This window comes from Primulina tabacum, chromosome 16 (genome assembly GCF_025594145.1).
Source record: "Primulina tabacum isolate GXHZ01 chromosome 16, ASM2559414v2, whole genome shotgun sequence".
In the NCBI taxonomy this organism is placed as follows: Eukaryota; Viridiplantae; Streptophyta; class Magnoliopsida; order Lamiales; family Gesneriaceae; genus Primulina; species Primulina tabacum.
Genome location: NC_134565.1, coordinates 4,396,038 through 4,540,216, shown reverse-complemented (window position 1 = coordinate 4,540,216; position 144,179 = coordinate 4,396,038). Strand labels below are relative to the sequence as shown.

Below are 144,179 nucleotides of genomic sequence, written 5' to 3'. Positions count from 1 at the left end.
AATATATACTGATTCGTTTACTGATTTTAGTTTTGATATGTACTATAACTGGTGACATATATATGTTTGCCAATGTTATGTATATAGAGATGTTTGAGATTTCGAGGACGAAATCTTTTAAGAGGGGGAGAAATGTAAGGACCGTGTATCGTATTATCGTAAATCTTATGTGATTATCGATAATTTCTGAAATTGTCATGTGATTATGTATTTGATGTATATCATGACAGTGAAATGAGAAAATAAGTATTGGATATAAATTGACGTTGTAAGAGCTCGAGTGGAGAAGCCGGACGCCAATAAGTACAAAACCAATATTTTGGACAGAACATGTGGCGCCCGAGCGGTAGAAGATTACCGCTCGAGCGCCAGTGTAGAATATGTGAGTAATCAAACAGAACATGCCGTGCCCGAGCGGTAAATTGTGACCGCCCGAGCGCGGTACAAAAATAACTCGGGGGCAGAACATTTCGCGCTCGAGCGCGAGAAGTCTACTGCCCGAGCGCCGAAGCGGTGGGGATAAGAATCCCTTCTTTCTTTCTTTTCCTTCGTCAGTTCATTTCAGCAACTTCGAGGGAAAGTTAGAGAATTCGATTTCTTTCGTCCGAATCGACTTCGAAACGCTGTCTAAATGCGAAACAAATTATATATTTGTGATCGTCGCGTCGAGGGCTTTTGACTGAGGTAATTTTCTTCTGGTTCCAGCAGCTCTAAATATCAAAGTGCTGGAATAGCATGTATTTGAAGTTGAAATTCCTATATGTAGTATAATAACCGACAATAAACTCACATTCGAAGTCGGAATTGAATTATGATATGATTTGGATTTGATATGAATTTTTGAAGTTTCAAATGATATTTGAAACCCATATTAATGATTTTGGATTATGTTATTGATTGGAATGAGTATGTTATTGATGTAGATAAAGTATTATACCGATATCTTCAGGCTACATCAACTGGAAACGAAGAATTAAGGTATGTTGCGATCGGGTAACATACGACAGGTATCTGTATTATATGATATATGTTGGATTGATTTGATTGATTGGAATGAGAATATATGTCTATATGCCTTAATTGTTGAGTTTATGTGGCATACATGACATTGTGATTGGAATATCGATGTATAAAATAAATGTTTTGTTAACACACATCGTTTGATGCATACATCGATACATGACATGCACGTTGAACTATGATCCTTGGATACCCTGATATGATTTGATTGGATTCTGGGGTTTGTGAACACAATGCTATGTTTGGTATTACATGACCCTTAAAGCATAGACATTTGTGGCCCCGACGATTGATATGAGATTTAGGATTTGATGGCGTTTCGTCGACGCTATCATACGAGTATCCCTTATTGAGGCCGGTGTGCCAGCTCGAGCATTGATTTGATAGCGATTCGTTTGATTCTTACATGTGCTCAGTGGATGGGCATTTGACATGATACATCCACGACATACAATGCATTGCATACCATATATCATTATTTAGATACTTGTGGTATATATGATGGTTGTTCCATATGGAGCTTTGCTCACCCCCAAGGGGGGCTGTTGTTGTCTTTGTGTGTGGACAATGGCAGGTACTCCAAGATATCAGGAGACCGGAGAGGGTATTTCTGGAGGGAGTCACAGTTTGAGTTGAGGTTTATATTTTGTTCCCAGTATATATGTATATGTATTTATATACCCGTGCATGTCCCGAGGATATGAGTTGTTTGTATATGATTGGTTTTGATTACGTGTGGGCATGTTTATGATATGAGATTAAATACTATTTTTAGTATTTAAGTTCTAGAAGAAATATTTTGGGCTCATTGCAAAGAAATTTTAAACTCGTTTTCCGCTGTAATTAATTAACCCTAATCAAAGTGCATTGTAATAACGATTAGGAGCTAAGGGCCCCACACCCGGAGTGCCAAGTAAAAGCCGTAAACTAAAAGAATCCCGAGCTAAATGAGCAAGCGTTGAATCGAGAAATAAAATAGGTTTGATTGACTATCTTTTTTATATCTGCTATCTAGATAAGGCATTGCATTCTCCGGATAATTCGAATCGAAATAATTGGATGTCCAACTCGGGTCATTTGGAATCTGGGTTCTTTTACTTCATTTTTGTTTAATATGAATTTATTTTTTATCTCTCTTTTTTTTTAATCATTCCTTAAATCCCATAAATTATATGTAAAGTTTAATAAAAAAAATCAAAAATAGTTAATTAATAATTCGGTTATTGATTTTTGTTTTACTAAAACCTAAATCGAATCGAAATAAATGCTTTTTTTAAACTTCAAAATCGAACTAACAGAACCGAATTTTCAAATTAATTCGATTCAATCGATTAATTTAGTTTAACCAAATTCTCGCACATCCTTGCTTTTATGTTTTCATATTTAAGTATATCTTACCAATTATATTTTTTTTGACTAACATCAAATTTTATATACAAAACATTTCGAATGGAAAAAAAAAAATTCGTATTCGAATACTACCAAAAAATATAATTTGTAATAAGTAAATTAATCCTATATATCCACACGAAAATGCGGAATATCTACATTCAAAAAACAGGTTGAATATCTGCTTCAAAAAACAAACAAACAAAAAACGTGTGAAATTATATTCAAATGAAAGTTTTCTATTGAAAAAAATAAAAATAAAAAATAAAATAAAATAAAAGAATCCTTGTCCTTTTCGATTCTTTTATGTGGTGCTAATTAAAGAAATAAACAATGAAATAATCGTGTCAATTCCAACGTTCTCCATTGCTACAGAACACAAAAATGGTAATCAGCCCAACGGAGATGGCCATCATTGATCTTCAAATCACCTATAAATTCTTTCATAATTTTGGAAAATATACACCCAGTTATTGAAAGATACCTCCATATTTGACTTGGAAGATGCAGCATGTGAAATCTGCTGTTGTGCCCACAATTCGGTGCCATTTTCATGCTTGCGTTCGTAAAAGAATCACCCATCTCACCATTGTTTCATCTTCCAAATTGTCATGTTCTTCTGAAAGTAATGGTGTGAATCTTTCTTTATTTGCTATCAGAGAGAACTTGGCAGAAAAGACTTTGAAAAATGGGAGATTTCATCAAGAATTTGCTGAAAAAAGGAGTTATGATTCAGCCATGGGTGAGAGACGTTATTCGAGAAAGGAAAGAAGACATTTTTGGAGGAAATCGGTTTTTGGAACCAAGAAATTTAGAAGCATAATCTTGCTTAATGTCATCACCATCATCTATGGTAAGTTGGTCGAATTAAGCTATCAAAAAACAGTTTTTTTATGCTTATTTGAGACCCCGTTAATCACAAATTCTGATGAAGTTTGAATTTTATTTTATTTTTCTTGATATTGCAGCAAGTGACATAAGCATCGTAAAAGATGCTGAATCTTTCACTGATCCAGCATACTTCTCAGCCGTCCGATTTGTTCTGTCGACCATCCCATTTTTACCTTCCATTTTCCAAGCCAGGAACGATATTCAGACCCGTAATTCAGGATTAGAGTTGGGATTATGGGTTAGTTTAGGTTATCTGAGTGAGGCTCTTGGATTGCTTACCTCTGATGCAGGCCGTGCTTCGTTTATATCCTTGTTCACAGTAAGCTACTCTTTTGAGATATCTTCTTTAGACCCTTCAAATACTGCAAAGGTTGTCGAAATGCATAATTTCTGATAAATATTATGTCGGTGAATGATAAGGAATTAAGGCTAGCTGTTGCGAAATCGGACAGGTTATTGTAATCCCACTTCTGGAAAGTGTCTTTGGAGTAATTGTACCGGCTCGAACATGGTTTGGAATCCTCCTGTCTGTTCTTGGGATTTCCATGCTCGAATGCTGTGGATCGCCTCCGAATGTAAGGACTATTTTCACTTTTTTCACAGTGGATTTGCTTTGCAGTTTCTTGATTTGTTTCCTGCCTGGTTATTTTTTTGCCTCAGGTTGGGGATCTTTTCAACTTTTTAAGTGCTATATTCTTTGGCATTCATACGCTCCGCACGGAGCATATATCAAGGACAGTAGGAGAAGAGAAGTTCCCAGCACTTCTTGGATATGAGGTTTCTTGAGCAATATCATGCTTGAACTCGCTCTGTGTAGTTCTGTTTTAAGCTAACGCATGGTAGTAGGACTTTACAAGCTACGATTTTTTTTGCTTTAGGTTGCTGTTGTAGCTGTTCTATCCACAATATGGTGCCTAGTTACTGCAAACTTTGATCATAATCAAGATAGTGAAGGGATGTTGTGGACGTGGGAGTTGTTTTCCGATTGGATTTTTGCATTTCCATGGGTACCGGCACTTTATACTGGTGTATTCTCAACTGGGATCGGCTTATGGGGAGAGGTATTAACTGCAGATAAAACCAGATCATCTGTGCTGTTAATTAGTAATTCTGAAATGGTTGGTGATATATTTTGAACAGATTGCTGCAATGCGTGAGGTATCAGCAACAGAAACAGCAGTTATCTACGGTTTGGAGCCTGTTTGGGGTGCCGGATTTGCATGGTTTCTGCTGGGAGAAAGGTGGGAAGCTGCTGGATGGATTGGTGCTGCTCTCGTTCTGGGTAACATTTTTGTTTGCATTCATAAACAGCGAAAAGCTTCAAATTTTACAGCCCAAAGAACCAAGAATTTGAATGGTTTTTGTGTTTCTTGCAGGCGGAAGCTTAATGGTTCAAATGTTCGGAGCTGAAGTTGGTGAATCCGAAGAGGCTGCCGACAGCAAAAAAGCTTGTGAACTAGTGACAGCATCACACTATACTAATCACCAGAAAACAATGTCTCCTTCTCCGATTATGGCCACTAATCCGAACAACCTGATGGATATATTTAAGAAGTAAAACTCGAGCCCCTTCGAGAATTTTGCCTACAACAGAGTGCATCGTTTGGTAGCAGTGCCTGAATGTACATTTTAGACTCGGAGTTGAAATTAGTGTTGATGTATACAGGCTAATGCCTATGTATATTTGTACAGTTACAATATTTTCTCACTCCAGTTTGTTTGACAACATAATAAACAAGAGCTAATGTGACACTTTCATGTGGAAATTATAACTGCAATAAATTGACAATCACATTCTTGTTGAAGGCACAGTTGCTTACACCAAGATACAAGAGCAGCAGAAATGATCTTCATGCATCACTTGAGAAACGTTATCGATACCATTTATGACCAATTTTATTGCCAAGTATCGACAGAGAACTTAAAATACAGACATATTGGGACAACTTTGTGATACCATAGACTTAAAAGATTTGCATTACTTTTTCCTGGCAATAAACAAGCCCCACCTCTGCTCACCAGAGGCACTCCTAACAAGTTTAGCCTTCCAGCCTCCGACTATGTCATTGTAGTCTTCCTGCAGATAAGAATTCAATAAACAATCGACAGAGATTCAGTTTCTGTGACATAGATGGCAAGGATATACAAGAAAGTGTCACATCCAGAATCGATGAATGAGAAGAATGTACCTCTGAGAAGTCACGGATGAATGTTTCCTTACCCTTCTCTATCGTATCCAATTCCTTTTCCAGAACTTTTATAAACTGGAAACCAATAAACCAACACAAAGTTAAAGATAAATTCACTGAAAATACGTGTATGAAAGAGCTCGATCAGAAAGAGCTTGATGATCAAGCACCTGATTTGTACGATCCTCAGCCACGACTTCGTCAAAGCCTGCATCTCTAAGCATCTGCAAACACAGAAGCATGTTTAATTTATAATCATATGAATAAATGCCGATGGTTGACAATTCTTGGCTAAACCGAACCTGGTCATAGGTATGGACGTCGTGTAGATAATAGTCCCTTTGCTTGATATACTCCGAAAATTCAGCAGATGGGGTTCCAGCATGTCTGCAGTAATCACTTGTAAGAACTTTGCCTCCTGGCTTCAACCACTTGTAGAATGATCTGAATAGAGCAGGTTTGTCCTGAAAATAAAGCCGTGGTTTGCATATTAAGCGATCATAGGATATTTTTTAATTTCCAAGTCCTTTTTATGCATTAAGGAAAACGAAAAGCAAAATCAAAATCTCCATCCGTGGTTTGAGATTCAAATAGTAAGGATTTTACAACTCTTCTACGATGCTGATAGATTAAATTTCAAAAGATTTTTCTGACAAGGAATGGTCAATGCAACAGAACAATTAGGCACTTCAAAAAATGAAAAAGATCAAGTAAAATATGATGAAGGGAAAAAAAGGGAAAGATTAAGACATGGAATCTTAAATAAATCGAAAGAACTAGCTGTGGGAATTTAAAAGTTGGAAACTAACTTGGATATGTAGTATTGTGTCCCGACTGTAGATAACATCAAAAGTATCATCAGGGTAATCTTTCTTCATACAGTCAGCAACCTCGAATTCGACAGCACAGTTGAGACCAATTGCGCGTTCAAAAGCGAAAGAAATCATATTGATGGACAGATCAATGCCAACAACATGAACATCATACTTTTCAGCCATGTAGAAATCGCCTCCTCCAATGCCACATCCCACATCAAGGATTTTCTGGCCAGGCTGAAGATTAAGTTTATCAACGAACTCCCGCGTTGTGTCTGCACGAAAAGAATACAAGTAAATCTGAGAAGAGGAATGTATTTATATTGATAATTTAGCCAGAAACTCGACAAATACTCATGTTAACATACCAATGCCTCCCGTGCTAACAAATCCCGGTCCAAAGACACGCTCGTAACGCAATATGCCACTGGATTTATATTGCACAGTATCCAAGAACTTCTGGAATCCCCTGTCATTATCTGAGGCAACCTTTTGCCAAAGCCAGCAAATCTGGAAAACACAAATGCATTCCATGCGTCATACATAAACTTGGTTTCTTTTCATAACTTTTTCTAGCACCCAAATAGATATTACCTGATTCTGATTCTTTTTGTTTCTTACATATGCTCCGATGCATTTGAAACCAATAAGATCAAGTTCATATGTGTATCCAGAATCGTCAGATACATGGCATTCTTTAAACAGCTGCAAATTCCGAGCCGTAGAATCAAATTACTCACTTGCTTGTCGAATAAACAGGAAAACAAGCACATATTTTTCTCATATTAGAATTTCAAGTATGAAGCAAAAAGGGTTGTGTTTTAGAAGGCAACCTTAGTGTAAAACCGTGGTTCACGGTAGTGAGTCGGGTTATTCTTTCGCTTGTGGTCTCCAGACTGATGGAAACATGATTCTCTGAAAAATATGTGGCCACCTACTTTTAACCATTTGATCATCCTCTCAGCAAGTTTCTCAACCTACAAAACAATAAATTTCTCTTCCTGAGCAGTCAGTTAGCCTAAAAAAACTCAATAGAGAACACGAAGATCGTGTGGCCTTAAGAAGCCAAGTGATTATATTCAAATTAAATGAAGATTCAGAACCTTACCTCTTCATCCGAGAGATACATCAGCAGCCAATTTGTAAATATCAGGTCTAAAGATCCTTCAGGAAACTTCAAATCTGGGGATGTCACGTCAGCACACATAAACTTGACACCTTTATGGTTCCCATTGATTGTTTCATTCTGCAAACCATAAATCAAGGGGATTATTCACACAACTTCCAGGCAGTTTATTTATAACCATCCAACTTGAACATATAAATTTCATGGAACCTTCTTTATTGCACTTTCGATGAAGTCGAGAGCCACAAGTTCACCAGCCCTTTTAGCTATTTCACCGGTGAATCGACCAATACCAGCTCCCAGTTCTAGAACTGACTTTCCATCAAATGGTGGGAGCAGAGACAGCACCTGTGAAGATGTAAGAGAAAAATGAGTAGCAGAAACAAGGATTTAGTATGACAACTTAGTTAATCATCTCTACATGATACTATGCTCCATAGAAACTACACATATGCAAGAAAACACATCGGATTGAATGATGAATATGGCCACAAAATTTCCAAATTTATATCCAGAAGTTTAATGGACCAAGGAAAATTGGAAAACCAGGCCTGAACGCAGTTAAAAGGAAACATTTGTAACATAATTTCCAGTTAGAACAAATTTGATAATTTTTTTTATGATCCTTTTGTTCTTATTTGCACAAATCTACTTATTACAGGGAGGACATTTACTCCAAGAAGCAAACATTTTTCGTAGTAAAAGCTTGAGTTGATACCTCTCATAACTAGCTTCGATTTCTAATTTTTTGCTAAACATCGTATAATAACCATTACAAAAGGCAATAAGTACGAAGAAAAATCGTTTCTTGGACCAAATAGTGAAGTAGACTTCTTGTTTCATTTGTATTGAGTTCATAAGATTAACTGGAAACAGTATCAGAATCCTAGAAAAAAGTAAAGAAAATGAGAAGAAAGAAACGTTATATAAGAAACAACGCTTTATGTGTGAACTTTTTATGCAAGTAAAGTCATCATCCAAGATTCCAAAAGACCACAACTATTGCGGTGTATGAAAAGGAAAAGAAGATCCTAAGACCTCTCGCATCAATCAAATCTTAACTAAAATCCACTATTACAAACTATTTAAAATTATACCAGAAAAAGTCCTCTGATTTTGATGTAAAACCACGTAGAAACAAGCGACTAAATCGAAACTTCTGAAAGATAGAAAAGATCACATCTTTTAAGCTACATCACAAAACTCATAAACAAGAATCAAATTTTTCGAACAAAATAGTTCGTATTCATCGTACCATATACATGTGTATATATATGTATGTGTGTGTGTGTGTGTGTATTACCTCGGGCCTCTCTTCCTTATCCAGATCAGAGGCTTTAGAATCAAGCATCATAGACTCCACAGTCAAGTCCGCCGTGTGTTCAATCCAGTAACTCTTTTGAACCTCACGCTCTGTCTCTGTAAACAACACACCACATATATATAAAAACAATAACAAGAAACATTTGTTCTTATCCAGCATTTAAAATAAAACACATTAAAGATTCATAAATGTAAAATCCCGTGAACCTTGAACGGCTGCCATGGCGAAAGTACGATCAATTACTGAACACAAGGAACGAAAAAGAAACGTTTTTTTTTTTTTTTGGAGAAATGGGTCGCAAAGAAAGATGCTATACGATAATGGACGCGATCGCAGATCGATAAATCTGGTTAAACAAGACTAGAAACTCTCAATGGCGATTCGGCATCTTGAAAATGTCCTGGATCTTCGGTTATTATACCTCCCCTTTAGCTGCATTCGATGCAAGTTTTATTTGTATCTATTTATAGGCAAAAAAAACGGAAAAGATCCAAAGATACAAAGCTTGTGGACAACGAGAAAAGAGGTGTGCTGCGAGGCAATGGTGGCCGAGTACTCTGTTTTTGGGATGCAGTTATAGATGGTGAAGCGGCGAGGGGACAGTGCGAATCATGAATCTGGTGTCACCAATAATGGTGCAGTCCCACGAGCAGGGGTGGTACGGTAGTACCGAACTACGGTACCGTATACCGTACCGAAAATATCGATATGGAATTTTTTCATACCGATACTGATACCGAACATTCGGTATACCGAATTTTCGGTATGGAAAAATTTCATATCTGTACCGTACCAACACCGAAAATTTTGCCGGTATACCGAAAAAATGTAATACCGACATTTTTTCGGTATACCGAACTTAAATTAAAAAAATAATAATAATAAAAAATTATTTTCGGTATTTCGGTATATACCGAAATACCGAAAAAAAAAATATTTTATACCGATATCGATACCGAAAATTTCGGTACGGTATGATACCATACCGAAATGTTCGGTATAGCGATTTTTTCGGTAAGTTCGGTATTTTTTCGGTACGATTTTTCGATATTTCGGTATTTCGGTATTTTTTCCCACCCCTACCCACGAGTGGCCATTGAAGATTCGGGGTGAGTATTTTTTAAATCTCGGACATTTATTTTCGATTTTTATTTTATATAAAATAATAAATAGATTATTTTATTTTATTATAAAAACTACACGATTCATCAAATTTTTTATTTTACATCTAGATGATTAAATATATATCCACTTACACAAATATTAATAACATAACTTCGATATAATATAAACGCATATGTTATTTGATTGTTTTAAGTAGGATCTATTATATTATTGTTTATTCAATTATTTTGTTATGTTGCAATGTTTAATATTTGTATGTATATATATCATATGCTATTAATAGAGCAAGAGTCTATGTGTATAACTTTTTTGTGAAGCTATTTTCATAATTTAAATATTGTCATATTTTTCATTTTAAGGGAAAGTTGAAAATAATCGAAATCAACTAAAATTTAATACATATTATTAAAATATTTTATAATAAAATATTGTAAATATGTATAGAATATGTATTACCTGCAATGTGTGCTATCCCATTTTAAGTAAAAACTTGTGTGAAACGGTCTCACGGGTCGTATTTTGTGAGACAGATCTCTTATTTGTGTCATCTATGACATGATCAAGTGAAAATCGAACAGGACCGTTATTTTTTTTGTTGAGAGTATTACTTTTTATTGTGAATATCGGTAGGCTTGACCTGTCTCACAGATTAAAATTCATGAGACCGTCTCATAGATTAAAATTCATGAGACCGTCTCATAAGAAACATACTCCTCACTTTATATTAAACTTGAGGCACATATATCATCCGATTTCATCCTTTAATGTGACATCAACATCAAATTACATATATAACATATAAATATAAACATCAATTTTCATGGTTAAAGGGCAAATAGATAAAAAAAAAAAAATCAAAATTACACTCAGTCCACTATTTGATTGAATCAATTATCTATTCCGATTTAAAAATTACCTAGTGAACATCTTCCCATTCATATTGTTCACGTTTTTTCAAATCTTTAATTTTGATTCTTATAAAAAAATTAATTTTCATTTTTATAAAAAAAAAATTAGAAATACCACAAAACTTCTCCTTTTATACCTACGTACATGTGGCCCAACTCCATGCGAACATGTCATTACAAACTCAACATATCTAAGGTCATACTAGGTAGGAAGGAATGACGTGAGAATAGAATGAGTATTCTCATATTATTACTTATACTCATGTTTGGTAAGACATTAAACGGAAATGTTCGTTCAAATAGAACTGACTATTTTCATATTCATGCGAATGATCATTCTATTTATTTTGGATGAGAATGATCTTTTTCGCTCTCAATTATTATTTATTTTACAAAAAATTTATATTATTTATTTTAACTAATATATAATAATAAAAATAAAATGATGATAATTTAATTATGATATGTCATATAAGCTATATCATCACAATGGTCGGAAAAGATGTGTAACATAAACCTGTCGTGTTTGAATGATATGTCACCATCAGCTGCAATAACATTAAATGTTTTTCAGCAAAACATTTAATGTTCTCTTTGCTTGTGCAGCTTTGAATCTCGTTCTTTGAAGAGTTGCTGCTGAGCATCTTTTTGCGGGACTGGTGCATGACATAATTGACTTGTAGCGGTGCAAAACCATTGATTGTCCTGAGCCGGTCAGAGAATGTCTTTCATTAAGTGAGCAATTAATAGCTCTTTAATGAAGCGGTCGAAATCTGTCTTGGAGCAACCGGTTGGAATCTTCTAGCGATCGGAGCTCTTTTATTGCAAGCGGTTGAATAGTTAATGTTATACAAGATAAACAGAAGCTGTTTTCCTGAAACAGTTAGATGTTGATAGTTCATGTTATACAAGATAAACAGCAGCAGCTGTTTTCTTGAAACAGTTAGATGTTTTTGATTTTGTCAATCACTAAAACTTTAAGGTAATAATAATTTCTTGACACATTCTTCATAATATTACACATTTTAAATAAATGTTTCGCACGATTTTGTTAAGTCTCAGAAAAAAAACAAAAAACCCAAAAGAATAACATCACAAACTTACAGAAAAGCATATTGTAATGGATTTGAACGAAGAGATTTTGATTGAAATTTTCACATGGATGTCAGCATTGTGTCTACTAAAATTTGAGTTAATATCAAAATCTTTTGTTGAGATATTTCATACAGATAATTTCATTAAAGAACAATGTAGAAAGACAGAGCTTCGAAGGTATTCCAGTTTCTTCATACTGGTTAACTTCCCAGAGGATTTAACATTTACAAATTACTTGGAACTCCATTCTTTATATGAGAATTCCATTCTGTTTCCAATCATATTGGATAACATTTTAATATCTCTTGGAGAGCGGATTAAGATTTTTTCTTCTTATAATGGATTACTTTGTTGCGAAAGAGAAGGCCAAGATTCATTGATTTTGGTAAACCCCGGGATTAAAATATCTTTTGCGTGTCGAAACGCTTATGGTGGAATAAAACGAATATTGAAAGAATTTGTCTAGTGAAATTCCATGTACATAAAGTTTCAATTTGGGTCAGGTGTCAAGTTGGAAAGACAAAAACACATATTTGGAAGTTCATACTATTACACAAAAGGATTAAAGGAATGGGTGTCAAAAATTGCGAGAAAAATACCGTGACAGAATTTTCAGTGATAAAAAAGTAAAATTCTATTTTTCACCACAAGAAGATATATCTACGAATACAATTTATTTCATGAAAAGCGTTAACACTTGGACGACATGACTTCGGACATGCAAACATAGACTTATGCTGATTGGATTAAAATTTAATTGCACATTAATTATTTATACAAAAAATCCAAATTTTTGTATTACATAAATTCCAACTAATATCAAATATATTTTAGACATTTATTCAGAATGTTTCATCATTCAACCCTTTTCACAATTAAAAAAATTAAGAATTAGAAAAATCGGAAAATACAACTTTTTTTTTATAACAATGATTACATCCGTACTATCAAAATTTACGATGCTTTCCCGAAAATTGGATTTGCATGATTTGGGCTAATTTCGGTAAAGTGGATAAATAAAGCGGAAAATAACAAGGTGTTGCATACAATAATTATTTTTGAACCATCACCATTTATGACAAAAATTTATGTAAAACGATATCAAGGATCGTATTTTGTGAAACAAATATTTAATTTGGGTCATCCATTAAAAAGTATTACTTTTATGCTAAGAGTATTACTTTTTATTGTGAATATCGGTAGGATTGACCCTCTCACAGATAAAGATTCGTGAGACCGTCTCACAAGATACCTACTCACCATTCAATTATGTTTATAGTGGCTTTCCGACCTTTCAACTTCTGTGATAAAGATTACTCTCGATAAAGTAAAAATTTACATAATAAAATTGTACTCAATATATTATACATCCCTCAGTCTGCTCAAGAACATCATTATGCAGGCGAGGCGCCTGCTGGGCCTGCTCCATGAGCCTTACTATCCCCTCAAGTACTCGGATAGCGGGGTTCCCTGGTGGTGGTGGTGGTGGAGGGCCCCTGCCACCCTCAGGGATATCATTATGTCTGTCCGTCCTGGGCTCGCGTCTGGGAGGCATATCTGAATACAGTCTAATTAAAACGTAACCCATCATGCAATTAATCTAGTTTTGAAAATAATGAACTTTAAATCGTAAAAACAGTTAAACATAAGCAGTAAATCATCATAATGTGTAAATCATGAAAACATTCAGGTGATAACAATAATTTATTTAAAACATTTAAATCGTAAAAGCTTACAGACTTGAGGATTTGAAGACTGAGCCGCAGAAGCTGGTGGCGGCACAACCCTATACAGGACCCTTGCTCTGATACCAACTGAAACGTTTACCATTTTAAAAGTGCGGAAATATTTTTTTTAAAAAATCTCTCACTTTGAAAATAAATATTTAAATAAATCGCATGGATGAAATCCTACTTAAAAATATCATTTACAAATTATCATAACCAATTGCCAATAAAAATATAGCGGAGTAAAAACGAGTAAAATCCTAACATCAACAATAAAATAAAACAACGTATAAAATCCTCATATCCTCTCAAAAACATAAAATCAAAAACATGCGGAAAATCATAAGGTCCTCGAGTAGTTCGCCCACCAGGTCCGCTGACTCAGAGTCCAGCACCTCCAGTCTCCTCGACATCGAACTCACCTGCATCACACACGCCTAGTGAGTCTAGAAACTCAACACACATGTACCATAAATAACAAATACCTATACATAGCACACAGCAGTGAAAAATATCATATTCAACATATCTTTCATGAACTTTAAAAGTTTAATGTAAATGTGTCATATGCAATCGTGATGTGTCAAAACAGCTCATCGTTAATCATCATTCATCATTTATCATTCATCATTCAGTTCATTAGAGCTGGTTATCGTACATCATCATTTATGATGGATTCTATCATATATAGAACTGCGACACCCGGTGGCTGTCAGACATCAGTGACAAGATTACCCATCCAGTGTGTCTAGGCATCATCATAATCATTTACATATACATCTTAAACATTTACATATACTTCGATAGGCATAACTAATTCCATCATTCAAAACATCATCATTTACATCACTTATAAAAATCACGTGCAAATGCAATTTTCTTTAAATTCAAGCATGAAACATATATTTTCATAAGATCTTAAAAATCATGATCATGATTGTGACGTCTACTAATTTTTTAAAAGTGCGGAAATATTTCTTTTTTTTATAAAGCTCCCATTTTCCAAATATCATTTAAAATAATCGTCTTTATTTTACAATATAAATATCACAGTTTAAAATGTCCAACATCAAATGTAAACGTAAAGGAGTAAAAATCGTAATAGAAAAATATAACATTTAAAAAAATGATCTTAAATATTTGTCAGTAAAAATAGCGCAGTTTAAAATAACTCAACTCGTCTAAAATCATATGTAAACATAAACGTATAAAATTCTTAAAATCACCAACGTATGAAAATATTCATCTCTTCTCAATCTCATAAATCGTAATGCGGAAAACATGTGGTCCTCGGGTCGTGTCACCTTACCAGGTCTGCCTACTCAGAGTTCGACATCTCCAGTGTCCTCATCATTAAGCTCACCTGCATCACACACGCCTAGTGAGTCTAAAGACTCAACACACCTGCACCGTTAATAACAAGTACATATACCTAGCACACAGCAGTGAAAAATATCATACTCAACATATCTTTCATGAAATTAAAAGCATAATGTAAACGTGTTGTGTCAAATCATTTCATCTCATATCATCATATATGTAAACATATCTTTCATGAACTTTAAAAGCATGAACATCAACGTCTCGTGTAAAATCATGTCATGTCAAAGCATGTCATCTCATATCATCATATACGTAAACATATCTTTCATGAACTTTAAAAGCATGAACATCAACATCTCGTGTAAAATCATGTTGTGTCAAAGCATGTCATCTCATATCTTAAAAGCATGAACATCAACGTCTCGTGTAAAATCATGTCGTGACAAAGCATGTCATCTCATATCATCGTATAAGTAAACATTTTTTTATTGAATTCAGTTCATTAGCTGTGACTTTCGTATCATCATTTCAGTCGATGGATCCATCTACGTGTAACCACAGTACTGGGCGACGGGGACACCAGCGACACTCTCACCCGTCAACTGGGCCTCGGCCTATCATATCATCATATCATGTCAATGAAAATACGATCGTCGAGCTCCCTCTGGGGCCTTCTCCCGTAAACGGGCTCCCTCTGGGGGCCTTTTCCCTCACGATATCTCCAATCATATCATCATGTCATCGTGTCATCGTATTAGTCACAACTAAATCACTTCCTTCAAAACGTGTTATCATATTCATCACTTAATAAAACATGCATATACGTAATTTTTCCTTTAAACCAAGCATGCAACGTATTTATCGTAATTACATAAAAATCCTGAACGTGATGCATAAACATTTAAATCATGATAAAATGTGCTCAGGGCGCTTCCAGGACCAAAATCTCACTCCGGGTGCAAAATGACCATTTTGCCCCTGGAAACCCAAAAATTACCGTTTTGTCCATAGACGTAAAATTTCACCTTTTTGACATTTTCTTAATTCCATTGACTCTAACATGTCCCAAATAATTATTTAAGTCTACACGAATTTTTCCATATTTTTATTTGGCTTAAATCGATGACTTTTAAATTTATTTTTAACTATAACATATTAATGCATTTTAATCCCGAATTAAACCAAACCTTAGCATAAAATTCCCAATTTAAAAACTCTGAATTCTAATAATTATTTGAGCTTAAATATAATTTCTCATAATTTTATTAAGCTGAAATCTAGGCGTTTCAATTAATCCTTTAATTAACGTTTCGTGCGGTGACTAAATCCCGGATAAATTCCAAAACTCATTATTTTGATCCGAAGCTTACCAAACTCTTAAAAATATACCAAAACATATTTATAAGTATTCCTAGACTTAAACTCGAGCTCATTTCGTAACTTAACCAAATTGTTTTAAAACTTGAACTATAGTCCCGATTTTAACCCGAAAGGAACCGAAATTTAACCAAAACTTTCCCAACTTTTTACCATACTTTCAACGCATCCTAACAGCTCCTAGACCACTCCTTCCAGCCCCCAAAGACCCACGAAAACAGCCCCAATAACCGCTGGAAATTTCCAGCAGCTCCCTTCGAACCCTAAGCCTCATACTTTCCAATAATACACTCCTAGCCTTCAACCAGCGGTTCCAGCCACGAACCTACCTCCCCTTGACCATCTTGGGACCCTACTTGACACCTTAGACTCACGGCCCCAGCCCCATACAAGCTGCACAAAGCCCACGACCGCTAGACACCAAGGAGCACAACTGCAACCATTTCATCACCCACTAGCTCGATCGCGCTTGGGGGCTGTTCCAGCAGGTGCCGAGCCCTTCCAGGCCCTGTCTCAGACCCATCAGGGTCTAGTCCATGGCACGGTTGAGTCCTTGCACTGCTGGTCGAACCCTTGCACGCAATCTTCCCCAAAGCCGAACCAAAATGAGACACCACACTAGATCTACACCAATCTTCAACCAGCACCGACTCCAGCCTGATTTCCCTCTATATTATGACATGTCTCGGTCCTAAACACCAGCAACCGACAGTCCCCTTGCACAGCAACAAGAAAATCGTGAGGATTGAAGCACAAAAATGCAATGTTCACATGAAACCCGAAAATCTTACTCACACATGGTTGGATCGAAAGTTTCACAACAAATAAACATAATACAGCATGTATATAACGTGTATGATGCAGCAATAAAAGTACATGGCGTGCCTTGGTGTTATTCAAACGAAAACTTGAAGTATTCCACGTCGGGAAGGCGCCGGGGAGCGGGGAAGAAGACTTGTTGCAAGAAGAATGAAGCACCGAAGCTTTCAGCTGGAATTCTCGTGAAAATGGATGATAAAGGAGAGGAGTGTCGGCTGGTGGGTGCATAATTAAGTTTTGTGGATCCTTAGGTATTTATTAAATAGTTAATTAATAGATAATGGGCTCTAAATTGCTAATTAAGAGTTTCAAAAGAATTTTAAGTCCAATAAGCTTAAAATTAGGCACATTAAATCCAAACATACTCCCGAAAAATATTTCGTGTTGAAAAGTTTTTGAAAATAGTAGTCGAACCCTCAAAAAATTCCCTGATTCGCTAAAATTTGCGTATCGGGTAAAAATAAAATCATGGGGGTAAAAATACCCAATAAATCCCATTTTTGCAAAACACACTTAAAAACACCTTAAATTAATTAATAAAAATTAAACTTGTAATAAAATAATTTTCCTGATAATTCTCTTGTCCCCGTTCCTCGTTCGAGCTCTAAATGCTACTTAAAAAAAATCTAATACATGAACTTATAAAATGTATGGAATAAATTATACCATGCATGAATTATGCATAAAATGCATAAAAATAATTAAACAGAAATTAATGAAATAAAAATGCATTTAAAACTTTAAAACAATTTAATAAAATACCAAAGAAATTTAATAACTTGCATGTATGTGGTTGACGTGGACCTTCAGACTTTCGGAACGTTACAATATTCCTTCCTTAAATTGAATTTCGTCCCCGAAATTCGCTTATCCTTGATAATCAAAAAGTTTAAATTTAGTTCTATTATCTCAATAATCGACGCTTCCGCTGTGCTACTCTGATAAAATAAGTGTAAGTTGTCCTTATGTCTCTTCAGTCCTAATTAAATTGCCTACCAAAATCCTCGTTTGTGAATCTCAACTTATAACGACCCATGATAACCTATTTTCATTTTTCTATAACCTCAAATTTCAACTTTTCTTAAATTTCCCAATATTAAAAATGACAGTACGAATATTTTTGTGTCTTACTTTTCTAATATTATACCTATAATGTTCATTGACCTATTACATTTGTATTTATGCAGTTTGACCTAAGAAACCTTAGCACCAAAATTACTGATCGACTTCTATCCTCTGTAATACACTTAAAAATTAAACCTTATTTCAATCACATAATAATATTAGCCTAAGATCCTTGAATCAAATCTTGTCTTATGACACCAAACTTACGTCACTTAATTATTTAAGAATACATCCCAAATACTAAATTGTTGCAAATCTTAAATTTCGAGTAGTGATAATCCACAACACCCAAAATATACAATATCAATCTTCTACCTAAATAATAAAATCATTATAGCACCAATTACATGCTTAAACTATTATCTTCCCAATTGCAATATAGTCGAGGTCCTAAAACCCTTGGACTTTCCTCGTTGGAACAAATGTCGCATTATTACGTATCCTTAATGCTTAATTAATATTAGCATATAAAACTTAATAAGTTATCCCATGATAGCATTAGACTAACTTCAATAAATCAACTTCACTTATACCACATAGAATTCTAGAATTTCCATATTAAAGTTTTAGATTTCTTCTCGGTAAAAATCTTAATATTTGTTTATTGGCAACCTATGTTGAACACAACTAATTACCTTTTGTTTTTATTTTACCCAAAATTTTCGTATGAACATCTATCTCTAAACTTGAAATTCAAGCTTACGCATCCCAAATGATAATAGATAACATAATTTCCACACACATAATCGCTAGTTCCCAAGTTTCTTAATGACTTCCAAGAATTCTCAAGACAAGATGTCTACCTCAATTCTTACATGCGTCTATCAAATAACCTAACCATCAATCATACCCAACTTTCTAGAAAAATTTAAATTCCAACAAAGGTATAATCTTAACTGTTAAGATCATGATTAAAACTTATGACACATCAAACTTAAGTTCCCAAAAATTTTGCTAACTCAATGTTTATTCTTATAACTTAATCTAACCGATTAACTTTACCTTAAACCGTCATCATTTTAAATTCTCAATTTGCCACAATATTATTTCACCAACGCTTAAATTTTCAAGCACAATATTGATTTATCTTACAATGTCCTTGATTACCATTCCTTATAACACTATGACTCAGATGTTTCAAGGTTCTAAATATCCCTTCAAGCCTAAATCATCGAAAATTCATATCCTTTAAACCATTCGATTCTCACTTACTTCTGAACTAGTTCCCCCAAATTTCTTAAAAATTGTAAACTTGATTTTTACTTTCCTCAAATATTATCCAATTTGTCCTAAAGTTCTAAAATTCCACAATTACCCATAAGTTCTTGGCGTTCCTAATTCCATTTTATAGGTTTCTCGTAATATAAAGTTCAATAATTTTAAGCTTATTAGACCCAAAATCAATCCACATAACTTCGAATAATTACTGATTTTACCCAAGTGTTCCTCAAAAGTTCTAATTTAATCCTTAAAAATTTCGAGATTGGCAACTTGGCCCTTAAAGTTCTCGAAAATTACATTCTTGGCCCTACAACTCTTCGAAATTTGTATTTTGATCCCCATAAAATTTTCCATTTGGCCTCATTAAACCTTAAAATTCTCAAAACTAAAAATTTAATCTCAAAGTTTGATAAATTCGAAATAGTCCCTTAGAATTTTATTATTGCACTTAGGTCCTCAAATTATTGGTTAATACAGTTAGGTCCTTAAAATTCTCAATCCATGCAATTCAATCCTTAGGTCCCATTTGGTAGAGCATGCATCCTAAATAAATTCTACGGTTTTATACTTCCAAAGATCGTCGTAGTTTTCGAATCATTAATCCTTACATGGAATCCTCAAAAATTAATTCAACTAGCAACCACGAACCATCAGTAATTTCTTAGAAATTCTACAAGTCCCAAAATCATTCATAATATTCAAGATTAACTTATGACCCATAAGGAGGACATCAGTACTACTGACCTAAAAATCAATGTAGTCAAATCATTAGCAACATCTCCTAAAGCCCAATATTCGAATTCTTAGACACGTCCAATTCCAAACGTAACCAACATGCAATTTAATCTGGTTTTTTTTAAAAAACAACAAATCCTTAAATCATTAAAGCAGTTAAACATATACCGTAGATCATTATAAAGCGTAAATCATGTTAACATGCAGGTGATAAGATCAAATCATTTAAAACATTTAAATCATAAAAGCTTACAGACTTGAGGCTTGAAGACTGAGCTGCAGAAACTGGCGGTGGCACAATCCTATACAGGACCCTTGCTCTGATACCAACTGTGACGTCTACTAATTTTTTAAAAGTGCGAAAATATTTTTTTTTATAAAGCTCCCATTTTCCAAATATCATTTAAAATAATCGTCTTTATTTTACAATAAAAATATCACAGTTTAAAATGACCAACATCAAACGTAAACGTAAAGGAGTAAAAATCGTAATAGAAAAATATAACATTTAAAAAAATGATCTTAAATATTTGTCAGTAAAAATAGCGCAGTTTAAAATAACCCAACTCGTCTAAAATCATACGTAAACATAAACGTATAAAATTCTTAAAATAATCAACGTATGAAAATATTCATCTCATCTCAATCTCATAAATCGTAATGCGGAAAACATGTGGTCCTCGGGTCGTGTCACCTTACCAGGTCTGCCTACTCAGAGTTCGACATCTCCAGTGTCCTCATCATTAAGCTCACCTGCATCACACACGCCTAGTGAGTCTAAAGACTCAACACACCTGCACCGTTAATAACAAGTACATATACCTAGCACACAGCAGTGAAAAATATCATACTCAACATATCTTTCATGAAATTAAAAGCATAATGTAAACGTGTTGTGTCAAATCATGTCATCTCATATCATCATATATGTAAACATATCTTTCATGAACTTTAAAAGCATGAACATCAACGTCTCGTGTAAAATCATGTCGTGTCAAAGTATGTCATCTCATATCATCATATACGTAAACATATCTTTCATGAACTTTAAAAGCATGAACATCAACGTCTCGTGTAAAATCATGTCGTGTCAAAGCATGTCATCTCATATCATCATATACGTAAACATATCTTTCATGAACTTTAAAAGCATGAACATCAACGTCTCGTATAAAATCATGTCGTGACAAAGCATGTCATCTCATATCATCGTATAAGTAAACATTTTCTTTTTTATTGAATTCAGTTCATTAGTTGTGACTTTCGTATCATCATGTCAGTCGATGAATCCATCTACGTGTAACCACAGTACTTTCGGACGGATCGAGAGGATGACATGTCTAACACTGACCTGACTTCCTCAGGATTCACCTCGATCTCCCGATCACTAACGACAAAACCCAAAAAATTACCACTCTTCACGCCAAATATACACTTGGATGGATTGAGCATGATCCCATAATGCATGAGAGTATCAAAAGTCTCCTCCAAATCAGGAATAAAGCAAGAAGACTCTCGAGACTTGTCCAAGATATCATCAACATACACCTCCACATTCCTCTCCAATTGCTTCTCAAATACTCTGTTCATCATACGCTGATATGTAGCCCCAGAATTCTTTAACCCGAAAGGCATAACCACATAACAGAATGTGCCTCTCGATGTAATGAAGCTGGCTTTATCTTGATGACTCTTGGCAATGGGAATTTGATGATACCCCTGGTAAGCATCCCTGAAACTGAGTAATTCATATCCAGAGATGGAATCCACCAACTGATCAATCATGGGCAAGGGATAATGGTCTTTGGGGCAAGCCTTGTTGAGATCTCTAAAATCAACACACATCCTCGACTTCTTTCCGCCTTTGGTACCAACACTACATTCGAGAGCCATGTAGGAAATTGTATTTCCCGAATGTGATCGGCCTGCAATAAATCTTGAACATGTACATCAATTATTTTGTCCTTTTTAGGACCAAAGTGTCTCTTTTTATGCCTAATAGGTTGAGATCCCGGGAGAATGTTCAGATTATGCTCAGTTATCAGGGGTGAAATCCCGATCAATTCCTGTTGAGACCAGGCAAAAACATTAATATGAGATTTAAACAGTTTAATAAGCTGACCCGGGTAGATAAGTCGAGATCTCGAGCCATCCGAATCTCCATGCCTGACCCAATCTCCACCACTTCCTACTCCTCCTTCGCTACAAAATGAACATCATCCTTCTTCACTACTCTATCGTCCTCCTTATCTCCGCTCACTCTCTTCTCCTCCCTCCTCGCCTTTCTTAGATCCACCCTGACTACTTCCAGGTAACACTTCCGGGAAGAGGGCTGAACTCCCCAGACTTCTCCTACTTGTTTCCCACTGGAAATTTTATTTTCTGATGGTATATGGATGCTACGGCCTTCAGTTTATTCATGGCTGGCCGCCCCAGGATAATGTTATATGATGACGGGACATCCACAACAGTGAAAGTGGTCATGAAAGTCTTCTTCAATTCCCTGGTGCCCAGAGTCAAGGGCAAGATAATCTCTCTCTCCGGATATACAGCATGGCCAACAAAGCCAAAAAGTGCTGTTTCCACTGTCTCCAACTGGTACCCTTACAAATCCATCTGTATGAGGACTTCTTTGAAAATAACATTTACAGAACTGTCCGAATTAACAAAAACTCTCATGATGTCATAATTTGTTATCCGGGCTTGGATTATCAGAGCGTCATTATGGGAAGACCGACGCCCTTAAGATCCTCCGGACCAAAGCTAATAACCGCCTCACTCCTCCTCACTCCTTCAACCTCCATACAATCTCTCTTACTCCTCAACTTCCAAGCCCTATTGGAACCACCATTGGTAGAACCTCCAGAGATCATTTTTATTACCCCCAAGGCGGGGGCGAGGCCTTCTTTCTCTCGGGCTCCTGATTTCTCCTCCCACTAGGGGCACCTCTAAAGTTCTCCTGGGCACTGGGTCCAGGCTGCCGAGTTGTCCAGGGTGGCAATCTCGGCCTTTTATTTGGTGGATTATGTTCCAGGACAACATGTGAGACATAATCTCTCTTCCGCATCCGGCAGTCTACTGTGTTATGAAAACATACTTTATGAAGGGTACAATATCCCTTCTTCTCGGGCCTAGCAGACTGTGGAGTGCAATTCAGATCTTGCGATCTTTCTGCACTACATTCTTCTGCTTCTCGATCGCGGGCCATCTTTAAAGGCGGATTTTGAGAAAAATGCCCAGGATTGCCCCCTACCCTTTTTCCTCGGGTCTGGCCACCCGGTCACCCCTCTCTCTCTTCAAAATCTCCATCTTCTGCTTCTTTGCCTCCTCCATATTAATATATTTTTTCGTCTGGGCCAAAATATCTTCAAAATCCTCGGGCGTCTTCTTGGTCAACGATCGAAAAATTCCCCCTCCCTTAGGCCCTGAGTGAATGCAGTAGTTTTGGTCTCGGAGGCATAGGAGGGAACATCCAAAGCAACACGATTAAATCTTTGGATGTAAGCCCTCAAACTTTCTTCTGGGCTCTGCTTTACTTCAAAAAGACTAAAAGCAGTCATTTTGTACTTCATGCTGCTGCTGAAGTGATGTAAAAACACCTTTTGCAAATCCTCAAAAGATCGAATGCTCTTAGTGGACAATCCTTCAAACCACTTCTGGGCCAAGTCCACCAGAGTAGTTAAGAACACCTTACACTTACTTCGATCCCCATAGCAATGCAGCATGACCATGTTCTCAAACCAGGCCAAATGCTCCTCAGGGTCAACACTGTCAGCATAATCCTTGATTTTTCCAGATTTAAATGTCCGGGCAGAGGTTCCCGGACAATGACGTCAACAAAAGGGCATCCTTTAGTGACAACCCGAGCATGATTCCGACTCTTCATTTGACACTCCAAGATCCTCATCTTCTGCCCCAATTCTTCCGACTCCTCGGCCACAGTAGGAAACTTAGAACCGGCACTAGACTCTCTCTCCTCCATTCTCACTTTCTCTTCCCTCACCTCTTGCTCTCGCTCCTGCTCCCCTTCAGGCTGCGTAGCATGATGAGAAGGGGCCTTTCTTGCTACAGCCTTCTCCACTGCATCGGAGATAATCCGAGCCAAATCCTCCGGTGACAAAGTAATAACAAGTGGAGGTCCTGTGGACGGAGGACCACTGTAAATGCCCGTATTTCGTATTCATAATTTTGCGGAATTATTAAAATTTTTCTAAATAAATAAATAACTTGCCCAATTTATAAAATAAACATGTAAATAATTTTAACTTTGAAATAACAGTGGAAGTCAACATTGTATTTCAAACAAAAATTTAAAAACAATCCAACATGTTAAAATCGAGTTTGAATTATAAAAGGTGCATAAAATAAATCATGAGGTCCTTGGGTTTACTACTGCTGCCACAAGATTGCTCACTGGTCTACGCCCTCCGTCTCGACCTCATCAGTACCTACAACAATCAAGTTTAGTGAGTCTAAAGACTCAACCTGTATATATCGTGAATAACAAGTAAATATATCATAAAATCGCATGCAACGTAAAAATTAAAGTATCGTAAAGCGTATGGTGAAAATCGTATCATGAATAATTATATCTACGTGCATATCTGAAAATCATACGTAAAAGCTTTGCTCAATAGAGCTCTGTCATATCATATCATAATTTTCTGGTATAGATAATGTTTCTAAGCAAGTGGCCCATAACATAACGTGAGCGTCTGATCAGACTAAACCACAGTGTACTGGGCGGTAGAGATCAATCACAGCCCTTGGACTGGATTTCCATACCCATACATAATCATAAACCGGTCGTAAGTCACCGGGCGGAGATCCAGTGAGTTATCGTGGGGCAGCAGTAGTAAACCCGAGGACCTCATGTTTTAGTTTATGCATCTTTTATCATTCAAAATCAGTTTTAATACGTTGGATTATTTTTAAATTGTTGCTTGAAAATTTTATTTACTTCCGCTGTTATTTTAAAGTTAAAATTATTTACATGTTTATTTTATAAATGAGGCAAGATAATTATTTATTTAGAAAATTTTTAATAATTCCGTTAAAATATGAATACGAAATACGGGCCTTTACAGTTGGTATCAGAGCCGACCTCTCTTAGTACGGTGTGGTTCGGGGACGAACCAAGCGGAAGCTGGTGGGCATGTGAGGCCCGGGGCCGAAGAGGGCGGGGGGTGATCGCCGGTGCCATCAGTTGCACGGACAATGAGCGGCTCCTGGCAGACTTCTAGGTGGAGGGAACATGAATGAACCGACCCACACGGGAATGAGAGGGATTCCGAGACTGTTCAATGTAATGGATTGTACAGTTGAAGAGGGTTTAAAAGATTTGATTTGTACTACTCATATCACGAAGGTGCATCTTCTTTTCGGTAGCTCATCACATAAGAACTCCAAAGTTAAGCGTGCTTGACTTGGGATAATTTTGGGATGGGTGACCCCCTGGGAAGTTTTCTAGGGTGCGTCTGAGTGAGGACATAAGCACGCTGGAAAGACTCGTCTTGGTACAGTGAGGACAGTCGTCGAATCTGGGGCGTTACAACCACCTTGTCCAGAGATAAGTGATATATCCTGTGGAGAAGATATATCTCTTTAATATGGCTTCAAACATAACCTGCAAACAAGAAAATGAACTCGTGAATGAGCGCCGGAGGGATGTCCGGCGTGGCCACTCCGATGCTTAAGTCAGCACGTGAAAGATGAATAAGAAAAGAGCTATGTATATGTGTGAATAACGTGAATGCCAAGAGCTTAGAAACAATAATATTTGGATCCCTCAAATGAAATACATACCTGCTATTTATAAGAGAAAATCCCATGATTACCTTGTTTTCAGTGCCCACCTGCTAATTAGGATAAGATGGTTGTCCATACCTTACCTCTGATAACTCCTTTGACATGTCAAACTCCTATGGTTCTGAAAGTAATTATTGTCAAGCATAAGGTAGCTCATACTGGTGCACTCGAGTGAGATGATTTTTTCGAGGTAGCCTGAGCTTCAGATAGCCAGTGGAGAAGATGTCTCAGGCATCCACCTGCCCGACTTCAAAAGAATTCGTCCCGCATATTTTTAATGATTTGGGATATCCATATAATATCACTCGGGCTCTAATGGGGGTATCATGTATCAATATCGGTGTTGTTTAACAATCACACACTCATAAACAACAAGCTCATAAGTATATAATTTTCAAACCAGTCTATTTCTCTCATGAAACGAAATATAGTCTTTACAAATTCAAAATAACATAATAATATTATGTTTTATAGCAGCGAAATGTAAAACATAATCTAGTGAAACGAAACTAAACAACGAAATCAATCTTATTTTTATTCACCATCCTCAAAACCGAATCAAATATTCATCCTCAATTGTTTTATTCATTCTTATCTGAGAGGGGTTTGGAGTGGGCGGGTGAGTTATATGGTTGTCACTCAGTAAATGAGCGAGAAAATCATCCCAATTTCGAAAATAATACATATATAATAGTAGATTTTGACAACAAATGAAATAAATTTTGGATAATATTAATAGTAATTGGAAATTCAGTGATCACTAATAAATCATATTCACTAGTGAACTGAAATAAATATATTTTTTGTAGCTAAACTGATATCAATCTCCTATATGTTACTCTTCTAAGGGGTGATACCAATAATCTGCAGTAAACAGTAATCATTAGCGCTCAGAATACGTATCCCTACCATTTAGTTCACAATTACTATATATATATATATATATATATATATATATATATATATATATATAAGCTCACTCACATAAAGATGCTCCAAAAGCACGAAGAACTTGCTGGATTTTTCTGAAGTCGATCGCCTAAACTAAAAGACTATGCTACCCAGATTTGACAAGACTTTGCCTCGATAATCTGATAGCACTGGGACAGAACTTCGGCTTTGAAAATTTTGAAGAATTTTTTTCCCTCTTTAGCTGGTGTTACTCGAAAATTTGGAGGTTTTAGATGGTGTTTTATTTGCTTTACACATTGCCTCTATTTATAGACTACTCAATGTGAGTTGAAAGGGTGCCATAATGGCCCTCCTTCAATGGCTATTATACAAGTTTTTATGAGAAATAAACAACATTTAGTGTTGTGTATTTAATTCAAAATAATAGAGCTTAAATGGCTTAAATGACGCTTAAATGACTTCAATGACTATTATATCAAAGTTGAAACATAGTGTTGCAATATACAAATTTTCGAGTCATACATCTTAACCATAACTGCATCTTTGAGTCTCATATGCTACAATTTATTTGCATTAATAATTTCTATTAAACTCAAAAAAATGAATTCAGATTGCTCCTTAGTCTTTTAGAATTTTCGAAACATGTCCCTACATGTTTATAAAAATTTCGAGTCTTCACAAAATTCCACTTTGTGTTAACTCACATGCTGTAGAACCCGTAAATCAGACTACGTATAAGCCATGCATAATTCTAGTATTTAAATTAAAATGATTTTATTGCATGAGTATTTAAATTCTTCCTTTAAATTTAATTATTTTATGCAGTAGTTTAACTATTATCTTTTCAGTTAAATAAGTGAGGCCGGACTGGAGTTGGAGTTTTGAGATAAAATTTAATATTAAGAAAACATTACTAGAATTTATTTAAGTTAAATAATAAGTTAATTCAATGTAAAAGAATGTTTAAAGAATTATTTAAGTAAATTAAATATTTAGCCATGCATGCAAGATAATGTTATTCCATAATTAATTTATTAATCCACTAAAATATTTAATTGGTAGATAAAACTCTAAGGATTTAAAATACATTATTTAAGCAATATTTCTCCTCCCATTATCTTATAATTTCGGCCATTGCACTATAAAGGATTTAAATTTTTGGCAACACTCCATTTTTGATATCCTTCCTTGTCTCTTCATGGTAGAATTGCAAAGCCCAAAATAGTATACGTAAAATCCATGCATATATTTAATTTATGAAATTTATTATTTTAATTATTTATGTTTATTTAATGTATGTTAAAATGTTTTCTAGAGTTTTATGTTTCAGGCGATTATTCGAGGCGAGATCGAGGAAAGGAGATAGGGACGATTTTTTTAGTAGATTTTAATGCAGTATTTTATTTAAGATAAGGATGGAGTATTTTAAATAATTTAATTAATTTTAGTAATTTAAGAGCTTAATTATTTAAATGATTAATTGATTTTAAAATTTTAAAGTTGTAGTATTTGTGCATCTTATTTAAATTTAAAATTTATAATGGGGTTAATATGAGATTTATTTTAAATTAGTATGTTAAATGTTTTTAAATAGATTTTTTAGTATATTAAATACATATGTTACAATTGTTTATATATATGTAGGTATATATATATACACACATATATATCAACACACAAGCACACACACTTTGACTCACACACACACTCACACATTTACGCACACATATACACGTACACACACACAACACAAAACACAAAACAAAACATGTTATTAAATTTTTTGACTAAAGAGAAGGTTGTGTTTTTAAAACACTTCTATCTCAATTTATTTATTTCATTTTCTTCCTTCTTTTTTTTTCATTCAACGAGCACATCTCCTCTAAAAATTTCCAGCATATATTTAGTAAGTTTTCTTTGAAGAAATTGAGCTAAGTTCGTCCCGGATCGTCTCCCGTATCATCTCCGCTTCGGTATCGTCGTTTCGGTATTTTTAAATATCAAAAGGCACGTATATTCTGTTCTTGATGTATCGATCTTGTCATATTATGCGTTGTGTTGTTATTTATGCAAAAATTATATGTGTGATGCGTAGAAGTTTGATCAATCACGTCTAGATCAAGTTTGAAACAATTTTGGATCACCAAATTCACGTTTTTGCTGTTCTGTAAAATACTGCGATTTTTCGGTATTGATTTTGAGAAAACTTTCAACGTGAAAATCGTAGAACTTTTTGATGTCTTCGATTTGATATAAAATTCGAGTTATTTGGATTAAAAACGAGTGAGTTATGGTGTTTTTAGTATGACTGCTATTTTTAGATCCGAAAACTCATGTTTCGCTGTTCTTTCGAAAACTGCGATTTTTCGGTACATATTTTGAGAAATCTTTTAGTTACAAAAACGTAGATATTTTTGATACGTTTGATTTGATATAAAATTTGAGTTATTTGGATTAAAAACGAGTGAGTTATGGAGTTTTTAGTATGACTGCTCAAATCGTGTTTCAAGAAAGTTATGAATTTTAATATGTTCTTGAAGTTTTTATGTTGCAGGCTTTGTTGGGGATCGACGGGTGATCGTTGCTGCATATAAGAAAGTTAGTAATGATGTTTAGAGTATTTTTGAGGTTTTGATTCATGTCGTTAAGAGCTTGAATTATTAAGATGTCGTAAGAAATAAACTTTAATATAAATGACAATATTTTGGGTCGTATGAATTGTAGGGTGATTATAAAGTTTAGTTCATTGTTATGGTGTCCTAGAATGGTCTCATAGTGATGAATCTTGATGCCTTATGTGATAATTGGGAGAATAGACATGTCGCAAAATTTTCATAAAATAATTCGTCGAACAGAGCGGACACGGACCCGGACACAGAGGTAGGCACGGTGTCCGTGCCTTCTTATTTCATCACAACAATTTTTAAGCGCACGGACACGGACCATGATACGGACCTAGGGACGGGGTCCGTGTACCTTCAGATTTTAGGTATATTCTTTTATTATTTAAGGTTTGATTTGAGGTTTTATACCATGGTTTAATATGATGTTTTACAGGGTTATGTCATGGGAAATTATAGAATGTTCTAAGAATTTATTTAGCTTGGGATTAAGCATGACATTTACGTTTAAGTTGTACAAGTTAAGTTTATGTATTCATATTAGTATGTTGCAGCAACGACCCGATTGACATCCAACGTATCCCTCAATGCAAAGTAAGTATGTATGACGTGCAAAGAAAATATTTGAAGTTTTTGAGGTATGCTAAATGTCTTGTGACCAAACGTGAATGGGTTTGGAAGTCGGTGAACGTGGCCGAGGACCTCTCCACCCCGTTAAATTATGAACGGGTTTGAAGTTAAGATTGGAAAGCGTTAAATTATGAACGGGGACCAATCTGCCCGTTAAATTATGAACGGGTTAGATCGTGGTTGTGAAGCGTTAAATTATGAACGTGGATCAACGGGCCTGTTAAATTATGAACAGGGATTTCATGTATGTGGCAGTGGATACGTCCCTGTCAGCCCAGTACTGTGGTTTGTCTGATCAGGCATTTATTATGTTATGGGTCACTTGCTTTGAAACATCCTCTACGCAAAATGATGAAGTTAAGTATGTTGAAGTATGAAAGCATATTTAAAGAAAAGTTTATGTGATGGCACGTCATATTATGTATGCATGTATGTTCAAAGTTTATGCAAAGCTCAAGTTTATGAAAGTTCAAGTTATTATGCAAATTCAAGTTTCAAAGTATGTATGTTTAAGTTCAAAGAAGTTTATGAGAGTTCAAAGTTATTATGAAAGTTTAAGTTTCAAGTATATATGTTATATTTTGAAGTTGTATGTGGTTTTATTATGTAATACTCGTTATTCCCAGTTTATACGTGTTGAGTCTTTAGACTCACTAGACTTGAACGATGCAGGTGAGTACGTTGAGGAGGAGACAGGAGGTGGCGACCAAGGGGCAGGCTTGGACTGAGCGGAAGGCTAAACCCGAGGACCACTATGTTTATGTTTTATGAAAACTTTAAAATATTATGTTTTTATGTTGGATGTGAGATGATTTGAAATAAGTACTTTGTTGAAAAATATTAGTTGGGAATGTTGATTTTAATATTATTAAGTTAAATGACAAGTGACGACCGTATGAAATTTTATGTTTAAGAAAATTTTTAATTTTTCCGCAAATTTTGAAGTAGTAAAAGTACGGTACGTTACAGTTGGTATCAGAGCGGTGTTCTTGTAAAGGGTTATGCCTACTTCCAGTCGCAAGAAGCTCATAAGGTCACACCTCAAGTCTGTAAGTTTTAAGTTTTCAAAGATTTATGTTAGTGTAGTATGCATTAAGTTATTATTTTCAGCATGTCCATACTTTTAAGTTCAGTTACGTGAATCCTATGTTATTTATATCATGTTCATATGCATGTTGGGTTTACGTATTGGGTAATTTTAGAACAGTATGGCTCCTAGACGTTTGATTGCCCGTGGAGCTAGGGATGAGGACCGAGGGTCTCGTGATAGGGAAAGAGCCACTCCTCCTCCTCCACCTCCAGATATGCAGGCGCAGATGCTTGCAGCTATGACGCAGTTCTTCGCACAGGTTGCGGGGAATCCAGCTCCAGCAGCAGGAGGTGCAGGACCGAGGACTCAACCGGAGGCAGTGTACGAGAGATTTCAGAAGATGAATCCTCAGAAGTTCTCAGGGACTACGAATCCTATGGTGGCGGAAGAGTGGGTTAAGTCTATAGAGGTGATCTTTGAGTATATGGAATTGCAGGATGTGGATCGAGTCCGATGTGCCATTTTTCTCCTAGCAGGGGATGCAAGACGATGGTGGGACAGTGCATCGGTGGCAGTTAATTTGCCGATGTTGTCTTGGGATGGATTCAAAGAGATGTTCTTCGCTAAGTACTTCACTGAGGAGGTACAGGCCCGTTTGACTACGGAATTTATGACACTACGACAGGGAGATAGTAGTGTGGCTGAGTTTGTGAGAAAGTTTGAACAGGGTTGCTACTTTGTGCCACTCATAGCTAATGATGCTCGAAGCAAAACTGAGGCATTTCATGGGTGGTTTGCGGCCAGTCTTGCGCCGTGATGTGAGAGTAACTGGCCTTACTACATATGCAGCTGCCGTTTCTGGAGCTCTGGCGGCGGAGCAAGACCAGAGAGACATTGAGACTGATATGTTGGGCAAGAGGCCCTACCAGGCACCACCGCAGCCACAGCATCAGCATCAGCGACCCCAGTACAAGAAACCTTTTCAGGGGCAGCCTGGGAAGAAGCCTTACCAAGGACCACCTAGGGGCAAGGGTCCTATCCAGCAGCAGGGGGCGCCTCAGAGGCCCGTTGTTTTCCCAATGTGCCCGAAGTGTAACCGCCAGCATCCAGGACCATGCTTGTATAGATCAGGCAAGTGTTTTAAATGTGGATCTACGGATCACATGCTGAAGCAGTGTCCTCAGTGGAAGCAGCCAACCCAAGGGAGGGTATTCGCCATGCACGCACAGGAGGCGAACCCAGACACTACACTAATGACCGGTAATCATTTCTATTTAAGCTCGGTATTATTTGCCTTGCATGTGGAAATTTTATTTGAGATTATTAGTGTACTAGTAAGATTTTAGATTGACTTGGAATATATTGATTTCAACTATGCTTAAAGTTAATTGCTAGTATTTTGGGATATAAGTTTGGTGTTGTGCTAACATCTCTCAGGAAATATTTTCATAAAGAGATTAGCCACAACTGCACTGATAGATTCAGGAGCCACTCACTCCTTTATATCGGAGACCTTTGCTAATCATTTGGACATCAAGTCCATTGGCCTAGACGTGAACTTTTCAGTGACACTTCCATCAGGGGAAGAGTTGTTAGCCACCAGTGTGGTCAGAGATATTGATCTAGAACTGCAGGGTCACTTGGTGTATGCAGATTTGATTATATTGCCAATGCCAGAGTTTGATATCATTTTGGGAATGGATTGGTTGACAAAGAATCGAGTTCTTATTGATTTTCAGAAGAGATCAGTGTTGGTCAGACCATTAGGCATGGAGCAGTTTCTATTCGAGCCAGCTAGATGGAGGAATTTTCCTCGCATGATCTCCTGTATACAGGCGAGGAGATTGATTTCCAAAGGGTGTCAGGCTTTCTTGGCCAGTATTGTGTCAGCACCTGATGTAACCACTCCATCTATATCAGATGTTCCAGTAGTCAGAGATTTTCCAAACGTCTTTCCAGATGATGTTGCAGGACTTCCACCGGATAGAGAAGTGGAGTTTGCCATCGATCTCATGCCAGGTACCGTGCCAATCTCTAAGGCACCATACAGATTAGCTCCAGCTGAGATGTTAGAACTCAAGCAACAGATACAGGAGCTTCTGGACAAGGAATTTATTCGCCCAAGTTTCTCACCTTGGGGAGCACCTGTACTATTTGTGAAAAAGAAAGATGGGAGCATGAGGCTTTGCATCGATTACCGTGAGTTAAATAAGGTGACGATCAAGAATAAGTATCCATTGCCTAGAATAGAAGATTTGTTTGATCAATTGCAAGGAGCTACTGTATTTTCTAAGATAGATCTTCGATCAGGATATCATCAATTGAAAGTGAAGGATGCAGATGTCCACAAGACAGCTTTCAGGACCCGGTATGGGCATTACGAGTTCTTAGTGATGCCGTTTGGAGTAACGAATGCTCCAGCTATTTTCATGGATCTAATGAACCGAGTATTCCATCAGTATCTTGATCAGTTCGTCATAGTATTTATTGACGACATCCTCATATACTCGAAGAGCCATGAAGAACATAACCAGCATTTGAGGATAGTCTTACAGATTCTTCAGAGTCGCAAGTTATTTGCGAAATTCAGTAAGTGCGAATTTTGGTTGGAAAAGGTAGTGTTTTTGGGTCATATAGTATCTAGTAGTGGTATCGAGGTGGATCCAGCGAAAGTAGCAACTGTCAAGGAATGAGTTGAACCAAAGAATGCATCCGAGATCCGAAGTTTTCTGGGTTTAGCTGGTTACTACCGTAAGTTCATTCAAGGATTCTCGTCGATAGCAGTGCCACTCACTTCACTTACTAAGAAGAATGCTAAGTTTGTGTGGAGCGATGAATGTCAGAAGAGCTTCGATACTTTGAAGCAAGCTCTTATTTCAGCACCAGTGTTAGCCATGCCATCAGGGCAAGGAGATTTTGTGTTATACACTGATGCATCTAAGCTCGGTTTAGGAGCAGTAATGATGCAACAAGGTCGGGTCATAGCTTATGCTTCCAGACAGTTGAAGGTACATGAGAAAAACTACCCGACACATGATCTTGAGTTAGCAGCCGTTGTTTTTGCATTGAAAATTTGGAGACACTATTTATACGGTGAGAAATGTCAGATTTTCACTGATCACAAGAGTCTCAAATATTTCTTCACACAGAAAGAATTAAATATGAGACAGAGACGTTGGTTAGAACTGGTTAAGGATTACGACTGTGAAATTAGCTATCATCCGGGAAAAGCTAATGTTGTTGCAGACGCATTGAGCAGAAAAGTTGCAGTCATAGCTCATTTATCAGCTCAGAGATCTCTTCAGTATGAGATTCAAAGGTTTGACTTGGAAGTTTATCGTAAGGGCAAAGCTCCTAAGCTGTCTAATCTGACAGTCAAATCTTCCTTGCTAGATCGTATTCGAGCAGGACAGTCTTCAGATGAGCAACTACAGAAATGGAGACTAAAAGATGAAGCGAAGGGCAGTGTTCTCTACACAGTGTCAGATGGTATTGTGAGATACAAAGATAGAATGTGGGTGCCTAGTGGTGATTCAATCAGACAGGATATTTTGTCAGAGGCACATGCATCTCCGTATTCTATTCACCCAGGAGGTACCAAGATGTACAAAGACTTGCAAATTTTGTATTGGTGGCCAGGGATGAAACGAGATATCCGCAGATATGTATCAGAATGTCTCACTTGTCAGCAGGTGAAAGCAGAGCATCAGAGACCAGCAGGGATGCTTAAGTCACTTCCCATTCCAGAGTGGAAATGGGAGAATATCACCATGGATTTTGTTGTTGGTTTGCCGAGGTCAGTCAGAGGATCCAATGCCATTTGGGTTATAGTGGATCGACTAACTAAGTCAGCACATTTCTTACCAGTGAAGACGACTTTCTCCATGACGCAGTATGCGGAGCTTTATATAAGGGAGATAATTCGTTTGCATGGGATTCCAGTTTCTATTGTGTCAGACAGGGATCCGAGGTTTACATCGTCCTTCTGGAAAAGTTTACATGCAGCCATGGGGACGAAATTGTTATTCAGTACTGCATTTCACCCTCAGACAGATGGCCAGTCTGAGCGAGTGATTCAGATATTAGAGGATTTGTTGAGAGCTTGTATGATTGATTTTCATGGGACTTGGGAGTCTAAACTACCACTTGTGGAGTTTACCTACAATAACAGTTTTCAATCATCAATAGGTATGGCTCCTTATGAAGCTTTGTATGGACGAAAGTGCAGATCGCCAGTTCATTGGGATGAAGTTGGTGAGAGAGCAGAACTTGGTCCAGAAATAGTTCAGCAGACTGCAGATGTGGTGGTTAAGATTCGTGACAGAATGAAGACCGCCCAGGGTCGTCAGAAGAGTTATGCTGATAAGAGAAGGAGAGATCTTGAATTTGCTGTAGGTGATCATGTATTTGTTAAGATAGCACCTATGAAGGGTGTTATGAGATTTGGGAAGAGAGGTAAGCTGAGTCCGAGATTTATTGGACCGTTCGAGATTCTTGACAGAGTTGGAACACTAGCTTATCGTGTAGCCCTACCGCCGAATTTGGCCGGAGTGCACAATGTATTTCACGTTTCGATGTTGAGGAAGTATCTAGCAAATCCTTCGCATGTTCTGAGCCATGAGCCATTGCAGTTGACTCCAGACTTGTCTTATGAGGAAAGACCGATTAAAATTTTAGACAGACAAGAGCGTAGACTTTGAAATAAGACGACTAAGTTAGTCAAAGTCCAGTGGCTGAATCAATCAGTGGAGGAGGCCACTTGGGAAGCTGAAGCAGATATGAGAATCCGCTACCCAGAGTTGTTCGGTAAGACTTAATTTCGAGGACGAAATTTTTATAAGGGGGGGAGATATTGTAAAGCCCAAAATAGTATACGTAAAATCCATGCATATATTTAATTTATGAAATTTATTATTTTAATTATTTATGTTTATTTAATGTATGTTAAAATGTTTTCTAGAGTTTTATGTTTCAGGCGATTATTCGAGGCGAGATCGAGGAAAGGAGATAGGGACGATTTTTTTTAGTAAATTTTAATGCAGTATTTTATTTAAGATAAGGATGGAGTATTTTAAATAATTTAATTAATTTTAGTAATTTAAGAGCTTAATTATTTAAATGATTAATTGATTTTAAAATTTTAAAGTTGTAGTATTTGTGCATCTTATTTAAATTTAAAATTTATAATGGGGTTAATATGAGATTTATTTTAAATTAGTATGTTAAATGTTTTTAAATAGATTTTTTAGTATATTAAATACATATGTTACAATTGTTTATATATATGTAGGTATATATATATACACACATATATATATCAACACACAAGCACACACACTTTGACTCACACACACACTCACACATTTACACACACATATACACGTACACACACAACACAAAACAAAAAACAAAACATGTTATTAAACTTTTTGACTAAAGAGAAGGTTGTGTTTTTAAAACACTTCTATCTCAATTTATTTATTTCATTTTTTTCCTTCTTTTTTTTTCATTCAACGAGCACATCTCCTCTAAAAATTTCCAGCATATAGTAAGTTTTCTTTGAAGAAATTGAGCTAAGTTCGTCCCGGATCGTCTCCCGTATCATCTCCGCTTCGGTATCGTCGTTTCGGTATTTTTAAATATCAAAAGGCACGTATATTCTGTTCTTGATGTATCGATCTTGTCATATTATGCGTTGTGTTGTTATTTATGCAAAAATTATATGTGTGATGCGTAGAAGTTTGAGCAATCACGTCTAGATCAAGTTTGAAACAATTTTGGATCACCAAATTCACGTTTTTGCTGTTCTGTAAAATACTGCGATTTTTCGGTATTGATTTTGAGAAAACTTTCAACGTGAAAATCGTAGAACTTTTTGATGTCTTCGATTTGATATAAAATTCGAGTTATTTGGATTAAAAACGAGTGAGTTATGGTGTTTTTAGTATGACTGCTATTTTTAGATCCGAAAACTCATGTTTCGCTGTTCTTTCGAAAACTGCGATTTTTCGGTACATATTTTGAGAAATCTTTTAGTTACAAAAACGTAGATATTTTTGATACGTTTGATTTGATATAAAATTTGAGTTATTTGGATTAAAAACGAGTGAGTTATGGAGTTTTTAGTATGACTGCTCAAATCGTGTTTCAAGAAAGTTATGAATTTTAATATGTTCTTGAAGTTTTTATGTTGCAGGCTTTGTTGGGGATCGACGGGTGATCGTTGCTGCATATAAGAAAGTTAGTAATGATGTTTAGAGTATTTTTGAGGTTTTGATTCATGTCGTTAAGAGCTTGAATTATTAAGATGTCGTAAGAAATAAACTTTAATATAAATGACAATATTTTGGGTCGTATGAATTGTAGGGTGATTATAAAGTTTAGTTCATTGTTATGGTGTCCTAGAATGGTCTCATAGTGATGAATCTTGATGCCTTATGTGATAATTGGGAGAATAGACATGTCGCAAAATTTTCATAAAATAATTCGTCGAACAGAGCGGACACGGACCCGGACACAGAGGTAGGCACGGTGTCCGTGCCTTCTTATTTCATCACAACAATTTTTAAGCGCACGGACACGGACCATGATACGGACCTAGGGACGGGGTCCGTGTACCTTCAGATTTTAGGTATATTCTTTTATTATTTAAGGTTTGATTTGAGGTTTTATACCATGGTTTAATATGATGTTTTACAGGGTTATGTCATGGGAAATTATAGAATGTTCTAAGAATTTATTTAGCTTGGGATTAAGCATGACATTTACGTTTAAGTTGTACAAGTTAAGTTTATGTATTCATATTAGTATGTTGCAGCAACGACCCGATTGACATCCAACGTATCCCTCAATGCAAAGTAAGTATGTATGACGTGCAAAGAAAATATTTGAAGTTTTTGAGGTATGCTAAATGTCTTGTGACCAAACGTGAATGGGTTTGGAAGTCGGTGAACGTGGCCGAGGACCTCTCCACCCCGTTAAATTATGAACGGGTTTGAAGTTAAGATTGGAAAGCGTTAAATTATGAACGGGGACCAATCCGCCCGTTAAATTATGAACGGGTTAGATCGTGGTTGTGAAGCGTTAAATTATGAACGTGGATCAACGGGCCTGTTAAATTATGAACAGGGATTTCATGTATGTGGCAGTGGATACGTCCCTGTCAGCCCAGTACTGTGGTTTGTCTGATCAGGCATTTATTATGTTATGGGTCACTTGCTTTGAAACATCCTCTACGCAAAATGATGAAGTTAAGTATGTTGAAGTATGAAAGCATATTTAAAGAAAAGTTTATGTGATGGCACGTCATATTATGTATGCATGTATGTTCAAAGTTTATGCAAAGCTCAAGTTTATGAAAGTTCAAGTTATTATGCAAATTCAAGTTTCAAAGTATGTATGTTTAAGTTCAAAGAAGTTTATGAGAGTTCAAAGTTATTATGAAAGTTTAAGTTTCAAGTATATATGTTATATTTTGAAGTTGTATGTGGTTTTATTATGTAATACTCGTTATTCCCAGTTTATACGTGTTGAGTCTTTAGACTCACTAGACTTGAACGATGCAGGTGAGTACGTTGAGGAGGAGACAGGAGGTGGCGACCAAGGGGCATGCTTGGACAGGAGGTGGCGACCAAGGGGCATGCTTGGACTGAGCGGAAGGCTAAACCCGAGGACCACTATGTTTATGTTTTATGAAAACTTTAAAATATTATGTTTTTATGTTGGATGTGAGATGATTTGAAATAAGTACTTTGTTGAAAAATATTAGTTGGGAATGTTGATTTTAATATTATTAAGTTAAATGACAAGTGACGACCGTATGAAATTTTATGTTTAAGAAAATTTTTAATTTTTCCGCAAATTTTGAAGTAGTAAAAGTACGGTACGTTACAAGAATAATTCCCACAATTTTAATCCCCCAATAATTAATAAATTAAGCAATATTCTCCCATGATTTGGTAGATAAAAATCGGTCACCTCCTTTGAAAGATTTAATTAGTTGTGACAACTCAACATTTGATATCATTCCTTATTCTTTTCTTGGAGATAATTCCCTCACCTTTTAATCTTCAATAATTAAATAATTAAGCAATTTCCTCCCTTGTATCTACACTAGAAATTTCGGTCACCACCTCATAAATTATCCCTCAAATCTCTTGATGTCATTATTGTTTCCTTATCTCTCAAATTCAAAAGATTTCAAGACTTATTCTCTCCATTTATCTACCTAACCTTCTCTCCCCACCCTCATTCTCGAAATTCAGAGCACATTCAGAGAGAAAAAAATTCGAGAGAGAGCAGTAGAAAATCGTGAGAGCTAGGGAGAAAAACAAGATACAGAAGTGAAGCACTCCGTCTCCTCCGCGCCGCGTCGTTGTTTTGTTTGTTTTCCTTTCAAAACAAACCAAGGCATGTCTATATTTCTTTCACTCTTCAATCAAGCCATATAGATATTTTTAAACATAGCATGTACATGAATTTATTGCAAGAAAACCGAAATACATGAGTGACATTTTCGAAAATGCATGTGCAGAATTTTCTGTTTTCTTTCATGCTTCACGGGTTCCATGTTTGTGTAGTTTCAGGTGGTTGGCTCATGTACAGGCTCCCAAGGCTGCCCCTAGACATGTGCTAGGGTGTATTAGAATCACGTTGGTCCAGTATTTCAAGCCCCATGCATGCTGGAATTGAGAAAATACAGCAACTCTCCCATAAAACCATTTTGAGTTCGAAAATTCTGTTCTTGCTGTCAAGGGAGATGAATCTGATCTTGGCTGACCTAGGGGCTATAGCCATGGTTAGAACATCCCCTTATTATGTCTAAGACGTGACCAAGTCGGCCTTTTGAGGCTTGGTCCATGGTTGCAACGTTTTTAAATAAAACAAGAACAGCCCCCCCCTTCGACCCCTTTTCATTTGCTGCATGAGTACTTTCGGTTTTGATGGTTGGGGTGGATCTCGGTTGGCCTCTAGCCCTTAGCCCTGGTTCACACCACACCTCATGACGTCTAGATCGAGCCATGGTCAATCAAATGGCCACCTGGAACGATGAAAGACAGCAAGCGAACCGAAGCACCACAGTACAGATTTTTTTGGTGCTCTCGGATGCAAGTTTCGGGTAGTCCATGGTGTTGCTTGGATTGTGGCTGGCCTAGGGCCCTTAGCCATGGTTCAAGCCAACCCTTTGGATGTTGGTAAGAGGCTCTGGTCAGTGGTTCAAGTCCCAATGGCCATTAGCCTTGCAAACGACGCAAGGAAACGTTAACACTGCTGCTGTATTTTTTACAGCAAGTTGTGCTGTGGTTCATAGGTGTGTTTCGAGTTCTCGGTTGGCTTTCAGCCTATGGCCTTGGACTGGACAGTACCCCATCGAGTTAGGAAGGTCTTGTTTTTGACCGTTCGTGATTTGGTTAAGTTTAGAGGTCGTACGAGAATTGACGGTGCGATGTGCCAAATTGAATTTCGAAAGAGCGTTTCATGTTTTGGCCTCCATTCACCAAAATTTCGACTTGTATCATTTTTGGAGCATTATTTCATCATTTTAGGTGTATTTTAATCATGACTAAATGATGGTTCGGTGTTGGTACGGGTTGGCACGGAGTCATGATTAAATACTAAGTCAATGGGCGTAGTTGTCTCGTTTATGGATTCAATTACAAAGTTTGGTCAAGTAAAATCATGTGCATATTTTTCATGTTAGATTTAAGTCGCAGCGAGCCTGAGAATGATCCAACTCATTCGGTAAAATTAATACAGGATATTTAATTACGTTGTTTAATTACATTACGTGCATAAAAATATAAAATATTCATTTTTGAGATTTATGCGATATTGCTTGTGGTCACTTCACTATCATGGGATCATTGCTTCACCCAGTTGTCACTTACCGGTTCAGTTCAGTTCAGTTCCACCCAATGTACTGTGGCATTGGTCTGATCAGACGATTATTACATCACCCGGTGGTCACTTACCGGTTCAGTTCAGTACAGTTCATGGGGCCACTAGCGTAGAACATAATCTCAACAGAAAATTTATGACATGTTATTTTATGACAGGGCTCGATTGAGCAAACATTCCACTTATGATTTCCAGTTCAGTTATGCACGTATTATAATTACTCATGACACGACATTTTCACGTTATGCCAGACTCATGTTATCATTACTTTACATGCAATTTTATTATAAATACTTGTTATTTACAATGTATGCATGTTGAGTCTTTAGACTCACTAGACTTGATGGTTGTAGGTACTGATGAGGTCGGGACCGAGGGCGGGGACCAGTGTGCTAGCTTGGGTCGAGAGTAGTGGAACCCGAGGACCTCATTTTCAGCATTTACCATTTTTATGCTAAAACATTTTATCTTTCGTTGGATTATTTTAAATGGTTAGTTTGCGAACGATAACTTCATCCGCTACTATTTGAACATTAAAACTTTATTTATCAGTTTATTTTATGAATGAGGCATTTTAATTATTTAAAAAAAAAATTAATTTTTCCACAAATTTTCAAATACGAATTTTCGGGCCTCTACACATGCCACTCAATATATAGACTTTTTTAACAAAATGGACAGCAAATAACATTACTCTTTCATTTAATATAGATGCAGATGACTTTGAATTTATGACTTGCTTTTCCCAAAAATTTGAAATTATAGGAGTTTGCAAATAGATAGTTTTATAATCTAATAATTGAGATGAATCATTTGCAGTAGCATAGGGATCCAAAACATCACTGTCTGATTTTGAACTTAAATAATTGCAAACAAAGACCAGAAGTTATCACATTCCCATATCCTAACCCGCAAACCTTACACAAAAATCGCATAGAATCCAAGGGATCAACTTATCACATTCGAACTAGAGAGAAAACCTCCCATTACAGCACAGAGAAAGCTAATATCCCAGTTAACAACACCGCACAAAACAATTCGAACAACAATAAGCAAGAAGTCTATAATTAGAAACCTTTAGAGCCAGGAAGATCAATCCACTGGAGCTGAAGTTCGACTTCACCACACTCGACGTCTTTCAATCTCAGGCACAAATCTTGCACTACTTTCCCATCTTTCCAGATCACAGAACTTTCTTCAGCGAGGCTATTGGACCTGGATGGTTGTATCTTTGTGATTATGGTGCCACTTGGAAGCCCCCCAAGATTCATCTTCAAGGCCTCTATGTATGGTCGTATATCAAATTCTGCGACTCCCATTTTGTCGTCCATGCTGAATGTATCGTGGTCATAGACAGTCTGAAAAATGTACATGAATCAGCAAAATATTTGTCATAGATACCGAAGAAACAATATGAACGAGATATGAATAACTAGCCTACTGCGTGCTTCAAATTTTATGTATCCTTTTTCTAAAAATCTGAAGTAGTGCTCCCAAATATAGTATATTCACCTAAACCCCCCCTCCCCCCACCCCCCCAACACACCCCGTCTGTGGCACCCCATCGAAGTAAATCTTAGGCTAGCCTCTGGTTAAGTATAAGGTAAAACTTTTCAAGGATTGTTGTTCTCTTCTTATGCTTCAAGATTTCGAATACAATTTTTTAAAAGAAAGATTTGCATCTAAAGCTTCGACGTCAACCATGCATAGCCACAGGGCAGCAAACCGGATAATTTCCGTGGTAGAAAATTAATGTATATGATTTTTGCAGATTTGTGTTGATTTAAAGACTCTCAAATGGGAAATGAAAAACAAAAGTACTTCTCGAAGAAAGTCGAGACTGGACAAATGATATCTAAACAGTTTCCAAAAATGGAACCAGCTATAGCATTTACTTATAATCTATAGGCCAAAGGTGAGTACAGATGAGTTCTCACCAGCGTAATTGGAATACTAGGATTCGAAATGGAAAGTGTCAAGTCTTCGTTCCATTCTGGATTTACATCCTTTCTGATAACCCGAGTCTTCAACTTCTGTAAAATATATCTATCTATAAAATAATGATTCCAGAAACTTGAAATGCAAAAAACTGAATGCAAGGACGTGCGAAATAATTGAAGCATTCTGGTTACAGGCTGCTAAGTTGTGTAATTTATCTAAATTAGTAAGAACATCAAGAAACTTCCGTCAATGGACAAGGAACGCTGTAAGCTTTACAAGAACTACTGCACATATTTTCGTCAAATTCAGCTTATAAAACCATGGTTTTATTACCATATAGTTCGACTAGATGATCAAAATGTTTGAACATGGAAATTAACTTTTTGGGTGAGTGGCCTTAAATATTTCATCACCTAATAAGTTGACACATCCAATTGAATGAAACATCCATAAATGCACCTTCATTCAGAATCCAAGATAACACAAATCAAAAAAGAAAGAAGAAAAAAGTGTAAAAGGACATGGACGAAAAAAAAGGAGAAATAAAATCAACCACCATAATTCATCAAACTGCCAAGATGAAACAAAAGGGCATCTAAACGAATTGACAAACATTACAAATATACAAGCAAAGAACACAAAAACGCACATCAAATGCTAAAAAAACGTACAAGAAGAAGGAGATCAAGAATGCAACTTTACTAAACAATCAATACAACCACAGAAAATAAGCAATGATATCAAAACCCACATGAAAAAACACAAGAAAAAGGACAACACAACCCAATCCTAAATCCAGAGATTCACACGTGATTGATGAAGAAAAGTTTGAACAAAAGAACCTGTCTGCCCATCTTCACAACAACGTAGGGATCACTGCTTCGGACATCACGGACAGCAAGATTGATGCCTCTTTTGACCCGAATTCTAAGCAGCCCCAACAAATTATCCATCAGAGATTTCGCAGAACTTTCTGACTGGTTGTTTGCATCGGGCGAATCCATTTTTTGTGATTTATATCAGATACTCTCTCTTTAAGAAAATCAATATATAATAATATAATATTTTGCCACCACTCTCGTATCAACCAAAGTGAAGTTTCGTTGGTCCTCCCTGGATCCTAGCAAGAAATTAGAAAATTAAAATTATTACGCAATGCCAAACCAAATGAGATGTAGGACCCAACAAAAATCTTTCCAACAAAATTTCATCTTTCTTTCAAATTTGATTCGATTCACACTATAAAACTTCAAGCTTAATACAAGACATAGGACACATTATCTACGAACTTTCCACAGTCCTACGTAATCTTGAATCCAAGATTTCATTCCACAAACAATAAATAATTACGTATACATAAAAAAAAATTTCATTCCACGCCATGAAATAATATCACAACAATCAAGAAATGAAATTTACAGCCGAGTAATCGATGGGCAAAACTCAAAAATAAATACCAATGATCTCAAAAAAAAAAAACCTGTATGGAGTTGTTTGGACAGTTTGTGGAGGAACCCTCTGGAGAAATTCTCTATGAAGAATATACGGCTGGCATTCCAGAAAATCAGACAAGTGATTCTTTGATAATTGTCTTCAGACCAACCAAAGACAAAAATGGGAAACTGAAATTTGCTTCTCGTACATTTATAAAGATGGCATTTTTTTTTAATCCCTCGAGTAATTTATTCTATTATTTCTTCTCTTTTTTCACTAAAGGTGCGTAGGTTTGTTGGCACGACGTGAATGACGCATGTTTTTCTACCGCATGGCTTGTGATTTCCCATATGTCTCCACTTTAAATTAACAATTTTTTTTTAAAAAAATATTGTTTTTATTACAAGAAAAATATATTTTATGTAAACATAATTTATGAAGGCAAAAATTTGTGTGAGACGGTCTAACAGATCGTATTTTGTGAGATAGATATCTTATTTGGGTCATTCATGAAAAAATATTACTTTTTATTGTGAATATCGATAAAGTTGATTCATCTCACATGTAAAGATTCGTGAGACCATCTCACAAGAGACCTCCTGGAAGTTTTTTTGGGCAATTTGGGATTAGTTATATTTTTTTTAATGACATGTTCATAGTTGTAAAATTAATAGACATTAAAAGTGCATTTAGCATATAATATAATGAATGTACTTCCAAACCATTTAATACGATATTCATTAAACAATTTTTATGTTAAATGCTATGCCATTTAAGCCTCCTGCCCTATATATGAAATAAAGTGCATGTACACACATTAACAAAAGAAAGCTAAAGGTAATAGTTATAATTGAAACTAATATGTGTAAGCACTTGACAAGGTCAATGATCTAGTGACATTAATTATCAATTTCCATAAAAGAACGAGATATCGAGTTCCAAAACCCAAATTTTAATCTTAAGTCCGCTCAACTTGTGACTCACCAAATCTGACCATGTCAGATAAGATTGTCTAACAAAACAAGACCATGTCACCGAGCGAATTAACCGATTAGCTTTAAAAAAATTATGATTTAACTTTAATTATATATGTAATTTTTATTGAACACTAGAGTCTACACAAATACATAAAAATATAAAATCACACACATCACAAATATATAGATTTTGTTTGAATACAATTAATATATGTTTTTTTTATAAAATAACATGAACGAGCATTGTCTCGACCGGTGACAAGAGATGGGTGGGCGACGGATGAAGTCAAGAGTGGAGAATAAAGAAGTGAGAACGAGAAAGCCAAGGCGTTTAGAATTATGGTTGATTTTAAAATTAAAAATTTAAATATATAAAAATTGATAAATAATAAAAATTTATTAAATAATAGTATTTATTATATCGGTTAATTCAGTTAACCGATCTCAAAATTTTGAAAACTTTAACCGAACCGAATTAATTGATATAACCGAGTTTTTAAATTTGAAAACCGAATTTCTGAATTGGCTCGGTTCGATCGATTAATTCGGTTTAACCGAAATTTTGCTCACCCCTAGGCTTAAGAGAGTACATTTGACACATATTTATCACAATAACTATAAGGTTATATTTGGAATGATAAATTTCAAATTCATGAATTTTAAATATTTTTTGTAGTTTTCAGACTCACTATTTCCATGTTTATGTAGTACTTTATTTAATTACGATGAATTTCAAGTTCATATAATAATTGAGATATTTGAAATTTATTTTACTTTATATAATAAATATGTAAATAAATATGATATAAATAATCGTTGGATTTGAGCTTGAGCTGTTGGCCCGTTCGTAAGCTCGCCTCTCCCCTTGTAATAGGTCCCAATCGAGGGCTTTTTTTAAAAAATATTATAAATTAATTAATTCATTATAATAATGTGGCAAAGTGGGGAGTTTTACAAAAATATTGCAATCCGGGACTCACTGTCCCGGATTCTGACATTTTTAAAAAAAAAATTAAAAACTAAAAAAAAAAGGAAAAGCAGTGGTCACGGATTCTAAGAATCTGTGACCAAAGTCACAGATTCATGGAATCCGTGTCACAGATTCATGGAATCCGTGACAGTCTGCCACGGATTCTGAATCCGTGGCAGACTGTCACGGATTATTATAGATTCATGGAATCCGTGTCACAGATTCATGGAATCCGTGACAGTCTGCCACGGATTCTGAATCCGTGGCAGACTGTCACGGATTATTATGGTCACGGATTCTAATAATCTGTGGCTCTCACCCCTTTAAATTGAGCACCTTCCAGGAGAATTTCTTTCATTCGCATCAATTTTTTTTTTCCTTCGGTCTCACTTTCATTCAGCTAGTTATTCCGATTTTGCGAGAATTTCATTCGGCGACTTCAGTGCATTTAGCGTACGTAAGTCTTTGAATTATTTTTTTGTTTATTATATTTATTATTGTCAGTTAATTATAATAATTTTAAGTAATCACAATAATTATATTATTAATTGTATTATTGTACTTATTGGATACCGAGAACTTTATGACCGCATCGTAATAGTTTTAAGTAATAATAATAACTATACTTAATTTTATTACAATAATTATAAATTATATTATTGGAATTACATGTTATAAATAAGTATTATTCCACATAGATCATAAATAATTAGAGCTAAGTTAATTAGATTATGTTATATATTTATACACAAAAATTTAAGCAGAGAAGGGATACATTGCTAAATTTCACAACATAGAACTTAGAAGAACAATATTTGGGGGGGAAAAAAAAATACTGTCAATCTTTCTATTCTAATTATTAGCTAGAAGAAAAAAAATCCATCGTTTGAAAATAAAGCTTTGACAACACATGAATAATACCATTTAGTACCAACAAAATTTTCGGTAAAATATATAAATACTGCTATGGTTTTGTTGAGGAAAAATCCCTAGTGCTCCGGTGTTGTTGTTGGACAAATTATAGCTTTATTTAACTAAGTTGAAATTTTAGTTTTAAGTAATAATAATAACTATACTTAATTTATTTACAAAAATTATAAATAATAACACTGTATTAATTGTATTATTAGAATTAGTTGTAATATAAATTATATTATTTAAATTATTATAATATATAATAACTATTTTGATTCTTATATATTTATAATTATAAAATAATATTAATACGTACATATTAATACTTTTATATTGTATAATTTTAATACTTATATATTAATATTAATCGACTCACGTAATTTTGTTATTACTTATATATTAATTGCATCACGTATTAAAATATTAATACTGAATAATTAAAATATTAATTGTATAACATTAATACCTATATATTAATTCCATGAAGTAATTTTTTTATTCAAATACTTATAATATTAATTATATAATAATAAGTATACTTAATTTAATTACAATAAATGTATACGTTTTATAACTATTACTAATGTATTTATTATAATAAATAAGTATTACTAATTTATTTATTGTAATTACATGTTATATTTTTTATAATAAATAACTATTGCTAATGTATATATTTTATAACAAATAACTATTACTAATAAATAACTATTAACTAATGATTTATTGTTTGTAAGATGGCTGAAAATACGGAGAATGTGTTGTATTTGCGGGATAGACATATATCTACTAATATCAACGCTGAAAATATGAATGCAATAATTTCGTCACGCCGGTCAGACAAATGTCTTTGGAGATTGCTTAATGCTGGGATTCACCTCCGTGTCCGCCTATGTCTTGTACGCATGGGCTTCTATGGTGTCATTCAGTGTGGTCCTATTAAATATTATGATAATCATTTGCTTACAGCCATTGTTGAGAGATGGCGTCGTGAGACACACACATTTCACCTAACCGTGGGCGAGGCAACAATCACCCTGCAGGACGTTGCCCTTATTTGGGGGTTGAATATTGATGGCATTCCCATCATTGGTGTAGATATCGCGTACAATAAACATACTTTACAACAGCGCTGCGCTACTTGGTTGGGTTTTACGCCCACATCTTCTCAGATTAAAGGTGCACATCTTTATCTGACCGCTTTGCTAGACCATTGCCTAAATAATATGGTTAATGACGAGAGCACTGAAGAGGAGGTGACACAATATTCTCGTTGTGTTGCATTAATGATCATTGGTGGATGTATGTTTCCGGACTCGGAAGGTGCTGCTGTGAAACTTATGTATTTGCAGTTCCTTGAGGACATAGAATTTGTGAATACGTACAGCTAGGTTCTGCTGTGTTGGCATATCTTTATAGAGAGTTGTGCGACACATCAATGAGTTTGAAGGTCGATTTGTGTGGCCCAGTTCAGATATTGCAGGTATTTGTACATTTATACGGTCATTATATTTTTTGTACTTTTTTTCTTATGATTTGACTATTTCTGTTGTATGTTATTGCAGATTTGGGTGTGGTCTAGGATTATTCTTCTTTGCCCTGATATAGCTCAACAGGTATCTATTTCAGAAGAGCAGGGTCTACCATTCCCACCATACGGCGCACGGTACTAATAAAAAATAGTTAAAATTTAATATTATTATTTCTTATTTTTTTAAATGAAAATATTGTGTACTTTTATAAATTACAGGTGGAGACGCGGATTTTCTTGGACACACACGGCCCAGCATTCGGTCCGTATAATGAGAGATATGCTTGACAGGATGGTAGAAGGACAGGTAGATATATAAATTAGTTGTTTAGAGTTTGAAATTTTTTTACAATTTTAATCTTATTTATATATTATGAAATTGCTAATCTTTTTTTCATTTCATTTGCTTCAATTTCTATGGACAGTTTATGATATGGAGTCTCCGGAGTTTGGCAGAATCCTGGATGAAAATAGCATTCATCTATGTCGGTCGGCATGCGCATTGATTAATTTTCATATCGTTGAGATGCATAGACCAGAGCAGTGTCTCCGACAGTTCAGAATGCGTCAGGGTATTCCGCCACCTGCTACTAACTTCGACAATTTCCATAGGCTGACTCGACAAGGCCGGAACAACTTCGATTGGGCGACATATCACGCGGATTTTGTAGAAATGTGGAATGATAGATATAATTTTGTGATTGGTGGAGACTATGTCATACCTGGTACGCCCGCCATCACTAGTGGACTATATTGTTGGTATTATCGCATTTCACAGATAGTGCTCTCGCCGCCAGTGGTACCTTCGAACATCATGGGCTATCATCCTGTTGATTCAAACTACCGACAATTTATCGTAAGAAATGTTTTATTTATCTACATATGAACGTAAATTTATCTATATATGTACGTGAATATAATTTGTTGTATTAAATATGTGTTACATAACATATGCATCTATGTCACAGGCACGCCCAGCTCATGTGCAATATCCACCGATGTGGACAGGAAATGAGTTTGAACCCAGACCATCATCTTCAAATATGGCATACACTACTCCGCCAGTGGTTTCAAGCTTGCCATCGTATGACACTGGTTACTACACTCTAATTGTTGGCAGTTTTACACAATTTCTACAAAGTGACTTTCGACCGGATATGAATGAGAGTCGCCCTACTTTTAACCCGTCGCCCATACCATTTCCACAATATTCTGATCCAGAAGGGTTTGAGGTTGGTGGGAACATTGCAGATACCAGTACATCTGCAGGACAAACAAGTACTCATGGAGATGATGAACATATGTTAGGTCGTGGACGTAGAGTAATCAGGAGACCACCGTGTGGCACTGGGGGGCATCGTTACCATCGACATTAACTATTTATTTAGATATACACAATTACTTACATCGTATTGTTGTATGTTTAGCAATTTTTTTATTTTAACTACAAGTTGTTGCTGCAACATATTTTTTCAACATTCGTATACTACTTTTGTATTATTGACTTTTTAAAATTGTGGACTGTATTGATTGTGATTTATTATTCTTTTACGAATAAATTTACGGATAAATTTATAGTAATGAAAAACATAAGTATAATTGCTAAATCAAGTCAGGGTATGTCAACAAACTACATAGTAAAAAATCTTCATAACAATACAACACTGAATTGTCATAACAATACAATACTAAATTGTAAAATCTACGTCACAAACATAATTATTTTGCACCATAACTCGATCTTCTCACCTGCACCTACCTGCAATGAACAAGAATTATTAATAAATACAAAATTTTTATACACAATTTTGTAATTACATTAATAACTTCACATGTTATGGTTTAAAAATAAAATACAATACGTTATTGTAGATGTTTTACCTCCCACGTTGTCTCTCCCTCGTTGATGGCTGGTCCATCTCGTTTCTTATGCGTGTCGTTCGATCTCTACCAGCATGCCTCCGTTGTCGACGAACACCATTGTGTCGTAATTGGAATGTAGGTTCATCCCAATATTGTTCATCATGAATAGGGTAGAATCTTCCATCGTATGTGTTCACGTATTCGCTCAATGTAAACCATGGTTGTACAAGCTGTGCGGGATTCAAACCAAACCATTTCGCTGCACATATAACATGTGAACAAGGTATTCCAAATATTGTGAATTTACCACAGGTGCAATCACGCGTAGAAATGTTCACAGCTTGTACGTGATGTTGACGACCCGGTCTTCCTCCTGTTGCGACGGATGCTGTTTTATCCCTTTGGTCAAATCTTACAACTCGATGTTCAATTGACTTTTTTGACCACATATCAAATTTAGAGTATGCATAGTCGGTCCATGGTTGATTTTTTTCCAGCATCTTATCACTTCGAGCTCGCCGTTGAATGAAATAATTCACGCAACGCTGAAAGCTCATCTCGACTATCGCAGTTATTGGAAGACGTCGCGCCCCTTTCAACACACCATTAATACACTCAGACATGTTCGTCGTCATTATCCCTCGGCGCCAACCACCATCATGAGCCAATGACCATTTTTCTTTTGAAATGTTTGACAAATACGTGAAAGCTGCTGCATTATTTGTTTTAATTGCCTCCATTGTCGCATTAAATTTTGATACTTGGTGTTGTATCCCTGCTTCCCAACATAAGTCTTTTAAATGAATGTTTTTGAACCTGCTGTTGAAATTAGAACAAACATGCCTCAAACAGAAACGATGAACACCAAGAGGAGGCTTGAAGTCAGGGAGATCTTGAAATGCACTTGTTATACCCGCATGTCTATCAAATATAAGGCACACACCACTACACCCTCTGGTAACATGTCGTGCAACATTACCGAGGAACCAATGCCAAGACTCATAATTTTATTCATCAACAAGCGCAAATGCTAGCGGCAAAACTTGGTTATTGGCATCCAATGTTACTGCTATGAGTAGTTTGTGCTTATATTTGGTGTACATATGGGTACCGTCTACACTGATTACGTTGCGACAATGTCGAAAACCATCTATACATGGTCTGAATGCCCAAAACACAAAGTTCAAAACTTTATGTGGATGGTCATACGGTCGAAGATGCTTCCATTCTACAACAGTTCCTGGATTATACTTCGACAAAGCTCCCATATATTTAGGAAGCAAAGTTACAGAGCTTTCCCATGTGCCATAGACTAACTCCACCGCGCGTTTCAAACTCTGCCATGCCTTAGCATACGATATATCATAACCATATTTTTCTTTAATATTTTCTTGCACATATTTGATTTCGTATGCAGGATCACAACGTACGATTCCCAAAAGTGTATTGGCTATCATGTTTACGTCAAGGTTGTGGTGATCTATATCGACTTGGGTAGACATGCATGTGTGATCACCACCATATTTTGTGATCATGAAGTAGCCTAAACTTTTTTTGAACGATGCTCGAAGTCCCCACCCACAATTGCCACCTTCGGACCAGTTCTTGCATTTGACCTTCCAAATTGTCGGAGAACTTTCGACAACGATATATTCACGTCTCAAAACCCGAACAGAAAAATCCTTCACAGAAGCTATTAACTCACCTTTGCTATTAAAAACCATTTTTACACCGAGCTCTGGCCTTTCAGGATTGTAAAAGTTTGTTCGTGATGCAGAAGGAATACCAAATGAATCTGGAATTTGTTCATGATAGACTTCATTGAAAAATTGAGGAATTTCACGTAAATGTTGCTCCGGTGCAATAGGAATGTTCTCTGTCATTGTTGCTCCAGACATTAACACACGCGCCGATGTCCCTTCATTTGCATTGTCAACATGATGATCATCTTCTCCGTCACTTGATGTAGCATACAAATCATCATTGCTATTCATGACATGATACGAACTGTCCCCGAATAAATCATCTTGCTCAGGCATGTGTTCTGTAATTGGGGCGGGAATATTTGCATCCAATTGACCTGTTCTACTAGAACCCCATGCGACATCAACTCCTGATGGACCCGTGATATGATGATCCCAACCTCTTGAAGTAAAATCCCATTCTCGTGTTGTATTCATCCCCCATGCATAGTCTTCTTCAGTGTCAGCCGTGATATGGTGATCCCAAGGACCAGTGTCGATCCCAGAGTATGTATGCCCTGACTGTTCATCGATGTGATACATAGAAGGTCCCGCTTCATTCAAACCTATTGTTTCCAAACCTTGCGTTATTACTGGCATGACTGCATCAAAATCGTAATCACTTACGTTCTGTAACACTGGCGATGAATCAACATACAAGTACATGCAATCCAGTGTCGGCAACTCAAACATAAATTGTAGACTATCATCATCTGTGATATAGACATGCTCTTCATTGTAACGAGCCAACGAGCTATAACAATATTTCGTTGACAACTTGATGCAGAATTTTGATGGGTCGATATCCAGCTTCCGATGCACAAAATTCACCAATTGAGAAAATGTAATAGACCGAGAGATTTTAATGGGCCTTGTCGCGGGGATACTATATCCAACCCTACCATCTTCAATAATGACATAGCCACCTACATACAGTAAGCCTCTCACAGTATCCATGTCTGCACCAAAAAAAATGACATAATGTATACAATCATAACAAAATTTAATACAAAAAATTGTTATGACTTAGATTTAAAATTTAGATTTTTAAACGTGTGTAATTAGAATTTTCAAATATATTAGTTTCTTATATTAACAATTTTAACAATTAATTAAGTGTATAAAAAAATTTAAAATTAATAAAAAAATATAATAAACAGAAACAAATGAACAATTTACAAGATAAATTTATATTTCTCAAAATTTTTTTACTACATATAAAATTTTTGTTACCTTAAAACTTAATTTGATTACTAAAATCAGACTTCTAAGTAAATTATATTATTATTATTATTATTATTGAATAAAAATAAATTATTATTATTATAAATATTATTATTATTATTATTAATTTAATATATATATGTACTGTCGAGGCGTGCAACTTTGAAATAATTATAAAGAGTCATTAGTAACAAAATTTTATAAAATAGTATAATACAACCGTAAAAAAATAATATTTACATTAATACAACATAAATAATACAATTAAAATATAAGAAATTATTTAAGTTACCTTTTCAAATGTCGTTGTATGGAATTTGTAATTAAACCAGCTACCAGAGTTTAATATCTGCAATAAATTACAAACATTAAAAGATACAATATACATAAAAAATTCAATGTAGAAAGAAAAAACAGAGATTCGAATTAGGAATTCTCCCTAATTCTAATACTCAGCATAATTCTCCTAAATCAAATTATGAATTGCTGAGACTCGGCGCAATTCTAAAAAATTATGATATTCAACAGAAAACTATAAAATCAAATTAGGAATTCCGATAATAACACGATAGACACAATTTAAAAAGGGAGGAGAATCAGGGATTCTTTATAACTAACAAAAAATACCACGGAGTGACCAAAATAAAGAGCTGCGCAAGAAGAATGACGAACAAGTACTGAATGACGGATGAATTCGCCAAATACTCGGTGCAATTTTATTACATATTTTTCAAAATTGTTTTGTATATAACCACACAAATTTTAAGTAAGTTATTTCAAAATATATAATTGGATAAAAATATTTTAATTAAAATTATCAATCTATTATATAAATAATACAAACAAAATATTAAAAAAATTACTTAAATGACCTTCTCGTACGTAATTACACGGAACTTGTAATAACATCAACGAACGGTTCTAATATCTGAAATAAATGACAAGTATTATCAAAAAAACTACACAAAAGAAAATATTATTCTTAATATATAATATACTATTAACAACGAAATTAAACATTTCCTCTTGATATATCTTCAAATGAAAAGGATGATAAAATCAACAAATAATATTAATACAAGCTCGAAGTGAAAAAGATAGATTTTGCGCATATGAATCGGATAAAGAAATAAATTGCGAGAATGAATATGAGGAACAAATATTTTCGGTATATTTCTCGCAACCCGAGGAACAAATATTTTCGGTATATTAGAGAAATGGAAGGTCAATACACGCTGAAGAGAGAAGCATTTCTATTTATAGCCTGAATTAGTGAGACTCGATTGTTATTTATTATATCAATTTCTTATACTAACAATTTTAATTTGAATTGTACGAAAACAATATATCTAAGTTTTAGTGAGAAATAGTTATTTATTATATTTTTTATCTATATTATAAATAAATTTAGTTATATTTAATTAAATAATCTTGAAATAAAGAATCCTATTCCTAATGAATTTATTAATACAAAACTTATATATAATTTATTTAAGTGGGTATTTCATTAAAAATTACATGATTAGCTAGTTATATATTGCAGTGCACGCGATGAGTTAAAAATTTCACGTAAGATATCATAACAAAATTTTAAACAACGAATATCGCAGCATGCTCTACATAACAGTTCAATACTAATGGAATTCTTTTTTTTTGCTTTGTTAAAAGAAAAAAAAAACTTGTCATTTTCATAAGTCACGCGATTAATAAATGTCTCCTTTAACAAAATTATACACAATATTAAAATGCAAACGAAAAAAATTTTAATTGTATTAATAAAATATAAATAACATAATTAAAATATATAAAATTATGGAAATTACCTTTTCAAAATGTAGTTATACGAAATTTGTAATTGAATCAGCGAACGATTTTAAATATCTGCAATAAATAACAAACATTATCATAAATATTATACAAAAAAATATTAAATATAGAAAGAAAAAAAATTAGACAGAGATTCGACGGAATTCTCCAAAATTCTAATACTCCTCACGATTCCAAAAATTATAACTAACAAAAAATACCACGGAACGAGAAAAAAAATAGTTGAGTAGGAAGAATGCCGAATATTTGTGCCGAAGGATCGATGAAAAAATATTTGCGCAGAATGCCTAATACTGATTGATAAATGAATGTTTGCGCCGATGGAAAAATGTCGAACACTAGGTGCAATTTATAGAAAAGAGGCCACGGATTATACACGGAATTGACCGAGTCAGAATCCTGTGACAGACTGACCCGGATTCTGAATCCGGGACAGTCTGTGAATTGAATCCGTGACACAATTTCTTTTTTATTTTTTTAATTTTTTTTTAAAATGTCAGAATCCGGGACAGTGAGTCCCGGATTGCAATATTTTTGTAAAACTCTCCACTTTGCCACATTATTATAATGAATTAATTAATTTATAATATTTTTTAAAAAAAGCCCCCAATCGAGACCTCTCCTCCCCCTAGAATAGGAAATCAAAAAAAAAAAAAAAATCGTTGGATTTTGAATCAATCCAACCAAACACAACTTAAGTTCAAATTTGTGAGGTAATTGTAATATTGTTTATCTTCATTAGTAATATGCTGGATATCTTACAATTTCAAGAAAGTTGTTAAATGTTTTTTTGAGAAAATATTTAAAGATATTATAGAAAAGATATTGATGATTATTGATATTATTAACTATTCAAATTCTGTAAATCTACTCTATAAATAGAGGTCTCAAATGATGAATAAAGCACACTAAATCATTCTCTCTTCTCTATATTCTCTACTATTCATAACACGTTATCAGCACGAGCGCTCTTCAATTTGCAATGGCGAATATTACCAAACTCGAATTCGAAGCACTTGACTTAACTGGAAAAAATTATTTATCATGGATTTTGGATGCCGAGGTCCACCTTATCTCTATGAATGTAGGAGATACAATAAAAAAAGGAAATGAAATGTCTCAGCAGGACCGTGCAAAGGCACATATTTTTCTCCGTCATCACCTCAATGATGGGTTGAAAGTCGAATATCTCACTGTGAAAGAGCCACGAGAGTTTTGGAAAAATCTAAAAGAAAGATTTGACTATCAACAAACTGTAGTTCTCCTAAGAGCCTCGATATGAATGGATGCACCTACGGTTACAAGATTTTAAGTCCGTAAGTGACTATAACTCTGCATTATTCAAGACTAGTTCCATACTGATACTTTGTGGAGAGAAAGTCTCTGATCAAGACATGTTAGAAAAAACATTCTCCAATTTTCATGCATCAAACGTGCTCCTGCAGCAGCAATATTGTGAACGTGGATTTCAAAGGTACTCTGAACTCATATCATGCTTACTAGTTGCTGAACGAAACAATGAGCTGCTCATGAAAAATCACCAAATGCGCCCAACTGGATCCACACCATTTCCTGAAGCAAATGGAACTTCATTTCCTGAAGCATATGAAATTGCATTTCCTGAAGCGAATGCTAATTCCACTCAAAATCATAACAATGAAAGTCAACGTGGGCGTGGGCGTGACCAAAGAAGATACTATCAGCAACAAAATGGAAAGAAACATAAAACAAGCCACCAGCAGTGGAATTTCAATAATGAAGAAGCAAAGGAGAAGAGCTCCAAAGTATATGAAGAAAAATGTTATAGATGTGAAATAAAAGGGCATTGGTCTCGTACCGTCGTACGGCAAAACATCTTATGGATCTATACCAAAAATCAATCAAGAAAAATGGAAAAATGGAGATAAATTTTGTGGACAATGATGATCCAATTGATATAACTCACTTGGACGTCTCTGATTTCTTTGCTAATCCAGATGGAAATATAGATAATTTGATTGGTGATGGTGTGTTAGAAAATAATAAGTAATTACTTTCATTGGTCTTGTTCCTACTTTGAATTTCTATTGTTTATTAGGTTATCGTGGTCTCATTTTGTGTTTTGATGTTCAGTTCATGTTTAGGATTTGTCATGGAGGTATATTTTGTTATTCAATAACTGTTTTCATTATTCAATAAAATATTTTCTTTGAAAGTCTTACACATTATTTATCATATTTAGCTTATTGAATTATATTTTTATTTTAGATTAACGATGAAATGTCAGGATGAATGCTTAGTGGATAGTGGTATAACACATACCATTCTTCAAAATAAAAGGTATTTTTTAGGAGTTAATATTAGCTGAAAATAATTTTACAACAATATCGGGTGCATCAAAAATTATTGAAGGTTATGGAAAGGCAAAAATCATTTTACCAAATAATACGAGCCTATATATTGAAAATGCCCTATATGCGAGCAAATCCAGTAGAAATTTGCTTAGCTTTAAAGATATCCGCCGAAATGGATACCATATTGGAACATTAAATGAAAATAATTTCGAATACCTTTGCATAACATCTATTATATCTGGCCAGAAGAAGATAAAAGAAAAATTATATGCATTCTCTTCTGGAATGTATTTTACATCAATAAAAACAGTCGAAGCAAATATTTTCACAAACCAGAAGTTTGTTGACCAACAGAGCTTCAAATTATGGCATGATCGACTTGGTCACCCTGGGGCAACAATGATGTGCAGAATAATTATTAACTCACATAGACACCCTCTAAAAAACCAGAAGATTCTTTTACACAATGATTATCCATGTTTAGCTTGTTCACAAGGCAAACTAACTATAAGACCGTCCCCTACAAAGATTGATGTTGAAATCCCAACCTTCTTGGAGAGAATTCATGGGGATATTTGTGGGCATATACACCCACCATGTGGACCATTTCGATACTTTATGGTATTGATTGATGCGTCTACTAGATGGTCACATGTTAGTTTGCTTTCAACTCGAAATATAGCTTTTGCTAGATTACTTGCGCAAATTATTAAATTACGAGCTCAATTCCCAAATCACTCAATCAAGACAATTCGTCTTGATAATACTGCTGAATTTAAATCGCAAACATTTAATGACTATTGTATGTCAATAGGGATTTCAGTTGAGCATTCGGTTGCCCATGTTCATACACAAAATGGCTTAGCAGAGTCATTTATTAAGCGCTTGCAATTAATTGCTAGACCATTATTGATGAGAACCAAACTTTCATCACCTGTGTGGGGCCATACCATATTACATGCTGCATCATTGATTCGTATAAGGCCAACTAATTATCACCAATACTCACCCTTACAACTTGCTTATGGTCGAGCGTCTGATGTTTCTCACCTTCGAGTATTTGGTTGTGCAGTACAAGTCCCTCTCCCACCTACACAACGAACCAAAATGGGCCCACAACGTAGACTTGGGGTTTATGTGGGATATGATTCACCATCTATTATTAGATTTTTGGAACCTTTAACAGGAGATTTGTTTACTGCGAGATTTGCAGATTGCCACTTCGATGAATTTGAATTTCCAAATCTAGGGGAAATAAATTTGTGTCCCGAAGAACAACAAAAGATTTGTTGGAATGAGAAAACATTATCTCATTATGATCCTCGAAATAATCAATGTGAGCAAGAAGTTGAAAGAATCATTCACTTGCAAAGAATTGCAAATCAATTGCCCGATGCTTTTGTTAATACATGCAGAGAATACCCCTGTAAAAATTGATGTCCCCGTAGGACCAGCTATTATTCAACCTGCAAATGAATCTAAAATACGCCAGAAGCGTGGTCGACCAATTGGTTCAAAGGATATTGTACCTCGAAAAAGAAAGGTACAAGAGAGAGAAAATTAAAAAGCTCCCGAAGTAGAAATCTTGGATGATATAGTAAGAGAAATCAATGAACTAAACTTGGATAATATTATTTCTGAAGAATCAAATTCTCATGAAAATAATGAGATTTCAATAAATTATATATCATATCGAAAATTGTGGGATCGAAATAACACAATTGTTGACAATGTCTTTGCCCTAAATGTCGCCCTTGACTGTCATACATAATGAAGACCCAAAACCAAAATCCGTTAAAATTGTCAACAAAGAGATGATTGGACAAAGTGGAAGAAGGTCATACAAACTGAATTAGACTCACTAGAAAAACATAAAGTGTTTGGACCTGTAGTACGAACACCTGAAAATGTAATCCCAGTAGGATACAGATGGGTTTTTGTACGAAAGAGGAATGAAAATGGTGAAATTGTAAGATACAAGGCCTGACTCGTAGCCCAAAGTTTCTCGCAGAGACCTGGAATTGACTATGAGGAAACATATTATCCTATGATGGATGCCACTGCTTTTTGATTCCTAATCAGTTTAGCAGTATCAGAAACTCTTGATATGCGACTTATGGATGTTGTAACTGCTTATCTTTATGGTTAACTTGATAGTGATATATATATGAAAGTGCTTGAAGGATTCAAACTGTCGAAAGAAAATGGTGAAGCGTCCAAGGCTATGTTATCAATAAAACTGCATAAATCCTTATATGGATTAAAGCAATCTGGTCGCATGTGGTACAATCATCTTAATGAATATTTGTTAAAAGAAGGATACACAAATAATGCTATTTGTCCATGCGCTTTTATAAAAAGAACAGATGAGGGTTTTGCAATTGTGGCAGTATATGTTGATGATCTAAATCTTATTGGCACTCCAGAAGAGCCTACTAAAACTGCCAATTACTTGAAAAATGATTTTGAGATGAAAGATTTAGGAAAGACAAAATTTTACCTCGAATTGCAAATTGAACATTTGCAAGAGGGAATATTTGTTCATCAATCATCATATACAGAAAAAATATTAAAGCACTTTTACATAGACAAGGCACACCCATTAGCATCACCAATGTTTGTTCGATCACATGATGCTAACAAAGATCCTTTTCGACCACTTGAAAATGGAGAAAAAATCGTTGGTCCAGAAGTACCATATCTAAGTGTCATTGGTGCCCTGTCATATCTCACAAATTGTACTCGCCCAGATATATCATTTTCTGTTAATATTTTAGCGAGATATAACTCATGTCCAACCTGAAGACATTGGAATGGTGTAAAACACATATTTCGTTACCTTCGGAGTACAATTGATATGGGATTATTTTATTCGACAAAATCAAAGTCTTCTTTAGTTGGATATGCAGATGCAGGATATCTTTCTGATCCACATAAATCTAAATCCCAGACAGGTTATGTGTTTACACAAGGACACACTGCTATATCATGGAAGTCGGTGAAGCAATCCTTAACAGCGACGTCTTCAAATCACTCTGAGATCATTGCAATGCATGAAGCAAGTCGGGAGTGTGTGTGGTTGAGATCTATCACACAACATATTCAAGAATCATGTGGGCTCCCAACAGCCAAAGATGACCCAACAGTAATATTCGAAGATAATACTGCTTGCATTGTGCAGTTAAAAGGAGGCTACATCAAAGGTGATAGAACAAAGCATATTTAACCAAAGTTTTTCTATACACATGAGCTTCAAGAAAATGGTGATATTGACGTCCATCAAATTCGCTCAAGCGACAATGTAGCTGACTTATTTACAAAGGCATTGCCAACTTCAACATTCAAGAAATTGGTGCACAAGATAGGGATGCATCAGTTGAAGGATCTCAGATGATTGAGATCAGCGGGAGTATCTATTGTTGTACTCTTTTTCCTCCGTTCAGGTTTTTCCATTGGGTTTTACTGACAAGGTTTTTACGCGACATCATTTAAACTCCCACATCTCTTAGAAGTAATTTGTTGAGTCGATAATCATCTAAGGAGGATTATTATAAAAAAGATATTGTAGATGATTATTGATATTATTACCTATTCAAATTCTGTAAATCTACTCTATAAATAGAGGTCTCAAATGATGAATAAAGCACGCTAAATCATTCTCTCTTCTCTATATTCTCTACTATTTATAATAAAAAAAATTTAATTCTCATTTTTTTTATAATAAAAACATAAAAAATATTAATTTAATCATTTTTTTATCATTTATTTCTTAATCATTTCATAATGATATCTTTCAACCAATCCTCGCCTTCTATTTGAGTTTTCACTACAAATGAAGACTCGAAGAAAATGGAGCTGGATCCATGGCAAAATTTAGACATCGACGATTCTGACCTCCTCTCCCGCCTCCGCCCCTGCAAACGCCGCCATTTTCCTCCCCCGCCACCTCCCTAATCCCATCAGAAAATGTCCACCGACCACTGCTTTCGCTGCACTCTATTTCCAAAATCGCCTCTAGCAGCCAAACTATTCCCCGGCCCGCCGGCACAGTTCATGCAGCCAGGGGCGGAGCCAAAGGCTTCCGGGTGACCCTAATTTTTTTTAAAAAAAATTTATATGTAAATTTTATATAATTTTGAAATAATATAATATTAGTCCGGGTTAGATCAATTTAATATATTAAAAAATTATAGAGTTTAAAATTTTAGCCCGGGCGGAGCCATAAATTATGGCTCCGTCACTGCATGCAGCCATGCTTCGAAAAACCCTCGATCGCTCTTCCCTGGTTAATTCGAAAGATTCAGTGTTAGTTGTACCACGTTGATTGTCCTCGCACTTACTCACGTGCACCTCGATATGTTTTGTTTCAGGTTTTTTACCGTGAGATGAATTTTGGAGGCCTTACTTTCTTTTTTGGTAGGTGGTGAAAATGGTGTGAATCCGGGTACGCCTATCTGCTCAATCAAGAAACACCTGGAAGCGGGCAAGGTTAACGAGATATTAAATGGTTGATTGGTGATTATTCAAATGACAAATTGTTCAGCCACGGTACTGTTGAGATAATAGTTGATTGAAGGGAAGCCGACTGGAACCACATTCCACCCGAAAAGTCAAAGAATGATAATGGTTGTTTTATTTTTCTGAAAATTTGGAGTTAGATTTGTTGATTGAGGATAGAAGTATAAGGTGAAACTCTTTTCTCTGTATAAGGTTATGGTATTCTTGTTCAAGTGCTGTAACTTCGTTGTGTGCTTAAATCGTATTGACTTGTGTACGAAAAATGTCCAGAAATTTGATGGATTCAACACGTGAATAGGTTGTGGATGTGATCAAATCATGCTCACCAAGTGGTCTTGGATGTCTTAAACTGATGCTGAAGGTATTGATGGAGTGATATATATAATAATAGTAGCATTTTAAGGGTGGTTAAACTGCTGATTCATTGTTCTTGAACTTTAGGATCCTTCAGCTTCTGTATCTGCTACTGTCCATCCTAAGGTCCTTTGTGAGAGCGAGTTTGGAGAGAAGTTTAGTGTTGGTGTTGTTTTAATTCTTCGAAAGGTAGTATTCAATTCCATTTTCCTTTTCTACTGTTTTTCAAGAAAGTGTCGACTTTTTAAAGAGTGGACTCAATATCTTGGGGGTACGAATGCAAGTGGTGGCAACAAACAAAACCTATTTTTGATCAACAAGGTAAGGCAAGTGGTGGCAACAAATGTGCGAAAGTTGGCAATTCTGACCAGCCTCCCAGGCAACTCTTTTCTCACTAAAGACAGAAGTGAAGAAATTCAAGAAACCAATGAAGTTCAGCTCAAAGGCAACCACTGATAGAGAAATCTTTTGTCCCTCAATGGATAGACTAACGGTTGGATGAACTTTTTGCCGACTATTAATACAGTGGATTCTTATTTCCATGTATTTTCTGTAGCAACATAAAATTTAGTATGAACTCAATTTTACATGGATTATAATTGCAAATGGTTTTGCTGCCCTACATTAAAACCATACTTGAATTTTTCTTGTAAGATTTTGCAACAGACTGAGTTATTACGAACAATTTGTTTCGGTATTAAATAATACATATGCATTCAAATTCTTTTAAAAAAAATCGAGCTCACTCTGACTAGTATAGTTATCGCAACTTCAGCAACAAAATAAAGAATAAAACAAAATTGACTTGGCCAGTGTAGGCCAACAAGAACATGAGTTTTCAACACTACACTATTGAGAATTTGCCACTGCTGCCCCAGGTACTTCTCATCAAGCCCTCTTGCTGAAAAAACAAAATGCAGACTGCCTTCAAGACCTCCAATTTGTGTGGAAAATTGGTGTATGTAAACTGAAACTGGCACTTGCACTGTGTAGGAACTGCTGCAGCAGCTCAGACAAAAAGACGATATGGGAATATGAAGTATTCATGGATGCTGTCTCGTCTCATCTAGATTTTGGAGAACCTACACAAAGAACTTTTTCAGCCGGTCCAGAGTCTGAGCTGCTCTTTTGTTATTTGGCTCGAGCACGAGTACATATCTGAAATCTGTAGAGTACAAGTAAAATATGAAGGAAGATCATTACAAGAAAAATACAAGCAAAAGGGGTATTATTGATCGAGAGAGTTTAATGAAAAGGAGAAAGTTGGTCAATCGCAGTCTGCTTCCGATGACCATTAATTGATAGTTTTTTTTATGGGTTCTAATTACATTAGAAAAATACGTAAACCAAAATCCAGATCAACTTCAGTGGTGTGCATTTTTAAAACAAAATAGTTGAATCAACATTACAATCTACTTAATTGGTTCCATTCAGCAGGTTCCAATGTGCATAGGAACCCGCAGTCCTTATCCTTCAAACGTTGGCTGATTCTTAAAAACTGAATTGAACTGTTGTGACATCACAGAACAGAATCCATACAACATTTACGGCAGATAGAAAAAAGTGGACTAACCTTCCATTGCTTCTTTATAATAACCCGACATTTCTCGTGCAGTTCCCCTCCTTAGAAAAGCCTTTACATTCTGCATGCATGGCAAAGAAAGTACCGAGTCCATGTTTTCTTTCATCCAATATAGATACCAAACAATTAAGCACTCAAGGAGCAGATAAGCACTCAAGGAGCAGATGATACATTAGAAGTTAGAAGTTCACAAGGAACAAACACAACAAAGGTTAGTCAATATGTAACCAAAAGGTGCCATTTCTCCCTACACATCAAAAGATAATTCTCAACTAGACCTTAGCCCCTCAAAAAAAAAAAATTCAGGCTTGCGCCATCCGAGTCCAATAAAAGGTTTATTATCTATTGAGACACAAATTAAATTTGTCATCTCATCAAAATTATTTAGGTTGATAAACATAAATTTTCTGTTTAAAGAACTTCCGAACAGCACATGATCACATGCGTACGAAATAATAATTCACATCTCCACCACAATGACCAATACTAGTTAGTACCTTTGTTTGCTAAGTAGGAAGCCATAAAGAAAAAAGGGGGAAAAAGCAAAGGGTTGAGAAAGGAAGCACTAAATTATCTGCATTTGGCGACGATCTTCAACGTTCTTGGAAAACTATTACTAAAGCTGCATGTAACTTGGGCAGCAGAAAGTTTTATCATATGCAATAGCCATAAGGAGAACAAGATGTTTTTAGAGCAAGACAAAGTCTTTCTCATACTAAAGAGCACGAATAAATTGTAGCATGCATTTACAATGGTATTACACATCAAGGAAGAGGAGAGAAACCTTCTTATCAAGGTCGATGGCTCGAGTGCAGTCTTCTTCAGCTTGGTTATAACTATTAAATAAAAAATGAATGATTAATATAAAACATCCAAGCAGATAAAATAAGATAAAAAGCTTAACACTTTGGCCACCTTCCCAACTCCAAATAAGCAGCAGCCCGGTTACTGTAGTATGTCGCATTACTGCTGTTGAGTCTGATGGCTTCTGAATAAAATCCGATGGCCCTCTGCCACTGCTTATCTTTGAATGCTTGATTGCCCTAAAATGATATTAAGACTATAAAATTAACATACACCACACACATAGTGGCAGCTTCCACTAAATTTCACAACAAAACCAACACAAGTTAGAAGAAGGGGAAGAAAAGTAAAATTCTAAATCAACTTTGACAAGAAAAAATGTTGAAGATTATGATAAAATCGATTAGAGATGTTAGATTGATAGTCTGAATCTTTAAATTGATGCGTATATTAGATTAGCATAGTTAGGGGATTGTGTGGATATGAATCCCAAAATTCCAGCAATTTCCTTTCTAGGCTCTAGCCCTGTAGGTGTATATATACTTGTACAAACGTTTGAAGTATATACAAGAATTTTTCCTTTAACATGGTACCAGAGCCGGCGTTCAAGCAGTAATATTCCAGTCACCGACGTTCTGCCCTTCCAGTCATCTCTTCCGATCTTGAAAATCGTCATTCTGCGATTTGTTACTTCGCATAATTGTTTCAGAGACTTTGTGCGAATTGCAAACTCTGTACAAATGGTCTCAATTTGTGCAAACTTATTTGAAAGGAAAAGGAAGACTCAGTCATCTTCTGGGCAATGGACCGAAAGAAGGTGAGAAGCTTTGAAACATGGGATGAAGCCGACTCTATGGTTATGTCATGGTTGTGGGACTCAATAGATCCGAGAATCAGCGAGTTGTTTTCCTGACTTCTGCTAAAGCCATATGGGATTCAGTTCGTCGAACCTATTCCAAGGATCGAGACACTATTTATGTTTATGAAACATCTATGGTGGCAACAAAATCAGAATTTTCGCATCAAGAAATTGGAAAGGAAGGACAAAATAAAGCTCCAGGACGTGAGAATAAGAAATAATTTTGGTGCTTCTATTGCAGGAAGACTGGACATACAAATGATAAGTGCTGGAAACTTCATGGCAGACCACGTGAAGGGAACTAGAGACAGTTATTTGGTGCGCTAGGGTGCCTTGGGCCTGAGACGCAAGGCGAGGCGCACACTTTATCGAAGTAAAGCACATATGGCACAAATTTTCACAAAGATAACAACCAATATAAATATAAATCCATTAATAAATAATGTAGTATAAATCATAACAAAAAACAAACTTCAATCATCTAAAATTAATTAGTAAATCGTACGTGCATCATAATATATTAAGGAAAAAAACTTCAAAAATCTAAATCAAAAAATTATTCATCCTTCTCAACTTATCATAATCAACTCCAGAAATTGAAGCTCCAGATTTGTATGTTTCTGATCCCTCGTCAATTTCACACTTTCACCAAAATCAATTTCTTCCTCCTCTTCATTATTATAACGATAGACAATAGATCTTCTTTTATCGTATTTAACATACTCGTATCTGTCGTTGTTTCTTTCGTAGAGGATGAACCTCGAGATCTAAAATTATAGGCATCTTTCATCAACCCCAGAAGCTCGTCCAACTTTACCCAAAGTCAAATTATCATCATCAAACACAAGATCATTTTCGTCATCACTATTATTATTTAGTTCCCCCATCAATCATTCATTACGACCATCTATATTAGCCAATGAAATAAGATCAATCGTATCATGCATATTATATCAACGCCACAAAGCTCTGTTATACTTGATATAAACCAAATCATTCAACTTTTTTTGATTCAATCTATTTCTTATTTTGGAATGAAACCGCTCATATTTTATACAAACTAATTTTAGGTTTAAAATAATAATTTTTTTAATATTTAGTACTCACTTATTCCAACACACTCCAATTTCGTTCATAAGCAGACGAGCTACAAGACTAAGAACTTTCAAGGTGAACACTTGCAATACGGGTGTCAAATACCCATAAGCCAACCACCATTCCGCTGGTAATTTTGAAATGAAATAAAAAATTGATAATTAAAATTATTATATATAAATTATCATATAATAAAAATAAAGATTAATTGATGATTTTTTGTTTATTTGTCTAATTGTCATGGGCATTCCAAAAAGTCACTCAGTCTTTTTGTATATTGACAACTAATCTATAATCTTATCTTGTAGCTCTTCAGTTTCACACATCCTAGCGATACATTTATACAAACTTGTGGCAACTTCATTGTCATTTTTTATATTAGAATCTGAATACAATAACTCCGGGTTTAAGAAATGCCCAACAGCATGTAAAAGTCGATGGAGTTGTGTATCGTCCACGTATGATCAATTATGTCAAAAATATCTTTATACTTATTCTCCTCGTGATCCAATGAGGCAGCAATAGCTTCTTCAGCTCATTCCATTGCCTCATAAATATAGCCCATTGGAGGTTTTTTTCTCCATCAAGCAATCAAAGAACTTTCACCACTAAACCACCAACTTTAACAACATAAACAACCGTATTCCAAAACGAAGGCATTAGTATAATCTCTATTGCCCGTTTATCTGGTGCCTCTTTTGCAAATCTACTAGTGGTCTATTTCTCAATGTAAACATTTTTGTCAAACTCGCCTTGTGCTTTTGAAACCGCTTTAAATTTAAAAAGCAGTTGAAAAACGAGTTTTTTCCAGCCTGTTATATATATCCATCTTTCATCATGTTTAAGATTTGGGGCCTGTTATATAAATATATATGTATTTATATATTTATATATATATATATCCATTAACCATCATTGCCCTTTCATATACCTTCTCCAAGTAAGGAAGTTTAACGAAATCTTCAAGCATCAAATCTAAACAATGAACAGCGCATTGTTATTTGGGGTGCAAGCATATTAAAGCGCTAGGGTGTCTTGGGGCCTGAGGTTAGAGCTGGAAAAACTCTTTTTGGACGAGTTTGAGTAAAATGTTTACATCTGATAAATTGACAACTAGTAGATTTGCAAGAGAGGCACCAGATAAACGGGCAATAGAGATTATATTAATGCATTCATTTTGGAATACGATTGTTTATGTTGTTAAAGTGGGTGGTCCAGTGGTGAAAGTTCTTCGATTGGTTGATGGATAAAAAAAGCCTCCAATGGGCTATATTTATGAGGCAATAGATCGAGCTAAAGAAGCTATTGCTGCCTCATTTGATCAGAAGGAGGATAAATATAAATATATTTTTTATATATATGATAATAGGTGGACGATACACAACTCCATTGACCTTTAAATGCTGGACATTTCTTAAACCCGGAGTTATTCTATTCGGATTCTAATATATAAAATGACAATGAAGTTGTAACAGGTTTTTATAAATGTATCGCTAGGATGTGCGACACTGAGGAGCTACGAAATAAGATCATGGATCAGTTGTCAATGTACAAAAGGACTGAAGGACTTTTGGAATGTCCATGGCAATTAGACAAAGAAACAAAAAATCACCAGACAATCAATATTTTTATTTTGTGATAATTGATATATAATATTTTAATGTTCAATTTTTTATTTTATTTCAAAATTACCAGCGGAATGGGGTTGACTTATGGGTGTTCGACACTCGAATTGCAAGTGTTCACCGTGAAAGTTCTTAGCCTTACTTGTAGCTCGTCCGATTATGAACGAAATTGGAGTGTGTTTGAACATGTGATTACTAAATATTAGTATTTAATGAAATATTAAATAAATTTATTATTTTAAAGCTAAAATTAGTTTCTATCAAATGTGTAGCTTCATTTGAAAAGAAGAAATAGATTGAAACAAAAAAATTGAATGATTTGGTTTATATAAGTACAATAGGACTTTGGGGCGTCAATATTATATTCGTGATATGATTGATCCTATTTCTTCGGCTGATATAGATGATGGTAACGAATGGTTGATGAGGGACTAAATAATAATAGTAATGGCGAAAATAATCCCGCGTTTGATTATGATAGTTTGACTTGGGGTGAAGTTGGACGAACTTCTGGGATGATGAAGATGCTTATAATTTTAGATTTCGAGGTCCATTCTCTACGAAAGAAGTAACGGCATGTACAAGTACGTTAAATACGATAAAAGAAGATCTAATATCCATCGTTATAATAATGATGAGTACGAAGAAATTGATTTTGATGAAACTGATGAGGTATCAAAAGGATAAAATATGGAATTTCAACTTCTGGAGATGATGACGATACAGTTGAAAAGGATGAATAATTTGATTATTTAGATTTATAAAGTTTTTTTCTTAATATATTATGATGCACTTACGACTTACTGATGAATTTTAGATGATTAAAGTTTGTTTTTTGTTATGATTTATGCTACATTATCTATTAATATATTTTTATTTATATTGTACGTTATCTTTGTGAAAAAATAATTAATTTAAATAGTATAAAATACTTTATATATGTTGAATTTTAAAATTTGTGTCAAATGTGTTGTATTTCGATAAAACGTGTGCATCACCTTCCGACTCGTCCTTTGGTGTTTTGAAGGTTATGCTTCCGTCTTTGTTTGAGGATTTAGAAAATAAACACATTCACTGTGATATGCGTGAGTTAGATAAATACAAACGTGTATCCTTTCCAATCAGTAATAAAAAAAAGCTCAATTCCCTTATATCTAATTCATAGTGAGATATGGGAACCCTCCAATATTTTAAATATTTCAGGATCTCGTCGTCTTATATTGTTTATGGATGATTGCACCCGAATTTCATGAAATTTTTTTCTCATATTTAAGAGGAAATCAGTGATGTGATTCAAAATTTTCATAACATGATCCACAATCAACTCGGGGCAAAAGTAAAGAGATTGAGGTCAGATAATGCGAGATATTATTTCAACCAAACCTTGTCCCCATATCTTGAAGAAGGAATCATTCATGAGTCCTCATGTGTTAATATTCCACAACAAAATGGAATAGAGAAAATCATAGTTATTAAAAGCATGAGCCTGGTTGCGTCTAGGCAACGGGCCCATCCAGGCTCACCCATTGTGCCTGGGTTATTACCCAGGTGCAACACTTGAAACAAGCGCGCTTAAAGCGTGCGCCTCTGCCTAGGCCTGAGGCATCCAAGAGGCGCAGAAGCGTGCGGTGGTTATTACCCAGGTGCAACACTTGAAACAAGCGCACTTAAAGCGTGCGCCTCTGCCTAGGCGCGAGGCATCCCAGAGGCGCGAGGCATCCAATTTAAAGAAGTTGGCTGATATTTTGTAAGCATATAAAAATTAACTCAAACCCAACCAGTTTTGAAGCCCAATTAGCAAAGCTTGCGGCTATTTAATGATGAAAGAGCCCTATTGTCAGTCATTTACGCCAAAAAAATTTATGAGAAAGTTCAGAAGTCTTTTATGCAAACTTTTACTATCATCTTCCCCCTATGATGATGATGATGCAGTTGAGAAAGATGATGAAGAATTTGATGTCCTCTAGGCAAATTTTTACTCTAATTTCTTCTACACTCATGATTCACCATGATTTTGGAAGATGATATGATATATTTGAGGAGGATGAAGAGGAATTTGATGATTTAGATATTTGAAATTTTTTTTAATATACTATGAATTGATGACTTACTAATGAATTTTAGATGATTAAAGTTTTTTTTTCTGTTTATGATTTACGCTACATTATCTATTAATGAATTTTTATTTATAATGTTTGTTATATTTGTGAAAATATTTAATTTATGTAATATTATAGATTTATAGTATAAATCACTTTATATATATATTGAATTTTAAAATTTGTCAAATTGCTTTACCGAATACATCGGTGTATTCGGTAAAGCGTGCGCTTCGTTTCGCGCCTTCCGCCTCAGGGTCCAGGGTACCCTAACGCTTTAGTGCGTCTTGCGCCGTAAATATCTATGGTCAAAATATGGGAAAACTTGATCCTAGAGCACTTAAGTGTATCTTTTTGAGATACTCATCAAGCAAGAAGGGATAAAAGTGTTATCATGCACCTACAAAGAGGTTTTTTGACTCGATTGATGTCACATTTGAGGAACAAAATTCTTATTTCAGCCGGTCTCATTCCCAAAACGAGCATCTACCATCTCTCAATGATGATGACATGGATACTGAGAAAGACAATAAAGTTCGCAAGTTAAAAAAGGCTTTATCTCAAACAATCACCAAGATCATGGTTTGGAAGATTTGAACAAGTAATGCTCAAGTCGAGATACAAGCAAAGTCAACGAGACAATACATTCTTCTTCAAGCACTCAAATTCAGGGGAGTCACAATTCTCATAGTGTATTTTGATGACATAATTGTGACTGGGAGCGATGAGAACTGAAAAACCGATCTTAAGAAGATGTTTGGCAAAGGAGTTCGAAATAAAGGAACTTGGAAGATTGCAGTACTTTCATGGGATTGAGGTAGCACATTTATAGTTTCATATATATATATATACACATATATATATAAATAGCACTCCAACAAGGGCATCTTTATTTAACAATAGAAATATGTCACATATTTATTGAGGGAGACAAGTATGTTGACTCGCAAGCAAGCCCAACCTCCAATTGACATCAACCAGATTGGAGAGTTAACTAAAGATCGTCTGGTGAAAAAGAAATGCATAAACGGCTGTGATAGACAAACTCATACCTATCTCACACAAGACCATATATTGCATATGCAGTGAGTATTGTGAGTCAATTTATGCATAATCCAGGAGAGAGACATTTACAAGCAGCTATTAGAATTTTACACTATCTGAAGTCAAGTCCTGGCAATGGAGTTTTGTTTAAAAGAAATACCGTATTGAGCATTGAAGCATGCACTGATGCTGATTACGCAGGGTCGCATGTGGATAGAAGATCTACTTCACGATCTTGCACTTTTCTTGGAGGAAATCTTGTGCCATGGAGGAGTAAGAAACAAAGTGTAGTTGCAAGATCAACAGCAGAAGTAGAGTTTAGGTCAATGGTCTTGAATGAATTGCTATGGGGATCAAGATAATTCTTGATTATCTCAAAATCAAATGGCGAGAACCTATGAAATTATTGTGTGACAATAAATCTGCTATCAATATTGCCCATAATCCGGTGTAACATGATAGAACAAAGTATGTAGAAGGAAAGTTTGTTGATCCAAGAGCAAGTGCAAGGTAAGACTGCATTGGGCCTGGCCTTTGGAGTAGTCAAACACTCTGACCTAGAGTGTATCGAAAAAGAAAACAAAAAGGAAGAGCAATATTACGGACTGGGATTATTTGGGTTTGATAAGAGAGCCGGTTTGGAGGAAACATCTAAGAAGCGAAGCAAATGATGAATTGGTACCGGAATCCATGGTGTTGAAGACTGACATCATGATGACGATGGAACGGATCAGAAACTTCACTGCAAACAATAGCACGATGGGCCGGAGGTTCCTTGAGATGTCGTGGGGTCAAACAAAACTTCATGAGAAGAAAGACGAGCGACTTACTATGGAGTTGATCGAACGATATAGTGACCGAAAAGCTATGAATGATGGGTAGGTATGCGGCATTGAGCAGGGATGCAATAGGGTAGGGTTGCGAATCGTGAAGACTGAAAAGTGGACAGCCCAGGAGTGGGCTCAATAACAATGCATGGGTCAGGTGATTGATGGGCCCAGATAAGAGTTGGGTGAGAAATTATGGCCCAATTAAAGTTATGAAGGTTGAGGAATTGAGTTTTGATGGTGAACAAGTAACCTTGAAGGAATGGTTGTGCTATTGTATCCATATTGAGATTGGGCTAGACTGGAACGGGCGTGTATTCCTACTGGCCTAATAGCGGCAGTATGGGTTGAGCCCAATCCATGTTTGCTTTAAATTTGAGCGAAGCAAGCCCATATACCAGATGACACAAATTGGGAAGGGAGAAACACGCTATGGAGTCCTCGTTTAATGAGAGGATGGACGCATAGTAGTAGAGCATCCATTATGGGAATTGACCAAAGCTTAAGGTCAAGGAATCGAGAGAGCCGAACGGTCTCACAAAAGGGAATTGAAGAAAAGGAAGGCAAGTGCTCAGGGCTTAAAGAAATTGAAAAGAAGTTGGCTGTTCGAAGACAGAAAGAGGATAGGGAAGAGGAAATGAGCTGAAAGATCGACAAAATTCCCCAGCCAGGCTGACGCCCATGGGAGGGACCAGGGTAAAATTATTCAAACTACCTCCAATTTCATGATCCTATTTGTGAATTACGATTGGCCTGGTATCTCATGACAGCTTGTGTGATTGAAAGGGTCTAATTATGAGCATACATGTTTACCCCATGTTTCCTCATAACCTTCCGAAGCTATTCACTTGGGTTACGGTTAAAAGATTGTGGGTTGCTATTAAAACATTGGAGGCAGCTTATTATGCTTTCCCTCAATTTAAAATTTTGGGATAAATTGATGGTATTGTTGTTTGCTTGATGATCACCCGGTCTGCAACTAACTTCTTTGAAGTCAAGAACGTCAAAGAAATTGAACCAGTACTAAAGAAGTCGTTTATTATCTTCACAGCAGCCATGGAATCTGGAATTACTATTATCAGCATCATGGCCCTGATGTCCTCTTTTACCATATTTAAGTTCGGGATGTAGAAAGATATCAAAAGTTGGCAATTGACAATTTTTATTGCATACTGTTGTTGGTTTATTGGGTGGCCGTGCTGGTGGGATGCACTGTTCTCTATTCTTGTAGGTGTATATATACTTGTACAAACGTTTAAAGTACATACAACAATTTTTCCTTAAACAAAAAAAAATATGAATGACTAGGGCAAGAAACCTGAGCAGGACAGAGCGCATGGGGTACACCTAGGCACAGGACACAGCAAGGCACACCCTCGACATCCAGACTCGAGAGTCAAGCCAAGTGTGCATTATCAGCAAAGTGTGCACCTTAGTGGGTGATAAATGCAGAGATTTTGAAATCAAAATTGAAATTGAATGTAGAGGCCATTCATATTTTCTTGTACAGTAGTTTGCAAAATAAATTTTGTATTACATGCGACAATTTTCTTCAAATATTTAGAACTTGCAATATTAAGCCAAATAGTACATTTATTCAAAATAAGGTTGTGCCAGTCGAACATAGGGTTTTGCATTTAGGTTAAAGGGCACATGTCTGCCTCAAAGCACCAAACATATGTAACAACTATACTAGTGTTCATTTTGTGTTCCAGGTAGAAGGCCTTTAGGAAGCTAAGACCTTGCAACCATAGACTACTTTTGTACAATCATCCTTTACTGACAACCAAAATGAACTGCAACAAGAGTTCATTTTAAGCCAAAGAATACAAATCATGATACATTCGTTGAAAAAGAAAGGCCAGATCAACTGGTATAGTATAGATGAAACCACTGTCACCCAGGAATTCAAGAAGTACAACTATATTTTACTCAAGTAGAGCTTGAGGAAAAGGTCAATCATGTAGAAGTACAGACACATGATTAAAGAAATTAAAACCATATAAACAGGTAGATAGAGAAATAGATGCAGGAATTAGTATCGTTTTAACATCATGGAAAGCTCGACAAATGAATAGAAAATAAGATTTGTGCTTGGTTCATGTCATCAATGAAACGCATGGAAGCATGCAGGGTAAAACTTCCCCCACTTCATAAGAAAATCATCATAGTAAAGACAATCACATTCTTTTTTGCTGTGTGTATGGTAAAGGCTGTGAAATTCTGCAGAAAAAGAATGTCATTATACTTTACCTTTTCTTTTGCCATCTCCGCTGATGCTTCCTGGGTCACAACAGTAGATGATTTAGACTTGCTGGCAATATCAACTTGCTCTTGTAAAGATGTATACATGGTCTGCAGGGTATCCAATAGAAATCTATCACCCCCATGCCTGGCCAAGAGCGATACAGAAACTGGGCATTTATCATAAACACCCAGCGGTATTGCAACCTTGAAAAAAGAAATAAGAATTTTTCAGCCAGAAAAAATATTATGCAAACAGTATGGTGTGTGAGAAAGGGGTATTTTAACTTCGACCTGGCAGCAGCCCGACATACTAGCTAAACTTGAAAGAGTAGATGTCTGGATCAAGTAGTCCTCTGACATAATCTCTTTTGCGCCTAGTTTTGTAGGAGGATCGATTGTCGTAGGAATCACCAATATCCCCTCATCCTGTTGAGTCCAAATGTGTGAATTAAATAATAGATTAAAAATAACAGTAGCATCGCCATATCGAGGCCAAAATATCTAGAAACTTGATTGCTAAAGAATGCAATTGCTTCTACTACTTTTCCATGTATTGTTGACGTAGTAGTAAATTCTTGTCATTACAACTGGACTCACTAGGTTTTTAATCATATATAATTTTATATTAAAAAAAATATTCAGCAGGTCATCTATGTCTTGCTTGTAAACTTTGGTCCCTCCACAGAGACTATTATCTGCATCGGTTCTGATCCATTCAAGGAATAAGCTTCCAGGGTGCGTGCTTTTTCTATTAAAAAAAAACTACTATTATTTTAGAAATTAGGACGTCCATTTACTTTACTACTTTATTAAAAGAAAATCCTGCAAGCGTTATTGTTTTCTATGTTAAGAGGAAATTAGGCAAGAGATACAGGAAAATAGATGGTGATTGGCGACCTCAAACAATTAAAATAAAGAGAGAGCATAAAGAAATGCTTTCTACCACACTCAAGCGGTGTTAGCAAGACAAAAGTAAAACATTGACAAATGTCATACTGGAAGAATGTATACCTTTAAAAGGGCATTTATAGCTGCTCGTAGATCACTCATGATAGTTCGACATTTTTCAATTTTTGTATCAATAGGCCCTAACACTTCAGCAGTCATTTGCGCTGAGATAACTGGATTTATAGTAGGCTTTGCTGAATTGATCCATTCACTATGACTTTGTTTGAATTCATGACTGAAATCAAATAGCAAATAAAAGAATTACTCAAAATTGCACAATTCCAACTTACTGCAGGACCAAAATTGCAATTCTCCTGAAAATTCTAAGAAATGAGTATTTCCAAGCGTAACAAATTAATTACTTTAATCTAATCTAACCTTTTAAGTGTCTGCAATACATTTGCTAGAAGTCTTATTGGAGAAGATTTTCCCTCGCCATTTGATTGCTTCGTGTGGAATGATTTTAAGCTGGGAATCTTCAAAGCCAAATAATCACCAATATTTTCATGCCTCAAAACTTGTCCTGAAAATTGGAGCTTTATAAAGATCGAGAATGTAATGACCTACAATCGATCAACTCGCCCAAAAATTAGTGACATAAAAGAGCATACTTCCATAAAGCTTCTCAATGGACTTTATCACCGCCTTAATCACCCAGCTTGAAGGAACTTTTGACAACTGGAAAAGATCATCAGATATCAAAACACTCCTAGGATTGCGTTGTGCAGTATATGGAACCTGCAATAGCACATGTCCAACAGGACGAAGTACACTAGGATCCTTGGCAAACCATCCTGCAAAATTAGTCATTCTTTAATAATCAACAAAGGACAAAGGAAATAATATTTGGGATTTTAAAAAGCAACAGACTGTTTTTACTTGACTAAGAATTTCTAATCAACTCAGAGTCATCTAGTTAATATACGGACAGTCGCCCATCAGTATCAGCATGGTAGCCAACAAATCAAATTTGGGGAGAAGATCCCATCAAAATTACTTGAACTGAAACTAAAATATGCGACTTGATATCAACAAAACCACTTTACTCAACATCTGTTTTCGTGGACTTTAGCGTCAGATAACCACATAGAAATTATTAAAAAATAAACGGGAATTCGTTTTGAAGTACACAAGAATAAAAGTGACTACGCTCTACAGTGCATGATGTATAAAATTATCATTTTCTCGGAAATTTAATTAATTGCATTTAAAATAGTTACATAAAAAAAGATATTCAATCATCTAAGATTGAAAATGTAAAAATCAATATCTGAAGGACCAAGTTGGACATTGTATGCCATAAAGGTACATGAAAAAAAGTGTCGGTCCTGAGGTCCTGAATGTGATAGCTAGTACTAATGTCTTGTGTTCGTACAATCATTGGATATTGACAACTATTCAAAATTCAATTACAACCATCTAGCTCATGAGTGACTTTTACATTGTTTGTGTTGTGCATTGTTGATGTTTGACTAATTCCATCACGAGAGACTACAAATTTACCCAAAAAAACACTAATGTACTTGAGCAAGAAGATTTTCTCAAAGTCTTAAGCCACCTGTTTATACATCTCTAAGAAAATCTCTATTTATATTTTTTTTCAAATTTTCCACCTTTCCTCTTTTATATGTGACACTTTGACATCATTCCAACTTGATCGTTAGCATGGTGCTATAGAGACAGATTTAGAGCATCTTAAAGAAGATGCTAATACACAGAATGAAATACATACCAACCGTGTCAAGACTCCCAGATACAGATATTACGCCCAGAAGGGAGACAGCCCCATAAGATGGTCGAAAGCCTAGTACACCACAATATCCAGCAGGCACACGCACACCACCATCAGTATCCATTCCTGTCACGTTATAGCAAATTAAACATCCATATACTTTCGAAAAAAAAAATATACAAAATATGTAGCAAAAAAAAAAGAACACAGTGCTTAAGCACCATCAAAATTGTAAATTGCATGCATTCCTCAGCAGCATTCTTTTTACCCTAAAAAATATAAAAAACTTTGAGAAGAGGAGATGATCCCACTAGATCGGGGGGAATCATAAAATCAGCCATGACAAAAACAGAAGAACTAAGTATACGAGAAGCAGTCTCAAACTTGTTGCAGCAGAGATCCACCATTCAAGAAATTCAATTAGATAGGAGAGACAAAAAACACATATCAATTGACTTGAGGGTCGCATGTTAAAACACATAGAGAAACATTTCATTGACATTATCAATGCAACCATGGAATGCCATGTTTCTCATGAATAGATAGGCCAAATCTTCGCAAGTAATGGACTCTTAAGGAAATAAACATTCAGTTACCTAGAGAAAAATCAACAAAATTAGCAGCCACAGCTACGGCAGCGCCACTTGAAGCTCCTCCTGGAATTCGAGCAGGTGAGGTGGGATTTGTTGGTGCCCCGTGCCTGTAGTGCTTGTTTTCTCCACTTAGACTGGATATGAACATAAAAGCTAAGACAATATTCAAAGTTTGAACTAGAACAATCTACAGAAGATGGCACGAAGGAAGGAGAACACGTAGCCAAGAACAACTTCCAAGCTAGTGCAGATCCAAAGCCTGTAAGGTAGAACTGTGGAAAACACTTTTGAGTATAGAATGATGCAAACCTGAATGGCCATGTCATCCAAAACAGTTTTTCCAGTGCATGTGGCACCTCCGTCAACGAGGGCTGCAACCACGGGACTTGTCAAAGTCGCAGGCTCGTGTGTTCTTGACCAGTCTGGATTGCCAAAGCCAGTTACAAATCCTTCGATATCAAATCTGGTATCAAGATTTAAAACAGAATTTACTCTTATTAGCCAAGAGTAATATGCATATTTGAACATTGGCAAACATTTGAAGAACGGGAGACATTCTTATGAAGCAAGAAACTGATAATCAGAAAGAGAACTCTTTACTTTAAGAATAAAAGTAGGGGCTAACTGAACATCTGGTACATGAGGAATACATAGATTATGCTCGGAAAAAAATTCTTCAGTAACTCTTAATACTCCACATATCGCTCAATTTCAGACATCCAATAGCGAAATTTGCGGTTATCCTATTATGCGACAAAAAAAAACCCTACATAGCATTCTATGTGAATGAAACTAATATTTGAATTCAATCATGTCCTTTTTGAACTGTTATATTGACTAGACTGATGACACAAGTTAAAGCCAATAAGAAAAATACAGACAAGGGTTCCAATCAAAATCCTTCCTTTTCATTGAATCTTCCTTTAGGAAACAAATCAAATGAAGAAAACAAAACTAATACAAAGACTGGCAGCCAAAAACCTTCCACATATCAAGGTATTATTTAAGCCACAAATAAAACAATAAAATAATACCATTACGAATTCAATGAAGCATGAAATTTAAACAGCCTTACACATCAGAAACTGCAAAAGTGAGGCCAGTAAGTGGATGAGGAGCTTTTGGCGGCGCAGGCTGCGGGGGCGGCAGAAGCTGAAACCGCTCAATAAACGCCCCGAAATCTTCTTTCACCGCCCGTGTCAGCTTCTTAGCCATAATCAATATCCCCGCAAGTCCAAGCCCGAGCAAAACCCACAAATTCGCCGATGAAGACGCCATTTTATTAGCTATGCAGCGTCCAACAACTCAGTTCTTGATGTTTGTGCAATCCCTTATACCATGTGAGGATTTTTGGAGCAAAAACAACTTGACAGAGAAGGCTTGCAGCTACAGGGGATGAAAAGAGAAACCTAAGTATGTACAGACGAAAGCCGTGGGATGAGTTTATCAGTCATCGGACAGAAATTTTTCGATTTTATTTATATAGAGTAAAATTAATTTATATATCTATATTTTTTCGATTTTATTTATATAGAGTAAAATAAATTTATATATCTGTACTGTTTTATTAAGTTTGAGATATTTAGACTAATTAATTTTAGTGTTATGGTATGTTTTAATAATTATATATATTAATAAAATGTTAAAAATTTAATGCAAGTTAGATGTAGTTCAGTAGATAGAATCATTGTTTTTTGGGGTTTAGATTATAAGTTCAATTCTCACTTGGGGTTTAGATTATAGGTTCAATTCTCACGGATGTTATTTTTTTATTCTTTTATTTCAATTAATTCAAATGAATTATAAAAAATATTATACGAGCACGCAACGCGTACGTCGGTGCATTAGTTATATATAATGAATTTGGTGAAATTTAACCAAAATGTCTATTTTGCTTTTTATCATAAAAATACACGTTTTGTTTTTATTTTAAATGAAAAATATTCGTATATTATATTTCAGAAGTAAAAAATAATCGGATTAAATTTTTTTAATTGCACATAGTGTTTAATTTATTATATTAGATAGATTAAATAGATTATTTTATATTTTTTATTTAATTAAAATTTTGATTTATATATACATACTTTTCTGATTATGTTACTTTTAAAAAAATATTCAAGTAAATAGTGACTGTGATTAAAAAATTTTAATATTTTAGCTATGTAAAAATTTTACTTAATGTTTTAGTTTTAGTAAAAATATTATGTTTTACTTGAAAATTAATTTAAAATTTCAAAATATAATTGAATGTGACAAACTCGTCAAAGCACTCATCAAACCCCAACATAATATGCTACATGTTTTTTGACCAACAAATAAAAAATTAAACATTTATTTAAGCATAATTCTAATGGTTAAGGGTTTTGAAATAAATTTTATTGGATTAATTTTTATTTATCAATTAACCATTATACTCTTTTATTCACTTGAAATTGGCCGAAATTCAGTCAATGTTATCAATTAGATCATTAACTAAAGTTCGTGTACTAATTTGGCATTTATCTAATAGTTCATGTACCATTTTAATTTTTAGTCTATTTTAAAAATTAAAATACTTTACATACTATAAGAAATAATATATACTAACCATTAAAACAAATGTGTTGTGTGCGTTTGATATTATGCATGAACATGAATTTTTATAAAAATAAGTATTTGTTAAAGAACGTGGTATATTCCACATAATAAAAATATGGTTGGTTTAAGCGTCCTTGGATGACCGAAGTACTATAATTGATGATCTTCTATTACGCTCTTGTATTAGATTGCGTCAAGCTATTAACGCTGATATGATCGATTGTGTGTGTCTTAAAAGAAATGAGATATCATATATTAATGGATAAGACTAGTCTCTGGTGGAGAAAGTGACAACAACAAGAAAAAATAAGACTGGCTACTAGGTGATATGAGATACCACTAGCAGTAAAAAATGTTTATCTCATAACTCATGAGCCTAACAACCGACACATTGACACCTAAGCAGGTGCAACTCCTTGTGTCTAATTGTTGCTTGGTATTGGGTTTTGCGATTGTCATGTGACACAACAAACATTTGCTAACGGCTTTTGGTTTATGCGTAAACATTTAATCCTGAATTTTTTAAATAATAATAAGATTAATTAGTAACAATAATAATAATATTTTTTTTAACAATATGAATCATAATGAAGATTAGGACTGTTAGGACCGGTACTGATCAGAACTGATCCGTTTAACAAATTAGAATTATTTAAGTACAAAAGATTCTCAAACAAATGCAACAAATAACATGAAATGTATAATAAATACAATGAGGATTGACGAAATTTAAAGATAAGTAAAACAAAAATAATATAAAGCAGGTTATCGTGTGTGTCTTGAGTAAATGTGTAAAAGTGTTAAAGTAAGAACCACGATTTGTTTATTAAAGTTCTAAATTAATCTTTATGCTTCTCTCATTTTTCAATAGAATACTTTGAATTATATAATCCTTGACAACCAAGAAGGTATTTGAGCCCCGCAAGACATGACCTAGGTTCTGACAAGTTGGGTTTACCAGAAAGGGATGAGTTGGTGTAAAATATCTGGGCTAACCTAAGGTATACTTTGGGTCGAGCCAAAATAAATTTGTGAATTTATTAACGACTTGATGCATGAGAGGAAAGCCTGAACTCAAGGGATTGTGTGTATGGGAGGAGCTGAGTTGGTTGGAGGGAATGACTACTCCCAAGGTAGGACTTCGAACTAGAGTTTTTGGGCACATGACAAGTCGGGTAACGAGGTGATTGTAGCATGGCGAGAGGAAGGAATTAAGGGGTGATATCGAGCTCATGAAGGGCCGACCCAAGCTAGTAGGTCCAACCTGCCAAGCTAGATTTTGGGTGAATTATTTGCGATGGGTTCATGATGTTGGCCTGAGCTCGCAGGTCAAGTGACCGAGCTCAGGGCACGTTGTTAGTGACTAAGGGTGTTAGAACATATGCGGCTCAGATTGATTTGGAGAGATTTGGGATGTCATATATCAAATATTTCCCTAGATACATTCATAAATAGACAAGGAAAGATCTTGGATAAACATGGATACAAATTCAAACGTGAAATAAATATTTACATGATATTTGATAACCCATCAAAGTTTGCCAATAAATAAAAAGGTTTATTTTACTTTATGATTCCAACATGTTAGCATTCTCATGCACTTCTCAGTTTTCTCTCATCTTTTCATGAGTATTATTTGACTTGACCATCAGAAAAGCCATGCCAGAAAACTATTTTGGCCCCCCTTTACGAGTTTTTGATTCATGTGTAGGAGCTCGGTCCATGAGTTGCGAAGGAACTCTTGCATGAGAGATTGACACATCTACCTCAACTTTTTCGGGTACATATTATCATTCATCAATCATGTTGTACAATCTTACTTCATTTGACGTTACATTGTCGGTTGAAACTCCTCTCATACATTTACAATTAGTTTGATGACAGTCACAACCGATCTACAACTCGACTAAATAGACGGCAAGCCTCCTGATCTTTGCTACTTCTACAACCATTCATCTTCAACTAATAGATGGAATTGATAAGAAGATTAAGATGATTTGAAAAATTAAACTTGTGATATGAACATTATTGATGATGATCTCTACTTTTTGTCGTTCATTCCTTTTGATTTTTAGGCATGTTGCTTTCCAAGAATTCACCCAATGGTTTTAATAATATTGTTAGGGTTTATATATAATATGATGCCATCAAAAAAATCACACTCATTAAAATACTTTGAACCGTTTATCAAGAATCAATTTTTTCAATGGAATCGAATCGAACCGCCCAAAAGTATAATTGTGTATCAAAGAAAACGAGTGAGATGATTCTGCCCGGAGGCGAATCCACTTCAATACTCAAGACAGTATAGTCTTTGAGAGAAAAAAATATAGTAATAATGTAAATAATTGTGCCAAAAAAGCATCATTTGATTAGGGTTATGAGCCCTTTATTTATAGATGGAGAGTTCTAGTTAATATGCAATTTTATTGTATAGGACAACTATATCCGTCTTTATCCACGTAATATTTTTAATATCTCTAAAATGTAATTAAGGATTTAATAGGATTTCTACCATATCATTAATAGTATTCCCGCAAAAAAGTTACAATGAATGAAATGTTGGAGCAACGTTTAAGTGAGGAATTTATATTTCAGAGTATGTAAGAAATATTCTAGTTGTATGTAATAAATTCATTTGAGCTTTTATTAGATTGGGCTTTTTGAGGTGGGTCAAATTAAGTAGTCATATAGTCGTCTAATACTGAGTAGATAGTTAAATGATATTTCATTCCGATCAGAAATGACTATAATGCCCAGTAAGAGATCCAATCAAAATATCGAGACCAACATAAGATGGAACACATATAAGAAATCCGGGTTAATATCGATTACCTCAAGAAGACCAAAGAGATCCAAAATGATAATATGTGTCTGAGAATACCGTGATTAAGAGTTCATACAGAAATCTGATATAAAGATTCGCTATGTTTGAAATCCAAACTCAAGTAAAGAGTTGTAGATGAAGAAATGTTGAAAGTCGAGCTCAATTGAAGAGCCATGGAGAATAACCTGCTAACAACCGAGCTCAAATGAAGAGCTATAGATAATAGTTTGGTGAAAACCTAGATCAAATAAAAACCTAGAGAGAATAATTTGCTAAAAACTGAGCTTGAATAAAGAGTTATTGATAAAATCTTGTTGAGAACCGAGCTCAAATAAAAACTATAGAAACAATCATTGAATACAATCTCAAATAAAAAGCAATAGATTAAGAATCAAATTAATGTTGTTGAGCGCGAGGTCGAGCTTATGTTTTGTCAAGAAAGAGTTGGGCTTACTGAATGCCGAGCATGAGGTTAGGCTTATATGTTTGCCCAGCATAGTTGGGCTTACTAAGTGTCGAGCACGAGGTCGGGCTTAAGTTGTAACGTACCGTAATTTTACTATTCAAAATTTGCGAAAAAATAAAAATTTTCTTAAAAGAGTATACAAACTTCAATTTCAATAAATTAAACCGTTCATCCCACAACCATTGTAACAAAAGGTCTCAAAGTAATGTTCACCAAAATATTTGTTTAAAATCTCATAACCAGTAACGTAACTAAAAATATTTTAAACATTCATAAAACTTAAAACATGGCGGTCCTCGGGTTTAGCCTCCCGCTCAGTCCAAGCCAGCTCCTTGATCTCCACCCCTAGTCTCCTCGAAATCATCCTCACCTGCATCGATCAAGTCTAGTGAGTCTAAAGACTCAACACATATAAATTGGAAGTAACGAGTAATACGTAATAAAATCACATGCAGCTTTAAAATAGAACATACATACGGGAACTTGAACTTGCATAAATAAACTTGAACATACGTACATACATACATAGACGTGCCATAACATGAAACTTTTCTTAAACGTGCTTGCATACTTGTACATACTTAAACTTCATCATTTTGCGTAGAGGCATGTTTCAAAGCAAGTGACCCATAACATAAATCGTCTGATCAGACTAAACCACAGTACTGGGCAGACAGGAAAAAATCCACTGCCACATACATGAGATCCCCGTTCATGCTTTAACGGGTGGATTGGTCCCCGTTCATGCTTTAACGCTTTCCAATCCTGATCTAAACTCGTTCATGCTTTAACGGGGCGGGTTGGTCCCCGTTCATGATTTAACGCTTTCCAACCCCATACATAAATTGGTCACAAGACATTTAGCATACCTCAAAAACTTGAAAATATTTTCTTGCACGTCAATATACTTACTTGGCGTTGAGGGATTCGTTGGATTTCATTTGGGGCCGCTGCTGCACATACTAACATGAATTTTAAATACTTAACTTGTATAGCTTAGACGTAGGTATTCAAGCTCACCACCGAAGTGAATAAGTAGCTTATGACATTCTAGCTCCCTCGGGACTTGACCTCCTTTAATCATCGTACTAACCATTATCTTAAACCCCAAAACAAAACCTGCAGGGAAGTCTAATTTTTTCCCCAAAATATGAAGTACATGGACCCCGTGCCCGGGTCCGTGTATGGGTCCGTCTAGGTTCGCAAAAGAAATGCTCGAAAAGAAGTAAGGACACGGACCCCGTGCTAGGATCCGTCTAGGGGTCCGTGTAGGCTCACAAATTTGACACTTCCAAGGAAACAAAGGCACGGACCCCGTGCCAGGGTCCATGTACGGGTCCGTGCAGACTCGGTACGCGTGAACCAACGAAAATTTCGTATACTCAAGGCTTATTTCTCCTAACTCGATAATCCCGACCAAGAGTCGACACCTCGAGACCCTTCCTAGGATACTATAACCTTGAATCCAAACCCGTACAACCACCCCAAAACAACGACATCCATCCTATGACAAAATACAACTCAAAACACGGAAATTAACCCCAAATCGTTTCCTACGGCTTATAATGAATTCAAGTGCCTATCGACACCACCCGACAATCCAAATACCAACCCAACATCATACTAAGCATACCTATATGCAGCAACGATCACCCGTCGATCCCCAACGAAGCCTGCAACAATAAAATTTCAAGAACGCATCAATACATAATTTTCTGAAAAAATGCAGTTTGAGCAGTCCCACGAAAAACGCCATAACTCACTCAATTTTTATCCAAATATTTCGAATTTACTGTCAAATCGAAGGTATCAAAAAGTTTTACAATTTTTGTGTTGAAAGTTTTCTCAGAATCACGACCGAAAAATCGCAGTTTTTGAAAAGACAGCAAAAACGTGATTTGTGATCCAAAATCTGTTTCAAAATTGATCCAAACATCATTGCTCAAACTTCTACATATCACACATGTATTTTTACAGCATAAATAACGACATAACGCATAATATGACGAGATCGATGCAGAAATAACAGAATATATGTGTCTTTGATGTGAGAAACTCACGATACAGGAGATACCGAAGCGGAGATGGTGCGAGGCTTGGTCCGGGACGATTGTGGCTCGATTTTCTTTGAAGAAAATTCAACAAAACTTTGCTGGAATTTCAGAGGAAGGGGGCAGCTGCTGATCTTTTCTAAGAACCCTAATATTTTCTCTAAGAAAATAGAATGAAGTGTGTTGTGTGTGTGTTGTGTGTGTGTTGTGTGAATAGGCGTGAAAGTGTGTGTGTGCGCGCTTTGAGTTTAGTTAATTAGGGGAATATAATATGGTAATTTAATAAATAAAAATGCTAATTAAGAGTTTATCCCCTCAATTAAAAAATCCCCTAATAATAAAAAATACACAATGGCTAAAACTTAAAAGGTTTTAAAAACTCATAAGAGTACCAAATAAATGATTTAGGCTTAAAAATGCTAAAACTTGATAAATTATTTAAAATATCCCGACTTCAACTTACAATAAAATACCACATTTTAAAATTGCCAAAGTCATCACCGGTCTTTTCCCTCGATCCCACCTCGAATAATCGCCTGAAACATGAAACTCGAGAAACAATTTAACGTAATCACCTAAACTTAAATAATTTAAAATAATGCATTTAAATAAGTCATGCATGACTAAAACTCATTTTAAACTTAAATAAATACATTTATTAATTAAATAAATGTATGGGTTTTACGTATACTGATTTTTGGGCTCTACCGCCTTTTTTTGTAATGCACAATCGGGATAGCCCATGTGCATTACATAAGTAGTTTCCAAGTAGAGTTGGGCTTATAAAGTGTCAGGTTGTGCTGGACTTTTTTTTAACTGTCAGGTTGTGCTAGGCTTTTTTACCTGCCATGTCATGCTGGGCTTTTTTAACATGTTAGGTTGTGCTAGGCTTTTTAACTTGCCGAGCTTCTTTGGGCTTTGTACCTTGTCAAACTCCATTGGACTTAAGTAATTTTTCCGAGCTCAGTGTGACTTATATAATTTTTCCGAGCTCCGTGGGACTTACGTAAGGCGCCGAGCTGGTCGGGCTTTGTATCCTGCCAAGCTTCGTTGGAATTAATAATGTGCCAAACTTCGTAGGGCTTTGCAATTGCCAAGCATAGTTTGGATTTGTGTGTTGTAAAGCCCTTACCAGAACTACTACTAAACAGACTAATAAGCATGCAAAATTAAACTTGATAACAAAAATAAAACAGCAGAAACCATGATCAGTCTAGAGGCACCTGAGTGTGTAGTCTCTGATATGTCCTAAGCATGTTTTGGCTCTCACACTCATCATCAAGACGTTTACCTACAATGTCCATGGTCATCAGAGCCTGCAGGTCCCGTCGAATACTTTAGCTCTCGATGCTCAACCGTCCACATTATAGAACAGGGCTGAGCGACCCTAACAAACGAGGTGTATCTCAAAAGATATCACGCCCAATGTGATATGTCATGCTTAATATATCAAAGCAGTAAAACATGTATCATACTACAGATAAATATGCAACATATAAGTGTGTAAACTACATTTAGATATCTCAGTCAGTACATCACGTACCTCACTAAATCAATCTGACAGAAAGTATACTCGTCTGAACTTAGACAATACCAACATAATGAAATCACTATCAAGCCAGATCCTGAATTACCAAACATGCTTCAAAGTTCTTCCTAATGATCTTTAAATCATTATTTAAGGCTTTAGGATTATACATGCATTTGACGTCAGCCCGTTGATGATGTCTCGATCAGCGTGTCCCAGTTCACCAACCCCTCTTCGAGTCAACACTAGCTTCGAAGCTTCCCGACACTAAACTGCCCTAGAAACTGGCTAGGAAACCTAATGTATATGGCTAGAACTTGAGAGAGAGTAGATGAGGGAAAGTAGTGTAGGAAACAAATGAAATCCGCTTCCATTTACAGGCTATATCTGGAATAGTTCGGAAAATCAAAAATCAATCTTATCTATCACATATTATAATCTCATTCGTCTAGTTGGATTTCTCGGAATAATGTAATCTAAAGTAGATTGGGTGGTCCATTTTAAATTCGGCGGATCCCAACATGTTGATCTTTTATGATCAATTCCTTAATAATACTTATTTAACAACTCTTTAATCATCTCTTAATTAGTACTTTGTTCAAAATAAGTATTCAAGTCATTACATGTGTCGAGTTGGTCGAACTTATGTATTTTCCGAGTAGAGTTGGGCTTTGTAATTTTTCCAAACTGTGTTGGGCTTTGAGTGTCGAGCTGGTTGAGCTTTGTAATTTGCCAGCTGTGCTGGGCTTTTTAATCTGTCAGGCTATGCTGCGCTTTTTATACCTGTCAGATTGTGATGGGCTTTTTAACCTTCTATGTTGTGCTGGGATTTTTAACATGCCAAACCGTACTGGCATTTTAACCTTCCAGGTTGTGCTTGGCTTTGAGGTACCAAGCTGGTCGGAATTTTGTTGATTGCCGAGGGCTTACTGGCTTTAACTCAAGTTAAAAGTTTATTTTATGTTTTTCGTTTAGGATCCATGCCTTGTAAAAATAAAGTGATATTTTAAACTTCAACAAAGTTAGGCAGAAGCCCATCAATTATTCTAAACAATATGAATTGGTTTGACAACGGGCAAGTAGTCTAGTGTTAACGGTGGTTGAAGATAGTGGGGAGTGGAGCAGTTGGGGAGTGGAGAAACTACATTGTACGTGGCCAAAACAAGGAAAAATTGACGGACAGGAGATACAACAAACTCATCAAACTAAAAAATGATTCAGCAGTAACTCTGCGAGTTTTATTATTTCAATTGGAATATTTCCATCTTTTCATTCCAAAGTCTAGCACTTTTCATCTATTTATTCCAGTTTCTAGCTTTTTCCATCAAATTTATTATGTTTTATGCCTTCTAGATTCCTACTGGTTGTTGTAAATATTAATTTATTCTAGAAGTTTGTTCATAATTCATAAAACTCAAATATTAACTCCAAAAATTTATGAAATCCGATTTATTTTTCTCCTACGATTTTGGGTCTTTAATGAACAACTAAAAAATATTTTTTTTAAGTATGTCTCTTGTGAGACGGTCTCATAAATTTTTACCCGTGAAATGGGTTAACTCAATCCATAAGTTTCATGAAAGATAATACTTTTGACATAAAAAATAATATTTTTTCATGAATTGAGTCATGAATCTCACAAAATTGACTCATGAGAGGATCTCACAAGAATTTTTGTGTTTTTATATATAGTTAACCGTCTTCAAATATCATTATACTATCTTGGCATGAAGACTTTTTAAAATTTTAAAAAATTGCAAAAATATCAAAAAGAAAATAAATTGACAAATATGACCTAGTACAAAATTTTAAACATTGTGGGTCATTTTATATCACTAGATATATTATATATCAAAGCAATAATATAACCTCTTACTAAAACTATTGTATATTCAAAAGCATGGTCATATATTAACGATTTAATATAATAATTTTAACATAAAATATAATTAGTAGAGATATGTCACATAATTGGGATAGGATGATTAAAACTCTTTCTCAAGTTAAATGGTTATAGATATATTAATCCACTTTTTGAAATCAAAAGCGTACATTCTTTTTGAAATCAAAAGCGTACCATAAATATTGAATTTTATAAATTCCCTTCGGAGGTCTTAAAACTCAATGTTTTAAAATATCTCCAAAAATATTTATAAAAATTAATCAGATAATTAAGTTGTACCTCGTCTAATTGGGCCAATCCCATTAAACTTGAGCAAAGGCAAAATATCTAAATTAGTTAACGAAAATCGTTATTGAATTAAAAAAGATTTACAATCCATATGCAAACTAGAAGAAAACAAATCTGATATACATTCACCAAATATTTTAATAGTATGTCTCAGTCTCACAAACATTTATCTGTAAGATAAGTTAACCATTACCGATATTCACAATAAAAAGTAATATTTTTAACACTAAAAGTAATATTTTTTCATGGATGACTCAAATAAGAGATGATTATTTGGAATTTCTTGTGATTGAAATATGGCAAAAACTTGTGTGAGACCGTCTCACAGGTCGTATTTTGTGAGACGGATCTCCTATTTGGGTCATCCATGAAAAAGTATTAGTTTTTATGCTAAGATTATTACTTTTTATTGTGAGTATCGGTAGAGTTAACACATCTCACATATAAAAATTTGAGATCGTCTCACAAGAGACCTACTCTTACATGAATGTCTGTGTCTGCAGTAACTACACAAAAGTCATTCACAATATATTGTGACCACAAGAAAGCAAAAGAAATGTTATTGTGTTCTGATGTTCATTATAGTGTTCAGTAAAAGGGGACACCAATGCTTCGTAATGCAATTGATGTGCAATATCATCCATCATTTTATCCAACCTGACCATAAAAATATTGACAGGGATGTTACTCGTGATTTCAAACCTTTTCTTCCATGCACCAAAAATGCGTTCAATGGTACCACTCAATGTTGAATGCAAGTGATTGAAGGTCTCAAGTTTACTGTTGTATGAAGAAGCACGCTGAAAATATGGAATGTGATATATGTGTCCTTTATACCGAGCAAGAAATCCTGATATATTTGGATATCTTGCATAAACTAGATAATATTTACCTAAACAAAAGGATAATATAATTAAAAAATTTGGTGTACAGTTTTCTCAAGTTTTAAATTTTTGTTTCGACATTCAAAAATGTCCTTGGGCATCGTATGAATTAAACCATCTATAGGGTGATTAGTTTTTATACCAGATCGTATATATAACTAGACTCTAAACCAATCCGAGATTAGCAGAGATTACCCTTCTTGTATATCTCTACGAACAGATCTTCCTCCTCTTCAGTGGCATAGCCAGAATTATTTTTTCCAGTGGGCAGAATCTTTTTAAATATTAATTTGAACTTCATATAATAAAAATAAAAAAGAAGTTAAAGGAACACACCGAATTCTTATTTAAGCCGAATTTTGCGATTTTTCAATACATTAAACTTGTTTATGATAAATTCTGTATCAATACACAGAGCAATATCCCTCTCTATATAAACAACCATGGTATTGGCCAAAAGGCCATTTTCCATTTTATTATGAAGTGGCGTCTTAATGAGTTTCATACCTGAAAAAGCTCGTTCTGTAGTTGCTGTAGAAACTGGAAGAGTCAAAACCAGTCGAACCAACCTATCAATCAAAGGATAGATAACCGACTTCGTTGTTCTGGCCAATGTTTGGCACAAATGATGCAAAGAATCAAGATTCTGAAACTGCGCATGACGCGGTACATCAAACTTATAATGATCTAATTCTCTCATCAAATCTTCTCTTTCTTCTTGACTGAAATCATGGTAGTAAAACTTATCAACAAGAGAACAAATGTCACATAGAGAAAATGATCTGAATCCATCAACGGGACTCAAAGCATTACTAAGAGTAAGAAGTTCCATTGTGCTCTCTGGAAATCTCTCGTTCAATTCCATCAACTGAAAATCTATTACAGCGTTGAATATTTCAAAATGATAGTGATCATGGACTGTTATATTATTTTTCAGCTAACAAGAACGCTTTGTACCCCGCGTGTAGCAATCATCAAAGTCTGTTACCTCAATATCATTACTTTCACAAAACTTAATCACACTCCTAAGAAATTCTTCCCATCTACCATCTCGGATCTGCTGAAGATTTATTCTAGTCGTAGAAACCAAATTCATAGCATTCAAAATATCTATGTCATTCTTTTGTAATGTCTGACACAACTTTTCTGATATTCCCAAAACTTCATGCATCAAAAACAACACAAATACAAAGTCAAATGATTTTATATCCAAGTACAAACCTTTAGCCTCTCCTCGAATGTTATTATTGAGACCTTTGTCAACAAGATCTTGAAGAAGTATACTCACTGAACCTAACAAACCAATGAATCTCTTAACAGAGTTGAAATGTGAACTCCAACGAGTAGCTCCAGCTCGTATCAAAGAACAATCTTGATTAGCTCCAGTACCAGTGTCAATTTCTCCCGATTCTATCAAATCATTAATTTCATCTTTTCGGATAGATTTCAATTGAAAATGACGTTTAGCAGATGAACCAACAAAATTAATAGCTGAAGTTAATGTTGAAAAGAAACGCCACACATCATGAACCTCTTTAGAAACTGCAACTAAAGCAAGTTGTAGTCTATGAGCAAAACAATGAATATAATAAGCATGTGAAGAATCTTTAAGAAATAATGCTTGGAGTCCATTCCATTCCCCACGCATGTTACTTGCGCCATCATAGCCTTGCCCTCTTAGATTTTCAATCAACAAATTGTACTGGTTGAATACATTGCATATCTCTTTTTTCAAAGTTAATGCACATGTTTTTTCAACGTGGACAACTTCAAAAAATCGTTCTCTAATGAACCAATCTCGATCAACATATCTTAAAATAATAGCCATTTATTCTTTATTTGACTCATCAATTGCTTCATCAACTAGGATACAAAACTTGCTTTCTCCAATTTCTTCACGAATTTTATCTCTCACAATACCAGCAATAATTTTCAAAATCTCTCTTTGAATTTCCACTGATGTGTACTTTGCATTTTTAGCTGCTTTTTCTAGAATACTACCAATTTCTGGATTCATTCTTCCCAACAAATTGATCAATTCTATATAATTTCCACGGTTTTTAGAGTCAACTGATTCATCATGACCCTCTAAAAGCACAACCTTGCATTGCAAGAAACTTCACACTTTCTATGGACACCTTTAAGAGCAAACGATTTCGCTCAATTTGTTCAGAAGATTGTTTTTCTAATCTTCTATCAATATGTTGATCAAGATTTTTCAAGTCTCCCCATTTTCTCATAGCAAAGCTATGTCTTGAATTCCCATATCCTTCATGTCTCTTGAAAGGACAATTTTTACAATTAACTCTTTTCCAATTTTTAAATCCCTTGACAGTGAATGTGTCAAATTGTGCTGAATTAGTGTCAAAGACATAACAAGGGAAACAAAATGCACTTTGCTTCTCAATAGAAAATTCAAGCCATGGATATTTCTGAAACCAAGAAGATTGGAATCTACGCTTTTGACCTTCACATTCAGCAAAAGGATAATCATATATAGGCTGAATCGGCCCTTTATCAATATATGCTCTTCTTACCTCATCTTGTAGTTCAATGGGATACTTCAATATTGGGATGCGAATTCCAGGATCAGAAACATATTGCAAAGTGATACTCGGAAGTGGTTCATTAAGAGTCTCATTTTCAAGTCTTGGTTTTTTTGTTGACGCTGGTTCTGAAATAAAAGGAGATGCGTTATTTGGCCCATTTAAATCACTTGTTGAAGCTGATTCATCATTTTTCATTTTGAAGAAATCAAAGATTTTATGATTCTTCATCGCAATATTTCACCTGTAGATTGTAATCAAAATGAAATTTATAAGTTATAATTTGATTTAAATTGCAAATTTTGTATTTTTTAATCATAAAAGTTTAATCTTAAAATTTCAGCATAATTCAAATATAAAAAAACAAATTAAATCATGTAGATTTTTAATATAAAGATAAAAAACTTCACAAATTTTTCTTCTTTGAACAAATAAAAAATAGATACTAATTTTAATTTTTACACATTTTCAACTGAACGTACAAAAGTTGAAGAATTCTCGTGCGAAGCTTTCTCGATATTGGAAATGTTGAAGCATTCTTGTACAAAAAGTTGAAGCATTCTCGTACTGTCTTATAAAAGTTGAAGCATTCTCAATGTTTACACATTTTCAGCAAAAGTTGAAGCATCAATCATGAATCATCATATTAACATAATATTTACAAATCATAATCTATATCATTGATAAAAATAAATTTGAAATACAAACCTAGAAGAAATTTTGTTTATTCAATTTTGTCCGAAGCTTTCTCGTGCGTGCGGCAATTTTCTTCAACTGAACGACTGTTTTATTTCTTCCCAATATGGTTTACAATCTATATCTAATAACCCTTTGAATTGAGCTTTAAATCAACACATTTAATTATCCATTTAAATTTGGCTTTAAATATTAATTGGACTTTAAAATTCAATGCATTTTTTTTTGTTTTTTGTGAAGTGGGCTTTAAACATGTATACCTAGGCCTAAAATATAAATATACCTAGGCCTAAAATATAAAAAATATATGTTGGGCATAAGCCGAGCTTTGCCCATATTGTCCTACGTCCTCGCTCCTCTTGATGCCTCCTAATGATATATTTATAGAATGTGATTCCTGATAGGAATCTCTCTCCCATCAGGATTCCTAATCCATGTCTCATCAAGACTCTTGATTTTCATTAAATAAAATTCTCATATTAATTATGTATTTATGAACCGTTGATAATGCATAATTATTTAATATTATATGTATACGCATATTTTATATGTCCATATAAAGTATATATATATATAAATTATTATGTTTACACATGCATATTTAATACATGCATATTAAGCAATTATTATTTAATTCATTTAATTAACTTTTTAGTTAATTAATTTTAGACCCCTCTAGAGCATTTTATGAGAATTTGTACATATTAGTAGTCATCACTACTAATATCATCATTTAATCAGTAAATTCTAAATTTACCAAATAAATAATTGTGAACTCATTATAACCTCAATCGATTATCTGACATCATTGATGTGTCAAGGATAAAAGCTTGTTCATATAACGAAAAATGAAATTTCGAAGATCAAAATTTTTACATATCATATTGGGCAGCTGCTAGTTTATTTAACTCCTTCACCGAAGCTGCTAGTTTATTTAACTCCTTCACCAAAACAAGCAGTTCCACTTTCCTTCCTTAATTAGCTATTAAGCTAACTTCTATTTCTTTATGGAATCAGCTTATAAACTTCTTTATAAGCATTCTGTTTGATCTCCATCAAACTATTTCTGATTGCACTCATCGGATCATGATAAGTTCGTCTAGTAGCACCACCCTATGATCCCCTAGGTATCGCTGATAGTGCCTGCAAGAACTTTAGTTATGATTAGTGTATAGTACGGTCTCTGCAACACATATATTCCGATCGAATATGCAACCATTGATATATCGAGAGTTGAATATGAATTCGATAACGATGTGATTTATTTTTGAGTACTAATGGTGGCATGGAATGTGCAACTAGGAAAACACATTTCTTTAAAACACATTTCTTACTTTGGCCAGAGACTCCTTGCACTATTAACTGATCAGATCACATAAGATATCTTCACTCGTAGGCAAAAGGCGAATCCTCGACTACAATGCATTTGATTCTACGTATTTCGAAACTACATTCAACCTTACCACCTGATGACCCTCAATGGAGTCGGTAAACAGATCAAAGTGCATGATATTACATATAGCTCTACGTTGTCCCGAGTCAAATGACTAGTAGTATATAGCCACAACCGTGGACTATTCAAATCGATAAGTGATAACCACTTTGACAGTTCGATGGAAGATTGTTCAGTTCATCATCAAATTATCACTCATCTGTATGAATGAACATCTTTATGTCCTTATCAATGAAACATGACGTTTATATCACATATGTCAGTCTCAAGCTCAAGCAACTTTTATTCTTATTTTAAGCGTCTGATTCGACTAGAAACCTGTTTAGAATATACGGTACACTTCCTAATGAATTTCATTATCTTATGTTGAGAGACAGACCTAATAGTACCTATTTTATATTCAAGAACTTTCTCTATGCATCTTGCATGAGTATACATATAAAACATAATGTCATAATTGAACAAAACCATAAAATATTATTAAAATAAAGATCTTTTTTACATTAGAGTCAATAAAAACACAAGCAATAATTTGGTTCGCTGAACACCTACTCTAACAAAAATACAAAACATAGTATATATATAAAGTGATTTCAAAGATACACCTATTCACGAAGCAACCAAAACAGTTTAAAGAACACACCATAAGATGTTCAAAGTGATTTCATAATTAAAATCACGAACATAAGAAAAATATAATCGAAATGCGAACCTCTAGGTTGCATTGGAAAGTTCTTTGAAGCATATTTTACAGCCAAATAGAAGATTATACTGTCACGAGCACTCCCTTCCCAACCAAGCGACACAAACATGAAACACACATCAAAATCACATGTCACCGTTACATTTTGAGTTGGACAAACTTTTCTAACAATAAATGGAACTTGCAAGTGGCATGGTATTGATGCTTTGATGTCAGTACAGTCATTTGCACCAATTCAATCCTGAAAATTCGTAGGCAAACGATATAAACTATTAACAAAATTATCTCGATATTCCATCAGTTATTTTAAAGTACCAAAAAACAAACTTAATTAAACTTATTGATACCCCATAAGAGATCGGGTCATAGATGACCCTGGATATTAAATGGATAACCCAAAACAGAATCAATATGTAGATCACTTTCTTCAGCAGCCGAGTATGAGATTACCCGGGATATTTTCTCCCCGAGCAATCAAGAGCACGGGCTCTCATACAAGCTCCCGGGAACTTTCTACCCGGGCTACCTCGAGAAGTGTGCCACACTCAAGTACACCACTATGGGTTACCTTATGCTTGGCAATCATTTCTGTCAAAACAACATGGGTTTGATGTGTCAAAGAAGTCATCAGAAGCAGAGTATGGACAGCTGCCTTACCATACTTAGTAGGTGGGCAGTGAAAACTAGGTAATCATGAGATTTTCTCCTATAAATTGCATGTATATTTTTCATTTACAGATTCTGGAACTTTGAATTCTTAAGCACCCACGTATATTCACACATATACAAGCCATTTCACTTTCTTCTTCACCTGCTGACTTAAGCATCGGAGTAGATACGTCGGACACTCCTCTGGAGCCCATTCACGAGTTCATTTCATTGTTTGCAGGTCACGGTAGAAGCCCAAGATTACAGAGATATATTTTTCTCACAAGATCTATCCTTTCCTTACTCATTTTCCTTAAACACTATCATCACTATCCGGTAGATCGCCTCAACTTTGCTCACCTGATTTACCCGGAAGACATCACTTATGTTGTTTGAATTTTGTACACATGTGCATAACATATTTTGGAACTCTTTTGTGTTATATAGAAGTTAAGTGTGAAGATAGTTCTATAACCTTCTATTGTTAAAAAATATTGTAAAATTTTACTTATATTTGATATCTTTCTATTTTATTTTCCTTTTAATTTGAAAATGTAGTTGCTCGATGATGATGGATTTTTATTTTTATTTTTTTATCTGGAGTTGAAAAACTTAATTTTTTTTTAAAAAAAATTATTCATTAGAAAAAGAAAATATGCTTGCGTTATTACATCAAAACATTGAGAAGTACTATAAAGTACAACTAGTATAAACCGATCTGATGAGTTTGTCGTGATATTTTATTTTCAAAGTTTTCCTTTCCTTTGGCTTTTTATTGGATAATAATTCGTTTTTACCTATTGAGAAATGGGGAACTTGTCAAAAAATCCCTATACCCATTCTTAACTTTCTCTTTACTCCCTACCCTACTAAAACTTTGTTTCAACTCCCCATTTCTTTTAAATTTTCAAATTTACCCTTATATCTATATTTTGAATAATTGGTTTTTCTTATGTAAATAATGGCCCATCATGCTTCCGTAAAATAAATTAAATCTTTTACCTTTTTGACCGGAGTACCACCGGGTTATATCCACCGTATTTTACAGACTGCTCCTCACAGCCCAACCACGCGATCGCAACCGATGGTTACCGACGTAGATTCCTTCAGCAGTACTTGGCACAACTCTAATTCGTTTCCTACCTTAGAGTGTACAGTAGAAGATAAAATTTTGAAAATAATACATGAGAGGGGCTAAGAGCAAAGATCTCTTTATTCAAACACAAACTATTTATTTATTACATAGTAACCTCCTGTAGAGGAGGAGAAACTTGTTTAGCTACTGATTGTAGCTGAACTCAGTACACACATAAACTTTAAAGAGAAAATATTACAAGTGGTTTGAAGAAAAATGAAGAGGTTGATCGATGCCTTCATCTTCCTTCTGCATCCTTATTTATAGACGGCTCCTTCGGATTTGAAATTCGGACTTCAAATCTTCATAAGCCTTTACAGCTTGCCTTGGGACCCTGTAGTGGTTGAGTGGTCCCTTCTTGAACTGTCTTTTTCTAGATTATTAATCTAGACATCAATTTTTCCCATTTTTTTATTTCACCACACTGCCAGTAGGAATGCGTTTGAAAAAGATCGGCTGTAATTTCGTTCCCTTCTTCTTGGAACGTTTGAGCTAATGATCTGAGGGCTTTTAGCTCCTTCCTTTCATGTTTGAGTCTTTTTTTTAAAACCTTCAGATATGTAAAATACATTTTCTTTAGGTTTTCTTGGTGTGATTTACTGGTTCCAATCTATCATTATTTATAGATGAAAATTTCGGAACCAGTTATCTTGTTTTTATTCATTGGATTCCCTTTTTATTTAGGTATTCAATGATCCTTGTCATTTTCCACCCATTATTGGTGGTCCTTGTCCTTCCACTCACATGGTGGGTTTGCTTTTTGCTAGTGGGCTTGATCACCTGTACACCTTTAATTTTGTCGAGGAATCTTTGGTTTTCGTTGTCCTCGAGGAAAACGTGAAGGTGGTCCATCCCCACTTGTGCTTGTGTCGGTAAGTGTTTTCGATCAGATCTCGGTTTGAATTCTTTACCGAATTCAGGTTCCTTCTGGTTTTGGCATTCAAGGCAGATGTTTTCTGACCATCTTCCTATATGTGCCATGTTACAGAATTTTCGGCGAGTTTCTTTACTGGCCGGCAGCTTGCTGTTCCACAAAAGATTTCTCTTTTTCTCGAATAAATCTTCTGCAAAACTAGTTGTTTTTCCTGTCATGGTATTTAACAGGAATGAACCGTTCACTGAATTATTATAAAATTTGAATGAAAACTTGACTTTGTCCATCTTAGTGAGACAGACCCATAGACCCCAAGCTCTTCTGGTAGAAATGTCATCTTCAGTAATTGAAGCAACCAGGGGTGTTTCTTCTGTCGGAGGGTCCTTGATAAATTTTTGAATATTTGTATCCGGCCTCCTTAACTTAATGAAATGAAAGGCTTTATGAGAGCCTTTTCCTGCTGGTTCTGGTGCTGCACTAAAGAAGTATAGCTCCAAAACATCTCCTCTAGACAAATAATCATTATTCGCCTAAGTCTCGTGAACAGCTTCCTGGATCCACTTTGGTAGACCTGAGATTTCCGGAAAGCTGGGTGATGTAGTATAAACTGAAGCAAGAGCTCCGAATTCATACCATGCTTTAACCTCATTTGGATATGAATTTGGTTTCATCCATACCCTGGGATATTTTCCTGAAACATCAACTCTGTTGGTAGCTGGGTTAATGCCAATTCTTGTCTTTAATTTCTCCCAATTCTGTTGATAAACCTGAAATGGAGAAATTGTTGCTTCGTTAGTACCAACCTTAGATTTGCCTTTGTCAATACGAGGCCTAAGGTTGATCTCTCCCTCTTCAATCCCCGAGGTGAAGGGTTGACTTGAAGACTCAAGATAAGGATCAGGAGTCTCAATTTTTGTTTCAGCCGACTCATCTGGTGATGATCCCGACTTAACACTTGTGCAAGGGGTATTTGAATCCCCCGCTACAGGTATAGAGTCCTGTACTCGAAAACTCTCCATTTGGGAAACCAATGGCTTCTCAATGCCTTGGAGGATAGGCCTTTGCATTACAGACCATAACTGAGTATATGCCTGTAAACAACCTGTAATTCGATCAGAGACAATTCTCTTATCAGCTTGTTGTAGCCTTCCCGCAACTTCTGTGTTAACGGCCAACTTGTTGAACTCGGTTTGAAGCATTTCAAGGTGTTCCCTCAAATGACTCTGCATCTTGATAATAGCATCAATGTCAATGATGTCCATCTCTTGTTAAAAATCTGCAAGAATATTTTCATGAGACTTTATTATCACAATATCAAAAATATAATTCTGACATAGTGCTTGCCATCTTAATAATCTAGCATTCTCCGGTTTAGACTCAATTCTATTCCTTAAGAAATCTTTCGCATGTGTATTATCAACTTTCAAAGTAAATTTCTTAGCAAGTAAGAATAATGGCCATTTTTCAAAAGCCCTTTTTACTGCATAAAATTCCTTCTCGTTGATATGCCATCTAATGGCTTCTGCATCTAAGAATAACCCACTGCAATATCTGCATGGTTATTCTCCATCTGGTGTGAGCTTTGTAAGAACTGCTGCCCACCAATGATCACTGGCATATGTGTATAATACCAGATCATCTTCATCTTGAGGAATCGCCATTTTTGGAAGATCTTTACAAATCTTCTTCAACTGGACAAGTTCTTCTGTGTGTTCTTTTGTCCATATAAATCTTGTATCTTTTTTCAATAATGGACTGAACACCTTCCTGTGTTTTGCTAGGTTTTTGATAAACATCCCAGCAAAATTAATAACTCCTAAAAAACTTTAAAGTTGTTTCTTGTCTTTGAAAATTTCTGGAAAATTCTGCACATTTTCAACTATTTGATTTTGCAGAATTATTCATGACTCATCGATTTCAATTCCGAGGAATTCAATCTTTCTTGTAGCAATGACTGCTTTTTTTTCAGATAAAACCAGTCCTTCTTTCTTGCAAACATTAGAGAAAATCTCCAAATGCTTAACATGTTCATTCATATCTTTAGATGCTATTAAAACATCATCAATGTAAACAAACATAAACTTAAAATAATATTTAAAAATATTATCCATTTTCCTTTGAAATATCTGGGGTGAATTAGCCAATCCCATTGGTAACACTTCCCAAATATAATGTCCTTGAGGTGTAGGAGAAAGCTGTGAATTTCTTGCTTCCTTCCTCCATCCGAATATGATAAAATCCGAACTTACAATCAAATATAGAGAATATCTTTGCATTACGTATGCAACTAATTAGATGTTCTCTGCTTGGTATAAAATACCCATCAAACTCCAGAATTTTATTAATTTCTTAATAATTAATAACTAATCTGGGTTTACCTCTTTTTATCTCACCATGATTTCTTACCAGGAAACTTGGACTACTATATGGTGACATACCTTGCTTTGATTAAACCAAGGTCCAAATGTTCCTTTATTATAATCTGCATATCCTTTTAATCAATTATATTCATTGGGATAGGCTTGCAACGGACAAATTCATACTCTTTGTCTTCCTTAATCTTAAGGCAAGCTTTGAGTTGATTTCTGTCCCACCATGCCAAGGGATCTTCATTGTAATTTTCTCTGATCCTTTTCTTGACATCTTCCAATGATACCTTAGATTCGAACTCTACTTCATTTGTTTGTAGAGTTATCTTAAGGCATTCTATATCTTCTGGTTGGAGTACTTGATCTGCTCTTAACTGGAGCATTGTTTCTCCAAACCGTCTAGAATCCTTCATTTTTGGGTTCAGAAGTTGTCCTGAATCACCACGCTTGCTGCGAAACTGGATCGGCAATTTTCTGTAAAATGCCTCTCGTAGTCTATGGATTATGATTTTGTGATCACAGGGTGTTGTGAACACTAATCTTCTAGTCTCATTTTCTTGAGTATAGGACTTGAACATCTGTAGGAAATTATTTCTTAACAATATGTCAGCTCCTGTATCATGAAAATAGATTGGTGGTGTTTTTACCTTGTACCAAGGTGTTTGTCCAACACCGCCAATCATGATTTCTGTCATCTTAATCCCTTTACATAAGATTAAGATTCTTCTGGAAAAATCTCTTCCAGCAATCTTTGGTAACTCTTCTTCCAAATTATTTGGAAAAACACCTCTTTTTGCTGTACAGATTCCAGCACCTGAATCAATATAAGCAGCAAAGTATTCTGCCTTATATTGTTCATACAACATTCGTACTGGAATGTATATGGAAAATGGACTTGTGGTCATTGGATTTTCCACATCTTATCATCTGCCATAAACTCCATTCCATACTCTAGACGTCTCCAAGGTTTATGTTCCTCGAGAAACTCTAGTCCAATAATCAGTCGATCTGATTCTTTCCCTGGAATTCCTTGAATATGAACTTCCAATTCTCCGATATTAATCAGTCTTTGGTAAGTTCCTATCATAGGTTGTTCCAAATAGTATATTGAATTACAAGGAAATTGATTCCTTTGCTTAGTAATTTCAAATACTATTTCGACTTCCTTCCACCCTTCTGGGCATCGAAGTTTTCCTATTGTAACAAAACTTTTTAGCTCCTGTTGGGTTTCTATGACAGGCGTTTTTTCCCATATGTAACTTGTAATTCTATCTCCTTGAAAAGATAGTCTTCTAGATTCCAATCTAAGACTTTGATTCCTTTGTAGAATCGGTTTGTCTTGGATCTGGATATCTGTTTCCTGTATTAGAGGAAATTCGACTCTTTCTGGATAAATTGCCTGAGAAACTTTTCCGAATATCTCAGGGATTTCAATAAACTCATTTCTAATAAACAATTCAGAATGATGTGTATTAGATAGAGCATATGAAATTTGATAGGTAATAGAATATGGCTTATTACCTTCTTTCATCAGCCTTTTTTCCTTGAAATTCTGATGCAATGTCAAGGCTCGGCTAAAATCTCGATCTGCCATGTTATAGGCTATCCTTGGATAGATTACTCCTACAATCTTTCCTGCACAGAGATTTCCTGAGATTGTTCCCAGTACTGAATCTTGTAGATTCCCCATTCTTTTATCGCATATAGCAATATCAATAGGTGAATCTATCCCTTCTTTGAAAGTAGCATTTATCATAATTTGGATTGCTCCAATATGAATCCAGGACATAGTCCTTGCTACTTCTATCTTGAGTTTTTGTAATTCCTCCTTAATTTCTTCGGAAGGAATTAACTGCATCTCCATTCTATTTCCTGTAAGTTCCATCGGGATTGTCATTTCCCTTCTAGAAACTTTATAGATTAGATGATGCTTTCTGTCCTTAGGCCAAGACTTTCTAAGAACTTTTCTACCTGCCCTGCAGAGAATCCTTGATATCTCTGTATGCTAGGATTTTCTCTCATGATCCTTTGGACCATATTATGAGAGATTGTTGTCTGACTGAAAAACCCAGACAAATCTTCATGTGTTTCGTGACGAAGCACCTCGTCCTCAGTCAACTTCCGATTCTGTTCCATCAGATTCTTCCTGACTTAAGACTTTTTCTTCTTCATATATACTTTCATCTGAGGCAATGTCCTCGAATCTGTATACCTGAATTAGATCTTGGTAATAAACTGCTTCTTCAATATCCGGGGTAGGATCGAAGCGTTTAATACCTCCTTTTTCATTTTCTGGACAGTTGGTCGAAATATGACCTCTTGCTCCACATGTCCAGCAATTACAATCCTTAAAACTTTCATTTGCTCGAGTATGAGCTCTTCTGAAAGTTTTTTTTGTAGGTGTTCTTCCTGTGCTTCGAGATGTACTCGATGCTTGAGATGATATCCTACTCCTTGATGGTCCGCTTCTTTGTCCAGATTTATAAGATCTGGCTTTCTGCCTAGACCATACAGTTCTTGGCTTCCAAGAACTTCTTCCACTTCTAGTATAAGGATGAGTCCTAAAACTTTTCCTCTTATGCTTCTGTGGTTTACTTCCAATAATTGTTGGATGATCATTTTCCTTACAACACAAAGGAGTTCTTTTGTTTATACCCCTTAAGCGTTTGTAATTCTTTTGTAATGCTGCCATGTGACACCATTCTGCCAATTTTCCTTTAAGGAAAGAGGCTCTTCTTGCCAACAGTATCTGGATTTCCAGGTACGTATTCCTTATGAGCATTTCTCTCCAGGGACTTGGCATCTTTGCGAAGAAAAGCTGCATAGCTATATCTTCCTCGACTCCTGAATTCCATCGATATTTAGTGAATAACATAATGTATTCATCTACCAAACATATATCGTGTAACTTCAAGACTATACAGAGCTTGAGTATATTTCTTCCTCTTCTCTGTATCTTGACTGTTAAAATAATCTACCCCTATAAATTGTGCTTTAAATAGGGTAGCCATTTTTCCGGCTATCTCGCTTAGAGATTCTCCGGCTAGGACTGACTCTTTCATTTCTAATGAAGTCATGTCCAAGCAATTTTGACTGATCCCATTAGACTCATTTCTAAAAGTTTAATGAATCCTTCTTTGTTGAGATCAACTGTTCCTGCTGCGATACTCATAGCAGATGTTCAGTCATCTATGAGATCTTCCCTGTTTTTAAAATCTAATACATCAAGGTTAAGCATAACCCCATAAGGATGTATCGGATCTAAAACAGTCTTCCCGTAGGGTGTTTGGTGCAAGGAAATTTGACTTCTCCTTGTCCTTGTAGCCGCTGGGTGTGATCCTCCACCAGTATGAAAATCAGATTGTGATTCTCTCATGTTAACATTCTGAGATCCCACACTTTCCCTGGGTGGTTCCTGAGTAGATGACCAGGTTATAGCAGGTATTTCACCTCCTGCTGTGTTCATCTTTAGATCTACAACTTTGAGATTTGCAAAAGATTCCGCAAGCTCTTGTAGATCCTCCAGACCAATCCTTTCTAAAGTTGTCATCAGATAAATTTCTTTTCTGAGACAGATTTAATTAGATTGATTATCTTTTCTTCTTCAGTCAATGGTTTTGACACCACTCTGGCCTTCCCTTGTTGATGTAACAAAGGTTCGGTGCCAAATGATAGTGGTAACCATCCTCCTGAAGTTCTTTTACTAAAACCTGGTTGTTGTTCTAGTTTCTGAATTCTTGTTTGAATATCCTTTAATATTCCAAGAATTTCTTCCTGGGTTTTAAGAATTTCTTCAACTCGTTGGGGTACAAAATATAGCATGTTGCCATAATTTTGTACTGTTTTCTGGATTTCTCTATGATCTAAAGAGAGTTTAGAGGAGTCTGGTACTATCTCCAGAAACTTATTTGCTTGAATCATAAGTTTACCTGAGATTTTACCTGAGGGTGCAGTTGCTTCCCTTTCTGTTTCTGATATCTAACAATAGTTAGATGAACTTGTTGATATTCCAAAATTTTGGAATAAATCTTGTAAATTATTTTTCTCGAACCTAAGTTCGGATTCATAATTTTTTCAAAATTCTCCTTCTCTTACAATTAGTTACTATTAAAAATTAAATTTGTGTTTGAAATAAATCAACCTTTCGCTCTGATACCATTTTGAAAGCGCGGAGGATCAATTAAACTTAAAATAGGAATAAATGTATTTTTGTCCATTTTAAGGTATTAGGGAGTTTAAAGAAATGTTTTGATGTGTAGGGAGTTTGGGTAAAGTTGAGTTTGGGTTTGGGGATTTATAAGCAATTTACCCTTGAGAAATTTGACACATTTTCTTTAATATTATCTACTTAATTTCGGATAGTTCGTTTTACTTAATTTGAAATGATAAAACAGGTATTAATGTGTAATTATCATCCCATTACTACACAGTACTTTGACTAAATTTTTGTATTTGATTATCTTATTTGATTATTTTTTATACGCAATTACATAATTAAACGAAATATTACAATAATTCTAAAAAATATAACCTATTATAACATTGTAACGTCCAAAAATCAGTCCACGTAAACTGCATGCTTGCAAATTATTTAAATTGCTTATTTATTTTATTTAATTTATTTTAAATGATTCAATGATATATTTTATATTATTAAAGTTTTAAATTGCATGATTTCAAGGAATTAAAGATTTTGTCCGGATATTCGGTATTAAGTCGAGGAAAAGAGATCGTGGACTGACCATGATGAAAATAATTTTTGATAAATATTTTTAAGGCTCGATAAAATGATTAAATATGATGAAAATTTTTTAAAAATGCTGGAGTCCAAATTATTTGAATAGTGGAACCTTATTTTATCCAGGAAGCCTGTTTTAGTTAAATAAAGGATTTTTATGGACCTGAAAGTTATTATTTTTTAAAACAATTTTTGTAAAATTTTATTTTATATTTAATTGGGCCTTAATGAGCGTAATGTACCTATGAATAATGGGCCTAATTACTTTCAAAACAAGAGTCCTAAAAACTCTAAACTCTAGACTCCTAAATCACCTAAAACACTAAATTAAAAAATCAAAATTCTAGGCTTCTAAGAGTTGTATTGACCGAAAATCACACACAACACACACACTAGATTTTTGAAAACTTCAATCAAAATTCCAAGGTTGTTCGTCGCCCGTTCGCTCCTCTTCGCAACTCACCCCAACGATCGAATATTCGAGCGTTATCAACGCAAAGACACGCTTCTAAACTTTTTTTTTGCACCATTCAAATCATAAATTGTGTGTTTGATATTTGAAAGCATGAAAACTACGTTGATCGAATTATTTAACGTTTTGGCGATTATTTTCAAAGTTTTGACGTTTATACGTATATATGAGACGTGTTATGATTTCTGAAGGACACGTTGCCAACTTGAGATGTTAATGAGTCATAAAAAGAGCCGTTCCACGTAGGAACGTAGGTTGGAAACGTGCAAGCTAAGGGAAAATCAAACATAGGGTTTACTAGGGTTTTCTTGAGTCATAGTGGATCGGCTAGGGCACGCGGGGCTGGTAGACGTGGTTAGGGCTGATCTAGTAGGGTCATTAGGATCCTAGGAAGAAGGCTGGTGGTCTGGTGTAGGCCTGGACGCGGCTGGTTGGTACAAGGGGGCCAAGGCGCATGCATGCTGAAGGGAATGATGGACCGCGCGACTCAGGGCTGGATCATGGCTGGTCGGGGCGAGTCCAGGGTGGTCCAAGAGGGTAGGCTGGTGGTCAGGTCGAGGTCTGCTCTAGGAGTGCTCCAGGGCGGCTCGGGTTTTGAGGGGCCTGGCTCGGTTTGACAAGAAAATGGAGGTTTGGGTTCGCTTTAGGCTAGGGAAAGGGAATAGGCTCGAACCGTGGTTCACGGGAGATGGTTTTTGATTCACGAGGGTAGTTTAGAGATGAAAAGCTTATTTTTAAAGTTTGGAAAAAAATATTAAGTTGTGAATTTATTCAGGTTTAAAACGCTTCACGATTTAGTTATTAATCAATAAATGAAAAGGCTCGGGTTTACGTTTAAGAAGAATATTTAAAGTAAAAAATAAGATTATATGATGCTATGGGATAGGCTCGAGTAAATAAAAAGTAATAAAAAAGTCAAAATTGAGAAGTTCGAGATCAGTCATTTTACGTCTCGAGTAGTTCGAAAGTTCTGGCAGTTTCCCAAAGAATCATAATACATGTTAAAAAATATTTTAAAATGTTTATGATGAAAATATGATATTTTTATGATATATGCCAAGACTGTACGATTTTTATCGATAAATACTATTTTACGGTTTTTGAAGGACACGGTATTTTTTAAATAAAAGGAAAGAAAAAATATTTTTAAGAATGTAAATTGACTGTGACACAAAAGATATTATTGCGGATATCGTGAGGGAAAAGCTCCAGAGAGAGCACGTTTCTGGGATAAGGCCCCAAAGGGAGCCCGACGATAGTATTTCCATATTTGGTACGGTCCAGTGACAAAAGTTGCTAACGTCCCGCCCCCAGGTACTTGGTATAGCTAGACTGTTCAATCGACCATGATGATATGATATATGATAGTAAATAATATACGATGATGAAAAGCTTTATGATTTAATAATTTATGAGTTACGTAATATTACGAGTTTCTACGCCAGGTTATTTTATTAAAAGATTTATTTTAAAGCTGCATATACATATATATGTATTATTTGTTACATATGGTTAGAACGTACTGAGTCATTAAACTCTCTAGGTTTGGATGGTTGGAGGCGATGATGATTTCGAGGTAGGAGCTGACTCTTAAGTGGATCGGGTCCAACAGTACACTACATGAGACTTTTATTTTCCGCATTGGATTAAGATTTAAGATTTTAAAGTAAAGGTTTTGAAAATTATTTATTTAAATATTTTATGTCTTATTTTGAAGTTTAGTCGTTGGATTATTTTAAATTGATATACGATTTTATAAATGATGATTTATGGATTTTATGCATTTAAAGTTTTAAAATAATTAGTTTTTATGTTGGATGAGTTTGAAGTTAGCAGAAAATATTTATAAAAATAATAATTTTCCTAGTATTTATTTAGATTTTAAAATTAAAAGTAAAGGGTGTTTCAAATATACTTTATATAATCAAGATTTAAAATACGAACTGTAAAATATATATTTTTTATAATCAATGTTTTAAATAATATGTAAAATTATAAGATTTTCGAAATTATTCTCTGTTAGCCCTCTTCTTCTAATGCACTTATCATTGTGGTTTATTATTTTAACTTTCTTTTTTGGAACGCATCAATTATATTATTCGGGTACACTACTTGAACTTTTACATACTTTTAATTTTTTGTTAATTGTTATCTCAGATTTGATTCCTCATTGGCGGGTTGTTCGAATCGATGAGTAAAAAATATCTTGGAATAGAAAATGTATTTAGATTGAGGGATAACTAACATATTATCGATAGTTTGCCTTCAATGGTGATTGATCTGAAGATTTTGATAGAGATGTGGACCAGGAAGCCGACATATTATTCTCATTTGCATATATTTGGAAAGTCATGTGTACGTTCTGTACAATAAGCAAGAAAGATCAAAGTTGAATTCAAAATCCAGAAAATGTATCTTCTTGGGATATGCTGATGGAACTAAGGAGTTTCGTTTGTGGGATCCTACTGTTCACAAGATTGTCAACAGCAGGGATGTTATCTTCGAGGAAGATAAAATAAAAGGAGACAAAGGAACACTGAATTCAAAACCTACTATATTTCAGGTAGAAAATAAGACGGACGGATGTCAAATTTCTTGTGAAGCAGTACCAAAGCACGAAGAACAAGAACATGTTGAGTATGAGGCAGTCAACTCGAGACAGAAGACCACTATGTTGGCTTTCAGATTATGTTATTGAAAGCAATATTACATATTGTCTATTATCAGAGGATTGTGAGCCATCGAGTTTCCACGAGGCTACTCAAAGCTCAGATGCATCCTTGTGGATGATAGCAATGCAAAAAGAGTTGGAGGCATTAGACAAGAATAAAACTTGGGATTTTGTTATACTACCACGAGGGAGGAAAGCCATTGGAAACAGATGAGTTTATAAGATCAAGCGTGATGGCGATAACCAAGTGGAGCGATATCGTGCTAGATTGGTGATAAAAGGGTATGCTCAGAAAGAAGACATTGACTTCAATAAAATATTTTCTCATGTAGTTCGGCTTACAACAGTCAGAGTAGTGTTGGCATTGTGTGCATTGTTTGATCTACATCTAGAACAACTAGATGTGAAAATTACATTTCTTCATGGAGATCTTGAAAAAGAAATCTTTATGCTCCAGCCAGAAGGTTTTGTGAAAAAAGGCAAAGAGAAACTTGGTTTGCAGGCTGAACAAATCTCTGTGTGGTCTCAAAGGTTTGCAAGCTGAACAAATCCAAAGATTGAATGCACAGTTGACTAGATAATTTGATATGAAGGACTTGGGACCAGCAAACAAGATTATAGAAATGCAAGTTCACCGAGATAGAAGTAACAGAAAGATTTGACTTTCCCATAAAAATTATTTGAAGAAAGTCTTGCAACGCTTCAACATGCAAGATAGTAAACCAATATTGACCCCTCTTTCTGTTAACTTCAAGTTATCCTCCGAGATGTGTCCTAGCAGTGAGGCAGAGAGGATGGAGATGTCTCGAGTACTATATGCATCAACAGTGAAAAGTTTGATGTTCGTCTTGATCTGTACAAGACCAGGCATTGCTCAAGCAGTGGGAGCAGTTATTTGGTATATGGAGAATCCTGGACGAGAGCATTGGAGCACGGTTAAGAGGATCCTTAGATACATTAAGAGTACCTCAAATACTGCATTACGTTATGGAGGATCAGATTTTACACTCAGGGGCTATATCGATTCAGATTATGCATGTGATCATGATAAGAGGAAATCTACTATTGGTTATATATTTACACTTGCGAGAGGAGCAATAAGCTCGGTTTCAAAACTGCAAACAGTTGTGGCATTATACTCAAGCTTGCAAGGAGACAATATGAATTAAAAGGTTATTGGAGGAGATCGGGCACAAACAAGAGAATGTTCCTTTGTCTTGTGTGACAGTCAGAGTGCCTTGCACATCGCAAAGAATCCAGCCTTTCATTCCAGGACGAAACAAATTGGAGTCCAATTTCACTTTGTACGAGAAGTAGTAGAAGAAGGAAGCGTGAATATACAGAAGATACATACAAAAGATAACATAGCTGACTTTCTGACCAAGCCAGTGAAACTGATAAGTTTGAGTAGTGTAGATCGTCAAGTGATCTAGCTGAAACATAAGCAGCATGGAATGACAAGATTGAAAAGACGTGTGGAGATGTATTTGAATTCTCAATCAAATCTCAACGTAAATCTCAGTGTCCAGTTTATTCTTTATTTTCATATTTATTATCTCGAATTACTGCATGTGAGACCAACACGTTTATTGTCGCATGTTATGAAATTATGCGAATTTGAGGTAAAAATTCGGCAACTCTAAAATTATGTTGAATATTTAGTTGTTATTATTTGAGTTGCAATAATATTGAATTATGATGTATATGAATTTTAGAGATTGAATTTTTACCCTAATAATCTAGTATTGCGGATTTTTGGAGTAACAATCAATTGGGTGAAATATTTGATAATTATTGATATGCAATTTTTATTGGGCTTATTATTGCAATTTTTTTAGTTAGAATAACCGAAAATGGAATAATTATGAAATTTGAAAAATAATTCTTTGTTGGAAATTTTTGAGACTATTGAATTTTTCTAATTAGATAACACGGTGAATGAAGAAAATAAAAACTATCAATTTATTTTTTAACCAAAAAAGCTGACATCAACAAATAACGAACAAACATCAATCACATTCTATGGATGCACAAAATATCGGTTTCAACCAAAATAACAGACTGAACTGAATTAATTCGTTTCGACTTTAGTTTTTAATATAAAACTTCGGTTAACCGAAAAAATTGAAATTTTATAAAAAATTAATATTATTAAATTTTTTAATAGAGTTTATAAGGATATAAATATTACTAATTTCTAATAAAATTTACTGGACAATAATATTAGATTTAAATCTTTTTAATAAATAAATTTAAATTTATTTAATCTAATTTTTATATTACAATTTTTTTATTTGAAACTTGATTTTTTTAAAATAGTCTAAAATTTCGGTTACTTGTGGTAAAGGATCGGTTCGGTTTTCAAAAAATAATTCAGCTAATTCTATTTTAGAAAATTCTGTTTGATTTTAACTGAACATATCACTGTCTAACACGATACTCAAACACTTATGAATCTTGGCTCCGTTCCCAACCTCACCGCTAGGATCGGATTTAGATTCTACATCTTTTCTGAGGGCTCGCTCGGGATCGCTTCTTTAGTCGAGTTATACGCCTCATGGATGACTTGTTTCGTGGAGCTATCTGCCATTGGTTCTGTTAAACTCTATTTGCGCGTTCTTGAGAAAATAAGAGATCAAGCGGGGTTTATATTTTAAAAGAAAACGTCTTCAAATATGAAGAATTTGTCAAGTCTCCATTTTCAATTTAAATAAATTGTACAAATATTGACACAGTCACGTCAATTTATATCACTAGATATATTAATTATCAAAGTAATAATATAATCTCTTGATAACATTATAATATATTCAAAAGCATGATGATACTATATTGGGTAGAAGCATAACATCTTATTTTTATAATTTTCTGTTCCTATTTGTTTATCTTTAAATGGTTTTGTGAAACTAGTCGTTCAAGAATTTGTCTTGTAAGGAATAATGCTTGACAGATGTACGTTTATATGATAACAGTAAAATAATATTATGAATTTGTTTTTTATCAGAATTAAGTGTTGTGTCAAATGTTACAACATTTAATACAACATGCAGCGTAATATTATATTTTGTAGCACAAATTCACTTTAAATAAATAGATGGACGAAACTAAATTTGCACAAGTATAAATACTTGTGCGGTGCCTCAGGGCAAAAATTAATCACTAGAAAACCAAAACGTTTACAAAAGCCTATCACTAGTGATTTTCTCAAAAATCAATTTTCCTCAACACGTTGAGAAAATAACAGCTTTCTAAAATAACCAAGAATATTAAAACGTCAACAAGAAAGCAAAAAACTTTATGCCAAAAGAGAAGCCACGAAAACAATCTTCAGCCAACTTCGTTACGAATGTTGTCTGTAGATGTTTCCAACATTCAAGGCAACACGTGTATCAACACTCTTTAACCATCACGTCTCTTGAAGAATTATTTCTCTGAACTTCTACGAGGTGCACAAGTGCGTATCTGAATGTATGATTCGTGAGAGAGAGCACACGCATGTCCTTAATCTCTTATTTAAGGATATAGACTTTATCTCCACAAGGAAACCTATTTCACAAAGAAGTAAGAATTTAATTAGAAAACAAACTCCATTTAAACATTAATATCATATCTTATTAAATCATAATCATAAATATCATATCTAGAATATATTTGCATAATTATCTCATTATCTAGGAAAGGCAAAATCATATTAAATATCATACATAATCAACTCAACAAGGAAAGATAAGATTAGAGAAATTATTTTAAATCTAATATGTTATATCAATAAAATTCAGTAAAATATATTTCTCTTCAATCTCTCTCTTTTTTGCTTTTTTGGACAAAATGAGATCAAACCCATTTATCCTTTGTGTTAGGTCTGGTCATCTCCCCCCGAGTTTGAGAATTTTTCTCCCCTGAATAAAACAAAGTTAGCATGGGTGTTGTGAGTTTTGTTGGCAACACTTGAGACAACACCTGCATCATTTCATTAACAGTTCATTTAATCACATACATCAGGCGCAAAGAAAAGACATAAATCCTACTCAAACTACTGACTGATAGATCAAAATAAATCACCAAACAGCAAAAAAAATCAACCATCATCCAAACCACTTAATTCTCATTTTCCCCTTCATCAGAATCCTCTTGCTCTTCAATTTCGGAAGCCTCATCTTCGTCAGTTACCTTGGTCCCAGATGGACCAGCTTCGGTTTGATCAGTTTCACCATCTCCCCCCTTTTGTCCTGAAAAAAGACACTAACCTCCAAAAGTAGCCTGTGGTTGGCCACAAGATCCTCATAATATGCAATGTCTGCCTTAGCCTGAAGGATCTTGGTAAGGGCATGATCAATTTGGGCTTGAACTTCAGCTACAGTGAACTTCACAAATCCATTTGCCAATGGGGTAGTAGAGGAGCCTTGGGGAATTCCAGAAACAGGAGGTGCTGTAGGAGGCTCAGACTAGGGAAGATCAACTTTCCTGTTGCCGTTGGAAAAAACGGGAACAATCTTCAGCAGCTCGCTAGTATCAGTTGATTGCTTAGTGATATCCCGAATAAATCCTTGGGATTCAAGGATGCTATAATTGAGAGATGGATAAGGCAACTTGGAGGATTTCATCCCTCCATCAGTATACTGCAGTACTGTCTTGAAGACTAGGCGCCCAAAATTCAGAGTGCAATTTCCAATTGCAAATAACGTTAAAGCTTGGGACTTTGTAACTACCGTGGTATTTGTGGACGGGGTCCAGTTCCGGATAGCTACTTTGTGAAGTACTGAATATAGAGATGTAAGGTGAGCAGCCGAGACTTTCTCTGGATGTGCAGGAAATTGTTGAATCAGTCCACCAGTCAGAACGGAGATTACTTCATTGAGGTCTGGTTGAGGGCCTTCATCAAGTTCTGGTGTGTTGTAGTGGGTATTGATGATCTGTGGATTGAATTTGTACACTCTGTTCCGCACAAAGACTCTACCAAATTTGGCTGATCTCTCATCTCCTACCGTGGGTGTAATGTTGGCGTAGAACTCCAGGACGGGCTTGCGGCAGAATGGTAGAACTGTTGACACTGTAGAGAACATACCGTGAGATTTGAGGAACTCTATCAGATTGTTTCTGGAGAAGGCTTCCAGGTCAATATTTCGTTCTTCAATAGAGGCCCGGTTGGTGTAAAGAGACCATTGGGAGAACGCCCTCTCTGTATATAACATGATGTTGAACCTGCTTTCCAGATCATAATCACTACGATCCGTGTTGTCTGAAGTGTTCTCAACATCTGATACTACATCCATAGGGGCAGATGCATCAACATGGCTCGTATCAACAGAGGAACTGGATTCTTCGGACATGGTATCTTTTTCTGCAAGCTTGTCAGATGTACTGCTGGATTATTCGGAGCAATGGAACCAGATGGAACTGCAGCTTGTTGATTCTTTAAGTTGGCCATAAATTGGGCCTACGTGATTTCCTCTTCACGGGATGGTGAGGGCATTGATGGAGGAACAGGCGGTGCGTCCTTATCAGATTTAGTGGAGTCACTGGATGAAACACTATTGTCTGTAGGTGGAGAGACTGTCTTCTTGCGGGCCACAAACTCATAATCACCATCAGCAGAGTCATCGCCAGAGATGTTATCAGGGTCAGCAAGTGAAGGGCGGCTCGGCCCCTCACCCTTTCGACGGAAACGCTTTGACGTGGTCAAATCAGGGTTGTACCCTGCTTGTCTTTTTGAGCGACGAACTGGATGACACGGAGGACTGAACACTTGAATTATTGGTGGATTATCAACATCAAGAGCATTCCCTGGTTCGCCCGGTGCGATTACTTCTAGTGGTGTGGGTTGTTCCGCAACAGGAACTATTTCCATGGAGGGCTCTACAGGAGATGTTGTTGCAGATGTTGAAGAGGGAGGGGCAAAATTTCCGCGGTGTCCCATCTCGCTTCGAATATCGTGGGAATCAAAACTCTTTCCTGCCATTGGTTAACTTATCAGTAAGAAAGAGAATCACGTAGATTGCAGAGAAAGAACAATTTTGTTGAGGGACAGATTCGAATGGAAATTTCAGAGAGCAGATTATGCACAGAATTTTTCGAGGGTTTGCAAGGAGAAGGAAATGCCGAGTATGGGGATTATGAATAAAATAAGTGTGGATTAAAAGATAATCATGCACAATCAGTACAATGGTAACAAAAAAAGTCTGTAACTGCCGTATTCTAACGGTAAAAAATAAAATAAAACGGTAAACTCTAGCCGTTAACCCTTTCAGGCAATTATTGAGATGATTTTTCGCACAATACTATTTCAAAAATTCCAGAAATAAACCCACATCGAATTTAACTCCACTAGACATCAACGATCATATGAATTCGATTTTTCGCAAAGTCTGAATTTTCATCGAGTTATACTTTGTTGAACTACTCATGTCCATGTGTCACAACAATAATTACAATGATATGCATGGTCTATTTATGCTTACTAACAGAGTATAACAGAAAATAGAAACATGAAAACAAATATAAGATATGTTCACAGATGAGGTGTTTTCGCAAATGTCGTTAACATCTTCTGACAACACGCACAATTCCAAAAAAATATTTGATTTTACTTCACACTTGGTGACTTAACAACTTTCTGATTATAGAAGTGGTAGCTCCCACATGTAGAAGAACGGTCTTCTTTTGGACTCTTCTAGGCCGCTTTTTCTATTTTCTTCTATTTTGATTTCTGTATTAAATTTAGAAGAGGTAGCTCCCACACTAAAAACACAGTCTTCATTGGACTTTTTTAGGTAGATTTTTCCAATCTTTTCTTCTGATACAGAGCATGTTTACAAATTTTATCAAATCTACCCAAATCACCTTTCACGTGGGACAAACTCATGATGTACATGATTATCTTTCACTACTTAGTGACTCAATTAGAGTATTTTTCATGTCCAAGTGTGTTAAACAAAAAGTAAAATATTTGATTTTACTTCACACTTGGTGACTTAACAACTTTCTGATTATAGAAGTGGTAGCTCCCACATATAGAAGAACGGTCTTCTTTTGGACTCTTCTAGGTCGTTTTTTCTATTTTCTTCTATTTTGATTTCTGTATTAAATTCAGAAGAGGTAGCTCCCACACTAAAAACACATTCTTCATTGGACTCTTTTAGGTAGATTTTTCCAATCTTTTCTTCTGATACAGAGCATGTTTACAAATTTTATCAAATCTACCCAAATCACCTTTCACGTGGGACAAACTCATGATGTACATGATTATCTTTCACTACTTAGTGACTCAATTAGAGTATTTTTCATGTCCAAGTGTGTTAAACAAGATAGAACAAGGAATTGTAAGTGTGACAGAAGATAAAGTAACATCATTTCAACACATCATATCACAGTATGCATGAGAATGCAGAATGTCTAATGCCTAAAAATGCACATGCATGTTAGGTGTTGTCCAAAATGTGGCAATATCTAAGACAACATCTATGATGATTTAGACAGAACACATGCTGAGAGACTTCCTGAGGTTGGAAAATCTCTCAAAATCTAATGCTTTTGTGAATATGTCGGCCAGTTGGTTATTTGTATCCACAAACTCCATCCGAATCAATCCTTTCTCTATTATATCTCGAATAAAATGGTGTCTTATGTTAATGTTTTTTGTTCGAGAGTGTTGTACTGGATTTTTTGAAATGTTAATAGCACTGGAATTATCACAGCACACAACTAAGGGTTCACTTTTAAGTTCATAGTCTTCTATCATTTGGTTCATCCACAAAAGTTGAGTGCAACCACTTCCTGCTGCCACATATACGGATTCAGCAGTGGAAAGTGAAACACAGTTCTGTGTTCTACTATGCCATGATATCAAGTTATTTCCAAGATAAAAGCAGCCTCCAGAAGTGCTTTTACTATCGTCCAAATCCCCAGCCCAATCAGCATCTGAGAACCCTACTAAATTCGAGTTGGTTTCGTGAGTATACAATAATCCTAAGTCAATGGTTCCGGCTATGTATCGTAGGATACGTTTTATGGCTTTTAAGTGAGAGATCTTAGGATTAGATTGATATCTAGCACACAAACAAACACTAAATATTAAGTCAGGGCCGCTAGCAGTCAAGTACAGGAGACTTCCTATGATGCTGTGATATAAGGTGTTGTCAACATTTTCGGTAGCATCATCTTTAGATAATTTTTCATTTGAGCCCATAGGTGTCTTCATGTGCTTGGTGTTCTCATTATCAAATTATTTTATTAAATTTTTGGCATACTTACTTTGACACAAGAAGATGACATCATGCATTTGTTTGATTTGGAGCCCAAGAAAGAAACTTAGCTCACCAACTATGCTCATTTCGAACGTAGATGACATGCACTAAACAAAATTATCAGCATGCTTTTGAGATGAGGAACCAAAGATTATATCATCAATATAGACTTGACAAATAAGGATTTCACCTTTAGATTTCTGAATAAAAAGGGTATTGTCTACCTCACCTCTTTTGAAGCCAATTTCAAGAAGATATTCTGTTAGTCTGTCATACCATGCACGTGGTGCTTGCTTCAAACCATAGAGAGCCTTTTTCAACTTGTACACATGATTCAAATTATATGGATCTTCATATCCTTTAGTCTGTCTGACATATACTTCCTCACACAAGATAGCATTCAAAAATGCAATTTTAACATCCATTTGAAACAATTTGATTTTCATGTAGCATGCAATGGTTAGCAATAGTCGGACTGACTCAATGCGGGCAACAGGAGCAAATGTCTCATCAAAATCAACCCCCTCAACCTGAGTGTACCTCTAGCAACCAACTTTACTTTGTTTCGAACGATGTTCCCCGACTCATCAGTTTTATTTTTAAAAATCCACTTTGTTCCAATTATATTGCTGTGGTCAGGAGGTGGAACTAGATTCCAAACATCATTTCGAATGAATTCCTCAAGCTCATCATGGATTGCATTGATCCAAAACTCATCTTTTAAAGCTTCATTAACATTTTTAGGTTCAAATTGAGATACAAAACATGAAAATCTGACATGTGAATACATGGTACTCATGCACACTAGTGCAGCCATCTTTCGGTAATCGACTTTCTCTTTCTTTCGGGTTTGGACTTCACCTTGCACACTTCCAATTATTTGAGATGATGGATGATTTTTCTGGATCTTAGTCGGTATATTCTGTCCATCATCTACTGCATCATCGTCACTGTTCGTTTCGTCCTCAAGGTCAGTGACTTCAGTGTCACGTGTTGTGCTAGGTGTTGCAACATCTGGGACAACACCTGCATTATCCAGTACGATTGGATTTTCCAGAAGATCTTCAACATCATCTTCAGCAGTTTTCTTCTTGAGATCTGCACAATCATCAAAAACAATATTAATGGATTCCATAATAGTCATAGTTCTTAAATTAAACATGCGATAAGCTCGACTATTAGTGGCATATCCCAAAAACAAGCACTTATCACTCTTTGAATCGAATTTTGCAAGTTGATCCCTGTCATTCAAAGTTCAACAAACACATCCAAAAATATGAAAATATTTGAGATTATGCTTCTTTCCCATGATTATTTCATAAGATGTCATGGTTGAGCCACTTCTCAAATACACCCTGTTTGAAATATGACAAATCGTATTTAAGGCATTTGCCCAAAAACGCTTTGAAATATTCTTCGAAGTTAGCATCACCTTTGCCATTTCTTGCAGTGTTATGTTCTTGCGTTCGGCAATGGCATTTTGTTGTGGGGTTTTTGGTGCCGAAAACTCATGTGAAATTTCTTTCCTATCACAAAATGATGAGAACAAAGAATTTTCAAATTCCTTACCATAGTCAGTCCTGATCCTTCTCACCTTCAAACTATGGCAGTTTTTGATTCTTCTGACCAATTGTTTAAAAACATCAAAAGTGTTCGATTTCTCCCTGATGAAACTTGTCCATGACAATCGTGAGAAATCATCAACACATACAAAAGAATATTTCTTACCTCCAAAGCCTTCTACTTCCATATGACCCATAAGGTTCATGTGTAGTAACTCCAGACATCGTGTTGTCCCAGATGTTGCCAACACTGGGTGTGACACGCTAGTCTGCTTATCTTTTTGACAATCTCCGCACACATATGGTATATCAGAAGAGAGATTAGGCAACCCACGTACTGCATCGTACTTACATAGGTTTTTCAGGGTCTTGAAGTTCACATGTCCAAGTTTCTGATGCCATAAATAAAGTTCACTGACTTGTGCATGATTGCATGAAAGTTCTTCATCTATTTGGTAGCAGTTATCTGAAGACCTAGTACCTGTCATAATGCACAAGTTAATTTCATCAAAAACTTCACAACTATGTTTATTAAACTTGACATGTAAATTTTCATCACACAATTGGCTTATGCTAATCAAATTCGAATTTAATCCTTCAACATGAAGCACATTGTGGAGCTTTGGTAGTCCTTCAACATTCAATGTCCCATTTCCTACAATCCTTTCTTTTGCTCTCCCTCCATACGTTACTCTACCACCATTTTGATCAACATAATCAATGACATGTTCTCGTAATCCTGTCATGTGGCGTGAGCTTCCACTATCAAAGTATCAGTAACCTGCAGTGTTAGTTTTTAATGAAGTATAAACAACATTACAGTGAATTTTTACCTTTGGTACCCAAACCTGTCTTACTGTAGGTCTGCGTTTGGAGGTGTTCCGGGAAGTGTTGTGCAACATTCGAGGCAACATCCGGCTTGACTTTTGGTTCACTGCGGTCATCCCTGAGTTTAAAACAGTAGGGCCTGATATGACCAAGCTTAAATCAGTAATGACATACATACCTGCGTTTTATTTTCTTAGAAACAGAAGCAGTAGGTTGTCTTTTCGGTGGAGAGCTTTTGGTTGAAGGTGTTGGTTGTGACGATGTGAATGTTTCAGTTTTTCCTTTCACAAAAACGGTAGATTTTGAATATTCACCAATTTCAAATACATTGTCTTTGAAGCCTAAGCCTTTCTTGTCTTCTTTTCCCATCAAAAGTATGGATTCAAGCTTGGATGTGCTTGAATTGAACTTGGATAAGGTCTCAGTTGCTTTTTGAAGCTTATCCTTGGTCTTGCCAAGTTCTAAGTCTTTTTTGCTCAAAATTACTTCAAGTTTGGCAACCACAGCTTTTAGATCAGTGTTCTCCTTCATAAGAGTTGAGTTAAACTTGTTTCTTTTGGTCCAATCCTCAAACAGCTCTTCATAAAGTTTATGTACGCTTTCAAGAGTAATTTCTTCATTTTCAGCATCCACATCATCTTCACTGAAATTTCCAGATGACGTAGATTTTAAGCATACTGGTTTTGAGTACGTGTTGCGTCCAAGAGTGGCAACACCTAGGGCAACGCCTAAAGGGTTCACCTGCAGCCAATGATTTTCGGTCAGCAATGCAGTTAAGGAGGTGTGATCAGCTTCTTCATTTGATTTCTCCTCCTCATCAGATTCTTCATCTCTTAAGGAGACATTATACCCTTTGTTCTTTCGCAATCTGTTGGCACATTCATTGGCATAGTGTCCGAATCCCTTGCACTCTCTACACTGCACCGAGTCATACCTTTTCGAATTAACTTGACTCTTGCCCTCGTTCCTTGGTCGAATTTGTTGTTGGACGGAAAACTTTTGTGGCCTTTCAGGGTCAGGAAGACTTGGATATTTCGAGGGTTGTGCATCATTCTTCTTATCTCTGATTCTCTTCAAGTAATCCCCGAATTTCCTTGTGATAAAGGAGATAGAGTCCTCACAAAGGCCTGATTCATTAACTTCTTAGGATATTTGAAGAAGATCATTATAGGAATCGTTTGAGACTTGGAATGCAATCGTCTTCCCCTTTTCTTTCTTCTGCATGTCCATGTTCATTTCGAAGGTTCGAAGTGAACTAATCAGGTCTTCCAAAGCCATCTGAGATGTGTCCTTAGCCTCGTCTATTGCAGATTTTTACGTTGAATCTTTCGGGCAAAGAACGGAGAACCTTGCTAACTAATCGTTCATTAGAGATGGGGTCTCCAAGACTGAACACCTCATTAGAAATTTCCCGTAGGCGACGATCATACTCCAGTATATTCTCGGATTCTTCCATCCTCATGATTTCGAATTTGGAAGTAAGCATCCTTATCTAGTTCGTCGCACACTCTCAGAACCTTCACAATGTCTTTGGACAGTACTCCATGCACTTTTAGCAGAAGTACAGTTTGTGATCAAACTGAACATATTCATATCAACCGAAGTAAATATAGCATTCAAGGCCTTTGAGTTGTAGTTCGAATTTTGCACTTCATCAGCAGTCCAGTCAGTTTCAGGTTTTGGCAAACTGTCACCATCTTGATCTATCATGATTGGTGAGGTCCATCCATTGATGACACGCTGCCATGCCCGTTCATCTATTGATTTTATGTAGTATCTGATTTTGACCTTCCATAGGCTGTAATTGATTCCATCTAGGACTGGTGGTCGAAGTGCTGCATTAGCAAGTGATGTATCCATTTAATCAATTCTGTCAAACAAAACAAAAACCAGAATCAGCACTTAGTATATCAAGAGTAGGCTCTGATACCACTTGTAAAGAATAATGCTTGATAGATGTACGTTTATATGATAACAATAAAATAAGATTATGAATTTTTATTTTATCAGAATTAAGTGTTGTGTCAAATGTTACAATATTTAAGACAACATGTAGCAGAATATTATATTTTGTAACACAAATTCACTTTAGATAAATAGATGGACGAGATTAAATTTGCACAAGTATTTTGCGCACTCAGCGCAAAAATTAATCACTAGAAAACCAAAACGTTTACAAAAACCTATCACTAGTGATTTTCTCAAAAATCAATTTCCTCAACACGTTGAGAAAATAACAGCTTTCTAAAATAATCAAGAGTATTAAAATGTCAACAAGAAAGCAAAAAACGTGATGCCAAAAGAGAAGCTACGAAAACGATTTTCAGCTAACTTCGTTACGATGTTGTCTGTAGATGTTTCCAACATTCAAAGCAACACGTGTATCAGCACTCTTTAACCAGCACGTCTCTCGAATAATTATTTCTCTGAACTTCTACGAGGTGCACAAGTGCGTATCTGAAAGTATGATTCGTGAGAGAGAGCACACGCATGTCCTTAATATCTTATTTAAGGATATATGCTTTATCTCCACAAGGAAACCTATTTCACAAGGAAATTAAGAATTTAATTACAAACTCCATTTAAACATTAATATCATATCTTATTAAATCATAATAATAAATATCATATCTAGAATATATGCATAATTATCTCATTATCTAAGAAAAACAAAATCATATTAAATATCATACATAATCAACTCAACAAGGAAAGATAAGATTAGACAAATTATTTTAAATCTAATAGATTATATCAATAAAATTCAGTAAAATATATTTCATGTCTTAACAACATAAAAACTGTTAAAGACAATTAAAGTTTTGCAAAATATTTAAAAGAGTTTATTCACTCTTTTCAAATTATGATTCGATTCCAACAAACAATAACATCTTATTTTTATAATTTTCTGTCTGTTAAATATGTCGTGAACTTGTAATATTGATTGCACGTATATATTAAATAATGTGTATAACGTTGTGCAATGCCTTGATTTGGTTTTTAATTAAACACGTTTTAAAAATAAAATTAATTTAATTTATATCTAACAAGAAAATTAAGTAAAAAATTTCAATAAAACTGAGTATTTTTTCAAAAAGAAAATAAATCTAATAAAAAATGTATAAATAATATTTTCCCACAAAATACTGCTATATAGTATATATTTATATATGTTAATGTCCAATTTGACAACGATAAATTATTTTGATAGTTTTTTTCCTTCTAAAAAGACATTTGTTTCTGTTCCTAATAAAAAATATACTTTCCTAACTCTGTAACAAAAAAATGCTTGTTAGTTGTTTGTTACTTTAAAAACAAAAATTATTGTGTATAAAATATAATATATTATTATTTTCATGCGAGTTGACTTGTATTACCTAAATTTTGGTTATAGTAAATTTTATCAATTATATTATCTTATAATTGAATTTTTAAAATAGGAATTGAAAATTGAATGCAGACAAAAGTTGTACAATATTATAAACACAAATTTTTTTATAAGACTGTCTCACGAGTTATTTTTTGTGAGACGAAAATTTTACCCGATCAGACTCATAGAAAATTATTAATTTTTAATACAAAAAATATTACTTCATGACAAGATCAATCCGTGTCACGAAAATATATATACAGATGAACACAAATGGAGATTTCGTATGTTATGAAGGTAATTAATGATGGGGAGACATGGATCCATCTCCATGAATGAGAGAATCATTTTTCCTCATTCTTGTTGTTTTTGTCTCTTATATTAATGTTACAAAATAATTTTAATTTTCTTATGTATTTTTTTAACAATTGTGAATTTATATTAATGGTTATAATTATTAATTTGTCCTATCATCCTTCTTGTTTTGTTAAATAGATGTAGATATAATTTGTTATAAGCATCATCATTATTATTCAGTACATACATTCTAATAATTATTCTTCTCATATATACCAAAAATTTTAAAACTTATCAAGTATTTATTAAAATCATAAGCATAATCGAAAATTATTTTGTAAAAAATATATCAGATCATATGGAAAAAAAGTATTTGCTTACTCTCTAGCCAAGTACATCACAGTAGCGTTTTGGAAATTGAGTAAGTAAAATAAAGTTAAATCACAACTCAACTAAAAATCATTCACATAAATATGATTATCGAAAGATTTCTATAAAATTTATTAGCTCTTACTTTTATTTTACAGAAGGGAGAAAAGGCAAAATTCATCTGCAAGATTACATCGCTATCGCACCTAAAAGTAAAACTGTGAATCTATCTGTAGCTCTCGCCTTGTAACAGCCCCTCCGCACCCCGTCAATTGTACAACATGCATCGAGAAATGCCAGTCGTTGTGAACTATGAATCAATGCATCTTCCTAGCAAAGAATCCTCTAATTCCACACATGGATACGATGATAAAGACGATACCTGTAAACGGTTAATGCTCTACAGGTGCAGCCTGCACGAAAGGTTGCTGTCGGGGGGCCACTTCCGCAGCAGCAGCTTGTCTCCTTTGTCTTTCCCGTAGGTAAAGGACAGTTAACAGGCAAACAAAGAGGGTCAGAATCGTCGCGTTTCCTTCTTCCATTATCACATTTTCGATCCAAGCCTCCACTTTTGGGTGAACCTCGGGAAGGGAATCGATAATATCGACCTGAAAACCAGGTGGCTTCATTCAACACACGGCATAACTATACTTGTATAACATAACCAAGTGCACGCCCTCAGCCTAGTGAAAAGGGAAAGGAAAAGTTGAAAGGGCTAAGAAAAAGAACACGAAAATACTAACCAGGAAACTGTCGGCATAGTTTCTCCGTATCCACAAACTGGTGAGGGCTAGTGATACAGGTAACTTTGCAGCAGGATCAACTTCTAATGCTTGATCATAGTACCGCTTGGCAAGATGAAGATCAAATGGTAGTCCTTGCCCGTGCTCATGCATGTATCCCAGGTTGAACATGGCTTGTGCGTTGGATTGAGATTTAGCATGCATATAGGCCTCAGCTGCACGATCATAATCTCGCTCAGTGCCCTGTGACGAGTAAGAGAAGAGAAAAAAATATCAAGTAATGCCGGTAACAATTGTTATAGCCAGGTATGACAAGGGTTGGAGAAAACAAAAGAAAACAATTTTATCAAGAATAAAAGAGGTCAATTAAATCCACATACCCGGCCATAGTAATATGCATCTCCTATCAGCAAAGCAGCGTGTTCATTACCCTGCTCAGAAGCTTTCCACCACAAGGCATGTGCACGTTGATGCCTTTCAGCATCAGTGCATATTCCAGATTCCCCCATGCACACACTACGTTCCCCGTACTTGTCAAGAATCCAAGCAGCATTACTTTGTGCCACTTCATACCCTATCTCAGCCATCCTGGAATATAAGAGCAATGATTTGCCAATATCACCTTTCAGATATGATTCTAGTGCCCATCTAGCCAATGAACTCCATGGTCCACGTTCTGCAACCAGTTTATACAATGCCGTTGCCTAGCATAAGGTAAAAACATAATCACCAGAAGGACAAAACTAATTGTTCGTTCAAGCATTTAACTAGTTAAATGTAACCGAAGAGGGAAAAAGAACTTGTCAGAAAAGCCAAGATAGGAGCGAGAGAATACACAAGGGTATTGAACAAAAAGGGGCAATTTGAAAAATGAGGCAAGGCAGTCAGGGTGCTTACATTTAGTCCAAAGCTCTATGAGCATAGTACATAACAAAAAAAAAAGAACCAATTTCTCCAAAAATAAAAATAAAAAAATATCGAGGTAACAATGAATATAAGCAGGTATAATGAAATATAATATTTAAGCTGGCATTCTCACATACCATAGGAAGATTTTTCTTAAGCCCCAGACCTGTATGAAACATCTTTGCCAAATGGTAGAATGCTTTTGGTTGACCTGCATTAGCAGCCAATGCAAAGTGCTTTGTAGCTTGCTTTAAATCACGCTTCACGCCAAGTCCCTTGAGATACATTACCCCAAGGTTGTAAAAGCCACCGGCTTCTTCATTATCTGCAGCTTTCTCAAAGTATTCTTTTGCCTGCAACAGAAAAGCAAAGAGAAAATACTTGAAATTTCCTGCCATTTTGCATTAATAGGAATAGCCTCACAACTTATATGCAGGAGAAACGAGCTTTAAGAATGGAAGGAAAAAAATGCACAAAATAAAATAAAAGTGCACAAACAAATCTGGTTAAATTATTGCCATCAGATCAGACAAAAGAATAAGTGAATATGCATCAGAAAATGTGCATTTTACAAACCCAACGAAGTATAGCATCCTAAATTGTAGTCCTCGACACCAAGCAAAAATAGCAAATTGAAAACTAAGCATAATAAATCAAACTGAAAAAAAAAATTTATAGAAAGAGAACCCCGAGAGATAGAGAAGGAAAAAACGAGAGAGAGATAGAGAGAGACATACCTTGGTATAGTTCCTTTTCTCTACTCCATATCCCTTCACATACAAATATCCCATGCCATTGTAAGCTGAGTACAATTGCTGTCTGGAGGCAAGCGTAAGCCATTCCAGGGCTTTAGTATAGTTCCTTTCAACGCCTGCACCTCTTGCATATATTTCTCCAAGCAGTTCCATTGACCTAGGTTCCCCTCTCTCCACTGCCTTAGAAAACCACCACAACGCCTTAGAGTGATCACGCCTGATACCCCTCAGACCGAAGTAGTAAAATATTCCAATTCTGTACATGGCTGCAGCATTCCCTTTCTGTGCCTGGTACTCCAAAATCTGAAAATCTTCATCATCCTCTCCTCTGGACTTTCTGAGAGCTTCTTTATTTTCCTCTGCACCATTGTGAATTCTAATTGGTTCAACTACAGGTGAGTCCTTAGAAATGAGAAAACTATTCACTGCGACCTCTGCCAATTCAGCATACAGCGCAACTGCTTTATCATGCATCTACACCAAAGAAATTTGAATCCACATCATGACAGAGACATTGCTTAAGAGAAGAACAAAGTCTCCAAGGAATTATCCGTCTCTGTCAACTTTCCTTTTACGCTCCCTATTCTGTGACTAAAGTAAACAGACCTTTTTTCATTCCGTACATGTGTGTGGAGGTGTGCATGGAAACTTAAGTTGCGACAATACACAATAACTTGCCGCTTGCGATGTTCAAGAAATTTATAAAAATGCATATCATGCCTACTGAGTTTGAATCAGCTTAATGGCTAATTTTCATTGCTACCAGTCCTTTCAACAATTCTTTGCTATTCAATCCAATATTTACAGGCATATAGGAAGACACAATTTAATGAGAAAATTAAGCCTACAAGGGGAATCTTTGTCATCTCAAATACAATGGATTCTATTTCTTATTGCCGACACATGAATTAACTTACTGAAACGAGGTTATTGACAATGATCCTACAGATGTAAGACATAAGTACACAACCATTAGGATCAACCTAAACTACAGAAAACTTACTTCTTGGCGATAGTAAGTAAATGCTAAGGCCATCTTCGACTGCATATTCCCACCCTGTGCTGCAAAATGATGATGCAAAAACGCCTTAGCATCGCTTTTCTCCTTCCCCATTCCCATGCTATACAAAAACCCCAAGACCGACTGCCCTTGCGGTTGCCCAGCCGCAGCAGAGGCCTCTATATCCGCCACCGCCTCCTCCATGATCCTGAACTCCCCCGTGCTCGCCGCCTCCACCATCTTCCGCACCCCATCATAATAAATCACCTCATCCTTAGGGTTCTGGTTGCCTAAACTAGGATCGGACTCGAACAAAGGCGACCACGATCCAGGGTCAAGTACTGAGTCAGGCTTAGATTCCGACTCCGGAAAATCATCGAAATCCGTGACGTCATCGGAACCAGACGGGTAATTAGGCGCGGCGGCGGGATCGGAGAGGTCGTCCTGGGAGAGGACGAGAACGAATGGACGGGCGACGGCGGAGAAAGGTAGGATGGCAGCGGCGAGGAGGAGAATGGAGGTTAGGTGCTGGATTTTCCGGCAGCGCATATCCGCGGAGATCTCTGCGAAATGGGAAAATGTGAACGTAGTTTACCGGTCTAGAGTCTATTCGATGATAAGGAAGCACAGTAATATTTATAGTAAAATGCCACGCTAAGAAACATAGGTAATGCCAACCAATGAGAAACCGCCAACTCAACATTTTCCCATGCCCCGTGGCGCATATAAATCGATTAATTTAGGGCGATTTCTTTTCTTTTCTTTAATCCTAAAATTGTTTGGAAAATGCTAGAGAACTCGAGTCCAGCTCGTTCCCCTAGCTGAACGCCCGAAATTCTCGTTCGTAGCCGCCAGAGATATCAGCGGCTTGGTATATTTCAGCAATCGTCATGTCAATTGAGATTAAGCTCTCTCGATCCAACCGTATTTATCGGCCCGAGGTCAGTTTTTTCTCGCTGTATATTATACTGAACAATCTCGTCTTTCCTTTTTTGCATGATTTTGATCAGAATTGCTCATTTTTTACCTGAATAATTATTGAAAGGAGCCCCTGGAGGGCAAGGTGATCACCAAACTAAATTCCGGGATCTCCTATCAGTCGATTCGTGTCACCATTGATGGCGCTGTTAATTTACAGGTTTGCTTATTTTCGTTGAATCTTTTCTTGTTGGACATATTTGTAGATTGTGATTGTGGTGGTGTAACTGAATTAACAAGTATGTTCGAAACATTTCTGTAATTTATTCATCGATATTTGATTGATTTAGGTTCGCGGAGGATCGGCTGGAGTTATAGAATCCTTTTGTGGTGTCATTAAGCCAATCCGAATAATGTAAGTGTCACCTGTTTATGTGAGCAATTTTTTTCAAAGCTTTGATTCTTTAGTTTTATAAAGCTATTGTTGGCTGTCGTTTAGGTGCATTTGATTGTTTTCTTTAGTCATTTGGTAATCTAGTGAAGATCCATTGCGAAAAATGTAATCTTAATTCTACAGTGGTTGACCGAAGACATTCAAAATCATTTTGTTATTGTTCAGTTGCAGTAGTCTTGTTTTGTTTTGGTAGGTTAGTTTTATAATTGACTCTTAAGGTATGTTAATCAGTTATAATGGAGACCAGCATCTAATGTGATCAATCCGAAGTAAATGTTGCAGCTAGACTTTTAGTCCTGAATGTATTAATTCGCCACCAGAGGAAAAGAAACTTTAAACAGAAGCTGATGATCATGCTTTCATGCTTATGATTAATTTTATTGAATTTGTGACGCGAGGAACAGTAAGAAGGTTGTTGATATTGGATCATCAGGAAGGCTTGGATCAGGGACAACAGAGGTTCATTATCTCTAACAGTAAACAACACAATATATTTCGTTCTGGAATATCTTATGTGCTTATTTCTCATTACAGATTCAATTTTCTGTAATGCTGAAAGATCCGAAAGAAGAAAATCTGGAAAAGTTTTTTGAAACATACCATGGAGGCAATATTAGCATCCAGGTCCACTAATGATTCTTTGTATCTTTACTTCTTTTCAAGTGCATCTCCAGATTAAATTCTAGTATATCCTGTTATTTCAGGAGGAATATTCACATGCTTGAATGTTATAATTGCTATCACAGTATCTGATGACTGTGGATGTCGTTAGAGGATACTTGCACAAATCATTGACTGAAACAATGGAATTTATTCTTGAAAGTGAGAAAGGTACGTATACTTCTATCATGTAGATGCCTATTTTCTATGCTAGTTTGTATGTGATAGCGATGACCTTTTATTTCCGTGGCCACTCATCTCAGACAATCTTCTACAGCAACCGGTTTCTCCTGAAATGGTCATGTTTTACATTACACAGAACACTCAAAGGCATCAATTACTTCCTGAACTAAAATCAGGTTGCTCAAGTTATTTTCCATGTATTTTTAATTTAAGTTCAATTTACCAGCTAGATCATTTTATGAAATGTTGAGAAAGAGAATAGCTATGTTTTTCCTTGTTGACATGAACATATTTGTGATAACTACTATTTCTTCATGCTAATAGGCTCTCAGTCATATTAACTGCACTTCTTGATGTCAGTTCTTGTTTAGTTTATTTGTATTCTTCTTCTTGTTCTTCTTCTCCATCTTTATTATGGAGCCACTCATGGACGGCTCTTTCTTCCATCTGATGATATAATGCTCTAGTACAAATTGTTTACTACTCTCTTATTTCTGAGTACTCTTCTCTAAACTTATGTATGCATGTAGATTCAATTACACCGAGAGTTTCAGACTTCATAGAGAACAATTTAAAATTTTGTACATGAATCGTAATGGGTTTCATAACCAAGCTTAATATTAAAGAACTTCTTTATGGACAGGGGTGTGTCCCAATGGTTGACTTTCTTGAGAACCGACTGCTTTATAATTAATGGAGGAACCACGAGGATTATAAAGAAATCAAGTTTTTTTTAATGCTTTATGACCCTTTGCAAGTTATTGAACTGTGTGGGGACATTACCCTATTGTGAGAACTTAGCCCATGTTTAATAATAATAAAATAATAATAGTAATATATCCTAATCTCTTCTCTCCCCGACTGTAATTCTATTCAAAAAACCTCAACCAATTTCGAAGCTTTGTCCGTCGATTGTGGCCGCTCCGATTGCCCAAAAATTATATTAAATAAATATTTGGGAAGCCATTGAAGTCAGCGTTCCATCGATATCCTTTTTTGCTAGGAAAACTCACGACTCCCAGAAAACCCGTCGGAGACTGCCGCCTGCTTTGGCCGGAATTCATGGGACAACTCTTGTTTTAGGCTTCATAGAGCTCGATCTATTAGACTTGAGTTTTCAAGTTGTAAAAGGTAATTTCAGATTTTAGGGTTTCGAAAATTGGGTATTTCTGTTCATTCGAGCTTTTATTATTGATATGTGTTATATTGGTTGAGCATAATTTCGAAAATTCAGATTTATTTAATTGGGTTTTCGATCTTTAGTGTTTAATAATTAGATGTTTAGATGCTATAGAATTGTCGTATATTAATTTTAGAAATTTTAAAGCCTAAATTATGGATTTTTGGAATTTAAGGCTAAATTGGTGAATATTGGAAAAATAAATGGAAGTTGATGTAAAATGAACTTTTTCCACATGATCGGATTCTTCGGGAAAATCCTTAGGAAATTTCAGTGGTAAATTAAGTATTCAATTAATGTACGCATGAACTGTTTCATTATAACGTATATAATGACGTGGGATGACATTAACTATTTTGTAATGAGTTGTGGCGTGCTTTATATGCTTATGTGAATAATGTGATTGCAGTCACACATTTATTTTGAGTTGATATGCTCAGCGTGATAAATAATATCTATTTTTATTATTTGAAAATAATAAAATAAAAAATATGTTTATTTTTAAAGGAATATTTGAGATATTTGTCTACTAGTCATATTAATTATTAGTGCATAGTATTTCGAGCCTTGTTTCCTTTGATTGCTATCATTATTGATCTGTTGAGACATTGAGTCATCAATGGAGCGAGTGATAGGGTTAGATCGCTCCTAACATCTTATCGATGGAGCGAGTGATAAGATTAACACTCTTGATGACTGCATAAGGATTGATCGGGTCGCTACTAGACCCTCGATGCTACGTGCATGGATGAGCGGCGGCTTGATGTTGCGTTGCTGCATTCCTGGCACGAATGGCCACTGTTCCTATTGCTGATGCGATTCGTTTGGACTCCGTTTTGGTATCCGTTATTTTGTTGTTACCTACACGCATTGTATTGCATTTTACTTGATTTTATTTCATGTCAGTTATATTTGTCATGATTTTACTGGTTCGTCGTACTGGAGCCTCACCCCTATTTTCTTTTTATGTTGTGGTTGTTTTTGATGTCATAACAAGTTATTCAGGAGGCTTTGACGCGTCTGGTGGAACGTCAAGTAGCGGTGCCCTGTAGTTGGGTTGTTGATGAGAGTTCCCACTTCCCATATATATAATTATATATATGTATGTATTATATCATCGAGTCATACAATTGCCAGGGAATGCCCTGTGTAGCTGTACTGTTACTTTTACAATGTTTTGGATTGATAGTTGTGTGATCGAGCCTTGTCGGCTCTATACGTGTTAGTCCTGGCCAGTGCGGCTATAAGTTTCTGAATTGGTGTTATGACTTTATTTTGAGTATATAAATGTTGTTTGTGTTATTTGGAAATTTTTGGGATGTCCTACTTATAGGGAGGTTATGCCGGAATTTCTGTTGGCCCAAAAGGGAAATTTTTAATTGCTTTTGCTGTTTACATTCACGAATCCTAGTTGTTTGGTCATTAAACGCTAATCAGGAGCACGGGCCCTTACATTTGGTATCGGAGCGTAACTGGGATATGCTCGAATTAGAGTCTAGGGCACTTGAGTCTAGACACAAATAAAATGATTGCGTATTTGTTTGACTACTTGCTCTTATTTAAATTAATTGCTATGATCTATTTGAATTTGCCTGAGTTAGAAATACTAGTTGACTAGATTTTAAACTTAGCTTACTTTAATTATTTCGTGCTTATTAAATTATTTTGCCTAGGTATTAAATCCTTGTGTCTTATAGAATGACACCTGGAGTAATAGGCAAAAGGAGAAAGAAGTTGTACAACAGTCTGAAGCACATAATGTGAGAGGGACTTGATGATATTATCAAGGGTAAATGTGGTCGTCCTACAGGTCATGTCGCTAGAAATGTGGAAGAAGAGGAGAATCAAGAAGTGGAAGGAACGTTTGACTCAGAAAGTGAGATGGATGTAGTCGATAATTTCTCAATTCCAAGAATTACGTCCTTCCAAGTTCTTTGGCAACGAAAGTGGTGAAAGAACAACATGATGGTTGAAGAGTATAAACCATCTGTTCAATTTTCTCGAGTATTCCCAAATTGTCAGATTGATGTTGGTCATCTATCAACTAAAAGACCGAGCACAACTTTGGTGGGAAGCCACAGAGGAAGCACTCAAGGAATCTGGTGAAATAATTACTTGGGAAGTATTCCGTGCTAAGTTTGCACAGGAATATGCACCACCATCGTATTATTATGTCAAATAAGATGAGTTTAACCAGTTGGTGCAGGGCAATAAATCAGTTGTTGAATACGCTTCTCAGTTTTCTGCTCTTTTGCCATGTGTACCACACTTTGGGAAAAATGATCAGTACAAACTTTCACGTTTTCTGCATGGACTGCAAATAACTGTTCATATTCTGGTGATGATTGGATCGCCTAACACTCGTGTTCAGGCAGTGGAGAAGGGGAAGAACATAGAGATAAGTCTGCTTAGGGGAGAACCACAACCAGTTCCAATTTCTATTCCTCAGAGATCTGGAAGTAGCATGCCGATGCCAGTAGGTTTACCTCCTTACCAGCCTCTATATTCATACCAGCAACCCAAACAACAAAGATTCAAAGCAAAAGACAAGCAATTTAAGAAGAAATCCCAATCTAGCTCCTCCAGTTCAGGCAGTACTTGAGGGGAAGGTGCAGTTGGGTAATCCAATGTTGTGTACTGTGACCGATGTGGTGGAAGACATTTCATTGCACAGTGTATAGGAGTTTAGGAGTCTTGTTATATCTATGGTCAGGTTGAGCTTTATGCCAAAGTATGTCCCAATGCAGATAAACAACAATTTCAGCCACAATAGTTTGGTCAGATTCTCCGATGACCAGCTTTCAGGTCATATGCTCCCACACAATCATTTCAGCAGTCTAGTTATCCAGCACCCAAAGGTCCTCTTCAGCAGCAATTTCCAGGGGCACAAGAAACTCGAGTCATACATTGACTCACGATCAGGCCTTCACAGTAGCCCGGTTCAACAGCCGATAATCGATGCACATTCTCATCGTTCCGTCTTTTTTTTACAAACAATACTGGAGCTCTCTAAGACGACATGCTGGGTCTAATATAGCCTTTTTCCAGTAAATCCTGAAGATGTTTTTTGAGTTCTTTCAACTCTGCTAGGGTTAAACGGTATGGTGCTCTAGAAATAGGATTTGTCCCTGGAATCAATTTGATGCTAAGATCTATTTCCCTTTGAGGCGGCAAACCTGGAATTTCATCAGGAAATACATCAGGAAAATCCTTGACAACAGGAATATCATAAACTTTCCATCGTTCTTCTTGTGCTACGTCGAGAGCATAAATCCTTCATTACCTATTGACAACAATCTGAACATTTCCATCGCTGATACTAACGTATGAAAAATTTTGAATCATAATCGTAAAAATTTCATTTGCTGCCATAATACGGTCTAAATCTGACCACTCCATGGAAAAATCCCAGTAACTCAATAATTCGTCAATATGCCGATGATACAATCGAAATCAGACATAGCTAACTTGATTAGATTAGTTATCATAATATTATCCTCAAATCTAATTACACAATTTAGGACTATCTCACGAGACATTAAGTATACACCCGTAGGAGTAGCCACAGACACAGTATTCAACAACGAAATAGTAGCAATCGCATTCTCATCAACAAATGCAGCAGATAAAAATGAATGAGATGCTCCATTGTCTATCAATATACGTTCAAGATAATAAAAAACATAGCAAATACCTGCAATCACTGCTCCTGGTGCATCCTGAGCCGAATCCTGAGTCAAAGCATGGACTCGAGTCTGTTGTGGCCTTGGAAATTGCTGCTGAAGAGAACCTCTGGTTGGTGGATAACTAGACTGCTGAAATGATTGTGTAGGAGCATATGACCTGAAAGCTGGTCATCAGGGAATCTGACCAAACTGTTGTGGCTGAAATTGTTGTTTCTTTGCATTGGGACATACTTTGGCATAGTGCTCAACCTGACCACAGACATAACAAGAACCCTGAACTCCTATACACTGTGCATTGAAATGTCTTTCATCACATCGGTCACAGTACACAACATTGGATGTCCCAACTGTACCTCCCCCTCTTGTACTGCTTGAACTGGAGGAGATAGATTGGGATTTCTTCTTAAATTGCTTGTCTTTTGCTTTGAATCTTTGTTGTTTCGATTGTTGGTATGACTATAGAGGCTAGTAAGGAGCTAAACCTACTGGCATCGGCATGCTACTTCCAGATCCCTGAGAAATAGAAGTTGGAACTGACTGTGGTTCTTCCCTAAGCAGACTTGCCTCTATCTTCTTCCCCTTCTCCACTGGCTGAACATAAGTGTTGGGCCATCCAATCATCACCAGAGTATAAATAGTTCTCTAAAAACGTGAAAGTTTGGACTGATCATTTTTCGCAACGTGTGGTACATATGGCAAAAAAACAGAAAACTGATAAGCATATGCAACAACTGATTTATTGCCCTGCACCAACTGGTTAAACTCATCTTCTTTGAGAGAATAATACGATGGTGGTGCATATTCTTGTGCAAACTTAGCACGAGATACTTTCCAAGTAATTATTTCACCAGATTCCTTGAGTGCTTACTCTGTGGCTTCCCACCAGAGTTGTGCTCGGTCTTTTAGTTGATAGATGACCAACTTCAGTCTGACAGTTTGGGAATACTCGAGCAAATTGAACATATGGTTTATACTCTTCAACAATCCTACTGTTCTTTCACCACTTTCATTGCCAAATAATTTGGGAGGACGTAATTCTTGGAATTGAGAAATTATTAACTGAATCTCTCCCATTTTCTGAGTCAAATGTCCCACTTCTTGATTCACCTCTTCTTTCACATTTCTAGCGACATGGTCTGCAGGACGACCATGTTTACCCCTGATAATATAATCAAGTTCTCTCACATTCTATGCTTCAGACTCTTGTACAACTTCCTTCCCCTTTTTGCCTCTTCTTTCAGGTGTCATTCTATAAGACACAAGAGTATTAATACCCAGACAAAATAATTTAATATGCACGAAATAATTAAAGGAAAGCTAAAACTTAGTTTTTTAAAAAACTTAATCAAATGGACGGGGCTTTAGGGAAACATGGGCTGGATTCTCATACCTATTCCATATTACAATTTGCTTATGGAACTCTTCTAATTTGCTCGTTATTTTGATACTATAACTTATTATTTGAGCTCCAGGCCACAGAAACGGCTTGTTCTACACGCGTATCTGCTAGATTCCAATCGACCACATGATATTTGTGCTTTTCATTTTAAATAATTTGGGGAAGGTTCACTAATAGATATTATTATCAATACATAGGTGGTTTCCGGGTGACCGGAAAAATATGTACTCAATGCTCGCTCATGGATCCTGTCGGTGGTGAGTTAACTATTGAGGCGTCTGCTCTTCCTATTCAATCAATTGATATCCACTTGCTTAGAGTGGAGTCAATTTTGATTGGCGAAAAGATAGCAACAGAGTCCTCTTTGATTCAAACAACTCAGGCATATATCATTCACTTGACTAAGTTTGGTTTTATTTTGTATTCATTATTATATGTCTGTAAAGGTTCTCTGTGTTGTTAGATATCAGATGGAGATGTTTGCCGTCAAATGTCTTTGCCAATTTATATTATTCTGCCCCGCCTTGTGACTTGTCCAACCATTTTTGCCGGGTGGGTGTTTGACTGCTGATCTCTTTTCGTATTTTGTTTTTTTAATTTCGTATTTTGTTTTTTAATCAACACATGTAAGAAAGCTAATTCATTTTGTAGATTGTATTTAGTTTTGGTAATGAATATCAACTCCCATGGTGATGGTTTGTTCAAGGTCCTCAGTATTGGACTATTGGTTCAACAGTGGATAAGGTCTTGCTAAATGATATGTTTGTGGAATCTCATTGTTTGACAACTAGTTTAAATGATGAAATCTCATGCCATCCTTATTGATTTCGGACAAAGAAAATCGCGCAAAACAAAAGGATGAAGCGATTAAAATTTATAAGTGGAGTTGGACCAACCAATCTTAACTAGATCCAAATTGCCACACAGCCTTTGCTTGTAACATGTGGCTTTCCATTTCTCCACACTCTAGATATTTTTTAAGTTCTTACTCTTTATATCTGTCATTAATTATGTTCCTTTAGATGATCATCAAAATTATGCTTTGCAACTGTTTATAGACGAATCTTTTGATCCTTTCAGGTTAGTATCTTGTAGACTGGTGCCATCCGCACCTCCCATTTTTGGGAATCGTGGATGCAATTTTATTAATTGTAATCATTTTATAAATTATGTTTCACTATTTAGAGATGCTAGGCTCTTTCATGATCCGGAGAGCAGAGAAGGGATTGCCTTTTGCTTTTTATGTATTCTATGGGAATCGTTTGTTGTTTTCTATTTCTTTATTAAGTTATTGGTTTAAACTTAAGGCGTATAGATGTGAAATGATGAGCTGGCCGAGTCTGTGCTTTGTTGGTATCGGGTGTTTGATCTAATCTTGTTTTAGCTTGTTTGCATTTGGTGTCACCTACTATGCGATGGCTGCTGCATATGTGAATACTTTGCTTGACACTAGTCTAAAATCTTCTTAGCAGTCCATTTTCAGTCGAGTTCAAGGTTACCATAGCCATTACCTTTGTGTCAGATCTATCCAAGAAGGGCTCAAAGTCTGACCCAAAAAATCCTATGCCATGGGTATGCATCCATTCTGTTACTTATATATGAGAATGCAGTTGCCACTTTGTTGCAATCTTAATCCGCTCTCGCATTTTTCTAATATATAGACAGCAATGGAAAATGTTCCTTTAGAACTGATGCGCACAAAGTGACATGATTGCAGAAGGTAACTTTGTCGCCTCTTTTTTTTCTTTTTTACATACAAAATTCTATGCCAAGTGAAATGGATTGAAAACCAATTCACAGATTACCTGGTGTCTGGTGATATAGTTACTTTTCATTTTGATATCAGGTTTCCTGCTGTAATATTTCAACAACTTTTGATTTCATGCATTGGTTAGCTGTATTTACCAAGATGCAACGAATACCCAGCAAGTACGTGCAAGACTGACTTCTTCACGAATTGTAATATTTTTTGCAGTCAGCCTTGTGATGCGCCTATTCGATTGGTATTGGCTTAAAATGTTACATCGGATGTTTGTATCATTATATGTTGTTTCTAAAAAAATTATTATTTTTTCAACAAAGCCACTGACGTTGTGGGGATCGCCAGGCCGCTCTTCCGTTTGTTCAAGAACATCCCAAAATAAGAAGGAAAATGAAGCAAAAAAATGCATTATTCGTCAAGAACCTTTCGATTCCCTCACTCTAAGATGGGTATACCAATTGCGTCAAGCTCAGCCATAAACACTGAAACCAAATAGTTTGTTAATTGTTATTATAATCCACACACTGTGATAACCCACGAAGATTAGCTAGAAACTCTGCCTGAATGTCGTCTCATCTCTCAAAAAACTTCCTTCAAATGCCTTTACACTACCATCATGGTTATGCAGGAGACGATTCAGGATTACCATTACTGGTACCCATCTGATACAAGCCAAAACCATCCATTTCATAATGGAACATGAATATTTGGATTTAAAGATTGTCAAAGATACGATTTTAAATGTAGATAAGCAATTGAAATCCTCGATACACCCTTTATTTCTCGGTTGAAGACACCACGCTATGCCCGCCGCCAATATTCTCAACTGCCAACCACTGTCAATAATTGGGCAAACAAAGAGAACTAATAGCAAGGACATCAATTTGAGTAGGTGTCTTGTGAGACGATCTCACGGATTTTTATTTGTGAGGTGGGTCAACACTATCGATATTCACAATAAAAAGTATAATACTCTTAGCATAAAAAGTAATAGTTTTTCATGGATGACCCAAATAAGAGATCCGTCTCACAAAATACGACTCGTGAGACCGTCTCACACAAGTTTTTGCCCGTCAACTTAGGGCATCCGAATTCGTTCTCATTATAACATCATCACTTCATCAAAAATCGTGGAGTCTACATGTTAGATATACATTATATTAACATCTCTATTTTCTCGCATTCATTTTAACGTTAACACTAATTAACACTCATTACTTGTAAATCTCGATGTCCATTCATTCATTTTATTCTTATTTTATATTAAATAAATTCAATTTCAAATTATTTGCACAATTTAAATTATTATTATTTTATATAAATAATAATAATAATAATAATGATAATGATATATATATAGTACATAAAATTATTTTATCTTATTTTATGGGTGTCATTTATATAAAATTTAAATTTTATTATAAAGTTGAAATGAAAGAGTACTACATATAAAAATAAATCACACTTGCATAAAATTTTAATAAACAACATATAAATTAAAACGTTTTAAATATATAAAATACCAATTTATCATTGTTGTTGTAACGTGACCGCTAACATAGCTGATTGTTTAAAATTTCTAAAATTATTTTTAATCTATTTTAAAATATGGATTTTTTTAAAATGATAATTTTAAATTTTAAAACATACATTAAAGGAGAAATCATCACATATTTTGGGCCAACCATTATTAACAATTCTCACGCCCTCTCAGGCACGTTCTTGCACGTGCATGAAATAATATGTCTAGAGCGTGCAGACACGCGCTAGAATGAGATTATGAATGTTTTTTGGTTTCCAGAATTAAACTCGTTCATTTAAATGAACAAAAATTGGGTAAATGCTAACGTATGAGTGTTTGAACCAGCATCTATATTGGTTTGAACCCCACTTAAACATCTTATTTTGAACATGAATGTAGATGCTCTTAGTGATCAAAGCAACTTATCTTGACTTTTAAAGGAAGCATTAAGATTGCCCAACAATACCAAAAATTTGCCTCCAGTTCTAATTGAAGGTAAATCCGCAGCAAGCAGTGGAAAATACATAATGAAATAAATATGCTTACAGATAATGCAGCAGACAAATAATTCAAGAATTTTGGGCTTAAATAAAATAAACCACCTTCCGTGGATATACAATCAAGAACATCAGACAATACAATAAGATATTAACAATCTATATACCTATAAAAGTATCGATAAAGGAAGATTGTTTTTCAATTGTATATTGACAAAATTATCCTTCTATATCAATGTCTAAAAATGAAGATGAGATCTAAAAATAAGGAGGAATTATTAGTATTATTTTTATTATTTAATAATCATTAGGCTATATAAAAGTGTAAATAACTGGGCAAATTTTTTTATTTGCGATTTATCAACTTGACCCTTTATTCTACATTATTCTATATAAAACTGCTTATATGTAAAGATAAAAATAATAGGACATAAATTCTCCTAAATAATTTATCAAACTCTTTACTTTAAATTCTTAGTTAAAAAATCATAAAATATGTTAGTATTAAATTTCATATTATTAGATTATTATATAATTATCATATTATTCTACTATTGCATATATAATTATTATCTTTCTTATATCTTCTCGTGATACTACAATTTATTACTTAATTAATTAGAAACTGCGCTAAAAATATAATTACAAAATTGCTTTAAAATCATAAAATAACATGTAGAGAGAAAATTAAAAGGATAAAATATTTAAAGGTAGTATAGAGTTGTATTATTTAATAAATTAATATATGAGTTATATGTTATTCTTGAAGTGATACAAATTACTATAACCAATGTATATTGTAGTGATAATTCTTTAGCATTGTTAGATTATTAATTATATATTATATAAAATAATTAGACTACTAATTAATTATATATTAAGTGGAATAAATATAAAATTTTGATATTTCATTTTTACTCTTACAACAATTAGAAATTTATATAGATATATCCGTACTGAATTTTTGGATTTGTATTGATAAAGAGGTCATTTTTATCTTTTGACAATTGGGAAAACATGGCCAATGATCCACATTTTTGTAGGGACATAGATATAGAAAAAAATGTCTATTAATTAATAATTAATACTAATTAACCACATTTTATGGTTATGATTATGTCTTTTTTTGACTTTCTTTCCTTGTCTTTATTTCATTAACATATTCAATTATGTCATTTTTCATTCTATTTTAATTTTTATAAAAAAAATTATTTCATTATATATATTCAATTATAGATGATAGAAAAGTTTTCCAATTGTAAGCAAGTGTGATAAATAAATTTGAGTTATATTCGTATTTTAGTTTGTATGTAGCAAATAAGTCATTTTTAAAAAAAATTTATTTAATATTAGTATCAAATATTTTTCACATTTTAATAATTTTCTTGGACATTCATTTAAATGTTAAATTAAACCAATTACGTTATTTATTGAGTTATTTTACTATTATTTGAATAGATTCAACGAATTATTAAAAAATTAAAGTAATTAGATTAAAAAAAAACTTCAAAGAATTATATATATGAAGAACCCGTGATAAAGTATCTCAATGCTTTGACCGGAGAGTCGTAAAAATGAATTCAAAATAAATATATTGGCAAATGAAAAATACATTAAAATCAATATTATTACTTTTAATTTAAATAAAATGAATTGAATTGAAAATAAAATAATATTTAATCAAAATTTTTAACCCAAAACTTGAATTCAACTCAATTAAACAAGAACTAAGATTCTCTCTTTATGTTTCAAACTATCTTCTTCTCTGTCTCAACACAAATCATGTTATATACAATTCCTAGAAAACTTCTACATGAGAGTTACACAAGCCTACCTCAAGTTCCAAATTGCATTTCGATTCCACTCACCACCAGCTAAAACAAATTTTCATCTTTATGCAACACTCGTACAAAATTCTATAAATTTGTATTGCCTTAATATTTATTTTAGCCAACACTATGAAACATCTAAAACATTAGATTAGTCTACTGATGGAGATAACAACATTTCAATGTATAAATTTAAACATATATTTTTTTCGTCAGCGGGAGGAATTATGACGCTGAAAGTACGGGGCTTCTAGGTGTTGAATGAATTTAATTAACGTTGACTTTTTCTCACTCAGGTAAATTTGAAGAAGACAATGCAAATTCTCAAATTCAATTTGAGGATGATTAAAAAATTGATACTTTTATAAAGAAAAAAAAAATCCAAAGGACTCCTACGTCCAATTCATGAAGCCAATAAAACAAAAAAAAAAAAAAAATTAGATGATGATGCCAAAGGAAATACCTAAATCCTGATTGGTACGATGACAAGATTTTTTCTTTTACAAGAGAAAGAGACAAGTAAAAACTAAAAATGATACAAAAAATATGTCATATGTGAAGATCAAGCAAGAAAAACTTTGAATCCATCATAACTTATTGCACTGTGCTTTTTCATTTTTTTTATTTTTGTCCTAAATTAATTTCTTATATTAATAAATATTTGTTTTTACATTTTTGAAACATTTATTATTTTCATTAACTGATTGTATATCAACATCATAATGTTTTATAAATAGTTTTAAATTATATGATTTAAGTTAAAGTCTACACAAAAAAAAAACTTTAGCAATAATCATAGGGATATCACGTGCAACGCACGTGCTACTTGCTAGTTAACAAAATACTCCAACTTCACAATATTGATAACCCACAACAAAACACAAAAATAATAAAATAGAAAAATGTTTTCCCACAATAAACAACATATCACCTGTTAGGCCATCTCCAAACATAAAATCTATTTTGGTGCAAGTTTTACACTAAAATAGTATTATTTCTGTACCAAATACAATGTTCATCTCCAACCCATTTATTTCAAATCTTACGCTTAAAAGAATATTCTCGAAATATTTTTTTATTTTACATATATTAACTCTTATATTTTATGTAATATATTTTTAAAAATTAAACAATATAATTATGAGTAATGTTTATATTATATAACCAATATTATATTATTAATAAATGTAAATAATAATATTTAAGTTATAATTTAAATATTATTAAATTATATATAATATGAATTAATATACGAAAATTATTAAAAGTGAAAAATATGAATAAAAATTCAAACATAATATGAATACAACTTCCAATATAATATGAATAAAACTTCAAATATTTGAACGACTATATCTATACCACAAATGATCAATTAAAACATTGTGCGAAGTGAGCATTTTTGTCTTCTATCTTTTAAATCGCCTGAGAAATTTTGAAATTTGATATACTCATCAACAACCATTTCTACGTCCAGAGTTGGTACTTCTCTCGCATCTTGAATGGGTGAACCAGGGTCACGTTTATCTTCGATAATCATATTGTGCATTTTGACACATGATTTCATTATGTCATGTAAATGATGTTTCTTCCAACCATGCGCTGGAGATGCCACGATTTCAAATCGTTATTGAAGAGAGCCAACTGCCCACTCCACGTCTTCTCTACAGTATTCTTGTTTCATTGCACAATATTTTTTTCTCAAACCGTGTGGATCACGAATATTTTTTACAATAGTTGACCATTTCAAATAAATATCATCAGTTAAGCAATATCCCATATCATATTCGTTTTCTCCAATTGTATAATGAGAAAAATGAGCAATACCTTGTGTAAGGTGGGAAAATAGATCGGGCGTCTCCAAAACATTTATATCATTTTTGGATCCAGACATACCAAGATATGCAAGTCATATATAAAGATCGTAATCAGCTGCTGTTTCTAAAATGATTGTTGGAGAACCACTACGACCTGCATATTAACACGCCCAATCCATGAGGCAATTTTTCCACTTCCAATGCATACAGTCGAGACTTCCCAACATCCCTGGGATTCCTTATTGTTCACCAATATAGATTAATTTGGTAACATCATCGGACTTAGGTGATCTTAAGTATCATTATGAAAAATCTTCCACTATTGCCCTACAAAACCGTTGCATACACTCAATTACAATAGATTCTCTAATTTTGATATATTCATCCTCAGGTAAAGCATATACTAAAATTTGCATATGCTAGAATTTGCAACGCAACTAATGTTTTTTGAATAGTCGATAGACCATGTCGCCCCACACCATCATTTTGTTGTGTGAAATAAGCATTGTGGTTCTTTATCGCATCAATGATATGAAGGAACCAATTTTGAGACATTCGGAATCGTCTTCGAAACATTGTTCATTATATATTGGATTCTCAGCAAAGTAATCATTGAATAAATTACGATCGGTGATTTCTCGATCACGATGGATGACAATGTGACTTGGAATTGAACCTCTATGTATGGCTCCTTGCTCTTGTTGGATGATATACGAAACAACCAACCCTTGCTCTTGGGCTATAACTTTTAAAATTGTTTTCTTTTGTTTTCAAAATACTCAACAACATTCATCCAATCGTTATGTGTTTCATAAAGAAAATGAGTTAGAGGATGATACATGAGATTGGAAATGAAAATTCATTTTCAAGATAGTGATAATGTAAAATATGCGGTGTGGGAAAATAGGATAATTCAATCATATTATATAATGATTTTTAAGAACATGACCGTCCAATGGTTTATATTCATATCTACATCAGGACCGTTGGATTAGATTTTCTATCTTGATCATAGATTATATTCCTAGAATCGTTGGATTAGATTTCTTATCTAGATCATTACCGTTGGATTATATTACTATCTAATCTTCATTGTTGGATTAGATTTCATTTCTATCTACAAAAGCACCGTTAGATCAGATTACATGTAATCTTGACCGTTCGATGAGATTATTG

General features: G+C 35.1%; 9 protein-coding genes and 2 long non-coding RNA genes across 20 annotated transcripts; 3 read left to right on the top strand and 8 right to left on the bottom strand.

The window, feature by feature from the left end:
- Positions 1 to 2,758: 2,758 nt before the first annotated feature.
- On the top strand, positions 2,759 to 5,066 carry LOC142529065 (uncharacterized). The gene is made up of 7 exons (XM_075634450.1): positions 2,759 to 3,262; positions 3,378 to 3,619; positions 3,753 to 3,875; positions 3,961 to 4,077; positions 4,179 to 4,361; positions 4,441 to 4,582; positions 4,677 to 5,066. The coding sequence occupies exons 1-7, from the start codon at positions 2,914 to 2,916 to the stop codon at positions 4,856 to 4,858; spliced, it is 1,338 nt and encodes a 445-aa protein (XP_075490565.1). The 5' UTR covers positions 2,759 to 2,913; the 3' UTR covers positions 4,859 to 5,066.
- A 7-nt stretch (positions 5,067 to 5,073) lies between these two features.
- LOC142529064 (phosphoethanolamine N-methyltransferase 1-like) lies at positions 5,074 to 9,389 on the bottom strand. 3 transcript variants are annotated; one of them, XM_075634448.1, is made up of 12 exons: positions 8,961 to 9,389; positions 8,734 to 8,849; positions 7,641 to 7,778; positions 7,413 to 7,550; positions 7,138 to 7,281; positions 6,899 to 7,009; positions 6,673 to 6,814; positions 6,299 to 6,579; positions 5,792 to 5,953; positions 5,660 to 5,713; positions 5,490 to 5,564; positions 5,074 to 5,377 (listed from the first exon to the last, which is right to left on the bottom strand). In XM_075634448.1, the coding sequence occupies exons 1-12, from the start codon at positions 8,974 to 8,976 to the stop codon at positions 5,279 to 5,281; spliced, it is 1,476 nt and encodes a 491-aa protein (XP_075490563.1). In that variant the 5' UTR covers positions 8,977 to 9,389; the 3' UTR covers positions 5,074 to 5,278. The 3 variants fall into 3 exon arrangements, with proteins under 3 accessions (XP_075490563.1, XP_075490564.1, XP_075490561.1); XM_075634449.1 differs by having other exon boundaries at positions 8,734 to 8,843; XM_075634446.1 differs by having other exon boundaries at positions 9,123 to 9,389.
- Positions 9,390 to 13,199: 3,810 nt separating this feature from the next.
- On the bottom strand, positions 13,200 to 17,345 carry LOC142529308 (uncharacterized). 2 transcript variants are annotated; one of them, XR_012815881.1, is made up of 3 exons: positions 17,195 to 17,345; positions 14,919 to 14,972; positions 13,200 to 13,439 (listed from the first exon to the last, which is right to left on the bottom strand). It is a non-coding gene; the product is annotated as an uncharacterized LOC142529308 (long non-coding RNA). The 2 variants fall into 2 exon arrangements; XR_012815880.1 differs by lacking the exon at positions 13,200 to 13,439 and adding an exon at positions 13,477 to 14,031.
- A 24,609-nt stretch (positions 17,346 to 41,954) lies between these two features.
- Positions 41,955 to 44,731, bottom strand: LOC142529815 (protein C2-DOMAIN ABA-RELATED 4-like). Of its 2 annotated transcripts, none has more exons than XM_075635466.1 (4): positions 44,529 to 44,731; positions 43,891 to 44,168; positions 43,045 to 43,140; positions 41,955 to 42,465 (listed from the first exon to the last, which is right to left on the bottom strand). In XM_075635466.1, exons 2-4 carry the CDS (start codon positions 44,050 to 44,052, stop codon positions 42,175 to 42,177), a joined length of 549 nt encoding a protein of 182 aa, XP_075491581.1. In that variant the 5' UTR covers positions 44,053 to 44,168; positions 44,529 to 44,731; the 3' UTR covers positions 41,955 to 42,174. The 2 variants fall into 2 exon arrangements, with proteins under 2 accessions (XP_075491581.1, XP_075491582.1); XM_075635467.1 differs by having other exon boundaries at positions 43,891 to 44,161; positions 44,529 to 44,685.
- A 6,978-nt stretch (positions 44,732 to 51,709) lies between these two features.
- LOC142530186 (uncharacterized) lies at positions 51,710 to 55,871 on the bottom strand. Of its 3 annotated transcripts, XM_075635983.1 has the most exons (5): positions 55,732 to 55,865; positions 55,528 to 55,585; positions 54,577 to 54,632; positions 53,997 to 54,053; positions 51,710 to 53,439 (listed from the first exon to the last, which is right to left on the bottom strand). In XM_075635983.1, exon 5 carries the CDS (start codon positions 53,435 to 53,437, stop codon positions 51,746 to 51,748), a length of 1,692 nt encoding a protein of 563 aa, XP_075492098.1. In that variant the 5' UTR covers positions 53,438 to 53,439; positions 53,997 to 54,053; positions 54,577 to 54,632; positions 55,528 to 55,585; positions 55,732 to 55,865; the 3' UTR covers positions 51,710 to 51,745. The 3 variants fall into 3 exon arrangements, with proteins under 3 accessions (XP_075492098.1, XP_075492100.1, XP_075492099.1); XM_075635985.1 differs by lacking the exon at positions 54,577 to 54,632; XM_075635984.1 differs by lacking the exon at positions 54,577 to 54,632 and having other exon boundaries at positions 55,528 to 55,871.
- Positions 55,872 to 62,214: 6,343 nt separating this feature from the next.
- Positions 62,215 to 63,305, top strand: LOC142528869 (uncharacterized). Its single transcript, XR_012815779.1, has 3 exons — positions 62,215 to 62,550; positions 62,653 to 62,743; positions 62,824 to 63,305. It is a non-coding gene; the product is annotated as an uncharacterized LOC142528869 (long non-coding RNA).
- Positions 63,306 to 63,463: 158 nt separating this feature from the next.
- Positions 63,464 to 79,659, bottom strand: LOC142528868 (translocon at the outer membrane of chloroplasts 64-like). Its single transcript, XM_075634124.1, has 13 exons — positions 79,267 to 79,659; positions 78,475 to 78,654; positions 78,195 to 78,325; positions 77,599 to 77,724; positions 76,478 to 76,660; positions 76,245 to 76,389; positions 75,930 to 76,101; positions 75,210 to 75,344; positions 74,925 to 75,122; positions 65,234 to 65,361; positions 65,103 to 65,154; positions 64,310 to 64,379; positions 63,464 to 63,901 (listed from the first exon to the last, which is right to left on the bottom strand). Exons 1-13 carry the CDS (start codon positions 79,467 to 79,469, stop codon positions 63,819 to 63,821), a joined length of 1,806 nt encoding a protein of 601 aa, XP_075490239.1. The 5' UTR covers positions 79,470 to 79,659; the 3' UTR covers positions 63,464 to 63,818.
- An 11,240-nt stretch (positions 79,660 to 90,899) lies between these two features.
- Positions 90,900 to 92,546, bottom strand: LOC142528284 (uncharacterized). Its single transcript, XM_075633330.1, has 3 exons — positions 91,676 to 92,546; positions 91,095 to 91,594; positions 90,900 to 91,013 (listed from the first exon to the last, which is right to left on the bottom strand). The coding sequence occupies exons 1-3, from the start codon at positions 92,544 to 92,546 to the stop codon at positions 90,900 to 90,902; spliced, it is 1,485 nt and encodes a 494-aa protein (XP_075489445.1).
- LOC142528283 (uncharacterized) lies at positions 92,547 to 93,495 on the bottom strand. Its single transcript, XM_075633329.1, has 2 exons — positions 92,820 to 93,495; positions 92,547 to 92,725 (listed from the first exon to the last, which is right to left on the bottom strand). The coding sequence occupies exons 1-2, from the start codon at positions 93,493 to 93,495 to the stop codon at positions 92,547 to 92,549; spliced, it is 855 nt and encodes a 284-aa protein (XP_075489444.1).
- Positions 93,496 to 123,771: 30,276 nt separating this feature from the next.
- Positions 123,772 to 127,701, bottom strand: LOC142528980 (ERAD-associated E3 ubiquitin-protein ligase component HRD3A-like). The gene is made up of 6 exons (XM_075634307.1): positions 127,100 to 127,701; positions 126,079 to 126,570; positions 125,479 to 125,694; positions 124,816 to 125,139; positions 124,436 to 124,678; positions 123,772 to 124,300 (listed from the first exon to the last, which is right to left on the bottom strand). Exons 1-6 carry the CDS (start codon positions 127,643 to 127,645, stop codon positions 124,085 to 124,087), a joined length of 2,037 nt encoding a protein of 678 aa, XP_075490422.1. The 5' UTR covers positions 127,646 to 127,701; the 3' UTR covers positions 123,772 to 124,084.
- A 172-nt stretch (positions 127,702 to 127,873) lies between these two features.
- On the top strand, positions 127,874 to 137,657 carry LOC142528747 (uncharacterized). 4 transcript variants are annotated; one of them, XR_012815728.1, is made up of 12 exons: positions 127,874 to 128,037; positions 128,142 to 128,234; positions 128,365 to 128,429; positions 128,873 to 128,927; positions 129,003 to 129,092; positions 129,215 to 129,299; positions 129,392 to 129,487; positions 135,774 to 135,958; positions 136,047 to 136,128; positions 137,049 to 137,148; positions 137,238 to 137,296; positions 137,423 to 137,657. XR_012815728.1 is itself a non-coding variant. In XM_075633888.1 (12 exons), the coding sequence occupies exons 1-11, from the start codon at positions 127,987 to 127,989 to the stop codon at positions 137,280 to 137,282; spliced, it is 954 nt and encodes a 317-aa protein (XP_075490003.1). In that variant the 5' UTR covers positions 127,874 to 127,986; the 3' UTR covers positions 137,283 to 137,296; positions 137,423 to 137,657. The 4 variants fall into 4 exon arrangements, 3 of the variants coding, with proteins under 3 accessions (XP_075490003.1, XP_075490002.1, XP_075490004.1); XM_075633888.1 differs by having other exon boundaries at positions 136,040 to 136,128; XM_075633887.1 differs by having other exon boundaries at positions 136,040 to 136,128; positions 137,046 to 137,148.
- Positions 137,658 to 144,179: the final 6,522 nt, after the last annotated feature.

Excerpts from the sequence above, each read along its gene's own strand:
- LOC142528868 (XM_075634124.1), bottom strand. The coding sequence starts at position 79,469 with ATGGCGTCTTCATCGGCGAATTTGTGGGTTTTGCTCGGGCTTGGACTT. Across the intron at positions 77,725-78,194 it reads TTTTGTTGATTTTTCTCTAG|GAATGGATACTGATGGTGGT; the intron begins GTAACTGAATGT and ends ATAACGTGACAG. Across the intron at positions 75,345-75,929 it reads CTATAAATGCCCTTTTAAAG|GATGAGGGGATATTGGTGAT; the intron begins GTATACATTCTT and ends TGGACTCAACAG.
- LOC142528284 (XM_075633330.1), bottom strand. The coding sequence starts at position 92,546 with ATGGCTATTATTTTAAGATATGTTGATCGAGATTGGTTCATTAGAGAA. Across the intron at positions 91,595-91,675 it reads TGATGATTGCTACACGCGGG|ATTTTCAGTTGATGGAATTG; the intron begins GTACAAAGCGTT and ends ACGCTGTAATAG. Across the intron at positions 91,014-91,094 it reads TTATCATAAACAAGTTTAAT|TTCAAATTAATATTTAAAAA; the intron begins GTATTGAAAAAT and ends TATTATATGAAG.
- LOC142529064 (XM_075634446.1), bottom strand. The coding sequence starts at position 9,192 with ATGCAGCTAAAGGGGAGGTATAATAACCGAAGATCCAGGACATTTTCA. Across the intron at positions 7,779-8,733 it reads ATAAGGAAGAGAGGCCCGAG|GTGCTGTCTCTGCTCCCACC; the intron begins GTAATACACACA and ends ACATCTTCACAG. Across the intron at positions 5,954-6,298 it reads ACACAATACTACATATCCAA|GACAAACCTGCTCTATTCAG; the intron begins GTTAGTTTCCAA and ends CTTTATTTTCAG.
- LOC142529815 (XM_075635466.1), bottom strand. The coding sequence starts at position 44,052 with ATGGATTCGCCCGATGCAAACAACCAGTCAGAAAGTTCTGCGAAATCT. Across the intron at positions 43,141-43,890 it reads TTGTGAAGATGGGCAGACAG|AAGTTGAAGACTCGGGTTAT; the intron begins GTTCTTTTGTTC and ends TATATTTTACAG. Across the intron at positions 42,466-43,044 it reads CTAGTATTCCAATTACGCTG|ACTGTCTATGACCACGATAC; the intron begins GTGAGAACTCAT and ends TACATTTTTCAG.
- LOC142528980 (XM_075634307.1), bottom strand. The coding sequence starts at position 127,645 with ATGCGCTGCCGGAAAATCCAGCACCTAACCTCCATTCTCCTCCTCGCC. Across the intron at positions 126,571-127,099 it reads TTACTTACTATCGCCAAGAA|ATGCATGATAAAGCAGTTGC; the intron begins GTAAGTTTTCTG and ends TCTTTGGTGTAG. Across the intron at positions 125,140-125,478 it reads TTAAGAAAAATCTTCCTATG|GCAACGGCATTGTATAAACT; the intron begins GTATGTGAGAAT and ends ACCTTATGCTAG.
- LOC142529065 (XM_075634450.1), top strand. The coding sequence starts at position 2,914 with ATGCAGCATGTGAAATCTGCTGTTGTGCCCACAATTCGGTGCCATTTT. Across the intron at positions 3,876-3,960 it reads GCTGTGGATCGCCTCCGAAT|GTTGGGGATCTTTTCAACTT; the intron begins GTAAGGACTATT and ends TTTTTGCCTCAG. Across the intron at positions 4,583-4,676 it reads TGGTGCTGCTCTCGTTCTGG|GCGGAAGCTTAATGGTTCAA; the intron begins GTAACATTTTTG and ends TGTTTCTTGCAG.
- LOC142528747 (XM_075633887.1), top strand. The coding sequence starts at position 127,987 with ATGTCAATTGAGATTAAGCTCTCTCGATCCAACCGTATTTATCGGCCC. Across the intron at positions 129,300-129,391 it reads TATTCTTGAAAGTGAGAAAG|ACAATCTTCTACAGCAACCG; the intron begins GTACGTATACTT and ends CACTCATCTCAG. Across the intron at positions 129,488-135,773 it reads ACTTCCTGAACTAAAATCAG|GTGGTTTCCGGGTGACCGGA; the intron begins GTTGCTCAAGTT and ends ATCAATACATAG.
- LOC142528283 (XM_075633329.1), bottom strand. The coding sequence starts at position 93,495 with ATGAAGAATCATAAAATCTTTGATTTCTTCAAAATGAAAAATGATGAA. Across the intron at positions 92,726-92,819 it reads GAAGTTTCTTGCAATGCAAG|AAATTGGTAGTATTCTAGAA; the intron begins GTTGTGCTTTTA and ends GAATGAATCCAG.
- LOC142530186 (XM_075635984.1), bottom strand. The coding sequence starts at position 53,437 with ATGGATACTGTGAGAGGCTTACTGTATGTAGGTGGCTATGTCATTATT.